This window comes from Ipomoea nil, unplaced genomic scaffold (assembly GCF_001879475.1).
Source record: "Ipomoea nil cultivar Tokyo-kokei standard unplaced genomic scaffold, Asagao_1.1 scaffold1622, whole genome shotgun sequence".
NCBI lineage: Eukaryota > Viridiplantae > Streptophyta > Magnoliopsida > Solanales > Convolvulaceae > Ipomoea > Ipomoea nil.
Genome location: NW_017618050.1, coordinates 521,164 through 661,413, shown reverse-complemented (window position 1 = coordinate 661,413; position 140,250 = coordinate 521,164). Strand labels below are relative to the sequence as shown.

Here is a 140,250-nt window from a genome sequence, read left to right as displayed (position 1 = left end):
ACCACCGCAACCACCACCACCACTACCACCACCATACCACCGCAACCACCGTCGCCGCCACCACTACCACCATACCACCGCCGCCGCCGCCACCACCATACCACCGTCGCCGCCACCACCACCACCACCACACCATCGTCATACTACCACCACCATCACACCACCACCAATTATTATTATTATTATTATTATTATTATTATTATTATTATTATTATTATTATTATTATTATTATATAACGAATAACACCACTACCACTACACCACCACCACCACCATAATATTTTTGATATATTATTAGTTTTTTTTTTTGTTGAAAAACTTAGCTATTTTTTATTATATTTAAAATTAATATTATATTATTATATATTATTATACATGTTGTAATATTCTAAATAAAATAATTAAAATGTTTAATTATACAATTCTACTCATTTTCCAGAAAATGAACCAAACACACAAAAACAGTTTTCCAGAATGCAACCAAACACCGGAAAGGAAAATGTTTTCCGGAAAATGACTCATTTTCCAGAAAACATTTTCCAGAAGTCATTTTCCTGGTTTCCAAACGGACCTTTAATCTCTGCTCAATGTTTTCACAGCCATATATGAAGAAGGTAAGATTTGATTAAGACACAAAATAATTTTGATAAATGAAGTGTTAGAGAAGTAAATTGAAAAGTATTAGTCTAGTCATCATCTGCAGTAATTGTGATCAATTATTTAAACCATTTTTAATAATATCTTCTGCGACTTAATTATTTAAACTTCTTTTTAAAGAAAAAAGTTAGTTCACATATTATAATTTGTCGTTTATGATGAGTTTCTTATATGAATTCTCATTGTCGTCTCATATTATGTATAGTATGTATTTGCATGGTTTGATTCATGAAAATTGTATTAAACTTACGAAGTTAAAATGTTTAAAAAAAATAGTGAACCAATATAAGTTTATTTGATGACCAGCATTTAAATCTAGTATTCTACTATATTAATAAGAGCCAAACGAAGTTAAGCCTATAATGGGTAGAAAAAATATAATCCGTCAAATTATTAAATCAAATATGATTCAGATTGTTTATGATTTTGATAAGAAATGTCTTAGGTTCAAACCCCATCACAATTAAAATTCCCTTAAAAATTTTATTATTCTCCGTTAACTTACTCATTGATTTCAATAAGAAAGGTCTTATGTTCGAATCACATCCCAATCAAAATTGACATAATTAGTACTCTATTTTACTCTTACCAAATTAAATAATTTAGTAATTACAACAAAAAATAATACATATGCATTTCTTTAATTTAGAATTATGTGTCTACAATATAATGCCTTTATTCAAAAATAATTATTCATTATCAATAAATTAAATAAGAGAAATAATTTCATTAGTTATATTGTCTTTATTTTTCTCCAATGTAAACATTCAAATTCATTAATTGATTATATTCGCTACATTGTCCCTACAATGTCTTTATTCAAAAAAAATTATTCATTATCAATAAATTAATTTAGAAAAATAATTTCATTAGTTATATTGTCTTTATTTTTCTCAAATGTAAAAATTCTTTATATTCAAATTCATCAATTGATTATAATTTAATGGAATTGTTATGTGTGTGTGGGGGTTTGCGTGCACGAAATCCTGTAAAAACTACTTATCAAGAGAGAACTATGAATCAATAAAATTTACTCCGTGTATCTCTGGAAATTAAAGATGTAACAAACTTGGAGCAATTAAAGCAAAAAAAAAAAAAAATGCGGTGACATTTTAAAATAATTTTGAACTTTAAAGTGCAATTAACAACACTATATGATGCAATTTTCATCACTATATAAGCTATGTTTGGCAAACCTTGCTGAAAGGGTAGCTGAAAGCTGAAAAGCTAAAAACTGAAGAGTTGTTAACTAGCTGATTATGCTTAAAAGTGTTTGGTAAAATTAACTTTTGATAAGCTTATAAATGTAGAAAGACAAAAAAGGATAGTTTTATACAATTTAAATGATATGATTATTATATTGTTTTTATATTATAAAATATATGAGATATATATATATATATATATATATATATATATATATATATATATATATATATATATATATATATATATATATCTCACGATATTTGCAGAAGACGATGAATAAAAATATAGGAGAAGAGAAAAAAGCAAAAGGGTTTTCACTAAGCTAGGAATAGTAAAAGATGTCATTTATTTAAAATAATAAGGATAAATATGAAAAAAAGTTAGAAACTCCTAGCTTATTTTTGAAACGCTATCTAAGGTAGCTTTTCAAAGTAAACTTTTATTTTAAGCTACTAGCTTATTTTGAAAACATTATCAAACAGAGTTTATAGCTTATTAGTAGCTTAAAATAAGTTATAAGCTCCTAAATAAGCTCTGCCAAACAGAGCTTATTAGTGAGTATAGAGTATAATTAAGCAAAAATTATAGAGTGCATCTATTGATATTTGATAAATCCTAAAAACTAAACACAAAGGGTAATCCATAAATATTAAACTCATAAACAGTAAAGAGTGAATTCCTAAACCAAAATAAAAAAAAAATTAAACTGCAAATTTTAAAAGGTGAACCTGAAATGCAATGAACTTTCACTTTTGATGCAATTAATTAGTGAGATTGTTTGGTACAATTTATATTATTGTTGGGTGTACTTTATTATTATTATTAGTTTTGGTGAAAAGGCCCCTGCCCAAGGCCGGCATTAACGGACTCTTCTAAACCTTTCCCATTGGCATAGGTCGAAAGGAGCCCCAAGATGTCTACGTGATGAGCCTCTAAGGTAGTTGTACTCATATCTTTTGTCTGACTAAGATTTACCAAGAAATCAGCACATTTATTGTCTTCTCTCATCACATGGTGTTGCTACTTGCACTTAAAGTGTGAGTTACATACGAAAATGTCACTGCATTTTTTTCCTCTCCTTACTTTTATATATATATATATATATATATATATATATATATATATATATATATATATATATATATATATATCAGGTGCTGGATTCGCTTTTCGTGAGGTTGTGTGGTTGCACGCACATTAATTAAGCATTAACCTGACACATTTTAAGTATACAACACACGTACATTAAGTACACAAACAAAACACCTCAAGGACACAAACTCACGCACATTAAGCACAAAACACACGCACCTTAAGTTTCAACAACTACTCACATTAAGCACAAACTCACACACCTTAAGCACAAGACTCAAGCACCTTAAGCACAATACTCACGCACCTTAAGCACAATACTCACGCACCTTAAGTATAAACTCACGCACCTTAAGCACACAACCCATGCACTTTAAGTTTCAACAACTATTCACATTAAATACATACCCACGCACCTTAAGAACAAAACTCACGCACCTTAAGCACAATACTCACCCACCTTAAGTACAAAATTCACGCACATTACTCACCACACAACCGCACGGGAAACATTCACCCACACTGGAACTTAATTATATATATATATATATATATATATATATATATATATATATATATATATATATATATATATATATAATTAGGTTCTGGTGCGGTTGTGCGGTTTAATTTGGGTTATTCATCTCGCTTAAATCAACGTCCAGCCGTCCAGGATTACCAAAATTTTTTAAAAAAAATGCGATGGCAATTTTGTAATTTTTGCATCTAGGTCAAAATTAAGGTGAACGGTCCTGTGATTAATGTGCGTGAGTTTTGTATATAAGATGCGTGAGTTTTGTGCGTGAGTTCTGTGCTTAATGTGCGTGGGGTTGAGCTTAATGTGAGTAGTTGTTAAAACTTAAAGTGTGGGCTTTTGTGCGTGAGATTTGTTCTTAATGTGAGTGGAGTTTGTGCTTAATGTGCGTAGGCTTTGTGCTTTATGTGTGTGAGGTTAGTGATTAATGTCAGTAGTTGTTGAAACTTAAGATCTGTGAGTTAATACTTAAAGTGCGTGAGTTTTGTGCTTAATGTGCGTGGGTTTTGTACTTAATATGCGTAAGTTTGTGCTTAATGTCAGTAGTTGTTAAAACTTAAGGTCTGTGAGTTAATACTTAAAGTGCGTGGGTTTTGTACTTAATGTGCGTGAGCTTGTGCTTAATGTGCGTGGAGTTTGTACTTAATGTGCGTGAGTTTGTGCTTAAGATCTACACTTAACGTGCATGTTTCTATCACTTAAGGTGCGCCATTTTTAGCTTATGCTTCTTATTCCAGACAGGCGTTTTTTTTATTTTTTTTTATTATTTTTTTATTTTTTAATTTTCATTGATTTGAGCCGTTGATCTAGATTTGATCAACGGCTCAGATCTAACCGCACAACTGCACGGGAAGCTATATCCGCACCTGAACCCTTCCCTATATATATATATATATATATATATATATATATATATATATATATATATATATATATATATATATATATAATTGATTTTAAATCAAATGAAATTCTATTTGAAATGAAATTTAATTTTTTTTTTTTTGAAAACTGAAATTTAATTTGATATTTGAACTTGTTAACATTTCAGTGTACGTAAAATATAAGAATAGGTAACTACAGATTGCAGCGTGAATGACAATGTGAGTACAATGAAAGTGATGGGTAGATTTCTTATATGATATTGGTGCAACAGAGATGACGTTCTTACTTCACAACATTCAAACCACTTATATGTATTATTTCAATTTTATGGGCTTTTAAGGGCTATATATTATATGGGATATCCTATGAATGTATACAAGTAGAGGGGGGCGCAATTCGGATTATCTGAATCAAATTTAAATTTTGGTAAACCCAAATAATTATCAGTTCGGATATTTTAAATTTTGATATATCCAAATATAAATTCAATTTGAATATCGGGTGTTAAAAATTTATCCACACCCGACTCGAAGCCCAATTAACTGAAATTTTATTGTAATATAATTTATATATTTAGTTTTAAATGTATTTCATAATTAATAATACATTAATTTGTAAAAGTCTATTAGTTAATTATTAATGTTTGTTTTATTTTTAGTTTGATATATAGTATATGAAAAAAAATATAAATAATAAAATAATTTTTAAAAAAACTCAAAAATTGTTTAAACAATATTTTGGGTATATGGAAATTAACCCGAAATAATTTCACTTGAATCGAACATATCCGAATTAAATTTGCTTCGAATATCAGGTGTCAAAAATATCACTCGAAATTTTCGAATATCTGAAATAAACTTCAGGTATCACCTGAACCGAACCGACATCCACCCCTACATACAACCACGTAGGACAAGAGTAAAATAGGATTAGGATGTAGTTTGAATAAAGTGAGTAAAATAGGATTAGGATGTAGTTTGAATAAATGTTAGAGTTTTATTATTATTATTATTATTATTATTATTATTATTATTATTATTATTATTATTATTATTATTATTATTATTATTATTGTTGTTGTTGTTGTTGTTGTTGTTGTTGTTGTTGTGGTTGTTGTTGTTGTTGTTATTGTTGTTGTTGGGTGATCATAACTTCGCCAGACCAGACCACTATAGAGGTAAATCGCGAGTCGTAAAATTAGCCTACCGATTAGACCCTAGTCTTCATGTGCACACAAGGTATCCAAACCACACCTTCCATCATCTTGGGCCACTGCAGAGGTAAATCATATCGCGAGTCGTGCAATCAATCCAACAGTCAGACCCTATCTAGAGTTAATGCACGTAGACCTTAAAGATGCATCCTTAGTCCATCAATATGATTAATTACATACCTCAAAGGTATCTTTTCAAGGTTTAAATCTTTAAAACCACCAAAATGTGCCTACACAACATTCCAACCATCTCAAACATTTTGCACTACATGCAGCCTCTTTTCAATACATTGTGCACCACATTAAAAATTCTATTTCCTGCGTCCTTAATATCAAAATGCAATATCCCAGCATCTTCCCTAACATTCAACACCCTACAAGTGAAACTTGGCACATATCTCAGCCTGAATATCATAGAAAATAGTAAGTGTATACACACTTAAAGCATGTTTTTCAAATGGTAAAGGTGTCTTGAATGTTATTTTTTGCATTATTGTGTCATTGTGAGACCAAAGCACTATCAAAGTTCATTAAAAACCCAACTAGGCTAAACTGTGGGCTGGTAAAACCACTGAAAAAGTGATTCTCACTTTCGTGATGTAGTCTTAAGTAAACCACCATAAAAACATCTCTAAAAGAGGTAGGGATCCAAAATTTTCATAACTCAAACATATATAGACACCAATTATGATTAACCAATTAAGTCAAACTCTTCCATGAGCAACTTCCACGACCACTCGAAATCAACAGGTTTCAAATAAGAGCTCCACACAATGAAGTTTAGTTTGTTCCTAAAATAAACCTCATTCTTAATTTGCTCAATGTAGAACCAACCTTTTCACCAACTTTGCAAATAATGTGTCACATGCAATACAAATGTCTAATTTAATTTGCTTAAAAACTCTTGAAATTATCACTTTATTGCTAGATCCTAATCAGTAACAATTATTTTTGGCTTAGAACCTATTGCCTTCTTAAAGTTTTCAAATAAGCAAACATATGAATCTGTCATTTTTCAACAACAACCAACAACAAATGTAATACATTTCTTGTACGTGGTTATCAACTCCTATGAAGGGTGATATGTTGTGATACCATACCCTAAAAATAAAAACTATCTACATTTTTTTTTGAAAAGGATAAATTAATTCATTAAATCGGAATGAAGAATGTTGACAAGAAAGGCAGGTGGTTCATCAAACCACTCACCGCAACCTGACACAGAAAAGGCCTCCCTAGCAACAGTGTGGGCAGCACAATTCGCAGATCGATTAACATGACAGAATTTCACATCATCAATCTCAGATGCCAAATTCTTTACATCATCAACTAAATAACCAAAAACTGAAATAAAAGAAGCTGAAGAAATTGCATTAAAAACAACCTGACAATCTGTTTCCACATCCACCGCACCCAGTCCTATACCCCTTAGCCAACTCAATGCCTCCCGAATAAATAGCACCTCTGCTTCCCTAACCGCACATAACCCGGGCATTCTTATATTCTTGGCAGCCAGAAAATTTCCAACATCATCACGTAAGACCCATCCAAAACCCATAGCATTATCCTCAACATTTAGCGCAGCATCCGTTTTAAGTTTTAGCCTCCCATGTGATGGCCTTGCCCAACCTTCCACAACATGCAAATCTGAGTGGGCAACACCAGCTGGCAGCTTCTCATTCGCATTTCTCCAACAATTCAGAAACAGCAACGCCCTATGCAACATAGTACACAAATCAAAATCAATACCCTTCCACACACTCTCATTCTTGCTGGTCCACACACCCCAACAAGCCATAACAAACTTTGGTTTTGAACATAAATCTAAGGTGCTCAAAGCCCAAAAAAAAACAGTCTCCAAGATTATTACCATCGTAGGCACTGACATGCGACATCTCCAGCTTATTCCAAAGCCGAACTGCCTCCCCACACTGGACAAAAAGGTGCATGGCCGACTCCTGAACTTGTCTGCACATATGACAATTCAATAAACAAGCTACATTCTTAGTCATTAAAATATCACATGTTGGAAGGAAGTGGGATGCTAACTGCCAACAAAAACTCTTCACCTTTGGAGGGACATGCAAACTCCAAATACTTGCCCAAGGGCGATCACTTACAGGCACCAAAGTGAGCTTCTTATAACAAGATTTAACCGAATACGCACCTTTCTGCTCCCATTGCCAAAACCACCGATCACAAGGCTTTCGAATACTGACAGGAATATTCAAAATCAAATTAGCATCACATGTATTAAATATATCCTTAACACACTCCACATCCCAACCATTACCATGTAAATTCATTAAGGAGGACACCGGGGCCTGATAAACTGTCTGATGCAGCTCCGTTTCTACAAATGGATTATCATCCACTGGTAGCCAAGGATCCCTGCCAATTAAAGTCCCATTACCATCGCCAATCACCCTTCTACAACCCTCCTTCAAGCACTCTTTAACTGCTAACATACCCCGCCATATGTAGGACGGATTGTTCCCCTCCCTGGCATCAAAAAAGTCACAGTCAGTGTAATAACGTGATTTAAACACACGTGCCACTAAACTCGTGGGGTTGGAAATCAACCTCTAAGCTTGCTTTCCTAGAAGAGCTTTATTCATCTCATGAAGGCGTCTGAACCCCATTCCACCACACGCTTTTGGCCTCGACAAACCCTCCCAAGAACGCCATCGTATTCCACGGCCATTACTCACATCACCAGACCACCAGTACTGATTCAATACTACCTCAATTTCCTGGCAAAGGCCCAAGGGGAGTAGAAACACCATCATAGCATATGTTGGCATTGCCTGCAAAACATTGTTCAATAGAACCTCCCTCCCAGCTCTTGACAGGAACTTGGCATTCCAAGAACGAACCCTGGTGAGTATACAATCCTTCAGAAACCCCAGAATGGCTTTTTTTTTCCTTCCCACTAGAGAAGGCAAACCCAAGTACTTTCCACTAGTCTCTCCCTCCTCCACGCCCAGAACATCAACCACTTCATTCCTTATATTCTGTGGCACATTAGCACTAAAACATGCAGCAGATTTATCATAATTAACATGCTGGCCAGAAGCCCTAGCATAAGTGTCCAGCACATACCTCATTTGAACGCTTTCTTCCTCGTTACCCCGAAGGAACAGGAAGGAGTCATCTGCAAAGAGAAGATGAGAGACAGAAGGCGCACCCCTTGCAACCGAAACACCATGCAATCGGCCCGCAGCCATACTTCTTTCAATCATGGCACTCAACCCTTCTGCGACAAAGAGGAATAAATATGGGGACAACGGGTCCCCCTGACGAAGACCCTACCAGGTATAATCGGTCCCAATCGCCGCTGGTCATGTAAGATTTGTTACCGTACAGAAGTTACCGTTTCAAGCAGAATATTGACCCATCGATCACCAAACCCCGACTTAAGCATCACTGCCCGAAGAAAATCCCACTCCACCCGATCATAGGCTTTGGACATGTCAAGTTTCAAAGCCACCACCCCCTCACGGCCCTGGGTCTTCCATTTCAAATAATGGTGAACCTCGTAGACAAGCATGATATTGTCAGTAATTAGGCGGCCCGGAACAAAGGCACTCTGCGCATTCGAAATCAGCTTCTGCAACAAAGGTTTTAAACGATTAACACACACCTTAGCCACAATCTTATAGATGACATTACACAATGCTATCGGGCGCAGATCCTTCATAGACTCCGGCCTAGCCTTCTTCGGAATCAGAACAACAAGGGTATCATTAGCACCACCTGGGAGCTTAGCCAAATCCAAGAAGCCCCTGCAGAAAGCCGTAACCTCCCCCCCCCCCCCCCCCCCCCCCCCCCCCCCCCCCCCCACAATGTCCCAGAAATACTGAAAAAACCCCAACCCAAAACCATCAGGACCCGGGGACTTGTCAGGATGCATCTGAAACACCGCTACCCTAACCTCCTCCATACTCGGTGGGCGCAATAACATTGCATTATCATGCTCAGTCACCTTCCCCGATATAGCATCAATTACCTCCTCCATCTCACCATAGTCCGGGGCGAAAAGACCATTATAATAATTCAGCATAACATTGTCCAACCCCTCCTCATCCTCTACCCAAGTTCCGTTCTCATCCCAGAGCCTTCTAATAGTGTTCTTACGGCGTCTAGTTTTCACAGAATTGTGAAAAAACTTGCTATTTACGTCCTCGCCTTGATACAGAATTCCTTGGCCCGCTGTTTCCAAAAATAATGTTGTTGCTCCAACAAATAAAGCAACTCCCTTTCTACCTCATCATACTCACGCATACCTGGCACATCACGACGCCCTCTTAGCCAAGCTAAGCGACGCTTATTATACTCAATCTTTCTCTGGAACTCCCTGTTATAATTCCGCCCCCACCTCCATATGTCATGAGCACACGCCTCCACCCTTGCCAACGTGTTTTGGCCCACCGTTCTGTCCCAGTTGTGGGAAATAATTTCCCTGCACGTTTCCTCCCGCAGCCACATATTATCAAAACAAAACCTGGCTCGCTTCCGAACCCGAGGGAGTGAAACCGGAGTTAAAATTAGGGGCAAATGATCACTATATGGAACAACCAGTGAATGCGCCTGAGCTCCCTAAAACAAATTCAATCAATCCTCGCATGCCAGAATACGATCCAATTTCTCCTCAATCATATGACCCGTTCCCCGCAACTTCACCCAAGTGAACTGAGGCCCCTCAAAAGGGACATCCTGCAAACCACAGTCAGCAATAGCCGCCCTAAAACCATTAATTAACCAAGGCGGATGTGGGACCCGACCTACCTTCTCAGACTGATCAAGTAGATCGTTAAAATCCCCCATCAGCAGCCACGGAAGAGAAGACCGAGATGACAAGGTGCGCAACAACTGCCATGCCTCTCGCCTTCGGTGCCTCTCCAGGAACCCGTAAAAACCAGTAAAACGCCAGAAAGGGCTTCCAACATCCAACCGCAGGTCACAATCAATATGATTCGCAGAATAACCCGAAACCCTCAAGTCCACACTATTCATCCACAACAGAGCTAAGCCACCCCTATGCCCATCCGCCTCCACCGTAAATACACAATCGAACCCCAACTGCACACGGACGTCCTCCATACGTTGCTTATCCGCGAAAGTCTCAATCAAATACACCACAGTCGGCCTCTTTGTGCGAACTAGGTCCGCTAAAACACGAACTGCCGTCAGGTTGCCAAGCCCCCGGCAATTCCAGGAGATGAAACTCATAATTCCCGGAGCAAGTCCCGCCCCCAATCCGTTTTTTGACACCATTGCTCCACAATCCATCTCACCACCACCCTCACCACCTTCACCCCCCTCGGCATCCCCCTCCTCTACCCTCCTTCTTTTTTGCTCCCCAACAACAACCCCACGAACAACACTGTACACACCCCCATACTTTTCCCGAACAACACTGCCAACACCCCCATGCATTTCCCCAACAACACTGCCCGTACCCCCCTGACCCAAATCAGTCCCAACTACACTGTTTTTCTCCCCCCCCCCCCCTCACTGTTACGGGATTCCTCAACAAAACCCATAGCAGGTGACCTCCAAAACTTACGCTCGGCAACAGTTTCAGGGGGAATCCAGCCTTGGTTCGTCGTTGGCAGTCCCCGGCGAGTAGTGGCACGTAACCAGGCTCCGTACGGTTTCTCCACTTTAGGATCAGTGCGCTGCAATGCGAGCCTGCAATATCTATCCCCATGCCCTATCAACCCACATAAGAAACAAAAGGTCGGCAACCGTTCATAACGAAAATCTATGATAAACCAACTCCCAACACCCTTCTTGAGCTTCATTTGTTTCTTGAGCGGTTTGGTAATATCCAGAGACACCCGAACACGATAAAACACCCTCATGGAGCCATCGAAATTCCTACCATCAGACTGTACTACAGTTCCCAGAAACGAACCCACAGCCTTGATCACCGACTCAGAGCGAAAACCGACCGGCAGAGCATGTATCTGAACCCAAAAGTCCACAAAATCCAACGGCACTGTTTCCGGATCCTCCCCAGGTTCTAGCTTCTTCATAATTAACAAGCTTTGTTCATACGCCCAAGGTCCTTCGGATAGGATACGTTGGAAATCAGCTTCGTGGTAAAAACGAAAGAGAAACCTCCGAGGCTGAAACTCCCGCATATTCACTCCCATGGCCGCCTGCCACACTCTTGCCATGGTGTCCTGAAAATATGCAAACCGGACCGCACGATTTGTTAGCAGCCATCCAACCGCATGGAACATCTCCTCCTCCTCTTCACACTCTCCCGGCTCAAAAGGAACCTGTACCGCGACCTCTTCATCATCCACATCTGCTAACGTCAGGCTTGCACACTGATCAGTAACCTCCTGAGCATCCATCTGCACAGACGTAACTAGCGTAGGAGTTCGTTGTCGACGCCTGTCGCACGGCGAAAAACAAGCAGAAACCCTAGAAAACGCTCGCGAATACGGCGAGAGAAAAAACGAAAAAATTCCTTATTCAAAAAATAATTGTTTTTTATTCTTTCAACTTTAATTTACCACAACTATCTACATTTTTCTTCTTTAATTTCTTTGTTTTATGTTTTTCACCTCGATTTATTTCATACAAATTCCACCTTTATTTTTAAACTATGGTGCTTTAATTTCAATAATTTCGAATTACCGATGTAAGTAAATCTTATAAAAATGTACATTATTATACGTAAGAAAAATAAATAGTGCTTTTAGTACGAAACTGGAAAAATAAAAACGGAACGGTAGAAGAATCACATCATTGCAAATAATTCGACTCCAGGACTAATGAGAGCTATCTATTGGTATTCTTGGTTAGTTTGAGAGCTATCTATTGGCATTCTTGGTTAGTTTGAGCTAGTCAGTAATGGACAACCTGAGATGATTTACTTTCTTCTGATTTTTTATTGACTAAGGTCACAAAGTGAGCTTAATCCGTGAGTATATATATTTTCAGGCAGCAGCTATAGACTTTCTCGCAAATCAAAGGAACGGTAAAAAATCATATATATCATTACAAATAGTTCAATTCCCCATGGGAGCTGCCTATTAACTATCTTGTCAATTTAAGCTGATTAGCTATATATGAGTAACATAAACTAGTTTACTTTCTTATTGTTCTTTACTAACTACGGTCGCAAAGTTGAGTTCACCTAAAGCGTATTTTTTTCGTAAATCAATGAAACCATAGAAAAATCATATCATTTCAAACAGGTATTTTATATTAAAAAAAAAATGGATAATACGGTCAAGAGGGCAACCGTGTGAGTGAAGGGCCATAGTAGGTGAGGGCTTGAGATTCACACTTCCATCCCTTGTATACTCCACAGCTTTAAATTTCCCAGTTTCTTGCTCATATGATCAACCAAGAAAAAATAATAATAATGATAATAATTATACTTTGATGCAAGCTTTCTCCAGGCAAGCTAAGTGATGTGAGAAAACCACAAGAAAGGTAGCTAGCAGTAGACAGTAATGGTTTCTTCTGCTACTTAGACAACAACTAAAATTAGTTTTTCCATATTTCTTGAGGGAAACCCTTTAACTTAATTGTTTTCTTCTTCTTCTTCTTGTTGTTGTTCATGGATTGTAGGGTTTGACCAGAGAGAGAGATTGATCTGTTTGTTGGAGTGTTGAGATTAGCAAAGTGGTTGTGAGGAGGGAGCATTAAGAAAGAATTTAATACAAGTAAGGTGAGAATTGAAGAAATGGAAGGAGAGTTGAAGGAGGAAAGCTTGCCACCAGGTTTCAGGTTTCATCCCACAGATGAAGAGCTTATAACTTTTTATCTTGTGAACAAGATCTCAGATGCTGGATTCACTGCTAGGGCTATTGGAGATGTTGATCTAAACAAGTGTGAGCCATGGGATCTTCCAGGTAGCTTAGCTTGCTAGCTTTTTTTTTTTTTTTTTTTTTTTTTGGTTTATCCAGGATTTCCACCGTTGGATACAGTGACAGCTTGCTAGCTTTTTTGTCTCTACAAATCTATCATCAAAAAGCTAAGATCAGATCAAAGGGAAAAGAATTAGGGTTTTTGGTTTTGTTTAGATGTATGTGTAATCATTAAAAAAGTGCAAAAACAACTAGGGTTTTGCTTCATGTTCACAGGATTGTTGTATTGGTATTAATTTTTTTTTTTTTTTTAGATGACTAATCTTAGCATTAAAAGAGTGCAAAAACATCTAGGGTTTTGGTTCATATTCATAGGATTGTTTATGGGTATTGATGTTTTGTTCTTTTTTTTTTTTTTTTTTTTGATGACTAATCTTAGCATTAAAAGGGTGTGGAAACATCTAGGGTTTTGGTTCATATTCATAGGATTGTTGTATTGTGACTAATCATATTAAAATGGTGTTGAAATCAAGGGTTTTGGTTCATATTCATAAGATTTGTAGCTTCTTGTTCTATTCTTTTTTTTTTTTTTTTAAATATATCTAATGAGCATACAAGCTAAACATGAAACTTTTTGATCTAGTCTTGAAACTATATATCTTTGATTTATGAAAACTTTCGCAGTTATTTTCCGAAAGTGAGCTATAAGTGAAGTCCGCCTTTATGATCTATTGAATCTATTATATATATCTTTAATATGCATTGAATTTCTAGCTTCAGCATACAAAGAAAATCTTTAAAAATTTTGAATTTCTTATCATTTATGGTACTCGAGATCAATTATATTCCTATAACACTAGATCAATATATAAACAATTGAAATCTCAACTTTTTTTTTTATTATTATTATTTATGATTTGTTATTTTTGTTTTCAATATTCTTAGGGTTTGCACGAAGGAACTCTAGATTGAAATGATATAATAATTTTCTACTCGATCACTTATGGTACCAGCTAGGAACTAACACCTATAACACTAGATTGATATGAATGAATAAAATCTCTTTAAAAAAAAATAATTAAAGTGTTACTTTTATTTTTGAGTTTTCATTATTAGGTTTCAACAAAGAAACTCTAGAAATGATATAATTTTCTTGTAACTTTATGTTTGTATGTTTTTTTTTACTAGCTAGCTAGCTAGGGGTTTTATTTTTATGTAATATCTGGATTAATTATATATGATTTAAATAATTGATTTAATAATTTGTTCTTATTAGGGAAAGCTAAGATGGGAGAAAAGGAATGGTATTTCTTCAGCCTCCGGGACCGGAAATATCCAACAGGAGTGAGAACTAATCGGGCAACGAACACCGGATATTGGAAAACAACCGGCAAAGACAAAGAGATCTTCAACAGCTCAACCTCGGAGTTGGTTGGCATGAAAAAAACGTTGGTGTTTTACCGAGGAAGAGCTCCTAGAGGAGAGAAGACCAACTGGGTCATGCATGAATATCGGATCCACTCTAAATCCTCTTATAGAACAAACAAGGTACGTACTATATCACTTCATTAATTATATTTGTTGTTCCTAAGAATAGAAAAAGGGAGGTGGTTACCTTGTTGAGAAGAAAATAATGTTGTCTTGCTCCTCATCTTAGGTTTAACTTGTGGTCTTCACCATCTTAAGATGAATGGTAGAATAGAAAAGAAAAGAAAAGTCCCTTTTTTTTTTTTTTTTTTTTTTTTTTTTGAGTGAGGCTCACCGTCACTACTTGAGGACATGTACAGAGTAAATCTCGCCTCGTGGTCTTAGTTGGTAAAGGAGACAAATTATACTATGAATTATGGTTCACATTACAATGTGAACCATTGATAAATGTTACTCCGTAACTTTTAGCATATATATTGAATGTTCATTTTTAATATGTTGAAAGTTCATTTTTAAGTAATATATACCAAAAAATAAACTTTTTACAGAATAAAAATAAACACTCAATATACTGAAAATGAACTTTTAATATACTAAAAGTGAATATTATGCAATTAAGGTGGACCATGATCCATAGTATAATGTTGATTGGGCAAAGCGGGACCACAACAATGAGGTAAATTAGTAATCATTATATATAGTATGGACCACTGTTCACTACTTTTAATTGACATAAGGTTATTTTGAAGGTTCACTTTTAGTGTAATGGAGGTTCATTACTTGGTATATTGTCTAAAAATGAATTTTTAGTACATTAATAATGAACTTTCAATATATTAAAAACAGTGTTGCAAAAATTCCATCTAGGCGCCGATTAGGCGCTAGGCGCTAGCTAGACGTTGGCCGGCAGCCTAGCCTATCACCATAATCAGTAGTCGGCCACCTAAGCGCTGTCTAGGCCTCCTAGGCACCGACTAGGTTGCCTAGCCGGCCGATTAGCTATTGTTCCTTTCTTTTTTAAATGGGTTATTTTATTCAAAATCACATCGTTTTAAATAATCCTAAACTGTTCAAAGTCTAATATTTTTAAGGTTAATATTTAATATTTTAGTATTAATTATTAAAGTATTAAATAGTGCCTATTGATTTTTTCAACCATGATTAACAATGAACATACATTTTATTAATGGTCCACATTTCAATGTGAAATATAGTACATAGTATAATTTATCGTAAATCAGCTACTCCAAATTAAGAAAGTGAATAAATTTGCTCTCATGTTAGACCAACTTGGGTGGGTTATTGCATAAACAATAAATAAATAAATAACCTTTTTGTACGTATATAATAAGATGTTGGGTTTGTTTGCATGTTTGATATATGCAGCAAGATGAGTGGGTGGTCTGCCGTGTTTTCCAGAAGAGCGCCGGAGCTAAGAAGTATCCGTCCAACCACTCCAGGGCGGTGAATCCGTACACGCTGGAGATCGGGCCTAGTATGATGTCGTCGCAGATGATCCCGCCGGACCACGGCTTCCACTTCGCCATGGGACCGCCGCCTGGAAGAAACGCCGCCGCCGCCGCCTACATAACCCCTGCGGAAATGCAGGAGTTCAATAGGGTTTTCAGAGGGGCCGGCGGCGGCGCAACCTCCGCCGCCATCAACTTCCCCATCCACCAACCCCATCAGATGAACTACCCAATGGGACCCACCGGAGCCGGCGGAACAGGCTGCTTCACTATCTCCGGTCTGAACCTAAACCTGGGCGGCGGCAGTGGCGGCGGCTCGGCCTCGTCTCAGGCCGTTCTCCGACCAATGCCGCCGCCGCCGACGGCGATGACTCAGCCGGATGTGCTGATCACAAGTGAAGCCGCCGGGTACGTGGCGGCTGACATGGGCAATCCGGCAAATAGATATATGGGCATGGATCAATGTGCTGATTTGGATAACTATTGGCCGACATATTGATCGATCATATGATCATCAAGGAAACAGATGAGTATAAAAACATAAGACAAATCAAAAACTCTGCAAGTGTATTATTCAAATTAATGTAGGACAGTAAGAACATATATATATATATAGTATTAGGCTACTACTGCTACTGGATAGTGTTTTCAGTTCGTTGTACGTGCAGTGTTAAACAATCAAGTTGTTAGGATTATATATGGCTTTAATTTGTGGGAGATGCATGACTTAATAAGTATACAAAGAGTAGCTTAAATTTGCTTGTTTATTGCCATCAATATTTCTTTGTAAGGAAAATACTATATGTACTATCATTCTACTCCCACATTTAGATGTAGACACTTTTACAGAGGCCTACATGAAAAAAAAAATAGTCTATCAACGCTCACCACATAAGGGGTAAGATTTGGTCGGAAGTACATGTAGTAGAAGAAGTCACTCAAATAACCCCAAAGTTTTCACATCCTGACTTTACTGCTGAATTGTAGAAAGATAAATTAAGATGATTCAATGACTTTTTAGGTAGGAGCTTGGACCAGTATATGTGCTCATAGGTGAAGTATGTATGCATAGCTCCAATTCTCATATAAAATAATTAGGGTTTCTTGTTTGGACATTTCATTTTCCAGCTGATTTAACAATTTTCCATGTGTTGATATGATCATTCACTAAGAAAGCATATATGTTCATTAATTTCAATCTACTCATTCAATATTATAAATTTAGAGAAATTAAAGTCTATAGTGTTGATCGGCATCCGTACATCTTGTACCGAGAATAAGTCAAAAAGTTTGAAAAGGCTTTAGTTTGTTCACATAATAGTGATAGTACCCCGTAGGGGCAAATTATGCTATGCGCACGTGCGCACCTTGCAAGGTGTGCACGGCGCTAAAACAGCGTCGTTTTCACTGAAAACGACGCCGTTTTAACTAAAAAACAAAAATTGTTCGAAACGCCGTTAACGGCGTTAACGACATATTCGTTATGAAATTATGAATATACAGTTATGACATTATGAATGTACAGTTATAGAATTATGAATGTACATTTATTGAAATTATGAACTTACAATTATGAACATAGAGCTTCGAAAATTATGAATGTTCGGTATGGAATTATGAATATATAATATGAAATTATGAATGTACAGTTATGGAATTATGAACGTACAGTTATGAAATTATGAATGTACAGTTATGAAATTATGAACATAGAACTCTGACATTATGAACTTACAATTATGAACATAGAGCTTCGAAAATTATGAATTTACAGTTATTGAATTATGAATGTACAATTACGAAATTATGAATGTACAGTTATGGAATTATGAATATACATTTATAAAATTATGAATGTACAGTTATGAAATTATGAACACAAAGCTGTGAATATATACTCCTATAACGAAGCGGTCTGAAAATAAATTTAAAAAAAAAAAAAAGAAAAAGGAAGATAACGGTGCCTGACGGCACCATTACCGTGCCCATGATGCACGCTGGGCACGATTCCACAGCATAACGTCTCCCCCGTAGGGTCATTTCAAACTCAAAACTTTTTTCATCCATTTTGGGTTGTACACGGTAGAAGATGCACATGTATCGATCTCGACAAATTAGAACTTTCATTTATATAAGGTGCTCTAAGTTAGGCCGGGCCAGGTTAATGGTCTTGATAATATACTGTTCTTTTAGAAAAAAAAAATTATTTTAAAATTTTCATTTGCTATATGAGTTTCGCGTACTATACAGTATAAAAGAGTTAATACCATTTGAGGTCCTCCGAGTATAGTGACTTTGCCACGTTTAGTCTTAAACTTTCAAATCGACTATTTGCGGTCCTTCGACTTTCAAATTTAACCATTTTTGGTCCAAGTTAACCACCAATGGTCCTTCAACTATTAAATTTTAACCAACCATGGTCCTTTCAAGAGGACTACCACTGGTTAAATTTCGAAACTTGAAGGACCATGGGTGGTTAACTTGGACCACGAATGGTTAAATTTGAAACTCGAAGGACGACAAATGGTCAATTTGAAAGTTTAGGACTAAACGTGGCAAACCCACTATACTCGGAGGACCTCAGATGGTATTAACTCCAGTATAAAAATATCTCAAATGTATTTGACAAATGTGTTTGAAGTATTTTCAATGAAAAAACAAAATTCACCAAAAGTAAATATGCATTTGAAAAATGCGAGCGTTTAATGTACGATCAAAGACTCAAAACACATTTTCTAAATGATACACTAGTACAAAAAAACATATCAGTTACGCCTGTCAAGTGTTTCCGCTACACTTGTATAGGTGTAGCGGATGAGGGTGATTGAAAAAGTGTAGACTTTCCGCGACACCTTGATACAAATTTTTTTAATAAACACTTTCCGCGACACCCGCTACAGAGTAACATTGTCATTATCTTCATCTTCACTATTTATTCTCTTCATTTTTGTTGATAGTGTGTTATGACTGGGATCTTAGTTCTACTATGAACTCTTGATCTTGCAAGCGCATGTTGATATTTTGCAGTGATAGTTTGTTTCCCTACATATTTCATGTGCAGTATTGAATAAAGTATTAATATTTATTATATTTGTATAAGGTTCATGAGTAGTCCTCTTGTTCTATTTTCATAACTTGTTTACTTGATAGTAACAACAATAACTCTGCAGGTAGTTCGAATATTGATACTGCAACATGTCTAGTTTCATCAATAATTTTCACATCTATTTTGTACATGTTCATTTTCAAGTTCATATTTTTATAATTAGTATGAATGATTGTAGTGCTTGATTGTTTGTGTGTGTGTGTGTGTTTTTTTTAATTTTTTTTTATTAAATTGATATTAACCTTTGAATAAATTGTTTTTCCACTTTGTGCATAAGTTTTTTTTTTTTTAATAGTGACTACATCCTATATACCATTATTTTTGTTATGAAGGTTGATGTTGATTTTACCCGTAATCTAAACAGGTAGAGTCAAGAAGATGAAAAGAATTGTAAATTTATATTAGTTCTAATATATTTAATTAATGCACAATAAGTATATATTTTACATACAGGATAAATGAATGAATCAACGGTGGCTATTTTAAAATTTTTTCATTTTCTAGGTTTGCCAAATTGATTGCAGCATTGTTGTAGTCTCAGTAACTTTTCAGTGCATCAAGTGTGTTACGATGTTCTATTGCCCTACATTAACAATTTTAATTTAATAATGAGTTTTAAATGTAGCTACGTAAGATAATGATATAATTAACATTTACATATTATTATCAACATAAAAGCATACTAGTCTTTTAGGTGTTCTGCTTGGGGTTCATTTGGTTCAATCATTATTGTGTGAATGAGTTATTGTAGATAAAGAAATCCCTAGTTTAAGGAATAAGATTAGATAAAGTAGTTAAAATAACATTTTAAATATGATGTAGTCCAAAGATATTGCGAGGTAGTTTCCCTCTTCAATTTGTTGGGTTACTTGAATACTTTCTTTGTTAGCAAATTCCCCAAGTAGTTAATATGATTAGCTTCAAACTATTATTTTTTATTTTGTTTCATGGTATTAATAAAATACTTGGTAAATAAATATATAACATTATTTTGTATTATAACTTTGATATTTAATTACAAGATACTGTAAAAAGAAGATATTAGACAATGTAATGAATATCAATTGATGAATTTGAAAGTAAAGAATCTTTGCATTGAAAAAATAAAAGACAATATAACTAATGAAATTATTTCTCATATTTAATTTATTGATAATTGATAATGAATAATTTGTTTTTTTAAATAAAGGCATTGTAGACACATAATTCTAAATTAAAGAAATGCATAGGTATCATTTTTTTTGTAGCTACTAATTTATTTAATTTAACAAGAGTAAAATAGAGTGAAAACTTAATTATGTCAATTTTGATTGGGATGTGGTTCGAACCTGATCAATGAGTAAGTTAATAATTAAGGATAAATTTCAAAATCTCAATAACAAATTAAAATATGAATAATCTAAACCATTCATTTCATTTAATAATTTGAAGGACATTTTTTTCTACCCATTACTTAATTTTATTGGCTCTTATTAGTATAGTACATTTTAACATCTTTTTATTTTTCTATTTTTTATAAATTGATGATAACATGACTTTTTTGCGATGGAAGAAGTAAATGGAGTGGATACAAACATGAGCATTGAAGATTAGGAAAGGGTTCCGGCGAATCCGCAAGCCACTGGAACTAATGCAAACATCTCGTATAGGGCCACACTGATTGGTGTGCTCGATAGTGAGAAGATGGTGGAAAAGGAAGAAGAAATCGTGTCGGATAACGAAGATGAGGATAAGAGACATGACACAGACCCTGAGTGTCCGGTGATCTAATCTCAATCAGCAAGAAGGAGAAAGCAAGATTGAGAGCGCCAGGGAAACAATAACTAGAAATTTGGAATTTATAATAACTATAATAAAGCCACAACTTTTGGTAAATAAAAATAATTTTCAGACCACGAGCTTAAAATTGAAGCTGGAGTTAAAGTTGGTGAAGCAATTGAAGAAGTAAGTTGGTAAAGAAGTTGATGAAGCAGTATTTGAAGAAGGTGAAGCAATTGAAGACGTTGGTGAATAAGTTGATGAAGCAATCTCTGAAGAAGGTGAAGCAATTGAAGAAGTTGGTGAAGCAAATGGTGAAGCAAGCAGTACAAGATGTGACTGAAGAAGTTGAAGCTGCATTGGAAGCCCGTGAAGATGGATGACACTTTTTATGTCCCTTCTCCGGCTGCTGCAATTAGTGTTAGTACGTTTTGCTTTTTATGCCCCTTCTCCGGCTGTAGCAATTAGTGTTTGTATGTTTTGTTTTTTATGTCTCTTCTCCGGCTGCTGCAATTATTGTTAGTACGTTTTGCTTTTTATGCCCCTTCTCGGGTTGCTATAATTAGTATTAGTATGTTTTGACAAACACTAATTAGAGGGGGTGGTATAGTCCGCATGGTAATAGAGATGATGAAGAATCAATGTAATGATCATTTTGGCATCTTACAAATTGGTATCAGAGCTTAGGTCGTATATATTGGCATAGAAAATTGAATTGATAAGACTCTGATACAAAGTGGTATCAGAGCGATAAAGGGTATAAGAAATAGAGTTATAAATTGGTTTTAAAACCTAGGATAGAAACTTTGGTTATTCAGTGGATCGAATTTGATTTCATAGGCTTTATACTATAAAAAAAACTCTCTCTAAACTTTCTCCCAATTCAAAACTCTCTCCCTATCGATTCACTATGGCTTCCTTACTCGATAAACTTTCCAGCAAATTCAACGCCCAGGAAATTAAAAGGCTCAAAGATGTCCTGCGAAAGACGGAGGAGAATGCTGAAGACGACTCTGATAGCCTGCTAGTTCACCTGAAGGATACTCACAAAAAGTTCGGTGAGGCAACTAACAGGATAACAGAGTTGGTGAAGGAAAACAATGATCTGAAGAGCCAACTCCAATACACCACCATGGAGGAAAATGAGATTGATGAGACAAGCGAACAATAGAAAATAGAGCTAGGCCAGATGGAAGTAGTTGTTGGGATTACCCAGGAAAAGGAAGCCAAGCGTTTGGAATCGAATCGTGAGTATATCTATGAGTTGATCAGCAAAGTGGAGGAACAAAGGAAAGACACGGTGAAATTAGAGAAAAAGATTGAGGCATTACAGAAAGAAAAAGATGATCGTGATTTTGATTTTTTTGACTTTTTGGCTTTAATGGATGCATGGTTATTATCAGTCTGCAAGTTCCATATTCCAAACACGTGCTTGAGTGTTACCTTAACCACTTTCACGTCGGGTGTTTTCTCCATTGCTACATTTAATGTTGTGCACTAAGGATATCATTAGGTTGAAGGCAGTTCAGTCAATGACTGTAATGCTGGGCGCGCCGTCGCCGGCTGGGGCCAGCGCCCCATTTGGCCGCCGAAATCCATCCAATGGCGGAGAAGATGTCTTTCTAGAATAAATTCTATTTGTAATAAGCAATGTCGAGCAAGAACCAAGTGGTCGTAGTTCCCAGCAAGTGAAGCCCATGGCGGCAAAGAAATTTCTTCGAGAATAAACCGAACGCCTCCGCCCTCGACGACAGCGACGCCGCCGCCGCCTCTCTTTCCTTGGGAACGTCCACTTCAATATCAACCTGCATAACCTTAGACATATCCGTCGTCGCTTGCTTAACACTATTAGCCACCTGCGCCGTGTAGCGGGCGGTTTCCAGCATCCTGATCCTCCAGTACCACGTCAGCAGCGCTGGAAGCGCGCCGGCCATTAGGATTATCCTCCACACGAAATCCCCCTGCTGGATGGTGGACCTCACGGGATCAACCTCGTACGGCGGCGCTTAAAACCTAGCTTCAAAAGTGAACGAAACGGCAATCGCGAATATTTCGGCCGCCAAAATCCTGAAACCCTACATGGCGAAAACCGCCGCGATAAACGCGACACGAGTCTTCTTGTTGACGTACTCCGACATAATGGTGGTGGAGAGCGGGTAGTCGCCGCCAATGCCGAACCCCAACCAGAACCGGAAAAAGCAGAGCGTCGTCATCACCGACGTCGGCATGTGGCCAAACGACAGCCCGGAAGCGATTGAGCAGCCGAACATGAGCATGAGAGTAAGACCGTACACCTTCTTCCTCCCCAACTTATCCCCCAGCCAGCCAAAGAAGAGTTTCCCCGCCAACGTCCCGCAGAATGCCACGCCGTTCACCGCCGACACCACATTCGGCGGCAAACTCCCCGGCTTCCCCGCCCCATCGACATGATAATAAACCCTACCCAGCAGCTTCGTCACCAGCGATATACAAAACAGATCATACGCGTCGGTAAAAAACCCCACTCCGGCAATGATAATCGCCGTGAAGTGATACAACTATGTCTTCGCCCGATCCAACGCACTCAACACCCTTATCTCCCCATTCGCCGGCATTTTCACAACACCCTTACTATCCGATCAGTTAGTTCCTGAGTAACAGATTATAAACAAACAGAAATCCCAGAAACTATTAATAACAAAACACATAAACATATCAAAAATCTTATAAACTATTATAAGAAAACACATGAATTAAAATCTCAAAGCCTTGTCGAACCGTTGGAATATAGACTCTAGTATTAATTCAGCTCTGATACCAACTGTTACACCCCCAAATTCTAATACCAAAAATTCAAAAGAAATGCGAAAGCGAATTCCAAATACAAACTCAATTGAGGTGTTGCAGTTGGTATCAGACCCTTGTAGTTTGTGAATCAGTCTTTGAAAAAGGTGTTGAAGAAGAAGCTCAAGATGTAGGTGCTCCAAAAAAGCTAGTAGACGGTGGAAGGAACACCGTTATAACGCCAAAAGAGCAAGTCAAATTTGTTGATAAATTTCTTGAAAGAATATGCAAAAGCGAGAAAAAACATGGATCAGATGTCTTCTACGCGTAAGTTAAAGTTAACTACTGACTGCTCAAGTTGCTTGTTTTGAACATTGATATTCCTGATTTGCATTTTTAATTTTATTTTTTAGTTCACGAGTTGCATCTGGATATTATGAACATGAGAGCTAGTAATAGGAGAGCTATACTTGAAATTAAAGAAGCTGGATTTGGTGAAGCAGTCTTTGAAAAAGGTGTTGAAACAGTAGTTCAAAATGTTGGTGCCCCAAAAAGGATGGCAGACGGTGGAAGCAGCACTGTTATAACGCCAGAAGAGCAAGTCAAATTTGCTAACAAACGTTTTAGAAAAGAGTTAATTACCAAAATGGTCCCTTGACTATAGTGAAATTACCAATTTGGTCCATGACTATTTTTTTTAACCAATTAAGTCCCTCAACTTTAAAATTTTTAACCAATTTGATCCTCCGTTTGTTTGACCGTTAGTCAACCGTTAACTTGGGACCAAATTGGTAATTTCGCTATAGTCAAGGGACAATTTTGGTAATTAACTTTAGGGGTGGACAATTCTGTTTAGTTTTCTCGAATCGAACCGAACCGAACTAGTTTGGTTCGGTAATATACCGAACAACCGAATGGTATTGGATTCTTGTATACCGAACGGTTCGATAAAAAATCGATCTGAACCGATTCGAATTGTTCGGTAAAAAATTGAACTGAACTGAATACCGTTTGATTTTTTTAAAAAAAAATATATAATAATAATAATAAATAAATAAATAAATAAATAAATAAAAATTAAATCCAAGTCCTTAAATAAATAAATAAATAAATAAAAATTAAATCAACGTCCTTTGCTGCTTGCTCTGTCGTTCAGCTCATATTCTCACGGGTATCTCTCGTAAATGTTTTATTTGATTTCTTTATGGTTTGTTATCAAAAGTTCTATATTATGTGTTATGGTGTTTACATAGTCCATATCCAAAGTCTTATATATAACAAATAGCAATCCAAAGTTCAAACGGTATTCGGTTCGGTTCAGTTTTTACTGAACAATTCACTTCGGTTCGAGTTTTTACCGAACCGTTCGGTATAAAAGAATCTATTACCGTTTGGTTGTTCGGTATATTACCGAATCTAACTAGTTTGGTACGGTTCGGTTTGAGAAAACTTAACCGTCGAACCGCCGAACCGGCCGGTTAGGTGGTCTAGGCGGCCGGCCAGCTGCGGAGGAGGCCGCCGAGGCCATTCCTCGCGGCGGCCTCCTACCGCCTAGCGCCTAGGCGCGATTTTTGCAACCTTGCTTATAATGTTTTATTTTGAAAATTTGTAGATTCAGGACAAACCGATTTGAACGAGATTACAGAAGATATCATGAATATGATTGTGGAAGAATTTATTACATCAGGATGAATTATTGATGTTCAACAATATGCAATTTAAATTTTATTGTGTTTAATTTTGTTTTAAAATATTATTATGGACTTCTTTAATTGTGATTTTTGGATGTTATTTCATCATTTTATGAAAGTTATGAGTTGAATATTTTGTTAGTTTGTTTGATGTATTGAATTGTAGGTTCTATTTCTTTTTTTTTTAATATATATATATATATATATTGAATAATTGAATATGTTTAGTGGGTTTAAACGGGTTTCGTGTCATATCGTGTCGACACGACCCGAAACCTATTAACAGAACGTGTCTATCGTGTCAACCCGTTTACAAATCGTGTTCGTGTTCGTGTTCAGAATTTTAACCCGTTAACCTTAACGTGTCGTGTCCGTGTTTAGTCTTATTGTGTTCGTGTCGTTATCGTGTTGACCCGTTAACGAACCCGTATACACGAATTGCCAGGTCTAAGTGAAGCAGTCTTTGAAAAAGGTGTTGAAAAAGAAGTTGAAGATGTGGTGCAAGAAGTTCAATATATGATCTTTTATATATATATATATATATATATATATATATATATATATTAAAGAATGCTCTGTGACCATATTACCATAATTTAGATTTCACTTATAAGGTCAATCTTTGTAGGGTCAAGTTTTCGTGTAGATATTGCTTCTCGTGCATTTGTACGATTATTTACCATTAAGTTTAGGTACATATAAATGCACCACAAAAGTGTTTGGAAATGCATCATCAGGTGTGGTGAATTACAAATATGACGAAATATATGATAGTATTGCCTATTTTTGAAAGTAGAGATAATGATTAAATAGGCTTTCTAACTATATATCAAAATACAATTAGGCCCTAGAATTAAAAAAATATTCAATTTTTAAAGTTATGTAATTATCATATTTAACATTTTACGAAAAGATAACTTGGTAATTTTGCTTTCCAAATTTTTAAAAACTAAAAACTAAAAAAAGGTTGACGACGGTGGAAGAAACCCAAAAGCTTCTTCGTCCTCCATCCAGATTGACATGGACGAAGAAGTCATGGTAGCCAAGCTGCCATGCAGATTTTGTTGTATTTTTTTAATCTATTATTTTATGAATTAATTTTTAAAAATAAGATTAAAAATTACTAATCAGTATGACATCTTACATGAGAGGTCACTTGGGAGTAATATATTATTACTCAAATGAGTTAATTCCAGCAATGGTCCTCCGACTATTGCGATTTTCCAAAATTGGTCCTTGATTTTTAATTTGGACAAAAAAAGATACTTGACTTTTAGATTTGTTCCAGTATTGGTCCTTTTGTCAAAGTTCAGTTAAGTTGGTGTTAATTAGAGGGGTATTGTAGTCATTCCATCTTGGTGAATAACTTATTAGCATAGTTCAATTGACTCCCGTCCATGGCCACGCCTCCAAGTGATACAGCACATCGACTCTACATGCCTCCAAGCGATTCAGCACAGCGACTCCACGCCTCCACAAACCTCCGGCGACGACCTGTGAATCGACCCTCCGGCCACAAGATTGATGAAAGCTATAGTTTTCACATTTTTCTTCTCTCTCTGACTCTTTCTGGTCTTCAATCACAGATATAGATTCAGAGTTTGACAAATCAGAATTTACTTGAACAGATTAGAGGGCTGAACCTCTTGACTGTTATTGAGCAAGTTAGTTACAAAATCCTTGGCTCCATCTTGGGTATTTGATCCATCAAATGAAAATCTTTCACGACTTTCATCCTTTGAGTTATAGTCATCATACAGCCTTCCTTCTCAGCCCAATCCAAAGTCTAAAGACCTACTCTTTTTAATATTTGCAGTCATTTGATCAACACTTGCATTGCAATCACTTTTGTAGTCATCCTTGGTTCTCTTCAGATTTACTGTCATGATCATTAGAAGATGAATCTATAACATGGCCAGCATAACCATCCACAACATCACTCTCCTCATTCAAGTGCGGAAGATTTATTAGGGAGTGATTTGATTTGATTTTTGTTATTAAGAAATCTGCAGTTGCGGCTACTGGTAGGCGGGTGGTGTTACAATCTTCAGATAGTAATTTTGCAGACTAGGCTATGGCTTCTTCTTCTACTACTCATTCTTCCGTTGCTGCAGCCTTTGGGGACCTATCTTTAGATTTTAATGCAACCCCAAACTCCGTCGGAGCGGCCTTAGACGGTAGTGGCGCCTCCGCTGCTGCAGGCCATGTTGGGGTGTAGAGCTCCTCTTCCGCTAGGCAGATGCAGCAGCAGATCAACCATGGAGTTCCCCCGGATATGGGAATGTTCATGGTGGCGCCGACGGCCTCTTATCTCCACCACCACCACCAAAACCAGCACGTCTGCATCAGCTTTGATGGATCCAGCCTCGCCGCCACCAATCTCGGCGTTGGAGTGGGTGTCATCCCTTTGCTTGCCGACGATTTGGTGGTGAATAGCAGCCACCGAGGTCGTGGCGGCGAAGGATTGCGGCTGTGGCAGAGCCAAGATGCAGCGGCTGCGGCTAGGCACAACTATTCCAGTTCTAACGCGGCGGATAATAATTATACCAAGAAGCCGGGCGAGCACCAAGATGGAATGACTGCCATACCCCTCTAATTAACCCCAACTTAACTGATTTTTGACGGAAGGACCATTGTTGGAACAAATCTAAAAGTCAAGTGTCTTTTTTGTCCAAATTAAAAGTCAAGGACTAATTTTGGAAAAACGCAATAGTCGGAGGATCATTGCTGGAAGTAACTCTTACTCAAATGGTCGGGTTAGTTGCACAATTTTAATAAGTTTAAGAGTTCAATTTAAAGTTTTTTTTTTTTTTTTTTAGTTCGATAGTCTAATTGCATTTTCGTATATAGTTTGAAGGTATATTTGACCTTTATCCCTTTGAAAGTGATAGCATATCATAGATGCAATAGCTTTACATTTTGTTTTTTGCACTTTTAGTTCTCAATTTTATTTTATTTTTAAATAACCACATTTGATATTTAGTATTAAAAATATGTCAATTTTAATTGTTCTCACACCATTATAAATACGGTTAATTTAACTAGAAGAAGCAAAACCCACCCCCTATCCAACGGCAATTTATATCGTGGATCATGGTTTAATACATAGAATTTGACTTTATATTATACAAAAATTATGAATATAGAAGAACGAATTCTGAAAACAAACGGCAATGAAGGAAGCAATCTTTTTTAAAATTCAGATGGCGTCGTTTTGCCGACGCCGTTTTGAACCCAGGCCCACCTTGCAAGGTGGACACGCGTCTATGACATAACTATTGCTTCTAGTGTTGACGCAGTCTCATAATGATTTGACATGTAAATTCCTTCTTTTGATTTTGTTAAGGTGACATTTATAGTCCACCATAATTAAATTCCGTTAGTTCTTTATGAATAATCTGGTAATCTGGTCATAACTCATACTACTGGCTCTATTAGAATGTAGTATCTGTTCATATACTTTCTCAACCTACTGAAACATAAAGAAAATCCAACCCGAGTACCATTAGATCACATAATCTTGGTCAAAATATTAATAATTTAATCAAATTATTTCACGAATCACGATTGTCCTAAATCTGTTAACTTGTATAAGCTAGTAACAACGATACTATATGCTAGATTGCTAGTATAGCTTGTAACAAACTCTTGCGCCAACCAATGTTCAATGTCAAAGGTAATAAGGGAAATAAATGCTTTAAAATTAATGTGTATTCATTTGGTTGACTAGGTATAGGTGTTGAACAAATGGTATACGTTAATTGAGATTTGTCGAACTAAAAATAGATATAGCCTTGTTTGATAATACAATTAGCTTATCAATTAATTTTGACTTGTTTAATCATTATTAACTTTTTGATTTGGTTAAACTGTCAATATGAGTATTTGATTAATTAGCTTTTTATAACAGTTTATTGCTCCAAAACGTTAAAATTCAAAAAGATGTTCAAAGCAGCTTTTTCAATTAGCTTTTTGAGAAAGTCATTTTGTATGTAATCAGTTAACAACTAATTTACCAAACATCTTTAATTTCTACAATCAGTTAATACTATCAACTAGTAAAACTCATTAACCCAATCATCTAACATCTATTTACCAAACACCACCATAGTAATTTATTCTCGACCCCCACTATAAGCGGGGAGTTTGGGGACCAAATTCAGAGAACGAATGCATAGATAAATATATATCCAATTTCTTGGACAAGGATACCCTTCCCCGCATATCACATCCCTCGTATGTTAAGTTATATATATATATATATATATATATATATATATATATATATATATATATATATATACACACGCGCGCGCACACACTGAGTAGCATTTTGTATGCGCGATGTATAAAAATTCATGCCAAATATTAAAATATTGTTGAATAAAAATTAAAAAAAAATTAGTTCAAATTGTATATCTCAATTTCTTAAAGTGATAAATTTTATTTATCATATTTGAATAATACATAAGAAAAAGATAAGAAAGGGGTTATATTTCTCTCGCCGTTTTCCCGAGTTTTTTAGGGTTTTTACAACTTTCCGCCGTGGCTCGGCATCGACGACGTGCGATATCTCTGCGACTGTTTACGAACTTGGCGAATGGCTGCTCAGGAGGTTATTGATCAGTGTGCTAGTTTGACTTTGGCGGATGTGGACGATGAAGAGCTTGCTGTACAAGTCCCCTATGAACCTGGCGAACATGAGGCGGAGGAGGAGGGGTACCATGCGGTTGGCAGGTTGCTCACGAACCGCCGGTTTGCCTACTTTCAAGACACCATGGCAGGTGTGTGGCAGGCGGCCATGGGTGTAAACATGCGAGAGCTTCAACCACGAAGGTTTCTATTTCGGTTCTATCATGAAGCCGATCTCCTGCGTATTCTAGGTGAGGGCCCCTGGGCGTATGAACAAAGTTTGTTAGTGTTAAAGAGGCTGGGACCAGGGGAGGATCCGGAAACTGTTCAGTTAGATCATGCGGAGTTCTGGGTTCAAATACATGCATTGCCGGTCGGGTTTCGATCGGAGTCAGTGGTCAAAGCTATCGGCTCGTTCCTGGGGGTGGTGGTACAGTCTGATGAAAGGAATTTTGATGGGTCCATGAGGACGTATTATCGTGTTCGGGTGTCGCTGGACATCACCAAGCCTCTCAAGAAGCAGATGAAGCTTAAGCGGGATGCCGGGAATTGGGCTATCATTGAAGGTTTGCCGACTTTTTGTTTTTTATGTGGGTTGGTTGGGCATGGGGATAGGCATTGCAGGCTCGCGTTGGAACGTACTGATCCGAAGGCTGAGAAGCCATATGGGGCCTGGTTACGAGCTTCGTCTCGCCGGGGTCCGCCGATGACGAACAAAAGTTGGATTCCCCCAGAAACTGCTGCTGAGCGAAAGTTGTGGAGATCACCTGCTATGGGGGGTGATGTAGTTTCCAGTGGTTTTGACGGGAAGGTGATGGGCAGTGGGGGTGATTCGGGGCTGGGCAGTGGGGGTGATTCGGGACTGGGCAGTGGGGGTGGTTCGGATTTGGGCAGTGAGCGGCCGAACGGTGTTGCTGGGGTTGCATGTGCTGTGTCGGGGGTTGTTGTGGGGGAGCAGAAGAGACGGAGGGTGGAGGAGGTGGAGGCCGAGGTGAGTGTGGGTAGAGGGGAAATGGATTGTGAAGTGGCTATGTCAAAAAATGGATTTGGGGCGGGACTTGCGGAGCAAGCCCGCCGAGAATTATGAGTCTGATTTCCTGGAATTGCCGGGGGCTTGGCAACCTGACGGCAGTTCGTGTTTTAGCGGACCTTGTTCGCACTAAGAGGCCGAGTGTGGTTTACTTGATCGAGACCTTTGTTGATAAGCAGCATATGGAGGATGTTAGAGTACAGCTGGGGTTTGATTGTGTCTTTACTGTGGAGGCGGATGGTCGGAGGGGGGGTTTAGCGTTGTTATGGATGAATAATGTGGATTTGAGAGTTACGGGTTATTCTGCAAATCATATTGATAGTGAGTTACGGTTGGATGTTGGTAGTCCCTCCTGGCGTTTTATTGGATTTTATGGGTTCCCGGAGAGGAACCGTAGGCGGGAGGCGTGGCAGCTGATGCGTACCTTGTCATCTCGGTCAACTCTACCGTGGTTGGTGATGGGGGATTTTAATGATCTCCTAGATCAGTCTGAGAAGATTGGACGGGCCCCGCATCCGCCTTGGTTGATAAATGGTTTTAGAGAGGCTATTGCTGACTGTGATTGCAGGATGTTCCGTTTGAGGGACCACAATTTACTTGGGTCAAGTCGCGGGGTACGAGTGGAATAATTGAGGAGAAGTTGGACCGTATATTGGCAAGTGAGGATTGGTTAAATCTGTTTCAAGGCGCTCAGGCACATTCTCTGGTCGTCCCATACAGTGATCATTTACCCCTGTTCCTTTCACCGGTTACTCTCCCACGAGTTCGGAAGCGGGCCAGGTTTTGTTTTGATAATATGTGGCTACGGGAAGAAACATGTAGAGAAATTGTTGCTCAGAGTTGGGACAGAATGGTGGGCCTGGATACGTTAGTAAGGGTGGAGGCGTGTGCACTTGACATAAAGAGGTGGGGGCGGAATTATAACAAAGATTTTCAGCGGAAGATAGAGCATAATAAGCAACGCTTGATTTGGTTAAGAGGGCGTCGTGATGAGCCTGGGATGCAAGAGTATGTTGCGGTGGAGAGGGAGTTGCTCTTTCTGTTAGAGCAACAACATTATTTCTGGAAACAGCGGGCTAAGGAGTTTTGGTATCAAGGAGGGGATGTCAATAGCAAGTTTTTTCACAATTCTGTGAAAGCTAGACGCTGACGAAATACTATTAGACGACTCCAGGATAAAAATGGGAACTGTGTGGAGGATGCGAAAGGGTTAGATAATGTTATGCTAAATTATTATACTGGACTGTTTACCGCGGATTATGGAGCGATACAGGAGGTAATTGATGCAATAACTGAGAAGGTAACTGAGCATGATAATGCTATGCTGCTACGGTCGTTGAGTATGGAGGAGGTTCGTGCTGCGGTGTTTCAGATGCATCCTGACAAGTCCCCGGGTCCAGATGGTTTCGGACCGGGGTTTTTCCAGTATTTCTGGGACATTGGGGGGGGGGGGGTAACGGCTTTTTGCAGGGGTTTCCTGGAAACGGCCAAGCTCCCGCCAAGGGCTAATGATACTCTCGTTGTTTTGATTCCAAAAAAGACCAGGCCGGAAACTATGAAGGATCTTCGCCCGATAGCTTTGTGTAACTGATGAGCATATTTTATACCTTAATTTAAATAAGTTTTATTGGTTAATTTTATTATTTATATTTTATATTTCATTATTTTTAGTATATTTTATTATATTAGGATTAGATAAGTTAGTTAATAAATTTTAAGTATAATTAGTCTTAATAGTTAATAAAATAAATAAATGAACTAGGGTCCACTTGTTTAAGTAATCCTAATCACCCATTACTTCCTCTTCTTTTTCCCTGTACGTAAATTTAGTAATTTATATTTTGTTTCTTTTTTGTTTTGTTTACGAACATCAAGCAGCGGAGCAAAAGGGGAGCGCAGCAAGGCTTTGGACCAGACGACTTTGAGCGATTCATTCGCGAAAGATTTCTGGAGGAAGTTAAACAAAACTTTTTGAAGATGAAATTGAAGAGAAAGATGCGGTAAGAGCATAAATTTTAGGGAAGATTGTTGATTTGGAATCCTATAAAAGGAGAGCCATTCTGATGTATTTTGGGTAGATTGTTCTTTTCAAATTCTTATATTTTAGAATAGTTTTCTCTATGTCTAGCTAGATTTTCTTAATCTGATTCAAGGATTTGAAGTTTGAGTTGTGAATTTAGGGAGGTTCTATTTCAATTAATTTGTTAGATTCATGTACTTCCTGCTCTTTCAGAGTTAATTTTACAGGAAGATTGATAGTAAATTAAATTGACAACTTACTTTATTATTGTTTTCCTATTGCTATCTTATGAGTTTATGATCCGTAATTGTCATAGATGATTAGACTGAGTAGTTTGTATTAATTATTTTGCTTTAATTAGCATATAAAGGCTAGGAAGACTAAGTTGCATATGTAGCTATCTCAATATGTAATTTAGGCTTAGTTATTTCCCATTTAAGTGTAATGATGTTATTGGGTGAATATGGAACGCTATCGTCCCCAGTTCATTCAATAGCAGTTGTTGGTTCGAATGCTTAGTTTGAATCAATTAAATCAGGGAGATCAAATACTAGTTATGGCTATCCTAATTAGTCTTTGGCTAAGTACTTGATTCTGAATTTTACTTGTAAGAGCCAATGATCTAAGTCACATCTTTAACGTTCATTTTCCCTTGAATCAGAATTCAACATCTCTGAACTCGTTATTAATTATTGTTTATTTTATTTATTCTTCTCAAATCCCCCAATTTTCCCTACTTTGAGTCATTTTATTTTAATTAAAGAAACGAAATTCATTAGTTCTCTTGGGATTCGACCTGGTCTTGCCACTACTACAAATTAGTGGAGTGAGCCAGTATTAAATTTGTAGGGCTTCGACAACCCTGCCAGTAACGTCATTTATAAGATAGCGGCTAAGGTATGTGCAAACCGGATAAAACCCTTATTGCAGAAGTTAATTTCGTGTGCTCAAAGTGCCTTTGTCCCGGGGCGCTTAATAATTGACAATATCATGCTTGCCTACGAGGTCCACCACTTTTTGAAACGAAAGACCTAGGGACGTGAGGGGGTCGTTGCGTTGAAGCTTGACATGTCCAAAGCCTATGATCGGGTGGAGTGGGAGTTTCTTCGGGCAGTGTTGCTCAAGATGGGGTTTGGTATTCGTTGGGTTGATATTCTGCTAGAAACGGTAACCTCAGTTTAGTACCATATCTTACATGATCAGCGGCATTTGGGACCAATTAATCCAGGAAGGGGGCTTCGTCAGGGGGACCCGCTTTCCCCGTATTTGTTCCTCTTTGTAGCCGAGGGGTTGAGTGCTATGATTGAAAGAAGCATGACGACGGGCCGATTGCATGGGGTTTCGGTGGCTAGGGGTGCACCTTCTATCTCTCATCTCCTCTTTGCAGATGACTCCTTCCTGTTTCTACGGGCTAATGAGGAGGAAAACGTCCAAATGAGGTATGTGCTTGACACTTATGCCAGGGCTTCTGGCCAGCATATTAATTATGATAAATCTGCTGCATGTTTTAGTACAAATGTGCCACATAGTAGAAGAAATGAGGTTGTTGATATTCTGGGTGTGGAGGAGGGTGAAACGAGTGGGAAGTACTTGGATTTGCCATCACTGGTGGGGAGGAGGAAAAAGGCTATTCTGGGGTTTCTGAAGGATCGTATACTCACCAGGGTCCGTTCTTGGAATGCCAAGTTCTTGTCAAGAGCTGGGAGGGAGGTTCTTTTGAAAAATATTTTGCAGGCAATGCCAGCATATGCTATGATGGTGTTCTTGCTTCCCTTGGGGCTTTGTCGGGAAATAGAGGTGATTATGAATCAATACTGGTGGACTGGTAGTGTGGGAAATGGCCGTGGGATAAGGTGGCGTTCATGGGAGGGTCTGTCAAGGCCTAAAGCATATGGTGGAATGGGCTTTCGTCGTGTACATGAGATGAACAAAGCGTTACTAGGGAAGCAGGCATGGAGGTTAATTTCCAATCCCACAAGCCTAGTGACCTGTGTGTTTAAGGCTCGCTATTACTCTGATTGTGACTTTTTTTATGCCAGGGAAGGGAGCAACCCATCCTACATTTGGCGGGGTATGCTGGAAGTTAAAGGCTGTTTGAAGGAGGATTGTAGAAGGGTCATAGGCGATGGCAATGGGACTATTATTGGCAGGGATCCTTGGCTACCTGTGGATGATAATCCGTTTGTGAAAACGGAGTTGCACTAGACAGTTTATGAGGCACCGGTGGCCTCCCTGATGGATTTGCATGGTACAGGTTGGGATGTGGATTGTGTAAAGGATATTTTTAATGCCTGTGATGCTAACTTAATTTTGAATATTCCTGTCAGTATTCAGAAGCCTCGTGATCAGTGGTTTTGGCAATGGGAGCAGAAGGGTGCGTATTCGGTCAAGTCATGCTATAAGCAGCTTACAAGGGTGGCTGCGAGTGACCGCCCATGGGCAAGTATTTGGAGCCTGCATGTCCCGCCTAAGGTGAAGAATTTTTGTTGGCAGTTAGCGTCTCTCTATCTTCCTACATGTGATATTTTGTTGACTAAGAATGTTGCATGCTTGGTGGATTGCCATATGTGCAGGCAGGAGCAGGAGTCGGCCATACATCTTTTTTTTTTTCAGTGTGGGGAGGCAATTCGGCTTTGGAACATGTTGGGGATGCCGCATGTGAGTAACTATGATGGTAATCATCTGGGAGACTGGTTCTTTTGGGCTTTGGGCACATTAGATTTAATTGCAAAGTCTAAGTTTGTTATGGCTTGTTGGGGTGTGTGGTGCAGTAGGAATAAGAGTGTGTGGAAGGGCATTGGTTTTGATTTATCTACTATGATGCATAGGGCTTTGGCGTTTCTGGAATGTTGGGGAGATGCAAACGAAAAGCTGCTTGTTGGTGCTGGCCGCATAGACACACATGCCGTGGCTACTTGGACAAGACCAGTGCATGGGAGGCTCAAGCTCAATACTGATGCTGCGTTAAGAGAAGAGGATAATGCTATGGGGTTCGGGTGGGTCTTGCGGGATGATGGCGGTAATTTCCTAGCTGCAAAGAATGTCAGAGTGCCCGGGTTGTGTACGGTTAGGGAAGCAGAGGTGCTTTCTATTCGGGAGGCGTTGAGTTGGCTTAAGGGCACTGGTTTGGGTGTTGTGGATGTGGAAACAGATTGTCAGATTGTTTTTAATGCTATTACTTCGGATTCTTTTATTTCTATTTTTGGCTATTTAGTAGATGATGTAAAGAACTTGGCATCTGAGATTGAAGATGTGCAGTTCTGTCATGTTAAGATATCTGTGAATTGTGCTACCCACACTGTTGCTAGGGAGGCCTTTTCTGTGTTAGGTTGCGGTGAGTGGTTGGATGAACCACCTGCCTTCCTTGTTAACATTCTTGATTCCGATTTAATGAATTAAACTTTCTCTTTCAAAAAAAAAAAAAAACGATAAAGAATTTATATATTTTTGTTTAATAATAATGTAGACAATTTTCTTAAAACATATCTTAACTATAATAAAGCTATATGGTTTGGGAATTAATTAATGTTACAATTATTATTTTGGTGAGTAATTATTGTTATAATTATTGTCTCTATCCTTATTAATATAAAATAGTCACAACATCCTTTACTATAAAAATAAAAAATAAAAAAAAAGCACAACATCTGAAAAATAAAATAGTTATTTTCGTATTGTGAAAATTATAATATAGATGAAATACAATTAAGAATAAATCAATGTAATTATGTAAATTCTCTCTATAAGTTTATTTGAATATGTACATAATTAGAGATTATATTAACCATACAAAATTTTAATTTTAATTTTAATTGTAATTTTGTATTTTATAAAAATAATAAATACTTGACCAATGGAAGCTCAAAAATATGATTATATTAAAAAATTTAAAATATTTTTATTTTTTCTATTTTTTATTTATATTTATAATAACATAATTTTTTCCCGTGCATCGCGCGGGTGAATTACTAGTATTTACAAAATAATAGTACAAACACGTGCGCCCATGCACAACATATGTGTGTGTGCGCGTGTGCACGTGTAATACTAAGATAACATCCACATGTATTGGTATATGTATGCAAATAATATATGTATATTATATTATATATACACATATGATTTAATATTCATAGATAATTAAATTAAAATATAAGCTACAATTAAATTAATTGTCATAGAATATGTATTGCTCAGTGGAGGCGTTATTAGCTCTTTGTGTTTCAGTAGGTTGAGAAAGTATATGAACAGATACTACAATGTAATAGAGCTAGTAGCATTCAAAAAATTAATTGTCATATGATATTTTTAATAAATGATAATTAAAAAATATGAAAGATGCAGGTGTATAGTAATAATAATGAAGTTATTAAATAATAATGGAGTTATACTGTTGAAAGGGTAGTTTTGTCTTACAAAGATTCGGTAAAGATAATTTTATCAAATTAAACAAAATGTACAATGCCGCCTTAAGCACAAAGATGAGCAACTTGGTGCCATTAGACCACAAGGTCATCCTTTATATACTAAAGCTATATGATTTGGGAAATAATTAATGTTACAATTAATGCCACAACATCCTTTATTATTAAAAAAAAAAAAAAAGCACAACATTTAAAAAATAAAATAGTTATATATTATATAATCATATAAAAAATATACTTTTGAAAAATAAAATAGCTATATATTATATAATCATATAAAAAATATGTTCAATTAGAGTTTAAATTTACACATACAAAATTTAAAATTTGCTTTCCAAATGTAATTATCTTAGTTATTATTTGTATTGTGAAAATTATAATATAGATGAAATACAGTTAAGAATAAATCAATGTAATTATGTCAGTTATCTCTATAAGTTTATTTGAATATGCACATAATTAGAGATTATATTAACCATACAAAATTATAATTTTAATTTTAATTGTAATTTTGTATTCTATAAAAATAATAAACATTTGACCAATGGAAGCTCAAAAATATTATTATATTAAATGATTTAAAATATTTTAGTTTTTCTATTTTTTATTTATATTTATAAGAACATAATTTTTTTCCGTGCATCGCGCGGGTGAATTACTAGTTGACAGATATAAAATATATAAAATTTATGAAAAAAAAAACGTAATACTATACTAATATTTGAATTTGATAGTTTAAATCAATAATTTAATATTTAATTTTTTACTTAAATATTAAAAATTGCATTAAACTATTAGTTTGACCGAGAATGATGATTCTCCATCCCAACAAATTTCCCGATGTATAAGGTTGCAGGAGCGGGGCCACAAAGACGGAGAATATACTCCCTACCTCACTCTGTCCCCTTGTCATCTCTAACTAAAAATATACTCTATCGTCTTTCAAAACTAAAAACGGTGCAAGAATGCACATCTCCAACATTATCCTTCCACAAAAGGTCTATCAGAAACATAACACCAGTTCGTCATCATACCATCTCATCCTCTTTTATACAATAAAGACATCTTATTAGTGTATCAGGTTTTAAAATATTGTAAAATTTCTGAAAATAAAATCAACAACATCTTAAACGAAAAAATACCACAAAAATCATCCATCAAAATGTTGCTAAGAAACAAAAGGATACTCTAAGCATCTCATCCGACCAACAGTCCAACATGGCAATGGGCAACTAGTAAACGTATTTGTTATTTTTATTTTTATTTTTCAAAATCTCAAAAAAAAAAAAAAAAAAAAAAAAAAGAGTAAGACTTTTAGTAGCATTCTAAATATCTTTACTTTGTGGTGGTTTTGTAAGGTTTGACGCATACAGCCACAATTATAGTTGAAAATCGCCGTCCGACCCGTTACGATCAAAGGCGATGCAAAAGGCAAAGTTATTCTTCAGAACGGCACCGTATTTCCATAAGCGCACCGTCTCCGGCCTTCTTACGCGTCTGCGCCTCCACTATTTTCATTGTGCTTCATCATTCCCTGCAGTCAATTTCAACGAAATTCTAAGAGATTTTGATCAGGCTTGAATTCCTCTTCCTCATTTTCCCAACTTGATTACAGTTTGTTGCATATTCTTTGCGTTCTTTGATTGCATGATCTGTGAAAATAGACGAGATAATTTTAATCAGTTTTTCATGCAATTCATACGTTCCTTTTATATTTTGTTGTATATTTTTACATGATCAGTGGAATTAATAGTGTTTGTGTACTTGAGTTCTTGAAATGCAAAACCGATATTTTGCTAAGAAATGATGATCAAGCTTGTGTTATGATGTTACTGATCATTTATGTGAAAGAGAAAGTGAATTTAAAATAAAAATAAAAATCACATAGTAAATCCTGTCAGCTAATGGGCACTGTACAGTATATGTAAATTTCTAATAGAGATTTTCAATTTCTACTGCTTGGAGTTTATGGGTTGGAGAAAACAGAGTTTGATACTGTGATACCAAGAAAAAATTACCATAAGATTAATGGTATTGTCAGGGAAACCTTGGATGCCACTATGTGCCAATGCCAGCAAGTCTTTACTACTTGTAAATGATTTGGTTGTCTGTAATTTTAGTTCAAAACACACATTCATGAAATCTTGAATAGTGAGCCTCCACCTTTGGTTTGAGTTTTCATTTCATGCCATCTATGGAAGCAGTGAATCTGTCAGTTATAATTCAATGAAGCTTGTCAATTCAATTTCAAATGCTTTTGTAATGTTATTACTTTAGGTCTGCAGACTGCATAGATAGTTAGATACAGTGTCCCATATCTTCAACAATACTCTTCACTTGACTAGTTTCTAAGATGTTTTCTTTTTGAGCTTTTTCATGATCACTAAAAACAACTGTCTTATTTTCTTTTTCTTTAATAAAGAAAATAATTTAATTGAGAGTTCACCAAGTGGTAAATAGTAACATTATTAAACCTTTTTTCTTAGATATAATTTTGATAGTTCTGTAGAAAACATGCCTCATATGGTAGTAACTTGGCATATCCTTTTGTGTGATGTGTTTCTCCATTTTGTACCAGAAATAGGTTTTGCCACCTGCCTTTGACACATGGGGTGGGGAAGCATCTACAAGAGACGATTTAAAGTTTTTGCTTTAACTATTTTTATCTACCTGGATTACAAGGTAAAATTTTGTCATTGGAGATTGGTGGATTGATGATGATAGATTCAGTTTTTGAGGGAGAACCCATGCACATGCATACACACACAGATTTAATATTTCTGCCTTTCATAACCAAAATTGAGGAAATGTTTCTTCTTTTTTATGTATTTGTTTTACTGAAGGCATTACAGAAGAGAGAAAAGTGGATAAGCAAGTTGAAGATAGATGCTCTATGGCAAAAAGCTCATGAGCGGAATGCAAAACGTATCCTCAATTTGATGATAGAGTTAGAAGGTCTATGGGTGAAATTTGGACAATACCTATCCACTCGCGCCGATGTGCTTCCAGAAGCCTATATATACCTGTTGAAACAGTTACAGGACTCTCTTCCTCCCCGCCCTTTAGAAGAGGTTATAGTTCCCTCATATCTGATCTTTGAACCATGCCTGCACGTGAAAAGAAAGAAAAAAAAATGACTATACAAATTAGAGACCAGAAAATATTTTTCATCTGTAACCTTTAGATAGTGACAATATATGCTTCATAATGAGTGTACTTAATAGTTTACTGATTTTCCACTGCTTGTGTGGGCCCTTGTCTATTCATGCCTTGGGTAGGCGTGAATTTATTTGAATATGCAGGTTGACTAAATGTGTTTGAGCAGAGTAGTGCTTTGGCAACTTAATACGGCTCTTTGCTTTGCTGCTAATACTGCATACCTTTTTCACAGTCATGCACCTTTGAAAGCCCAATTAATTGTCTGTGTAAATTGTTTAACCAATTTTTGAACAAATGATGACTACATGACCATTAATTTGATGATGTTTGTTTTTGCACAGGTTTGCCAAACTATACAGAATGAGTTGGGAAAATCCATGGATGATCTATTCATGAATTTTGATGGAGTTCCTCTGGCAACAGCTTCGGTAAGTTCCTAGGTTATATCCACGCATAAAACAATAAACAAAGAACTAGGAATCTGTTGGATCTGGGTCATATATAGATGCATTGTTGCCTCTGATGCCCGAAATGTTGTGAGCTCTTGAAGTACTTCCTCCAATGCATGTTGCTTAACCATTTCAGATTATGAATATTCCAAAACCAACATTTTGGTTGAACCACAGCCATCTATTTTTCAATACATTTTTCTACACATGGATTGAAGGTTAGGAATTACTGTTTCAATAATTTGAGGCTGTTGTTGCCATAATGGAAAGACTGGTGATGTTGTATTTAGTTGAAAAAATGTTTTCTTTATTGAGGATTTCGCTGTTGCAGTGCAATTTTGATGAAAACAATTATTGTTTCTTATAAAATGGTTTGAATTGTAGAGCAGGATCTTCCATAGGGATAGAGTCCATAGTTTGCTTGATATTAGCTTTTTATATTAATCTCTAGTAAACAAAGGAAAAGATTAGGTCCACTGTGTGGAAAGTTCCATCATGTTCTGTTATCCTCACTGCTTATTCCACCTCCATGCAGATAGCGCAAGTTCATCGTGCAACTTTGAGTGATGGACAGGAAGTTGTTGTCAAGGTTCAGCATGATGGTGTAGACAAAATAATATTGGAGGTTCTTATTGTTTGCTTATTATTGGTTTTTATTTTATACTTTTGTGTTAAAATGCTTTGTTGTAGAAGTGATAGTACTTGGATCCTGTATGGTCATTAGTAGTGTTGCTTCTTCTGCAGGATCTGAAGAATGCGAAGTCAATAGTTGATTGGATAGCATGGGCAGAACCACAGTATAACTTCAATCCTATGATTGATGAGTGGTGCAAAGAAGCACCAAAGGAACTAGACTTTAATCATGAGGCAGGTGTGCTATAAATTACAGCATTGTTCTGAAATTGGTTATCTGATATCTAATGCCTTTTGTGTTTTTTTCTAGAAAATACTCGCAAGGTCTCAAGGAACCTAGGCTGCAGAAAGAGATCTAATCATGATGAGCCTTCTAATCTTGTTGATGTATTAATTCCTGAAGTTATTCAGGTACCTTATTATAAGCTTCCAATGAAAGCTGAGTGATTCTGCAATTCTTTTTCGAGAACTTAAGTAGTTCTTTACTATTTTAATGCCGGCATGAGGATGGTGGAGAGAAACATGGCATGAATAGCAATATCAGTTCATGACTCATATGCAGTGATTGCATTGTTGAAACATAGCTGTCACTTATGGCATTAGAATGGCTATTTTTAAATTTGATTTTAGGAAGGTTGGCTAACTTCCTAAACCCAAATATAGGAATCACAGAAATCGGTATTAGGAGTTTGCTTGCCAATACTTATGTACACACTCCCCTATCAATGATGTATACGTCAATACAAAGCTAATTTTTAGGTGTTTGGATGTTGATAAGAGTAAAGAGACAGGATGAATTTGAATCAAGAAATCTAGGAGATTATGATATTATAAAGTAAAACCAAAGGAAAGAAAACAAGGGAATTCTAAGAATATCCCTCCAACAAGAATAAATTCTTGCCCACAGCTACTTAGAGCTAATTGTTCCAATCCTACCGGATGCCCTCTCTTCTAATAGATGGTCCCTATTTATAATCTATTACCATATGTAAAATAAGGTAGGAGCATCAATTACTGATTACATAATTAGTCAATCCCTAATTATACGCTCCACAAAATAAGCAAGGATTTACCTAATCAGTCAATCCCTTATTCTATGCTTCCACTAGAATGATTATTTGATTACTTTCCTTTCCTGCCTGATTTGTATCAGATGTTCAGGTGGCAATACACTAATATTTAGGTGTTAAGAATTTTGAATCTATGGTGTTTTCAAGTATTATCTGAACATACTTGATAGGGGTTCACACAGCTTTATGCACCATCATCTAGTAGTTGCTTTCTTAATTCAGTTTCCTTGTCTTTTATGAATCCCAAAGATTGTAGGCTTTCAGTTTTACTCTGACGTCTCCTGTAATCTAATTTAATATAAATGATAAATGCCTCTCAAAATTGTAACTTTTATACATGCAATTGTATTTGTATCAGAATCTGTAGTTTAGTATACTCCATAACCCCAAGTGTATGCCACTTTTGCTGTTTAGGCAGAGTTTTAGAGCAATTTTTCGTAAAGACAAGTGAGGTTAAATGTAGCTTCTTTTTTTCCTCTTTTTTTTTTTTCAAAATTTGAAAATTTTTAAGTATATAAGTGGGCCCCATTATACTTGTGTAAGAAAAAATTTTCTATTTTTGGAAAGTGGAGCTGTGGAGAACATTTTGGGAGTAATTGGGATCGACTAAAAAGGAAAGTAAGATATGTAAAATGGAGCATAAAGAGTAATATTTAATTTTCCATATGCCGGTGGCTGGTGGGGTTTTTAAGGATTGTTGACTTTGCTGGGTTTGCTCAAAATTACTTACGTTTGATTCTTGCTACCAGTAGTCCCCCTTGGTGGGCAATTTGTAAATTTTATTACAAGTCCTCTTTGCGGCTAGTGGTATGTCCTAACCCTAGACCAAGGTAGCCTCCCCTTTCCTAAATTTTATGTACCAAAAAGAATAATAAATAAACTTGCCAACCCACTGCCTCATGATTTCTAATAAATGGATTAGAGTAATTTATGGACTTCATTTATCCTCAAAAGACCACAAAATATGTCATTTCATGGGCCATGTGAAGAGATTTGACCAGAGATTGGTATGAAAAATTATTTGATATATTATTACTAGACTAGATATGAAAGCAGAAGCTTGTCTGGCCAGATATTCAGTCAAAGCGGGGTGTTATTTGCTTGTGATTTTACTTTACTGCTACTCTCCTCTTCTATTATCATTTTATTTGATCAAGTAATGAACACTCAACCCAACTCTTGCATGATTTCATCTTTTACACTGCATATAACTTCTTTTCTTTTAATTTGTTGTTTGTTTGCTCACCATTCCACAAAGGCAGTCAACTGAAAAGGTTCTCATACTAGAGTACATGGATGGTGTTCGTTTAAATGATTCTGAAGCACTCCAGGCTTTAGGTGTTGATAAACAAAAACTCGTTGAAGGAATCACACGTGCATATGCACACCAAATTTATGTGGACGGCTTATTCAATGGTGACCCACATCCTGGTGTGTTTCCTTCTCTCTCTTCTTCTGTCCTCTCTTTAACTCTATGCAAATGTATATGTACCACTATTGATTCATAAGACACAAAATGAGTATCTTTTACTTTAACATCTGATTCTTTTATTATTTTTATTTGACTATTAAAATTAGGTAATTTTCTTGTAAGCAAGGAACCTCCACATCGTCCAATTTTGCTTGATTTTGGGCTCACAAAGTTACTGTCAAACTCTACAAAACAAGCTCTTGCAAAAATGTTTTTGGCTTCAGCTGAGGTTTGTCATTCTTTAAACATAATCCTGACTGCATTAATGCCTACAATTAATGATCTTCAAATTGAAATTTCCCTTAGATAGACTCTAATGTGATAACTACTCACTCTGTGATCATATGCCAAGTTCATATACAAAACCTTTCTATTAGAATCTAAGATTGGGCTAAGGTTATTCAACCGGGCTGTAATGCACATGGGCCAAACCACACTAAAGGATTGAATCTAATCAATTAACTAGTTTAATCCAAACCTTATAAACCCAAATGTTTTTCAACGTGGGATTCTTAACACTCCCCCTCAAATGGACAACTGGGCTATTTTGAATATAACTATTTGACCACTTACAATTGGATTGGACCCTTCCCCTAAAACGGAAGCTTTGGATGCCACCAATACCATGGACAAACAATCGGGTGAACTCTGGAGTCTGGACCAAGCAAGCTTGCTACAAAAACTTGGTGTCATAAAGTGGACTGAACAAGCTCTGATACTATGTTATAATCTAAGATTGGGCTGAGGTTGCTGAACTAGGCTTCCGTACTAAAAGATTGAATCGATTAGCTAGTTTAACCTATGGCCTTATAAACCTTTTCTCTATTTTTTCAATGTGGGACTTAATACTTTCAAATGAATGCTTATGCAGCTGTACTCACAGTTGAGTCCATTTAGCAATGGAAGAACAGGGTGATAATTCCCATGCATTTTTGAGTGATGGATTGGTTGTCATGAACTTTATGGACAGAAATGATTTTGATGGAATAACTTTATCACAAATGTGTATCTTCTTTCTTTTGTTTCATCATCTCTATATGCCTCATTCTCTATTGCTTGTCCAATTAATAAAATTGTTCTTTCCTACCCTAAGAATAAATTATAGGATATAATGAGCTTCAAGATAAATTTTCGTGAGGATCTGCTATGCTCATGCAATACTTTCATATCAATTAATTGATGATCAAATGAGATGTTAGGAACCAGTCATGCAACCACTACCATAATTGCACCCTTGTGATAGCATCAAGAAATATGATATCACTTGCCACAAACTGGGAACTGCTAGCCTGATGTATACTCATCACATTGTTATGCTCTGTATTTTTTGTGAACTTTAACCTCAACAAAATGTCAGTATCCCAAGTAACCAAGTTCGTATATGTTTTTAGTTGTCAAATATTATCTTAATTACTTGTTGCACACACTTTGTCAGTCAATAATTTCTAACAGTTTCTAGTTTGCTAGATAGGCACTGAATCTACTTCCATCTTTCAGGGCGATCATGTGGCCCTGCTGTCTGCCTTCGCAGAAATGGGACTTAAGTTCCGCCTTGACATTCCAGAGCAGGCTATGGAGATAACAACTGTTTTCTTTCGCTCTTCAACACCTGCAGCTGAAGCTTTCGTGAGTATTATATCCTTTTAATAATGTCCAACTATTTATAGTTTACTGATTGACCCATCTGAATACTGATGAAGGATAACATGAAAACATTGACTGAGCAAAGGGAAAAAAATATCAAGGTCATACAAGAAAAGATGAAATTAAACCAAAAAGAAGTGAAACGTTTTAATCCGGTAAGTGAAATCATTTTGCTCTTAGTGGCCTTAAACTGGTAATATCTATCAGAAAATAAACTTAGACTCGAGCAATATTTTTTATCCCCAGGTTGATGCATTTCCTGGTGATATAGTGATATTTGGCAGGGTCCTTAATCTGCTTCGCGGTATGTAATATACCTTCCTGGAAGATTCTGTCTTTAGACAAATTCTTGATTTGTAATGCTCATTTAGTATTTGTCTTGGTTTCAGGACTTTCGGCAACAATGAATGTCCGTATAGTTTATATTGACATCATGAGACCATTTGCTGAATCTGCATTGAAATGGTAAGTCTGTTGTGTGCTTGTGCTTTTGGCTTTTCATTTGGTGCGTCTCTCATTTTTAGCTGTAAACAAATTTGTATCAGCAACTTAAATAAAGGGCCAATGGTCAATTCACAGTGGATTTATGATACCCCTATCCATTCTGATGTTGAGGCTAAACTGAGGCAGCTCTTAGTCGAGCTTGGAACTGCTGACAAAGTACTTGGGATTCAGGTATGTAGTAGTGGTTGCCTTATATACAGTCTGATAATGTGGTATTTCTCAAAGTTTCATGATGATGTAGATCTCTCTATATTTTCTTTCAAACAATATATGGAGTATATTTAAAAGCAGAGGATACACAATGGTGAAGATACTTTTCTAAATAGAGGGCAGAACTGAAGATGATTTTATTCTTTGTTATTGCTAATGAATATATTCTTGTTTTTGTGATGTCTCTGAAGGTTTGTGCCTACAAAGATGGAAATGTGATCATCGATACTGCTGCTGGCATGCTTGGAAGATATGATCCAAGGCCAGTTCAACCTGATAGCTTATTTTCTGTATTTTCAGTAACAAAGGGAATCACAGCAGGAATGCTACATTGGCTGGTTGATAACGGGTAAGTTTTAAATGGGTTTTAATTAACACGTGTTGATAGAATATTCAACAGTAGGGCAATTTATATCGTGGACCAGGATCCACAGTGCAATGTGGACCCTGGTCCAATACACAGAATTTGACTTCATAAGGTACATAATTCATGTTCATAATACACATACACATAAACACGATATAATGAACATGAATTATGTGCATTATAAACATGAATTCTATGTATTATGTTAAGTGTTTATGTGTCCTCAGCTATATAATACACATAATTCATGTTCATAATACACAGAATTCATGTTCATTATATCGTGTTTATGTGTACGTGTATTATGAACATGAATTCTGTGTATTGGGCCAGGGTCCACAGTGCCCACAGTGTACTGTGGATCCTGGTCCACAATATAACGATTGCAACAGTAGGCTGTAGGCCCTTTGTACTCCAGAAAATATAAATCGTACATATGAGGGTATCTATTTGAAATGAGTTACGTAACAATTTTGTATTTGCCTTAATTAGGTGAACATTTTTTGTTGTCTAATATGTCCATATTCCCACCTTACCTCTAAACCTCATGTTGCAAAGCCATCAGATCCGAAATTTTTATCACAACACCTCTAAACCTCATGTTGCAAAGCCATCAGATCCGAAGTTTTTATCACAACATTTTTTTCTTGAAAGCCTGTTTTATCAGGTTAAAGTTTTTGGGTTCTTGAATGCCTTTTCTGGTCCAATTCAACAGAAGAGTGTTACTAGGTCAATTTTTAAAAACAGTAGGGAGTCCTTTTATTTTTTTGTTATCAGCTATCAGAGTATGCGCCAACAGTAAGTCCCTATGTGTTACCATTACTTCTAATAAGAAATTGCATCTGTTCTCCTGGCAGCAAACACCATTTATTTCTATCCAAAATTGAATATTCAATTTTCTTCTCTGGCCCATACCTATAATAATTTCCCAAATACCTAAAATTTATTCAATGTTTACTGATTTCTAAACTTTGTGAGAGTCCACTTTCAAACATCAAAACAAATAAAATAAAATAAAAAAAACTAAAACTAAAACTTCCATCTTATTTCTTGGCCACCTAATGCTAAACTTTACTCAATATATTTATTTGAATTTCAATCTAAACAACTAGAATAAGTTATTTTAATTTAGTAGTTGTGTAAATCAAAATAGTACATTCAATTTAAAACATATTCTCTAACTTACAACTATTTCATCTCATTTTCTAAAAGGATTTCAATCTCTTAGTGTAGAAATTTTATTGAGAAATGGGCTAAAGGGAAGGGATCTGCATACAAGAAACAAAAATTTAACAGAAAATTGTTAGTTATCTAACCAATACAAAGACCCAAGTCCAATGCATTGTATCCAACACAATCTATGCATGCCATGTCCAATTCATCTCCACATGAGAAATTCTTCCTACATATCCAGCGTTCTCCTTGATGTTCTCTAGCTACAATTTGGAGTAAGTAGTATCCATGGCACATAAAAACTAGATTTCCCTTTACCTCTTGGGCTAACAGCAATAAACGATGTAAAGCAGAATAGATATTTTACTATTCAAATGGTTTTTGTAGACAAAAATCTGTAGCTTAAATGTGCATGAGTGCAAGGTTCTAAGTACTGGTGCACCCTACAGTCCAGGACTTAAACATGCAGCTCTAAGTTTTTTTTTTTTTTTTTTTTTTTTTATGGTGTCCTTAGCTCTTACATGATCTAACTTGTGTTAAATTGTTGTGCAATCAAAGGATGGTAATTATCTAATAAAGGTACCATCTTTTGAATGTTGAATAGCCTAACCCTAGATCTAGTCATAGTAGGCTTGTCTGATGCTTGTATATAAATATATAAGGACTTTGTACAGTGTTTGATACCAATCGTTATATCCTACACCACGGCGCACATAGCACTGTGTACCGCGCGCCTCCCAAAACGACGTCGTTTTGGGGTAGTGTTGGGAGGCGCGGTAGGAAGTTGCTGAGATTATGTGTATTTGTTCATAACGTTGTGTGTATTGGTTCATACAGTTATGTGTATTTTTTATACAATTATGTACATTCTTTTTATACAATTATGTACATCCGAATCAGAAAATTTGTGTGTATTATGTTAAGAGTTGATGTGTATTATGTTAAAAGTTTATGTTTATTATGTATTATGTTAGATTATGTGTATTATCTTTTAAAAAGAGTATGTATATTTTGTTATATAATTATGTACATTCATGTATAACATTATGTGTATTCTAGTATAACATTATGTACATTCTTGAACAGCGGGTTTTTTTTTAAAGAAAAAACTACTGCCATTCACTGGGGCGGGAAATTTCAAAAAAAAATAATAATTCTGGGCGCATAGTGCAACGCGCGCCGTGGTGTAGGATATAAATTGCCGTTTGATACATAACTGTAAAAACCTTTGTTGTTGCACACCATCAACAAGAAGCTCAATTGCTAGCTAGTAGCTGGAAGACCTCCTTTTTCTTACGCAACATGAAGAGTTTGACCTACCTGTTACTATAATTCTATAATATCCTTGCTCTTTCTTCGGTGGTAACCTATCATAAGCATTTCATAAAAATTGAATACCACATGTTACTTCTCTTCATTAGCTTTGATTTCTGTTAAGAGTCCCACATGAAAAAAAAAAAAAAAATAAGATGGAGTATATGGGTTTATAAGGTCATGGGTTAGACTAGCTAATTGATTGTATTCAATCTTTTAGTGTGATTTTGCCCATGTGCATTATACCCCAGTTGAGTGACCTTGGCCCAATATTGGATTATAACATGGTATCATAGCCTTGTTATAACATGGTATCAGAGGTATCAGAGTAACATGGTATTAGGGCTTTGTTATAACAAGGTATCAGAGCCTTGTTCGGTCCACTTCGTGTTTACCCGGTTGTCTACCTGTAGTATTGGTGGCGTCCAAGCTTTCGTTTCAAGGGAGGGTCCAATCCTAAACCCGCTTGTTCGGTCTACTTTAGTGGCGTCTAAAGCTGTTAAGAGTTCCTTATTGAAAAAAATAAGAGAGGCCATAGGTTAGACTAGCTAATTGATTATTCAATCTTTTAGTGTGGCCCAGGTGTATTATAGCCCAGTTGAGTGACCTTAGCCCAATCTTAGATTATAACAATTTTCAAGGTTTGCTATCTTGTTTCTCTTTGCCTATGTTCCTTTAAATGCCTTAGTGAGGAACCAATAATCAAGATGTAATAAACTCTTACGCATAGACATAAATCCGGTTATTGTCAACTTTGCAATAATATATGATGATACAATACATAACAGTAAGGAACTGTTTTTTTCTTGAAGTTTCAAAATATTAAATAGAAACTTGTGACAGACAAAAAGCCAACTGGCAAGAGGTCTTTGGTACTGAAAATACAAACCTAAGTTGGAGGCAGCATTTAACTTTTGCCTCACACTAGCATACCCTTTGGAGTATTAGCATTTGGAATTAACCCAATATCTTAATCAATTGTCGTCATCTATCTTCTGTAATAACCATTCAAAATATGTCATCTAGCAGAAAACTAAGGCTTGATGAGAATGTTGCAAACATTTGGCCGGAATTTCGATCAAATGGGAAAGATCAAATAAAGGTTGACATTTGTCTCTCTTAAGTTTCTTTTTTTCCTTTATGTTGTTCATATCCTCTTTACTTAGTCTCTTTGGTTGGCTAGATATAAATTTGCAATTTAATTCTGTTGAGAAATATAATCATGATATCAGAGTAAATAACTGCATAGTCAGTAGAGTTCCTACATGTTTTCTCTTAACGACTAAATCAGTTGCTCATGGATGTTATGTCTCTCTGTGCCAGGTTCACCATGTGCTTAACCATACATCTGGTCTGCATAATGCCCTTGCTGACCTGACTCGAGAAAACCCTTTATTAATGACTGATTGGGATGAATGTTTGAACTGCATTGCCACGGCTACCCCAGAGACTGAGCCTGGTCACAAGCAACTATACCATTATTTGTCTTTTGGCTGGTTATGTGGTGGCATAATCGAGGTATTAGCACATAGTTTTGTACCATTACTTCATCCTTTTATTTCATTATAATAATTGTTTTTTCTGCTTACATTATTTGTTTTTGAGAGAACCAGAAGAATTATTTGTCAATGTTCCTTAACACAGTTTGGCATGAGAAATAAGAGGGGTTGATGAAAGGGAAGTAAATGATAAGGTTTCAAGCTAACTCCCTCTTTGGTTAGGAAGTCAAACATGATTGGAACGTAATGTAAACAACCATTTTAAATCTGATGAGAACTTGATGGGTGGTTCCTTCATTTCATGTTGTTCACTTGTTTTTGGCTTCTCTACTAAACAAGTGAACAACAATCTTTGTATCAAAGATAGCCTTGGTTTGAAGCTCAAAGCGTCAATGTACTATTTCAAGTGCCTTGGCTACATAAGAATCAAGATCTCCGTTCTCGTCTCTCTACAGAAATAGTTGAAGTTCTGATTTTAGTTTCAAAATCATAATCCTAGCAATGTACAAAGCTCAAATTGTCCAGCTCACTTGCAAATTTTGTTACCATTGTTCAATTCCAAGTTTAATTTTGAAAAGGAGAAACTTTTAAGTAATTCACAAATGGCTTATCTTTTAGATGTGATTTCAAAAGTATGAAATTTTGCAGTCTACATTCTTGTCTCAACATTTATAATTATCTCAGTCATCAATCCTATTGAACAGCGTGCATCTGGAAAAAGATTTCAAGACTTTCTTGAAGAAGCATTTATCCATCCTCTTAAGATTGAAGGGGAGCTGTATGTTGGAATTCCTCCAGGCATGGTTCAAACTTTCTAATACTTCTTTACTTAGTTTGAATGTGTTGATGGACATGCATGCCAGATTTCATTACAACTGATCACTTCCATTAAATAATATTATTATCTTTAAGCATATACTAATGATAATGAATATCGAATGTGTTCTAGTTAGTAACTTCTCAGAGACAAATGTTGCTCTGTCAATAAAAGTATAGCTTTTGAGAATGCAAACTTCTATGTGGAGAGTACTTATTCTAGCTTTGATATGGCAGTAGTGAAATATGACTAATTTCCTAAATCTATTCAGAATATTCTTATTGTCTTTAATTTTAATGAAACAAGGATGCATTGCTGCTGCAAAGTATTCCACTGTAATTTCCAGAAATTCAACTATACCTTCTGTTTTGAATCTTTTGGGAGAATAGAATTGGCATTAATTGACGGGTTCTGGTGTCTTATGTGCCCTTGGCATACCATGATGAATTTTAAGTTCTAAAGTAAAATGTAAATAACTAAGATGTGTTTGGTTCATGGGTTTAGCTATCAGGAATGGGAATCAAAGTCATTGTTATTGTTTGGTTGACAGATTTTCAGAGCAATTTTATGGGATTTGATTACCCCCTTAATTAGAAAACACATTCCTTAATAAAATAAGGGTTTCATTCCATTATTCCCCTCCTAATTGGTAATTTGATTTTTAAGTTTGGATTACTGCTTTTAGGTTTTTTTTTTTTTTTGTTTATATTGGTACTTTGGATGTCTTTATATTAGAATAAATTATCTTGATTTTTTGTTCTTGTATTTTTAAAACCTTTATTCCCATTATAGGATCATACATAACCAAACAGCAATATTGGTAATCATTCCAATTCCACCCTACTACCAAACATGCAAAATACTTTCACCAAAATCCATTACAATTACCAAGTATTTGATTCTCATTCTGATTCCGATTCCCATGTGCGAACCGCCGAACCAAACACAAAATATTACATTTACATATTTAGAAGTGCTGCTTGTGAGAACTCTTGAAGCTACAGTAAATTATCTTTGAAATTATATTAAACATGCTTGAAGTTGTTGACCTTGCCAACTGTTAATTGTTTTGATTAGCTTTCTGCAATTCTTTCTTTCTCAAATGTAAAGGTAACAATAACCTTATCGCACTCTCATCCCTTAAGAGAGGTCGGGAGTTCGAACCCCCTCTCGTATGGAAAAACCAATCTGGCCAGCACTTTGCCCCTTAATTGGGTCCGCCCGGTGTGAATGGAGATTAGTCTGAGTATGGTACGGGCTTAAAGGCCCCTTCTACAGTTACGACCTGCTCAGGACACCTCATGGTCTTACCCCAAAAAAAACAACCTTATCGCACGATTTACTTGTTTTTCCATCTCACAGGTTTAATTTTGTTGCTTTAACAATATCTGAATGTTATCAACAAATTCTCTACTGTAGGTGTTGAATCTCGAGTTGCATCACTTACGGTAGATATGGATGATCTCACCCAGCTTTCAGCAATGAGCGCCCGTTCAGACCTGCCCTCGAGCTTCCAGCCACAGAACATTGCCCAGTCTGCAGTTACCCTTCCTATCATGTTTAATGCACTCACTACTCGCCGTGCCATTATACCTGCTGCCAATGGACATTGCTCAGCTCGTGCACTTGCTCGCTACTATGCAGCGCTTGTTGATGGTGGTAAAATTCCCCCACTGTCGTCTTCTTCCATGCCACCACTGGGAAGCCACCGACACGTTCCTAAATTCCCTTCTCCGAAGACCCCCAAAAAAAAGCTATTAGCTAGATGGAGGAAGGCTGATTCAGAAAGCGGTGATAGCTCTGATAGCGATGATGGTTCTAGCAGAAATGCTAGTGGTAACGAGTACGTATTGGTTGTCAATGATGACGACACTCCAACTGACAGCCACAATGCCAAACTTTTCAAAAACCCAAAAATCCACGAAGCATTTTTGGGCGTTGGAGAATATGAGAAGCTGACCTATCCGGATGGGCAGTTTGGGCTCGGTTTCAAAAGGATACACTCAAAGGACTCCGGCCTTATAGGGTTTGGTCATTCCGGCATGGGTGGATCCACAGGCTTTTGCGACATGAAGAATAGGTTTGCTATTGCAATAACACTAAACAAGTTGTCGTTTGGGGGCGTGACTGCAAAAATAATTCAGCTGGTTTGCTCGGAACTTAATATACCAGTGCCTGAGGAGATTTCCATGAAATTGGAGAGTGAATCTAGTAATTTAGCTCAGCCCATTATAAACTGATATAAGCTCCCATCTCATTTTTGTTATTGTCAGATAGTAACATTATTATTACTTAGTTGTAGTAATATAGGTAAATCTCAAGTACTGACAACGATTTTGAGGTGTAAAATGGTATTTACATATGAAGGTTCTTATATTTACAAAAAAAAAAAAAAAAAAAATGGTATTTACACATGAAGGGTCTTATGTTCATACCTTCATCACACTTTTACCACTCCAGTGGCTGTTGTAGAATATTGTATTATTGATGAATTCTTCTTTTGACTGTAATAAGTAGTGATCGCAGTTGTGATGAACATTCCTTTCTGTGCAATAGTAAAAAAAATAAAGTCTGATATTTGGAGATTAGATTATTGCAATGACAAATTCCTGTGAATATTTTTACCTTGCGCAAAACCGTGCGCTCAAGATTTGTAAAAAATGTACGAGTTGATTGTATTTAACATGTCAGCTCGAAGTTTGCAACAATTATCTTGTTTTTTCCTTAATTTAAAATTGTTGATCATCCAGGCTGATGAATGAGATTATTATTATTATTATTATTATTATTATTATTATTATTATTATTATTATTATTAATATTAAGCATAATGAAGTATTTTGATTAATTGTTGACCCATGTGCATTATAGCCCAATTGAGTGACATAAGAGTATAACAGTTATACAAGAACATTGACAAAAATGTACTCCGTATCATTCTTTTTTCTTTTATTATACAAAGACTAGACTAGTAATATCTGTAATACTTGAACACTCTGAATCAGAAACTATTGTTAACTAGACTGTAGATTGCTATGGTTGAAACCATTTAACAAATTAGAGTACCTTTCTTGATATCTCTGTGCATTACTAAATAAATGTTCACATAGTACAAAGCAAATATTCATATCATATGAATCTCTGACAAACCTGATGAAAGATTGTGCATACAAGATGTCATTCCCATTCAAAACTTCCTTCCCTTCCATCTGTTCTTGTCCTGTGTATGATTGGACTTTGCGGTGTAGCCTCCATGCTTGAGAGGGACCAGTGGCTTAATGTACGACAGCCCAGGGGAATGTCGTTTCTCTTTTGGCAGTGGTTGTAGCTCCGGCAACCAGTAAGCTACAAACTCCCCTTCTGGGTCATAGTTTTGTGCCTAAAAAACACCACTCATCAATTATGAATAACAACACATGATGACCAAATTATACAATTAGACTGTATTTATAGCCTCTGACTCAAGCTCTAGTTGTAATCTTTTCATTTTTCTTTTGACTAAATGAAAATGAGTACTAAGCTTTATGCAGTAGATTTTTGACTCGCATCAAATTACTCTTCCACAGATTACGGGGATACTCACAAATCTTATTATATTCATACGCGTGGTCACATTGGAGAGTGTAATTAACATGATTGGTGCATAGTATGCAACAATTCTAGTATTGATATGTATATAATATAAAACACACAATATCGGGTAATCTATGAGCAAAAACTGACATTTCCACACCCATAATATATATATATATATATATATATATATATATATATATATATATATATATATATAGATGCTAAGACTTTTTAAGCACACTTACTTGCTTAGGAATACTAAAATAACGGTCCTCTCTTGGGTCATTGCCAACACCTGAATGGAGAAGAACAAATACAACACTGAATTGAATTACAAATACTTTATCATAGAAAACAATGTTGTCTGGAGCAAGCTTAATGTTATTAAGTACTTGACTAATTTAAACCCCTTTTTCAACAGGTTGTAATTTTTGAACAAATGAATCAATAATATCAAATAAGGAAAATTTAAAAATATATATATACAATATTCTCAACTGTCAAATGATGATCCTAATATTATATTTCTGATGGCAACAAAAGGTATCTACAAGCTAAGGGATTCTCACAATGTCATGTTTGTCAATGAGTAAAATTCTTTGAAAGAATCATCTCTACTGAAGAAGGTTAAGGATTACCACTCAAGATTCAAGAACATCATTCGTAAAAGAACTATGTCCCATGTAGGGAAAAAAGGATTAATCACCTGCCCCATAAGTCCAATTACCATAATTGGAGCATGGATCATAATCCAAGAGGCATGTCTCAAACCACTCAGCTCCCATCCGCCAGTCAATGCCCATATCTCGAACGAGAAAAGAACAAATAATCTGTCAAAATAAAATGATATGTCAGAGTTCCAAAGCGTTTGGCTATTTTCTTTTCTGCATTTCTTTAGGGAGGGGGTGGAGAAGTAAAATGATACTTTCTTTAATCTTCAAAGAAGAATTGTTTTCTAAAGGTTGTTCCAGCTAATACCCTTTCAGATCATACTAAATAAAATGCAAAGTACCTGACGCCCTCGATTTGACATGAATCCAGTAGTCAAAAGTTCTTTCATATTGGCATCTATCAGCGGGTACCTAAAATTTTGGTTATGCAAATGTAATGAGACTAACACAATGAGAAACAACCTTTTACAGATCACTTTCTTGGTGCATTTATCTGGGTGACTAAGGAGAAAAGGGGGGATGATGAAGCAAAGAGAAGTGAGAATAAAAGTTGAATAATGGACTAAACAATTCTACTGCTTGATAGCTGCAAAAGTTTTCTGTGCAGCATCTCAAATTCTGGATAGAGGATTTACCCGGTCTGACCATTTCTCCAAGCATCAAACAATCTCTGGTCTTTGCTCCAATTAGAGTTTAACTTTCGAGGTCCACCTAATTCAGATACAAGTGGAACTAAGAATAAGACGGCAGTAGTTAAGTAGACAACAAAGAAACCCATCATGAATGTTTGTTTAACAGAGACAGATGGGCAGAAACAAGAAAAGGAAGAATTTTGCAGCTTTGCTCCATAAGTGTTATAACAAAGTTATTGTTGAAGTGTTTGCAGAAGTTTCCCCGCAATTTCTGAGTTTACACTGAAGTATTTGCATATACATCCAGAAAACAAACAAACAAACAAACAGAACTCTGTGTTACCTGGATGGAAAAGCGAATTTCCCACTTTTATTGAGAGAAATCTGAAGTAATCCCTCCATATCAGTTCAAATAAAACCCTGGAATGGGAATATTTTTCAGCAGTAGTGAACTAGAATGTATTTGCCAAATATTGATCATACTTCCTAAAGTCTCAGTATCATTCTCTTCACAAGAAAGAGTCATCATGAAGGGAGGTATTACATACCAATATGTTGAAGCGTTTGACAGTCTTTCCTTCTCGTATCTCTTCACCTAACAAGTCAAATCGAAATTTAACTGAATATGAGTATCTTATCAGCAGAAAAGTGTAGGGATTCAGTGTAATGGTCAAAAGATGAGAAGATTTTGTACTTCAGCATGAATTAGGCGAGGAGACAGGCACCCAGAAGCAAGCCAAGGAGAGAATTTAGTTGAATAATCAGGTCCTAGCATGCCATTTCTTGTTTCTTTATATATCTTTAGCAAATCCTGTTGCAGGAAAACATATAAAAATATTTAGATGCTTCATTCTCCCCAATCCTATTAAACGAGCATGACAAATAAAGTCAGACAACTATATTTAATCATTAAGGGGAGGCCGGGAGGGTATACACATTTCTGAAGTATACCATGAATGATACAACCTTTCAAAGGGCATAATCAATTACTTAAATCTTCTAGAAAGCCAACATACGTAGAGGGAAAAAAAAAAACAGACTAAGGTCATTCGCAAAGGGGAACTCTGGAATTGAATAAAGGACACAAATAAATGTACAAGATAGTTCATTCTAATATGACCTATTTTTATTTATTTCTTTGTCCAGTTATACAGCAAGTACTGTATGCTTTTCCATTTGTAACTGGCTGCTAATAGATGGACAAAACCTGGATAAGCCAAGCAAAAAAAGGAAACTTCTCATTCAATATATAAGTGAGACAAAATCCCCTTGCCTTCTTCCAGAAATACTCATGCACCCTACTCAGAGCTGCAGTTTCACCACCTACAAACTTCATCCCTTTAGAAACCTGTAAAATCGGATATCTTAGTGTGTAAACTAAAGAAATCCTTTATTCTGCTTATGAATAGATTAAACAAGAACCTGCCTTTTCTGGTTGGAGACCAAACTGGGTAACTTCAGGAACAGATCCCCACTCTGCAACACTGGGAGAGGGACCAAGTGATGTAGGAATTTTTATGCAATTTCGAATTACCGATTTGGATTCAACAGACTGTAATCATCATCCACCTGGATATTACAAGCCTTTCCTCACAATGAAAATATTGAGTAAAACATATCAGAAGAAAGAAAAATACCTTACGGAATTGGGTATATACATCTGGTAAGTCCTTGCAGTTGAATGGAAGGTCATCTATATGGTACATAGTGCAACCCCAGATCAGTTCTAACCTAGTAGCATTCTTAGAATTTGATGACGATTGTATGGCATCTTGCAAGTTTTTGGAGACTGCTCTTTCAACATTCAGCTCCTCACTGCATGTTTCTTTTTGAGCATAAACCTGCCACAGTAGCCATGCACATCTCTTATGAAATAATAAAGGCAAATTTTGAACCAAGAATTGCCATAAACAGATACCCCAGAAAGAGAAGTCCAGAGATGATCCCTTAACTGTATGTGCATTATATGTCTTTGCAAGTGAAGGTAGGATCTCTTCAGGTTCCCCATGCTGAATTAATAGGTTAAGGCCCCGTTTCATTAAATTCCTTTTCAAATCAGCCAATGACTCTACAATGAATTGAGCCCTCAAGGCTGCCAAACAAAGTACTCTTAAAAATTCTTTACAGCCAAATTCATAAACATGTATTCACGAGCTTTTCTCTGGAGTTTATTGCTTCTGGTACTTTGTTACTTCAAAGCACAAAACAACTGTCTCATCCTTAAGGGAGCTCATGTAACTAAATATAAAATTTTTCTTTTTAAAATCTATTCACGGCAAAGTAAATCTAGTAAACTCATATTCTGACTATAATCTTAACAATTTTGGAAACAAAACATTAGTACTGAACTTTTCTGGCTATGAGAAAATTCACATTCACTTTATCATGATATTATCGCATGTCAGATAGGTAAATTACTAGGCGATACAATCAGATATAGTAGTATGAATGGAAAATAAACTGTTAACTGACTCGGCATTACAATCGGCACTGTGAATAGTAGAACTAACGAAGAGTAGATTGGGAGAATTGAAGTACCTCCAGTTTTGGGGAAACCAAAGTAATGAGTAGTGGAGAAGAGCCTGGGATCTACGCAATACACCGGCAACACGGCCTCCGAGGAAATCCAAGCTTTGTACAAAGCCTCATTGTCCAAAACCCTCAGATCATTCCTGAACCAAACAATGGCAACTCCTTTGCCTCTTCTAATGTCACCACCGTTCGGCGAGGAGCTGTACCGGCTCTGAAAGATCTGTTCCGCCGTCACTCTCTCCATCTCCTCGCAACTCAGCCCCGGAACCTGATGCACCGCCGCCGATCGAGACGAAGACATGTTTATCGGAAAATTGCGAGCGAAGAAGAATAGCGGTTGTTTGGATTGAGCTAAATTGATCGCGGCTCTCGACGTGGAGGAGATTGTAGTGAGGATCATGGCGCTCATTGAAAGCTTGTTGGTTGACAGTTTTCATGGAAAGCGCATTGAGCGGTTGGGAAGCCGACGCGTGAGTCCGTAGAGCGTAGCATTCTGTCTCTCTCGTGGCGCCTTCATAGCCACCCATTGCATGGACTCCATGGAGGGAACTACAAAGGAAGATTTACCTTACCACATCAAATTATCAGTTTTTTCTTTTCTTTTTATAGAATCAAATTATCAGTTATTCATTCAGAGAGACACTTGTTGCGATTCTTTTTTTAAAGTCCAATCTAACATATTTGTAGTATCGGTTTAACACAACTTTTCATTTGAAATATCACAGCGTTACCGTCGAACTACAAGGTACCTAAAAAATTTTAAATTTTAAATATCTAGTTAATATCATATGAGGTGAGTATAGTCATTTTGTCAACGAGTTCTACTACATAGACTTCCAAAATCCTACTCCCTCATTTATACCCCTGAGGTGTCAATCTAAGATTTGTTATTTTCATCATGTGAGTCCACAGAAAAATGTCTACATCAAGAGCATGTGAGAAGGAGTACACGTTGAGAGTTTAAAATGGGAGTACACCAAGTATTTTCCTTTTGTCAACTATCCATGATTTTCAACTTTTAAATGGTCCTTTCGTACGTTAATTTTAGCCATGTAAAGTCATCATTTCAGAAGAATCACCACTAGTTAACATTTGAAAGTTGAAGGACCACGAGTAGTTAACTTGAAAGTTTAAGGACTACAAATGGTTAACTTGAAAGTTTATGACTAAATGTGACAAAATCTCTATCTTCGGAGGACTCAATATGAAATTATGTTACCTTTTTATGAATTTTTTACAAATTTAAAAATTATAAGAAAACATTCAAGAAAAATAGGTAAATACTACATAATCAAGAAGTGGTTTGACAAATGAATAGTAAATTTTTTTGAATGTTAGTAGCTCTATTACATTGTAGTATCTGTTCATATACTTTCTCAACCTACTGAAACACAAAGAGCTAATAACGTCTCCACTGAGGCTCGAACATACAACCTTCCAAATAGAAGTCCAACTCGGGTACCATTAGACCACATAGTCCTGGTACAAATGAATAGTAAATAAGACATGTAAAACGCGACAAAAGGAGTATATATATATAGTATACAAAGATTTAGGCTCATTTGGCATCGAAGTTAGAATATGGAGAGCGAGACTATTGTGTTCGCGTGGCGCTCAAGACTAAGTAAGACTTATGAGCGGTGGATAGTAATGGTGCAACATGTAACCTTGAGCGAGTGTCACCTGTTATGATTGAGTTCCTCAATTGTATTGCGATTTTGCAAATGAAGCGTGAGGTTTGGTGAGATAATTATCAATTGTTATATCGTGCACCAGGGTGCACAATGCATTGTGCGCCCCTAACAAATTTATTGTTTCCTATGTATAGAATTGTATAATATAATACAGCACACATAAACTCCTAACATAATAGTGATAATACACATAATATAATATAATACATAATACACATAAATTCTTACACATAATACACATAAACTTTAACATAATACACATGAACTATTAACATAATACACATAAATCTTAACATAATACACATAAACACAAAAAATAAAACTGTAACGAGATTAGACAGACGGAACAGTGTCCGTCGCGTCAACTCTCCCAACTTAAAGAAACGATGTCGTTTTGAGTCAGGACGCACAATGCATTATGCACTATAATGCGCGATATAATTTGCTGATAATCATAAGCTAGATCTAGAATTTGTATTTTGTTTATGAAGATGCTAATAAGAATATAAACAATTAAAATGTTTAATTATTTAAACTTTAAAATATTTTAAAATTCAAACATTATATTTTTATTTTAAATTAATTTTGTAATAATTATTATTTACTATTAACTATTAACTATTTATTAATAATTCGATGCACTATTTTATTCATTAATGTAATATTTTTAATTATAAAACAATTAATATTTATATAAAATATAAATATTATATTTTATATATAAATATTATATATTATATATATAATATATAATATATAATATATAATATATTATATAATATATAAATATTATATAAATATTATATATATATATATATATATATATATATATATATATATATATATATAGAGGATCATATGAGGTCATGGTCTTACATGTGGTCATGTGGACAGAATCTGGCCTTTGATTTTGTCTTGATCTATGGTTCATATTTTCTTTATACTTGCACGTTTTTCTCATATTTTATATCTTATATTTTTAAAAATTGCCGATTAGGAAACAGCTAGCGCCGTTGGATTAACAGAGGATGACGTGGCTTAATCTGGTATAGCATTCAAACACCTCTCACCATGGAAGATAATTTGAAAGAAAAAGCCCACCCAAAACCCTGTCTTTTGTTCGATTCTATCTCTCTGTTTTACATATGATGAATGTATGAACATTTTTCTTGTTTGATTATATGTAGAGTTTAAACATGGCTATATTGTCCACTCATCAGTTCTACCCAAGAACAACAAGGCTGCAGTTTCTCAGGTACACTTCTTCAGGTCCTTTCAAGAATCAATCTTTATGTGCAACAAATAGAACTGTCAATCCGGAGAATAGTGTAGGGAAAACCCAGCAGAGGGCTTCAAATTTTGTTGTGAAAAACAAGGCTAAGAGATGGGGATTTGAACAGTCAAATTCTTGTGGCATGAGCTTATCTGGTAGTTCTTGGTTAGACAATTGGAATGAAGCCTATAAGAAAAATAAGTTGAAAAGGCCTCAAATTGTTTTGAACTATAGAAAGAGTGGGGAATTTTCAGGTTCAGATGGAGAAGGGGGTGGTAGTGGTAGTGGTAGTGGTAGCACTATGGAGAAAATTGTTGAAAAATTGAAGAAATTTGGGTATATTGATGATGTTGGTGAGAGGGATAAGAGCTCAGAGAGTGTGATTGAGAAAGGATCCATTGAGGATATATTTTATGTGGACGAAGGGATGCTACCAAACCCGAGGGGCGGGTTTTCTGAGAAATATCCTATGGGGGATGACAGTGTGGTTGCCACTGATGGGGAGATTAGGTTTCCGTGGGAAAAGCCATGGAAAGAAGGGGAGGATAGGTATTCAGTGAGGAAGAAGAGTAATACTTATTTGGCTAAGCTAACTCTTCCCGAGCGGGAGCTAAGAAGGTTGACAAGTTTGGCTCTTCGGATTAAGAACAAGATGAGAATTACGGGTGCTGGTGTTACCCAAGCGGCTGTGGAAACTATTCACAAGAAATGGAAGGCATCTGAGGTGGTGAAATTGAAAATCGAGGGGGCTCCCGCGCTTAATATGAAGCGAATGCACGAGATTCTAGAGGTAAATAAACTGCTGCGCTTCTTGTGTGGTACCTTATCTCGTAGCTCTTATTTCAAATTGTTGTGAATCTTTATACAATTTGTAAATCATTTGTGCTTAATGCAGAGGAAAACTGGTGGGTTGGTGATTTGGAGGTCCGGCACTTCTGTGGCTCTTTATCGAGGTGTTAGTTATGAGGCTCCCGAAGAACCAAAAAAACGAATATTCAACAAAAACGAGATTCCTCATAAGTTCTCTCCCACAGTGGATGAAAATTTAAGCGATGAACCTTCAGAAAGTGGCCTTAGAGATGATGTACATGCACCTCAAGCAAACCAATTGAGTACATTAGAAGAGACTGATGATATTGAGGAAGAAATGGAAGTGAAATATGAAGATGAAGTGGACAAACTGTTAGATGGCCTTGGGCCTAGGTATTTGGATTGGCCAGGATCGGGTCCTTTACCAGTAGATGCGGATCTTCTCCCAGGTATAATCCCGGGTTATCAACCTCCTTTTAGGCTACTTCCATATGGGGTTAGATCTACACTAGGAACTAAGGAAGCTACGGCTTTACGAAGGCTAGCTAGAGCTCTACCGCCACATTTTGCTATAGGTGAGCAATCTTTCCTTACAAAAACCGATATGCATTTGTTGGTGTTAATCCGGTGCTAAGTCAAATTTCTAGGCAGAAGCAGGCAGCATCAAGGTTTGGCATCAGCAATGATTAAGTTATGGGAGAAATGTTCAATTGCAAAGATTGCTTTAAAGCGTGGGGTGCAACTAACTACAAGCGAGAGAATGGCTGAAGATATTAAGGTATAAAGTTTTTGCTGGGCAGGAATCAATGGTCTTGTTAAACGCGAAGCTACTTGTTTCATGTAATTAATGTTCACTGTTTTGAAATCTAAAGATCATATGTTTCGGGGGCAACCCCAACCAAGTTGATCGAGTTGTTGGCTTGGTAACCACAAGGTTTCAAGTTTGACTCCTAGTGGGAGCAGCCTGTTGGCCTTCTTGGTTTGAGCTGGTTAGATATGGCCTATGAGCAACCTAGGCTGGTTTATCTCCTTGTGGTCCTTTGCCGGCTAGGGTCACAAGGCGGGGTTTACCTAGTGCACACACTCGAGTAGTACCTGCAGGTTTCCCTCGTCACCCAAAAAAAAGATCATATGTTTCTAATTTACGAATTAGCTGACTCCTTGGCCCCAAACTTTTTTTTTTTGTCAGACCATAAGGTGTCCTGAGCAGGCCCTAATTGTAGGAAGCACCTTTAAGCCCATTCCATACTCAGACCGCACCTTTGAGCCGGCCCAATAAGGGACAAAGTGCTGGCCAGATTGTTTTTTCCATACGAAAGGGGGTTCGAACTCCCGACCTCTCTTAAGGCCCCAAACTTTATAGCAGCATTCCAGCACATTCTTGTATAAATGTCTTTCTTCAACTGTGATTTATAATGCAGAAATTAACCAGGGGCATACTGCTCTCTAGAAACAAGGATTTTCTGGTGTTTTATAGAGGAAAGGACTTTTTGTCACGTGAGGTTGCTGAAGCATTGTTGGAAAAGGAGAGGTTAGCAAAGACCCTACAAGATGACGAAGAGCAAGCACGGCTACGTGCTTCAGTGTTGGTTACGCCAAGTGTTCATGTAACAGATTCTTCTGGAATTGCGGGCACACTAGGAGAAACTTTAGATGCAGATGCCAGATGGGGAAAAACGCTGGATGATAAGGACAAGGAGAAGGTGATGAGGGAAGCAGAAATGCTAAGGCATGCTGACCTTGTCAGGAAGCTCGAGAAGAATCTCGCCTTTGTAAGTTCAACTGCCTGTTTTCTTTAATGGTTTTATGCATCGAAAGAAAAGTTTTCGTTCTTCTAAGTTGCAATGTGAACTTGAGTGACATAAAGTATGAGGTTTTCTAAGGAGAAATTGTTTGACAGGCTGAAAGAAAATTAATGAAAGCCGAACGGGCTTTGTCAAAGGTGGAGGAGACTTTGAAGCCATTAAATCAGCCAGCAGATCCCAATAGCATAACAGATGAGGAGAGATTTATGTTTCGGAAACTGGGATTAAGGATGAAAGCTTTCTTACTTCTGGGTAAAGTTTAATCCACGCCAATTGCCAAACCCTTCATAATTTAAAGTCAGATTGCTGATGTGAAACAACACTTGTTTCAGGTAGGCGCGGAGTTTTTGATGGTACCGTGGAGAACATGCACTTGCATTGGAAATACCGTGAATTGGTGAAGGTGATTGTGAAAGCTAAGACTTTTGATCAGGTAAAAAGTATTGCCTTAGCCCTCGAAGTCGAGAGTGGTGGTGTCTTGGTTTCGGTGGACAAAGTATCCAAAGGGTATGCGGTAATTGTATTTCGTGGTAAGGACTATCAACGCCCATCTACACTTCGACCAAAAAATCTTTTAACAAAGAGGAAGGCTTTGGCACGTTCAATTGAGCTCCAACGGCGTGAGGTACGCTCTTATTACACTATTCTAGGGGCGTAAATGAGCAGAGCCGAGCTCGATAAGCAATAGGTAGGCTCGAGCTCGGCTCGGTTATGAAACGAGCCAGCTCGAGCTCGAAGTTGACCGAGCTCGAGCCGAGCAGCTCGACGAGCCACGAGCCTAAAATATTTGAGCTCAAGCTCGGCTCGATTACGAAACGAGCCGGTTCGAGCTCGAAGTTGACCTAGCTCAAGCCGAGCTTTGACCGAGCGGCTCGCGAGCTGCTCGGCTCATTTATACCCCTACACTATTCTACAACCTTTTCAAAAGGCCTTATGTATTTTTTCATGAACTGGTATTCTTGACAGCTAAGTAATGTTTTTTTTTTTTTTTCCTAATAATTTGGTGAAATAGGCTCTCTTGAATCATATTGCAACTGTTCAGAAACGAGTAAATCAGCTGAAGGCTGAAATTGTACGTCTCATCTCTCGTTTATGTATTTTTCTTTGTATCCTTTGTGGAATTGGCTCAATTTTTTTTTTATTTTTTTTTTCACAAGGAACAAATGGATAGTGTAAAAGACCATGGAGACACAGAACTATATGACAAACTAGATTCAGCTTATCTTACTGAAGACGAGGAGAGCGAGGTTAGCATTTCTTCTCATAGATTATTATAATCAAATGAAAGAGTTGTTTTTTCTATTGCATGGTGTCGAAAAATAAAGAGTTAGGTTTATCTATAGAGTTGTGTCTGTTTATGAATAGGTGTCGGTTTATGGATAGGTACTTACAGTTATGTGTCTGTATATATCTATGTACTATGTTTCTTTATTAGAAACACACAGATAATATGGAATCATACATTTTCTATATCTTTCAGTCTTTTATACATTTTCCATTCCTTGATTCTTCATCTGTGCTTCCGTCTAACTGGTGGGTGGTTGTTATTCTCCACCCGCCAGGCCATTCCATCTTCCAAAATCAACACATGGGCATATTTGTTCACGCTCTCTTCCCGGGTTTGTTTTTTTCTCCAAAATTAACAGGAAGAAGCAGATCTTGAAGGTTATGGTAGTGATGGCCCTGTCAATGGAAGTGAGAGTATCCATTTAGAAACCGACTTTCCATATGATGCCCTAGATGAATCGGAACCAGAACTCGATGATAGTGATGACCTTGTCGATGGAAGTGATGGTTTGGATGGGAATATCCATTTAGACACCGGTTTTCCGTATGCTATCCACGATGAACCAGAATCAGAAGCTGTAGACCGATCGATGATGTAATGTGCTGCTTGAAAGTGTCACCACGACTGCATCAATTCCATTTTGAGAGGACTGAAATTTTGTAAGTCGCCCTAGAGAAGGAATAGCCCTTCCTTATCGTGGGAAGTATATTGTTATGGAATATAGATATACTATTTGGAATCTCTATAGATTCTATAGACAGTCTTAGGGATTTAGGTAGGTAAGGCATATGGAAACTTCTAGCATCTATTTATAGGGCTTTGTATTCTCTTTTCTATATGACAGTATAAGACAGTATACGACAGCACATTCAGAAACTCTTTCTTTACTATCGTAACATATATAATCACTTCTCGTTTTGCAGAAGTGCGGGCACTTGGATGAAGGGAGCTTGGATTACACTAAACGGGAACAAGGCGAGCAGATGAAGATGAAGGGAGCGTAATCTCGAACGAATGGTCAGTACAAGGATTTATGCATAATCCAACATTTTCTCCGCTTTCTTGTCACCATAGTTTCACAGATTGGAGCATCACACAAGTAGGGATAGAGTGCAAAGATTTGCAGGTGAGAGTCTTACTGCTATGCAGTGAAAGAAAGGTATTGTAATATATTGGACATTTCAATGAACACACAAGATTCATAAAGAAAGTAGTCATCCCCAATGTAAATTTCTCTGAGTTTACAATGTGCACTGTGCAAAAGCATTCCATAAAATGCAAGAAACAGAATCATTAAACCCGCATGAACAACCCAGTCGGTACTGGTACTCGCTTACTCAGGTGGTAGATTGAGGGTGAGGACTCAGGATCGAGCCCCTAGCAGTTGTAGTGTAGGGGTTCCACTCAATGTGATGAGCTTCTTGTGGGCACCAGACACTAATCCTCCCACCTAACGGTGTAAACGAGCCGAGTCAAGCTCGAGCTTGAAAATTATAGCTCGAGCTCGGCTCGGTTATGAAATGTCAATTGCACACATTTAAAGCTCGAGCTTGAAAATTTGTTATTAACCTACAAATAATGTCAATTGCACACATTTTTAATATTAAATTAAAGAGTTTTTTTTTTTTTTTTTTTTTTTTTTTTTTTGCAGTTTTAATCCCACGAGTATTGTGTCACTGATAACATTAATCCACTATTTTCAAAGCTTGCAAAAATGATCCACGACTATCATTTTCTTAGTGCATTTTTAGTCTTTATGGTGCTTTCGCCGTCCATTTTTAACCGGAAAAAAATTCTCCCCTTTATAACATGGGTAAAATCGTCTTTTCCCTTTAACCAATTCTTTCTCTTTCTCCCTTTATCTAGAAATGGTAAAAATCGAAATCTTCATATTTGATTCTTTACTCGGAGTGTTCAAAGGGAATATCAATTGAATTGTTGGGAATTGCAGGTGGGAGTTTCTCCATCGGGGGTTGGGTAGCCATGGTGGCGGCGGTGCTGATTTGGAGCGCCGAAGGGGCATACGAGATTTAGATTTGTGATAGATAAAGAGGAGTACTTTTTCCACAAGGTGACATTGGGGACACTGTTCATTATTCATTTGTTGTAATTAAGTCTGAGAAATCTTAGAATTTGTATGAAGTTGCTGTTGATCTTTAACGAAAATCAATGTAAAATTCAAAGAAAAAACCCAAAAAATAAAAGATTTATTTACCACAAGATCAACGCCATCTTCACCCAAATTCTAGTACTTCTCAGACTTAAGATTTCGATTTTTACCATTTCTGAATAAAGGGAGAAAGAAAAGGAACTGTTTAAAGGGAAAAGACAATTTTACCCCTGTTATAAAGGAGAAAATTCTTTTCTGGTTAAAAATGGACGGTGAAAGCAATGGAAGGACTAAATGCACTAAGAAAATGATAGTCGTGGACCATTTTTGCAAGCTTTGAAAGTAGTGGATTAATGTTGTTAGTGACACAATACTCGTGGGACCAAAACAACAAAAAAAACTATAAATTAAATGACTTAATTACTTCTTCTTCTTCTTCTTCTTTTTTTTTTTTTTTTTTTTTTTTTTTTTTTTTTTTTTAAGAAGAAGAAAAAGTTGCCATGGCAAAGCAAAAGCCAATTTGTAGAGGTGTCTCCATAATGAGCGATTGAAATATAAGCAATCATTGCAAACACTTCCTCATTGTAGAAACTACTCAAACACAGGCAACAAAATCGATCATCGTGATTTTACTGCCACTAATGTCAAGAAAATAAATACATTGAAATATTGGATAACTCTTGCGTTTTTGGAGAAAAAGTGTAGCAAAGCATTGCTCAATCGATTTGCTTTAGTTCGCAGAAGTGTGAGGAAAAGGAAAATCAAGTACTGGGACGATAGATGTTGCATCTGTGTGGAGGTCTCATGGCTTTCACTCCAACCAGTGCAAAAAAGTTTTCCAGTTACCGGAAGAAGTAATACGAGTCTGCCGCCGAAAGTTGCTGCGCTGGAAAGCTTTCGACTCCCTAACAACAAACCACCACAAACAAGCCCAATGATGGAAGCAAGCAAACCCACGACGAAACAACAATGAATCCGTGAAGCAACGTTGAGAATCGAAAATGGCAGATGGAAATCCTTGCATACCTTAATTTTATTTTTTTTTTAAACAAAACTTTATTAAGCAAAGGAATTAAAATGTCTTACAACTGATGGTCCAAAAGTGACCATAACACATACTCAGCCCTTGAGATTGGACCTATACTAATATAAAGAAACTAAGATAAATGATTGACTCAAACCCTAAGCAATCGTTATGCCATGGAACCATGGTGAACACGGTTCCAACGGTGTTAGTACACCGTTATCTTTTTTTTTTCTTAATTAATTGTGTGACTTTTCTTCTTTTTTTTTGAAACAAATGTGACTTTTCTTCTTCATTTTCACATTTCGCGGTTTCACTTTAATTTGAGGTGAGCAATGATTTCGGATATTCATAAATTATGAATTCATGCCTGCACATTCACTTTGGAACCATGCCTACACATTCCCGTCCCAAATCACGGACATTCATAAATTATGAATCCATGCCTGCACATTCACTTTGGAACCATACCTACACATTCACTTCGGAACCATGAAATTATGAATTTTCAGTTATGAAATTATGAATTTTCTGTTATGAGATTATGAATTTTCTGTTATGAAATTATGAATTTTCTGTTATGAAATTATGAATTTTCTGTTATGATAGATTCATAATCTCATAACAGAAAATTCATAATCTCATAACAGAAAATTCATAATTTAATAAATATTTTACTTTTATGCGATTATGAATTTTCTGTTATGAGATTATGAATTTACATTACATTCATAATCTCATAACAAAAAATTCATAATTTGATCAAACGCGCGTTAACTCCACATCCGCGATTTTTATTTTTTTTATTTTTTATTTTTTTGCATAAAAACGACGTCGTTTAGACTTGTGTTCACCATTCACGGTAAACACGTTTCCACGGCATAATTTGCGAACCCTAAGAGGCCAGGCCTAAAGACGAACCATACAAGTTCAATGACATATTTGAGCTTTTAAAAAATAATAATAATAATTGTTTATATATATAATGCTCAGGCAACGTGGAATCCGTTGAGTTTCTCTCTCTCTGATAACTATTTTGGACAGAGAGAGAGTATCAGTTGTGGACTATGCTGGCAGCAATGGCGAATTCACAGGCAATCTCCAGCGTTTTCGTGTATGGAAGCCTCATGGCGGACGACGTCGTTCGTGTCCTCCTCAATCGCGTTCCTCCTTCTTCCCCAGCTACCCTCCATAATTTGTTAGTCTCTGTCTCTGTCTCTCTCAGAATCGTTACATGGATTAGTCTCCTCCTTCAATTTTGTTTAAGATTCCTTGAATTGATTCGACCTATTCAGTAATGATCATTTTGAAATGCTTCATTTTGGTTTGACCAAGATTTAACCTTCTAAAATTGTGTTAATCTGAAATGAACCAAAATAGTGAAATACAAGCATTCTTACATGTTTTAGCTGGTACATGATTACATGAATGATGCATAGTTGGAATTGGAGCATCCTCAAAGTCTTCATTCTTAGTTCTGTATCAACCTAGTTGAAGTAAGAAAATTTCAATCAGGTCCTGTAGATATCTAATTTGCACTTTACTTGCCATGTTTTATGCAGTCATAGATTTAGCATCAAGGGGCGCGTTTATCCTGCAATTGTACCAGTGGAAAATAAGAAAGTTGATGGAAGGGTTTGTTCATCAATCTTTGCCTTTGAGTACTTTTGTGCATACTAAAATAATACCAACATGCCAAATGATGAATAATTGCAATTTGCATCTAAGAAATATGTAGGCGCATCCCATTTGTCCTTATTGAAGAAAATCTGCTTTCTTTAAAAATTTCATCACCTTTCGAATTATTTGTTTGGCTTAGTTACCTTCTAATTTTTATGGGTGGTTAATATGGCAACTGAGTGTAATTGAAGCTTTCCTATTGACCTTTTTGTTAATTACGATCAACAAAGGGTTCATTAAGTGCTTGTGCAATTTCTCCTGATAAAGGTCTAATGATGGTTTACAGAAACTGGTTGTTTGCAATTTTTGACTTCTAAGTTTTGCAGTATTGGTTATGGTCATGACAGCATTTATTTTTTCTGCTATTTTTTTAAAAAAAATATTTGGTTAGAATGACAAGTGAACAATATATTTAAGAACAGATGATACTCTATATATATACATACATAAATATATCATTAATAAACGTCACACAAGTTTGAGCCTCCAAAATATTATTGATGGAAACAGATGATACTAATGTTAAATTCTATTTGGCAATGTGATTTTCATTTAATGGTTATATGTGTTGATGAATGAGTTTTTGGTTATTCCTGACCATTGTCCTTTGAAGGAGAATGTAGGTTTCAGAGCTCGTATTGGCTCCCACAAAAATAAAAGAAGCATAAAATGAGGAAAACAAAGGAACAAAAATGGATAGAGAAATGCTCTAATTCATTTGATGTATACGAATAAAAATCCCAGGATCTTATTTACATTTTGTATTTTGATAAAACAAGAAGGTAAATAGAAAGGTATGAAGGAGGTGGGCGAGTGGGCCTTGAGTTGGCCTTTGAGAAATAGCCAGCTGCTGAAGGGGCTGTAACTTAGAATGAAGGGCAGAAACTAAATGAAACAAGTATAATCATTCCATTATAGAGATCTGTGAATGTCGCATCTAATGTACAATCATTAAACATGAGAACATATTTATGTTCTTGTTGTTCAATGCACTAAATATATTTCTGGACTTGACCAATACTTGTATTCTATCTGATTTTTTAAAATGAACTTCCTGCAGGTTCTCCAGGGAATCACTCTTCCTGAAATGGATATCCTGGATAACTTTGAGGATGTTGAATATGAAAGGAGGACAGTCGATGTTACTCTGATGGTGAGTATCATACAAATATCCATGTTCAAATATGAAATATATACTTTTCCTGTCCCTATTTTTGTGTCATGTTTGATATCCTGGATAACTTTGAGGATGTTGAATATGAAAGGAGGACAGTCGATGTTACTCTGATGGTGAGTATCATACAAATATCCATGTTCAAATATGAAATATATACTTTTCCTGTCCCTATTTTTGTGTCATGTTTTCTGTTTTGGGTCAATTTAACAAAGTTTATACTAAATTCAATATTTCAAAATAATAATGAAAGCACATGAAAATTAATATCTGACTAAATAATTAAAACCTAAACATTTTATAGCAACTATGTATTAAAAACCAAGTCAAAGTTGGGCTGACTTGACCCTTGGAAAGTGAAAAAGGATAGTAAAATTGAGATAGAGGGAGCCAAGCGTATTATGTGTGTTGGCCTTGTTTTAGACAAGATTTTATTGATTTAAAGGTAAAACAAAGGAGGACGAGATGCCTTCTTTTTTATTAATTGAGGAATTACTTTAACAATGTGTTTAAATCTTACTGAAGATCTACTAGTCCTCTTTGCACTATCAAAAGGAGAGCAAAATCACTATATCTCATAGGCACTCTAAGAACAAGTGTTGTCCTAGGAAAATTTGAATGTTCTTCTCAAGCCACGTGCACTACAAAACTGCAGAAATATCTGAATCTCCTTAAACTTATGACAGAGACCCCATATTTAATGTTAGAAACTTAGAATAACAATAAGACCAAACAAAATGCGTTCACTGTTCACTGTGCTGCGCACAGTACTGCAAGAACTAGTTGGGAAAAGAGTTCAATAGTGTGTCCTGAATCCTGAGAGATAACCGTGCTCTATGATTAGGAAGATGCAGACTTGAACATTTTGTACTCTTTTTTTTTTTTTTTTTTTTAAATAATTTGAAGCTACTTGCGCATTCTAATTTTGCTCAAAAGAGCCAGTTTTCCCATTTAATTTAGTCCCAACTCTGCTTGCTTAATCATGGATTCATGGGTCTCTCGGTTTTTGCAGGATAGTTCCCAGATCTTGCAGGCTGATGCATATGTTTGGGTTGACAAGAATGATCCAAACTTGTATGGGGAGTGGAACTTCGAGGTAATTTGCCATCTTGTTTACCCGCCAGCTTCATTGACTTGTTTTCTTATGGAGGCTTTTGTAGAAAGAAGTTCATTTTTATCTGTATCTGTTAAAATTCTCGGAAACATGAAAAACCTTAGTAAGATTCATCGTCAGGTTTTGAAAAAGACACTTAAAGCAGAAGTGTTGTGTGCCCTTAAAGTGTCTTTCTTTCATAATAGTGCATAGTTTCATGTTCATTGTGACATCATTTTCTTCCTCTCTAAATCTGCATGTTTTAACAGGAATGGAAGATATTGCACATGAAAGACTTCATGAAAATGACAATGGGATTTATGGAAGAACTGGAACAACCAGATTCTAAGACCAGGGTGGCAACTTATGAATCCTTCTACAACCAGGAAGGCAAGAATTAGAAAAAAGGACATCACTATTCTTTTAAATTATTTGTTTATTGTGTCCCAACATTTGATTACCTGCACACACTATACTACATTAGTTTTTGCTAGAATTGCTATTGGGTAATGGTTTTTTACTGTGACTTGTATAAATTCTTGGCATTCAACTTTGTTTTTGACTTGTATAATCTTAGCAGGGCTATTGGGTATACTTTATATGTATAACTCATTAACACCTCTCAAACTCGAGTTACTATAGTTACCCACTCTGTTAACAGCTGAACTCTGTTCACAAGGGTTGAATTTGAAACCTTACTTGAGAATCAAATTCTTTCCATTTAAACTTTATTTAAAGAAAATCAAACACTTCTTACTTGAATTATTAAACCAACTATTAGAGCATCTTCATTAGTTTGGATTTTAGCATTGGTTTTTGCATGTCATGTATTAAAGAAAAGGGAAAGAGAAGAAGAAAAAAGAGGGGGAAGAAAAAAGAAAAAGCAAATCTGACCCAAAAAGGGAGGGAAAAAAAAAAAAGCAAAACAATTAACGCGTCAGCTGGCGTGTGCACTGCACGTGTACGGCTGGGGCACTAACACGCACGGTTGGGCACTGTATGTGCGCCAAATGTGTAACACTATGCCTTTCTTCTGTTGTTTCTCTCTTATGCGGGACTCACAAAAAAATCAAATTCTTGCGGGGTAACTCAAACCTTCTCTCCACTCTTCTCTCTCAAACATTCGCTCTAAGAAAGCATTAATGAAACTACAACAACAATCACCCTACTCTAGTGCAATCAATTGGAAGATCAAGCTACACAAATTCACATATTATCATTTAATTTATATGAAAATTTATTTATTTTCTACGAATATAACAAATTTGGCATCTCTCATCTATATCCAATATATTTTTTCGGTAATGAAAAAATTTGTAGTTACTACTCAAAAGTGTGTACTAGATAAACTTTGACCCTTGCCTTTGTAATTCTTTTTTTTGAAGTCCTTGCCTTTGTAATTCTAATCAACAAAAAATTACAATAAGGTAAAGCAACTTAGATTGACACCAACTCAAACTAAAAACGTTAATAAGGCGCTCCTACTAAAAATCGAATCCTAATATTTGACATGAGTCTATTATGGGGACTCCCAAATTCTACCCGTCAATTATACTCCCTGGTATGACAAGCATGGATATGTTTACAAATCAATTGTTTACATTTAAGATTTGTGAAAGGGAGCAAAAATTAGGAGTAGAATTTGAAAATACAAGTAGTATTTTCCATTTAACATAATGGTAAATAAAAAATTTAATTGACACTATATATATAAAAATATGTAAAACGGAGAAGTGGAAAAAAAACCCTGCTTTGAGTCTTGCATATGGCCGTATCAGTTTCAGGTGGAAGAAGAGCTGCCATTTCTCTGCAAAGGCCCAAAAAGCTATCTTCTTTGGCTTCGGTCGCGATCAGAAATCTATCCGACCAACACCGCAATTCAAGCAAACCCAATCCTCAGCAACCCTCAAAAACTGGTTCTTTAGCGGCATCAGGTCAGTGTTCTTCTCCGGCCTCTCAATTGAAAACCCCTACCCGCTACTTGCAATCTCCCATTGAAGAAGCTAGGGCACACAAGTCTATTCAAAAGCCCATTGATATTCTGCTAATTTCTCAAATTCTCCCAAGAAAAGACTGGTACTTGCTGCTCAACCACGAGTTTAAAGCTAAACGGGTCCATTTGAACCCTCAATCAATTATTAGTGTCCTGCAAAATCAAGACAACCCATTACTCCCTTTGAGGTTTTATGTTTGGGTTTCTAGTATTAACGTTGGTTTTACAAAAAACCAGTCGATTCGTGGTGTCCTAGCCAATGCCCTATATAGAAAGGGACCACTTTTGTTATCAGCTGAATTGATTCAGGATATTCGAAATTCTGGGAATAGAATTAATGAGGATTTGTTGTGTGTTTTGATTGGGAGTTGGGGAAGATTGGGATTGGCTAAGTATTCTGCCCAGGTTTTGGAACAGGTTTCCTTTTTGGGTCTTAGTCCTAGTACTAGGTTGTATAATGCAGTGCTTGATGCATCAGTGAAGTCGAATTTGCTCGACTTGGCTTATCTTAAGTTCCAGCAAATGGAGGTGGATAGTTGTATCCCGGATAGGTATACCTATAATATCCTCATCCATGGAGTTTCTAAGGCCGGTGTTATGGATGAAGCACTTCGATTAGTGAAGCAAATGGAGGGCTTGGGATATTCGCCCAATGTATTTACATATACAATCTTGATTGACGGGTTCTGTAATGCAAATAGAGTAAACGAGGCTTTTCAGATAATCCAGACAATGAAGAGTAGGAATGTCGCTCCAAATGAAGCTACACTGAGAGCACTGGTTGGAGGAGTTTTTCGTCATTTACCACCGAGCGAGGCTTTTGAAATGTTATCCGGATGGCTAGATAAGGAACCGGGATTGCCTAAAGTTGTTTGTGATGCTATGTTAAGTTGTCTTTGTGATAATTCCTTGCCAATGGAGGCAGCTGAATTTCTAAGAAAATCGGTGAAAAAGGGTTACTTTCCAGATAGTGCAACGTTTAGTCTTACCGTAAATTGTTTAATCAAGGGACTAGGGATTGATGTGATCTGTGAGATGCTAGATTTTTTTGCTAACCGAGGTTTGAAGGTGGCTTTTGATACTTATCTTCTGCTCATCGGGGCTCTTTACAAGTCGGGAAGAATAGAAGAAGGCAATCGTTATTTGGAGCAGATGTTCCAAGAAGGACTTGTATCTAACACATTCTCGTACAATATGATAATCGACTGCTTCTGCAAAAATAAGATGATGGGGCGAGCAACAGAGGTTTTCAAAAGTGGTATTCGTCCTAATCTCGTTACTTTCAATACGCTTATTGACGGGCATTGCAAGTTAGGCGAGCTAACCCGGGCCCGCGAGCTGCTACTGATGCTATTGGAGCGTGGTTTTAAGCCAGACGTCTACACATTTAGCTCTATAATCGATGGTCTTTGTAGAGCACATGCTATCGAAGATGCTTTTGAGTGTTTCACGGAAATGGCCGAATGGGACGTTTGCCCAAATGCAACAACATACAACATCTTAATCCGGGGTCTCTGTGTTACCGGGGATGTTGGTAGATCAATGGAGTTGTTAAAGGAGATGCAAGGTGTTGGAATAAGCGCGGATCTTTTCTCCTTCAATGCTTTAATCGAAAGTTTTTGTAGAACGAATAAGATTGAGAAGGCGAAAAGGCTTCTCAGAAGCATGTTGATCTTGGACTTGAAGCCCGACAATTATACGTATAGTGCTTTTATCAAGGCATTATGTAGATTAGGGAGATTTGGTGAAGCTAAGGGCTTACTTTTCTCCATGGAAGCAAATGGGTGCACTCCGGATACCCAGACATGTAACTCATTTATAGATTTGCTGGTTCAGTCATCTCGGCTTGAAGAAGCCCAAGATATTTTCATTGAATTTAGCAAGAGGGGAATCCCGTTGAAGTGTATAAAAGTTACATAATATTCTTTATTCAATGGCTTTCACACAGAGCTTTGTTTCATGGATAGCCAAGGTTTGTGGTCACCATGAATATATCATGCTTCCAATCAGCTTCAGGTCAGACTACTGCATAACTCACTCATCAGATCAAATATAGTCCGAATTATTATATCATAAACATAAGCTGCTTTTTTTTTTGGGTATAACTAATTCAAAACTCGAGTCCCTTTTTCTGAGTGATGAGGGAAACTCGTGTGCACTGGATAAACCTCACTCGTGTAATAGCCCTCAAACTACATATGAGAGGTAAACTACACTAAAAAGACCATGTGTGACAGGCTTGACCAAGAGGGTGTTGGCAAGAATTGAACTCGTGACATTCTGGTACGAGAATCATGATCTACTCACTCAGCCACACCTTTCGGGGCAGCTCAAGTCCCTTTTGATTCTTGTTCTTGATGCATATTTCTTTGGTAAATTCTTGATGGTTTTAACAAAACAAACATCAACTTTCTATATGTATATAGTTTTAAAGCTGTTAAGTGTTGAACTATGAAACTGTGTATATATCTCACTGTGAAAACTGTACAAGATAGAACCTATTTATACATAGGCTAAATACTACTAGGCCACATAATTCAAAACAGAAATGTAAGACTAAGAGCAACTCTCTCTAAAACAGAAATGTCCAAACAGGTAATTCAGTTGCTTGTGTTTCTTCTGCGTCTCGACAGTGGGTCATTGACTCAGGGGCTTCTGAGCATATGACAGGTAATTATAATATCTTTTCTACGTATGTGCCCGTTAATTCTGGTCATACCGTCATAATCACGTCACATATATAGATATATATATCTACCAAAATAATATGAGGGAATATAGTAACTGCCCTTGAAAAATGGCATTCTTATTACATGGTGTTTGTGATGTATATATATTCATATAACCCCCCTCCATGGATAATGATTTTGTTAAGTCGGTTTATTTCTCTCTTTTTTTTTACTGCATTATCTGTTTTCATAAATGTCAGTCTATACCTCTTTGTTTCACGTCAGCTGGAAGTAGACACTGGAGGCTCACATCTTCAATGTTGAAATGGAAGATGATTGAGTTGTTCAGATGAGTGCAGAGAAGGAAGACAAGAATGATAGCTGGCATCGTGAAGATGAGGAATATAATAAGCAGTGACAAGTTCATGAGGCGGTTAAGGCTGCTGGAAAACACAAAGATGGATCGATGCATCCACGGAAAGAAAATAAGAAATGTAAGCCACCCTCATCAATGTGGTTGTGAAGAGGTGGATAATTGCCAGTTTAGATTTGATGTATCACTCCACTTGTGTACTTGATAATCTGTCCTTTACTTATTAGTGGTTAATGTGGTTGTGAAGAGGTGGACAAATTTCCAGTTTAAATTTGATGTATCACTCCACTTTTGTACTTGTGATAATCTATCTGTCTACTTTTAATGGTTAGAGTTCATCATTGTTTGGTTATTGGTGAATCCCAAAGTTAGGCAGCTTAGGCTATCTGCATCCATAAAATTTGCTCTCACTTTTAAAATGTCATATAACTAAATTTGCAATTAATCACTATTCACTTTCTAAAGAAAAAGCCAACTAAAATTTGCAACGGGAGAAATATCAGGTGTGCGTGTAACGTTAGACTTGCTTTCATTGTTTTGATTCAAAATGTTAAATTTAATGGTTGGTACTTTATAGTTTGGAGCAGTGTCTTTGCTCTAAATTGTTACGGAGTAAAAGACAAGAAACTACAATTTGAAATGACATTTAGAATAACCTCTTTTTTTTTTTTTTTTTTTTTTTTTTTTTTTTTTTTTTTTTGCTTCAAATGCGCTTAAAACAATTAATTGGTCTAAGTTTCCGGTTCATTCCAAGGGAAGAGAAGCAGGAACTGACCCAAAAGGAATCGTTACTTGTGGGAATCGAATCCGGGTTATCTCAAAATTCTCCCCACCAAAGAAATTCATTTGCCACTTAAACTACCATGTTGAATTGGATTAAATTGCACATTTATGTTTATGTATATTATATGCTCAACAAAAACAACACTAATTAATGTTGAGTCTCAATCATTTGAGAACTACTCATTTGATGTTGGATACATCCATTCAAATTGGATGGGAAAAAAGGGGAGCGAGGAGCAAGGCAGCCCCTTCAAATTTTTTAAAATTTTCATGTGAGATACATGCATGAGGAACAAATGTTAACTGTCAAAAATAAATATCTAATTTTACCAAATATTTTTTTTATAAATTATTAATACAATTTGATTAAAAACTGCTAACACAATTCACTATTTATTATCCATGAATTTTCAAACAAGATGTATATGTAGCAAAATTTCGTCTATCAAGATTGAAACAATATCATTATGGCATATTACAATATTTGAATAAATTGGACTCAAAATTTAATTAAAAAAAAAAAAAAAAGAAGAATCATGCCTACTACATATTTTATTGCTTCTCTTCACTGAAAGTTGACAATCATAATTTTCATTCTATATTATTGCTTACGTGTAATGCGAAGCATTCACTAGATACTAATATGTATGTATACATCCTATACTATAAATTAATATCCTAGCAGGTAGGTCTTTTACACTAAATAAATGGTGGGTGAACCGAGCCAAATCAGGTTTGGTGGGAAGGGATGCGGCGGCGAATTCTTAGATACCCAAACTTTCCGGCACCAGGAGATGAACCTTCAAAGATAATTGGCAAATACCCAGTTGCTGCTTTGTATCTTCGCTGAATCTATACAAACAATTAATTCATTAGTAGTCCGAATTTGAGTTAGTTATACGACATACATACTCAACCTATTAAAGGGTTCGGGAGAGTTGAGTTGGGCACCCTACTCAGACTAATACCCGACCCCTATTTGACATCATGCCTAGAGAATTATTTATACCTCAAGAATCTTTTCGCTGCTGCGCAGAGAATTTCTGCCAATTACACAAACAGTTCCACCAGATCCTCCGCCCGTGATTTTTGCACCATATAAAGTCCCTTCAGCAGATTTTGATGCCTTAACATGCTGCACTTCTTGTACTAGCTGAACGAGCCTATTTGTTCCATCTGACCCTAGTCCACATGCACTGTAACTATAGTGGCACTGCACAACCCACCCACACTATTGTATTAGTATTATAAGCATTTTTTATCAACCACACACTTTCTAAATATGATACATTTATAATACCCTATAGAACCAAAAACAACCTAGTACCTGATACAATAGTTCTCCAAGAGAAGAAAGCTGATCATCTGAAGTTGCAGATGTTAGCAATGCTTTAAAGGCCTGAACACGAAATAGTGGTAAAATTGTAAGTTCAGAACAGTTGGAAATAATCATAGCTAAGGGGTTAAAAAAAAAAAGCAAATGAGAGGGATGTTCTCTAATTCAAAAAAATCCTCATCCATATATAGTGTACCTGTCAGTATATAAAGAGTGTTTCAAATTATTATTTACCTGCACACGAAAGTTCTCATATATAGGGTGTCTGGTAGCCGCCCTGACTCCATAGTTACGTGTCTTGTCAATTACAGTGACAGGATCATGATGGTTTGCATATTTTTCAAGGAATGCATCACCAAACATAGATTCGGGTAGCATTTTTCCATAAAGGGCTTCGTATCTGTAGATCAAAATGTTTTATAGAAAAATCAGCAAAAAAGGAACAGAACATAGGAAGTCCAAATAGGGTAGAAACTAAAGCATCACAAACTTTTACCTGTGTGGAGAAAGATTGCACAAGTAATCTAAGGAACCCTCTGCTTCAAGTAGTTTGACGCAATCTTCCTCTGGCTCATCATGGGTCACCCCATTAGCTGAAGGCGACTGACTGAAAAATGATGATGCAATAGACCTGATAATCTCTCGACCCATAAATGCTCCAACCCTTACAGATTTGTAATCTGCCCCTCCCACACTGCAAATATGTATGGTTAGGTTTGGTTTTCTGCAGGAGTAAAAAAGCGGGGAGGGAAGGAGAGACTAAATTCATGTCTGCAACATGAAAGTACAGATGCTGTAGTTAAGGCCATGTATTCGTGTGCACACAACGAACTTGAATATCCATTGCATAGCTATCGAGTGGTTGTGTTACACTTTTATTTAAAGGAAAAGGATTCAATCCTAGTCTAAGGGTTTGATGTACTTTTTTCCTGGTAATGAAGAGCAGAGTGCAGACATGCTATATATAACTTCAGAAAGTTGTCAAGACATATGATACTAATGTTATTAAACGAAAAGGATTGGGGAGCTTTAGGATTTAAACTGAATACCTGTGTCTTATTCCTGAATCAATTCCCCAAACTCTAATGTGGTCAGGAATATCCACAAGGCCTAGTACCTCAGCAGGCTGTGAAACCGAAAGAAGATAACCTTAAGATTTAGCTCAAAACACATGAAGAAGTCCCTATCAATTATTCAGATACCTGGCAAACCATAGCAAGAAGCTTGTTTGCTTCGCCACATGCAGAAGTCATCTGGTCCATTACACCACATGGAGCTCCAACAACATGGTTCTCTACCTAAAAGAGACGCAGGAAATTTAAGGACAGAACTAGGAAAATGAAACTATTGGTGAAAAAGCCAAGTGGAACCTAACCTTTTGACATAGCAAGGCAAGGTCCCTTGGGCTGATATTCAATCCTGCAAGTCAAAATTAATGACGCAGCTAGGTGATATTATGGTTACTTGAAAAGAAAAAAGGATAAAGATATGTATCAGGTAACATTGTACATTATACTAAATGTGGGTCCTAAATAGTTCCTTAGGAGTAGTGCATGCCTAATTCCACTAACAGGAAAGAAAAAAGAGGCTAATTTAAGTGATGCTGGTAGTTTAAATAAGCATGATGTATAAACAATGTTGTTCATTTAGAGCACGAAAGAAAAACAACTAGCAGGGAAATAAAGACACTAAGTGATAGCTAACCATGGTGATACAGCATACATAATTCTACTAGCAATGAATATGAAAGAAAAGACCAAAATATGTAAGTACCATGAGCTGCAGCAATTGCAGACATGCTAGCAACCTCCACCGATGCTGAGGAAGACACACCTTTCCCTTCTGGGACAGTCGAAGAGACCTAAAAATATGCATTGGTTAAACTTCAGGGCAAATTAAGAGGCATTTGAAGAGAACTGATTTCAGTACTTAAACAGTGCTGCAATTCAAGCCAATCCCACAAATAAATAATACGTTCTGCTTTGGAATTGCATGCCACAGCAATTTGACATACTAAAAGTAGATAGAAAGTGCTATCATAGAAATCAATCAAATCATGAACCCAATCCATCCAACTAAAGAACTATGGAAAGCGGGATGCCAATAACTAAGAAACTGAGTCCAAATAATCATTTCTAGAATAATAAGCCTTGAAAACCTACAACATCATACAAAACCACCCAAGAAGGGAACTGCCATCAGCCCAGACATTACATTTTTGAAGCTATGGCAAAGGATTTCCAGATGAGAAATGTTCTTAAGAAAGAACTACCCAATACTATATAATATGCAAGGTTCAGAACTGATGGAAAATTATAATTTGAGAATGCAAGGGTATCCTCCAATTTGATAGGAAAATATATTGAGTGAATGATATGATTCAAAAGGTAGACCGTTTAACCGAGTTGAGGTACTGGCATTTCAATTCAATTCAAGAAATCAACAAGGCAGGAAACTGTAACATATAAACCATTATTTGAACTCCAGTTATTGACATAATGCATAATGAATCTTGCCAGGGAAAAAACCACAGGCATACTAATTTTTGTTTTCTTGAAATTCTTCATTGATAAGATAGCTTCACCTTAGCGGTCAGTCCCTCACACCAATTTGCATGATCAACATAATAACCTCAGACATAAACATGAATCTCTTAAAATGGATATAACCATCAACATTTAATTTAATTTTTAGAGATGATTTAAAAATTTAAAAAAAAAATAAAAAAAATAAAAAATAAAAAAATAAAAAAATAAAAAAATAAAAAACCAGAAGAAAATGCACTAAATTTTCAAACAAAATGCCAAGCTCCAAATTAGCAGATAGACTTACCAGCATGCTAATACTATTTTCAAAGCGAATTCCTAGTTCCTTCATCAAAACAAGAATTGTTCCTGCAACGTATGCAGCCCATCTAAAACAGGAATCAAATTAGTACAACATAAACATCCAATCAACAAGTCAGTACAAAAGAGATTACAGAAGAGTTAAAAACCTTTGAGATGGATCTCGGGAAAAGTATTCCCTTGCCTTCTCATACGACATTGGTTCTTCCCTGTCCAAAAAATCTGATAAATCCATGTCAAAGGTGGGACCACGGTTGCTTAGTTCTGATCCATATGATACCTAATAAGGACAAATGTTAACAGAACAAGGCATCTATTAGAGGTTAACAACCAAAGACATGCCATACTATAACACACTTCATACAGTGTTTTCAATGGATGGAATTTAAGCTGCACACCAAGTCTGTAGAACTTTCTAAAAGAATACACTTCTTAATCCTAATAATATCATAAATAAAAGCTTGTTACGGTAGGGTGTGATGGCATTTCAAAGTCAATCACACAATTCAGAATATAACCATCAACAAAATAATATATTAATGCATACTACATATATTTCAAGCAGGTGCAATCTCTTTTATTTAACTTGACTTGCAAAAACTAAGAGGTCTCAGGTTCAGTCCCCCATTCCCTTCAGATGTATCCAAAAATAAAATTACATACAATTTGCAGGACTGGGGTCGGTCCCTGTCCTTTGGCCTGTTGTCGAGCCTGAGCATGCTTCCACAATTTCTGTTTACTTGGATGAATTGTTTGTACAGCAACGTGGCAGGCCTCTTTGATTGGCATCTGTAAGTGTGAAGGAATCCGATAAAAAAGACAGTGACACTAATAAGATCAACAATAAACTTACAGTTACTGAATACTAGTTAACAACAACAATCATGGTGAGTATGCAGCAAGCCGAGAGGACTGCAGTAGTATACTAGACATGAGGAGAGATTTATTCTTTGTTTCAAGCCAACTTAGTAGATCATGCTTAAGACCATAACAGCTTACCCAAATAGCCTAGGCTCTCTTTATGGCACAGATAGAAGAGATATGTATCTTTTATTGAAGACTTTAATTTAAAAAAAAAAAAAAAAAATTTAAAAATAGCAGATTTTGTAAAATACTAATATAATGTACGTGAATAGGGGTCAAGCAACAGATTAAGCAAGACAAAAGTCCATACCTGCAAAACAAGGCTCCCAGAATAGTCAGCAATTCCTCCCATGACATCTAGCCTTCCAGGAGCCCTTGTCACAATGATGTCTTCCTATAGACAAAAAGGAATAAGAAGACTAAGACAGTCAATGCATGCAAAGGAAAGCAAATGGCCAAAAATAACAAAGCTGAATAAGAGAAGGAACTACATAATTCACAAAAATTACAAGAAAAGGGCAGGAACAGGAAACTTTCAGATGTTTTTTGGAAATATGAAGCATATACTAAAATTGCAACACAATGCACTACTAGGCATTCATGTGTATATATTCAAACAACAGATTCAAAACCTCCAAAGAAACATGTTTTTATTATCAAGACTAAGATACCACGGATGAGTAGCAAGTTGATGGACCATACATGCATAAAATAAAATTGCAGTGTTCCACATGAATGTGAGCCACTGAACCAACAAGCCTAAAATTACTTTTATTGGAATGATTTAGGACAGAAGGTGTTGAATAGGAGGGGCATTCAGCTTCAACAGAAATTGATCAATCAACTGAAACTATGCAATATTTAAATGAAAAAAGCCTGACCTCCCAGTTGAAGAGACCAGCAGCAGCCTTTTGCTCCCTCTTCTGGTGCTTCTCAGTATTCAGTGGAGAATCATAGGTTAATTCTCCTAAGCTCTTCAAGAAGCTTGCTGTATCTGACAGTCCGAGAAAATCGCCATGTAGAATTTCAAAGTTTTTGGGGTGTCTAGAATTTCAATGCCAAAAAATCAGTTTTCTGAGCCTCCAGCAGATACATTGACATGGACTGGCAACAAGGTAGCAGAAAACTTACAAGGTCGTTACAGAATTAATGTCTTCTTTTACAGAAGGTGGTGATCTAGGGCGAAGGCCAAGTTCATTTTCTGCATTTGCATACCAATCTGGCACCAAAAGATCTCTTCCAGGTACTCTTTGCAATTGATATCCAAGAATTATAGCATCGCGTAGTCTTCTTGGCCCACTTAGCTACATTGCAAGCAAAATAGAAACATGCATTTATGGTTCAGTTCAGAGTCTTCTTATGAATCATGACTCATTCATGCTAGCAAATTTCTTATGCCTTCAATTTAAAAATATAAATAGATGCAAATGACTACATCATGTTAAATAATAACGGTAGCAAAATGTGTAAATACAAACCCACCAAAAAATGAAAAGCAAACAACTACGCAAGCTTCTCTTAAAAACAAAATAAAAGGTATCATAGAAAGGAATGTCTATTTAAACATAACTAATTGTTGAAATGGATAAAAGGGGATAGCTTTCCATATACCTTATCTGATGTATAGTTTTTACCAGTAGCAGTATCCTCCAAAATACTAGCCGCAACCTGAAATACAATATATTAGAACAAAAAGTGTGCTATTTATAAAATCATTACAAAATATGTGCTTAAAAACATAAGAGTGTATATATTTCAGAGGTCGTTGGTGAGAACAAATTGTCATGTTCCTGAAGTTATTAGTTTCTTCCACACATGTATTTGTTCAATACTACAGGTATCCCTTCCCATTCACACAATCACTCTAAAAGAAACTCAAACTTCAGCTTTGTATGCATGCCCCTCAAGTCATTTGTATAACCCCACCTCCTACCCAAACCCCCAGTTTCTCTGTTGCCAAATAAAACAAAGAAAAATAAGAACTTCATCAGTATAATGAAATGACATTCTAATATTTTCTGTTCCTTTTTTTTTCCTTCTCAATTAGTCCTAATATTTCCTGTTTTACCCATTCATTTTCTGAAGGAAAGAAGACCAAAATGACTCCTTGTGAAGATCTAACATATAAAAATAACATCAACATGTTAGTGTTTGGTATAAATATCACATCTAATAACTAATCCAACTACTGGGGAAGGGTCATACTACTTGAGAGTAAATATAAGAGGGCAACACTATCAGGGATGGTAAAAAGTCAAAATGTGAACAATGAAAAACATTTTAATTTTAAAACCAATAACAAATTATGATGGATCAAAAATGAATAAGTGAAATACTCCAGTTTCAAAAATATATTTGAATTTAAATTTGTCACAATGGTTATATGCCTCCAAGATGGTTAGAGGATTGGGTGTAAGATAATGATCCACCCTTAATATGAAATTCTTGCCTAGGAACTCATGATTGGAGATCGTGTTAAAAGAACAAGTTTAATAAGAAATAAGAGGGGTACCTCACCACCATTAGTGCCCCCCTCATAGCAAGGTGTCAGACTAATTGCACGTTCAAGGTAAGGTCTCCAATGCCCAGTAAGTAAATCCCTTCTGATCATCTCGACACCACCTTGATAGTACTGGTTGAAATGATATTTTTATGATTCCATGTTAAAGTACATCATCAGCTAATAAAGAGAGATCTATGACGACGAGAAAATGCTACAAAGTCAAAATATTGTACCTCAAGCATATTTCTTAGGAAAGGTTCTTCATTAAAGTAGTCTCTACGCACAAAGACAAATGGTAGCTTGTACGCCAGGGCCTCACTGACAGTACCATATCCAATTTTTCCTGTAGTAGTTGTCCACTCCAGAAGATTAAGGGAAACAGCACTATTTTCTATCTGGATACAAATGAGTCTGAAAAAGTTTTCACTAACCAAGCATACAGTCAGAAGCTGCCATAAGGTCAGGGGTGTAAGCATCTTTTGCAAGCTTAATAAAGTTTGGAGGCAAATGCTGACTATCAGAAGCACCACAAACCTGAATTCATACAACCAAAATGTAAACCAAATTGCTGAAATACCATGATATATTGTCGAGGAGAGTAAAGTGGAAAAGGAGGTACCAGACAGAGCCAACCAGAAGGTAAGTACTCCTCCTTCAACTTCCAACCTGCAGGCTGTAAATGGATAATTGCAGAATTAAAAAATGGTATATGTTTTCAAGATTAAACCTCACAAATGATACATTTCTTGAGACTATTTCTGATATCATGTTACATGAAGGACATATACAAGTACCAAGGAATAATAGAAACCACAAATACCTAATAAATACAAGCATCTAATAAAACCCCAAAAAAGTGGTCCCCAATACTTCAATACTTCATCTCTTAACCATTGAAGACCACACCAACTATAAATAATATTTTGTTGGCTCAAAAATGGGAGATAAAGTATATATGCTGTTTCCATATCTTTCCCTTCAGGCTAAAATAGTGGAAAATGAATCTAACTTTGGGATGCTCTGGATGAAGGAGAAAGTGCTGAAGAACAAAATAATACTACAATTTTGCAAGTAGATAAGGAGCTGCAATACATAAATTTATTAATGTGTATATGTATAGCACACACAAAGACCACTTTTAGAAAGTGGAAATGCAACCAGAACTTTCCTGAAGATATCTGACAATCTAAACAGTTGTGTATATCAGATACAATCAGAGAAACTGAAGATAGGAGGACACACCTGCCCTCCAAAGTTGAGAATTACAACCTTCACGTCCTCTCCAATTCCAAGTTCTCTTCTCACCTAGAGCATTACAAGGAAAATAATATCATTTGAAACCAACATCTGAAAAGTAATATACCAGTGCTAAACTGGATCAAACATTCTCACTCAGACCTCTTCACGGGATTTGTGCAATCTTCGGACAACCAGAGGTACATCAATTACATCTCGGAAAGCTGGCACTGTGATGTTATTTCAGACGGGATTGACACCGTTAGACATTTTTTAGCATTTAAAGTTCATATGTTACAAGAAGCAAAAGAATAACAAAACAAAAACTCCCAATGAATGAGCAAGCAAACATACTTGGGCAGAATCCTGGGAGCCGGATAAGGAATTCACAATGAGAATAATCCTCTGCAATCTATATCCAATAAAAGACTAATAGTAAGAAACTTTTAGGATGTTTGGAACTTATAATGTAAAATGAAACAAGTCAGTAATGAATTTTTTTTAAACAGTATAAAATGAAAGTTAACAGAACTGACAACCAAAAAAAAAAACAAAAAAAAAAACAAAACAAAACAAAAAACAAAAAACAAAAAACAAAAAAAAAAAAACAAAAAATAATTAAATTCAAGAATGAGAAGAGAATCGAGACACAAAAGAAAATTGTACTCCATTAATTGTTACTCTGTATATTACTTTGTTAACCATTACATAATTCAAAAATCTGTAAATGAGCATATTGGCCAAAAAGGGTGAAAAAGAAAACACAAGATAAAATAGGTTGCTTCCATGTGCAATAAAAGGGTAAAGGTACTGAAGATTTAAGCAGTTTAACCTCAGTTCACAGAGAAGTCAGTTTAAACTTTATAGTTTATCATTATGTAGTTATATTTCTTCCACTACTAGCTATTTATAAATCAATTAGACTTTCAAGAAAAATTGTTATTTGATCACTAATTTTTTACAAATTTTTCATTTTGCAGAGATTTTTCTTGATTACATTATTTCCTCCATTCTTTCCATAAACAACATAAAGAGAATAGTGGAGAAGGTGAGAAAAGCCTATGGGACCTATTTCAATCTCCAATGAAAAGCTAATAATAGAACAGCATCAACATAACCAACAAAAAGCTTGCATTAGTTCACCTGCCAAACTATTGACCGATGATGATTTCCAGCTGCCATGACATATTCAGCATAGATGAAATCCCAGCTGCAACAGAAACAATTATAAGAAATAAAATACAAGGCAGAATACCACTTTATGTTGTAACAAAGAATATAATTTTATTTGTAGAATTAAGCAATTACACTTGACAGAACACAGCATGAAATAATGAACTTTGCTAAAGAGAAATGTTTTATAAGAAGTGAGTATTCAATAACCTGAAGTTGGTGACACAAACAGAGGGAATCCCAGCATCAGCTGCTGCCCGGCAAGCAACTGGAACAACATCTGATACCTGTTCCATTGGAAGAGGTATAAATGTCTAATAACTCCTCTCCAATATGGCAATATACATGTTCAATTACACAATATTTTATTTGAAGTAAAAGTTCTGCAAATCTTTAGAGAGAACACATGGAAATGCATATGCACTCAGACCAAAACATTGGAAGAGTGTGTGTAGTTTCCCCTTTAAGTCTAAAGGAAAATATCCCACTAATTAGAGAAAAAGGGATAATGCTATAATAGAATTTTTTATTTTTTTTTTTCCTACCAAGTATGCTACTATTTCAACATCAGGAAAAAAAAAAAAAAAAACAGAATATATAGTGTGAAAGATTAGGTAACAAAAGATGAATCAAAATGCATTTTCTTTATCTGCTAAACACCTTTAATGGTATACAAAATACTTCTAACGCAAGCAAGATGTAAGTCCTCATAGTACTTGTACAGTAAAAAACAGTGAAGAAAACACTGGTAATTTGTTAATGAAATGCAAGATAAATCACTTCAAATACCACTAAGTCTGCCTTGATGGATTTCAGCCACTCCACTTCCGTAGCCAAAACAGATGCACGAGGTACAACAGCTGTTTCAGAATACTGAACCAATTAACACAAACAAAGAGTTAATACAGCAGGCAATCAAGCGTGATGGTACAATTTACAGCACCATGCGAAAACAATAGCCATACTTTTTCCAACGACGCAAGACGATCCACTGTCAAAGCATCCGCTTGAACTGCTCCACAATCCAACAGTACCTGCAATCATCTCATCACATCACAGGTTAAAATACTTATGATCGCAGAAGCTAAACACAGATGCCTCTACAGTCGGAATTTAACGTCCTGCTAACCTTGCGAAGAAAAAGTCTAGAGGACTGTATCTCAGATGTGAAAACAAAGTCTGGCGCACCAGTGATCACATGCACATCATGTCCAGCGAGAATGAGATTCCGAACAACCTAACCCGGGAAAAGAGAATCGGAAAACAAGCTTAAAAGTGTTGTACAGTTCATAATCTTATAATCTTAGCCAAACACATAAACAATGAAGTTAACAATCCTTGATTAGGGGATTTCCCCTTCGCCTCCAACAAGCCATCATTATCACCACGAATTAACATACTACAAACATCATCATCATCATATGATCATTTCCTGGAAAAATCAAACAAAAAACTGAATCACATAATCTTACCTCGACAACACGAGTAGCGTGTCCGAATCCATGGCCGGTGACATAGTAAGCAAAGACGAGAGGTTGTTTAGCAGCCCCCATATTTGTGCAATTCCGTGTGAAGCAATATGCAAAACTGGAAGTACGGAGCAGAGAGAGTGCTTTGTTTGGGATGGGAGTTAGATGAAAAGTGAAAACGTCGCAGTCCTATAATATCGGGATTTTGGAGGATGCTGACATCAGAATGGGTCGGAAGCCTTATCTTGTTTCAGTTTTCCCGTTTTGCGTGTCCGACTACGACTTAAACAATAGTCCAACTTTTAGGGGGCGTTTGGTTCAGGTTATATAAGATAACCAAGGGAATGTGACATTCCAAAGGCTCACATTCCGGTGTTTGGTTCATATTATCTCAGGGAATCTAACATTCCCAAGGAATGTCACATTCCCTCCACATAGGATTTTGAAGGGAATGTGATTCCCTTCAAAATCTTAGGTAATCTAAGATAACCTTGGTTATGTTAATTATATTATATATATATATATATATATATATATATATTTTTTTTTTTTTTTATTTTTATTATGTTATGTTAGTTTATAAAATAATTTTGTTTCTCAAGTTCAAGATTTTAGTTAATATTTTAAAATCATGTGATTATATATGATACCGTTATCTTATTTATTTATTTTAATTTTTAAATTTATTAAAATATATGAAAATATGTTAAGGATATTATAGTGTGTATAAAAGATAACCCTAAACCAAACATCATTATATTATATACCCCAATTTTAACCAAACACAGGAATCTAACATTCTCAGTAATCTAACATTCCCAGCAATCTAACATTCCTTAAGGTAATCTTACATTCTGTGAACCAAACGACCCCTTAGTAACCAAAAAGGTTTGTTAAGTCAAGCAATCAATCACTCTCTCATCTCAAATTAATAATGTTGTTCCATTGGGAAGATTATGCTCAAAAGGAATTAGATCCTGGTACAGTTGTACACATTGACATTAATTTTATCTCTTAAATCATTAAATACTGAAATTTACATTATTTATATCATCTTAAATATTTTATCAATCGAGTATGAAATTCTGCGTAAAAGATTCAAAAATTAATAATTTTGTACAACATAGTAATTACCAAATTAAAAATTCTGTCCATAAATTTTTTTACAAATTAATGTACAAGAATAATTATTATTTAGTAACATAATTTTCTTATATAATTTTCTTACTTACACTTTCCTTTTGAATAAAACATACAAAATTTATAATTCCATATATATATACACACATATATTTTAACTAAGGTATAACATTTTATAATTAAGGAATTAATTCTATGTACTAACTGACCAAGATTTAAAAAATAAAAAAAACGCGTGAGGTTTGTGCGTAAAGAATTAATTCTATGTACTAATTGGGCTATTGCCAAAATTTTTTTTAAAAAAAATGTGGTAGCAAATTTGTAATTTTTGCATCTAGGTCAAAATTAAGGTGAGCGGATCTGTGATTAATGTGCGTGAGTTTTGTATATAAGATGCGTGAGGTTTGTGCGTAAAGTGCGTGAGTTTTGTGTTTAATGTGAGTGGGGTTGTGCTTAACGCGAGTAGTTGCTAAAACTTAAAGTGTGGACTTTTGTGCTTAAGGTGCGTGAGATTTGTTCTTAATGTGAGTGGAGTTTGTGCTTAATGTGCGTAGGGTTTGTGCTTAATGTGTGTGAGGTTAGTGATTAATGTCAGTAGTTGTTAAAACTTAAGGTCTGTGAGTTAATACTTAAAGCGCGTGGGATTTGTGCTTAATGTGCGTGGGTTTTGTACTTAATGTGCGTGAGTTTGTGCTTAACAGTAGTTGTTGAAACTTAAAGTCTGTGAGTTAATATTTAAAGTGTGTAGGTTTCGTGCTTAATGTGCGTGAGGTTGTGATTAATGTGTGTGGGTTTTGTACTTAACGTGCGTGAGTTTGTGCTTAAGATCTAACACTTAACGTGACACCCCGTAATCCAAATTCTATTTAGGGATTAATTAAGTAATTAATCCTAATATAATTGGTAATTTAATTCTTTAAATTCCTGAAAATTCAATAGTCGGGGACTAATAATTGACTAGTCAACCCAAGTCAAATGTTGTACCTAAAGCTTTATGAATAGTTCCCTTGTTCCCTTACACTTTCTCATCTTAGTAAGGGCAAAGAAGACATTTCCCTTATGATTGTATTCCAAGCTAACCTAGAAGACATCTCTCATTTCTCTCCTAACACTTTGAAATCAAAAGCTCTTACTTATCTCTAAAAACCTAGCTAGCTTTCTCTCCAAGCTAAGATTAGGCTTTCCAAGATCTTCAAAATTTGTCTCCAAGATTCCACCTTTCCTACTCTTGAGCATCTAGGAGGGTAAGATCTATGTTCCTTTTGTGTTTTTAGTGTTTTCTAAGGTATCTTTTCCTAAAGATGAAATCTTTATGATCTTTTGGTGTGTTCTTTAAGTGGGTGTGGAAGGTGAACCTTGTTAGGGGCTTTGAGAAGTGTTAAGTGAAGGTTTTTGTCTACAAGAGGTAACTCATGCTCTACAAAATCTATTTTGCTTACCTATATGATGATTTATTGGATTCTACATGTGATTTTGCTATGAAATGTGAGTGTTGATGCATTGTCTTGTGAAAATGCATATCTAGAGCTTGTTATTAGGGTTCATGTGTGTCATTGCTTGGTTATTCCTTTGATTCAAGTCATTTTGTTGTGTTTGGTGAGATTTGGCATGTTTTGGACTTGAATTTGAGCTTGGAGTTGAAAATCCCCGAAGGGATTATTTTGTACAGGGCATTGTACCCGCGGGCGGAATGGCGGGTAGGCGTCCACCCGCCGCCCCACCCGCGGGGTACGTGGTGTGTGGGAGTGTGTTCCCGCGGGGTACATATATGGCGTTGTTGGGGATTTGTTCCCCGCGATTCTTTTGACTCGGTATTTGATCTTTTGACTTCCCGATGTTCTTTAGTGGAACTATTTGAGTGTCTTCTTGATGTTTCGTATGTCTAGAACTATATGGTAGGATTCCATGTAGGTTTTAGTGTCTTGAATCATGCTAAGTGTTCAACCTTGTGATTCGTTGAACCATGATGAGTCTTGTGTGTTCTTCGGAACTATGTTTACTTTACCCGTTTGATAAGCATGCTAGTTCGGTGTTCAAATGCTAGCGTGTGTGGTTTGTTCTTTCCTATTGTGGATGATGACTTGTGTTGATCATCATTGTTGTCGGATTGTGATCATTTCCTTGATTGAGTATGGTTTCATATCTTCGTTGTGATCCGTTGATTGATTCCTATGATGGTGTCGTGTGTGTGGCTGTATCGGGATTGCACGATTAATGGTATGAGACATTAGTCACCAAGGTACGGCAGTGGTCCTCGTGGTGGCCATGACGCGATTATGGAGTTTGTGACCTTAGTGATGGGTTCACGTATTTCTTGGGAGGCATGTGTTGCCATGTGTGTGTTCGGTACCTCGTGTACTATGAATCGGTGGAATCGTTGGTGGGGGACGACGGTCCCAGGAGGGAAAATGTTGGAATTGGATGTACATGGGTCTTGGAGGTAATGGTTGGAACTAGCTATAAGGTTGAGGGTAGCTATAAGGTTGGAATCGGGCATAAGGAAGGCATACTAATTCGTGATGGGTGATGTCACGAAGGCAAGTGTTGCCGTTGTGTCTATATTCGTGACGAGTAATGTCGCGAAGGCATGTGTTGCCTTTGTGTGTCTCTTATTCTCTTGTGTTATGCATGTCGGGTGATGTTCTACTGAGTGATGGTAGAATACGCCTTGAGCCGTTCTTGTGTGTCCTTGTACTTCTTGTGGTCTTGAGATGTGTTCCCGTGTCTTTGTTGAGAGTGATATTGAGTCTTGTGATTGACTTCTACTCTTGGCTTTGAACTTATATATACTATATTCTGTTTCGCAAATGATTTTGTATATATATCCTATCTATGTATGATATTTCACATGTATTGGTGGGTTATCAGCATCATTCGCTGACCGGGCGTCGTCCCATATATTTATGTGTTTCTTTCAGGTTCCGAGTAGAGACGAGCGCGGTCTATTGATGGCTAGCATAGATCCCTGAGACCTTGTAGTTGTTTTGGCCTGTGTGCCTATGTTGGATTTAGACTTGTTGTCGTTTGACCTTATCCTTTGTAGACAGATTATGTTGATGTTGTTTACGTCTGTGCGTTCACCATAGTGTGGGCGTGGCATAACACTCTACGTTTTCCATCTATTTCATATCTAGACTTCCGCTGTGTATGTTTTTTATGGTTAGATTATCTGCGTGATTAAGTTTTAAATCGGTATGGAAATCGGGGGTGTTACACTTAAGGTGCGCCATTTTTAGCTTATGCTTATTTCTTACAGACACGCACGCTTTTTTTTTTTTTTTAATTTTGGGATAAAGTACAAATAAGCCACTGAACTATTTGGGGAAAAGCAATTAAGCCATCGAACTCAAATAACCCCCAAATAAGCCATTGAACCCGAAAAAAAAAAAAAAAGAGCAATTAACATTTTTAACAGGTTAACTCCAGGTTTTTACTGACTGGATTGCCAAATGTTTATTTTATTTACGTTTTTTTATTATTATAATCCATCTGCATAGTAATATATTTTAAAGTAATTATAATCAAAGTAGTTTCGTCTTGTCTAGATCTAATTTATTTATTTATTATTTTTTTAAACAAAAGATCTAGTGAAAAAATAATAATAAATAAACAAATCAAATCTCAATAAAACTATTTTGATTATAATTATTTTTAAATATAATACTATCCAAGTGGATAATATTAATAAAAAAAAATAATAAACGTAAAGAAAATAAACATTTGGCAATCCAATCAGCAAAAACTTGGAGTTAACCTATAAAAAATGTTAATTGCTCTTTTTTTCAGGGTTCAATGACTTATTTGCTCTTTTTTTCCGGGATCAATGGCTTATTTGATGGTTATTTGAGTTCGATGGCTTAATTGCTGTTTTCCAAATAGTTCAGTGGCTTATATGTACTTTATCCCTTTAATTTTCATTGATTTGAGCCGTTGATCTAAATTTGATCAACGGCTCAGATCTAACCGCACAACCGCACGGGAAGCTATACCCACACCTGAACCCTTCCATATATATATATATATATATATATATATATATATATATATATATATATATATATATATATATATATATATATATATATATATATATATATATATATATATATATATATATATATATATATATATATATATATAGAGAGAGAGAGAGAGAATAAAGTTCAAATGCGGCGGGGTCTCCCCGTGCGGCGGTGCGGCGAAATTTCAGAATACACCAACAGTGTTAACAATATGCACCAACAGTGTAAGAAAAACACACCACAATGAAATGCAATAAAACATCACAAAATACACAAGAGACTCAAAAAAATACACCATATAACTCACCACCCCCAATGGTGTATATCCGAATACTGTATGGTGTTTTTACTCAAACCTAATGGTGTGTGTTTGGTGATGCGTACCTAATTTGTCTCCGTTTTTTGTGGTGCATTTTCCTACGTTGATGGTGTATATTTGTTGAACTATTGGTGATGCCGCACCGTAAGACACTGCCGCACCTGAACTCGCCTATATATATATATATATATATATATATATATATATATATATATATATATATATATAATATTTAGTTCTCGTGCGGTTGTGCAGTTAAATATGAGTCATTGATTTTGCTTAAATCAACGTTCAAAATTATCAAAAGAAAAAAATGCGGTGACAATTTAATAATTTTTGCATCTAGGTCAACTTTAAGGTGCGTGGTTTTGGTGTTTAATATGTGTGGGTTGTATGCTTAAGGTGAGTAGTTGTGGATGGGGGGGGGGGGGGGGGGGGGGAGGAGAAAACGCCAACCACCCCACCCCCTTTGGAGGAGACGAATGAGGAGGGGGTGGGGTGGTCATCATTTTTTATTTTTATTTTTATTTTTATTTTTTAAAGATTTTTAATTTAAAAATTATTTAAATAATTTTTAAAATAAAAATTAAATAAATTAGTTTTTTTTTTGAAGGTCAATCTTGCGATTGTATTAATGAATCAAAGCCGAAATAGCGTCAGGTGGGATAGCATCCCAGTACATAGCTTGATCCTGAGTAAATGCTAACGTAGCTAAAGTATGCGCATGTAAATTAACCTGCCTAGAAATATAATCCAAAGTAATACGATTAAACAACGACATAAATGTCCTGCACTGGTCAACTGTGACCCCAACGTACGAATGGGTCGGCGTATGATGGTGCCTGAGCATCGCTGCCAATTCCATGCAATCCGTGAGTAAACTTACTGATGTGGTGTCCCGTTCAAGTAGCCAGGACAAAGCCTCCTTGTATGCCTGAGCCTCCGCCATAAGTGGTGAAAAACAAATTGGTAACTTGCCATTCCTTGCTGCCACAAACGAGCCATCTGGCACTATAATTACCATGCCGTAAGTAGCCTCGCCCGTGTTGTGCCGGAAACCCGCGTCCACATAACATCGTAGACCACCCCCTCCTAGGCCATTCACATGGTCCGCCACCGGTGCCGGGTTGGTTCGGCCAACATGAGCAGTGCCGTACGCCTGCAGTGCTACGGTGGCTGCTCTGACCAACTGGGTAGGCCGCATCATTGATCCCTTCCAGACAGCTGAATTTCGGGTTCTCCAAATATAATATAATATTGCTACCATTAACCGGATCTGCTCCTCCGTCAGGACTGCCATAACCCCTTTTAGCCATGTTGTAAACGAGTCTGCAACAATATTAATAATAGGCAATTGTGTTATATTCCAAACAAGTCTAGAATATTCACAGAGCACTAAAGCATGCAACACATCTTCATGATCTAAACCACACATAGAGCAAGTTGGGTCCACCTCCACCCTTTTAAATATCAAGTTTAGGGTTGTTGGCAAAATATCAATTAAATAAATTAGTTGATCATAGGTAATTGATCGAAAATTTAACGGTAAAATTTAATAATATGACCAAATATGATATAAATTGAATAATTATGTATTTAATTTTCAAATTTTAATAATCAATGATTTAAATTGAATGATTTAAATTGATATATGTATTATAATCAAGAGACTAAAAATAATATTTTCTATTATTATTATTATTATTTGTTGAAGGAATTGTTGGAGTACGTAGCCAAGTGTTTAGGAAGAAAGGCACAAGAGAGAGAAATGGATACCCGCCAAAGGTGGATCTCCCCTCGCACACAAACAGATTCTTACTCGATCTTCAAATGTCTCAAAACAATTATGCCTCCTTTCTTTTCTCCGATCCCCTTCCAAAAAAATGCAAAGTTTTTTGTTTTAATTTGCTGGTTTTCTCATGTTGGCGAGATTGTGATGGATGGAGTTGAGAAATTAAAGTTATGAAGAAGCAGGTAGGCATTTTTATTGTTGGGTAGAGGTGCAGAGAAGCAAATGAGGAGAGGGGAGAGATAGCGATCGAGGTGAGGCGAAAATGATGATGGGAAGCCAATCACTCCCCAAATTGGTAGCTGTGGCAATAGACAAAGACAGAGGGAGCCAAGTTGCTTTGAGATGGGCAGTTGATAGTCTCCTCACCAAAGGCCAATCTGTGATTTTGATCCATGTCAAGATCAGAACTTCTTCAAACTTCTCCCATTCTGCTTCACTTTATTTGTCTACCCCAAGTAACTAACTTCATTTCTCTCATCTCTACCTTAGTGTTTTAATTTCTTTGCCCACCCTATAGGACACGGAAATACAAATATGAACATTGTCATAATATTTTATGTGTGAAATTGGGAAATTCTTGTTAGTTATGTTGTCATTGCTAATAATATAAGGTTGCTAGTGTAGTAATACATACTTTTGTTAAAAATATAGATTACATAAGCAATAGAATGATATATTATTAGATGACAGAGTTATAGGTGACTGAATTTGCCAATGACCTTGTAGTCTTGTAGCTCCCTAAATGGGAGGTCATGGTTCGATCTCTAGTGGCGATAGTATTGACTCTTGTCTTTAGGTTGAGAAAAATGGGAGGTCAAGGTTCGATCCCCGTGGGACAATATTGACTCTTTGTGCTTCAGTAGGTTGAGAAAGTAGTTAGAACAGATAATGCATTGTAACAGAGTCAGTAGTACTATATAAAAAAAAAAAAAAGTTAAAGGATGGGGGATGGCAATTAATGCACTATGCATGGTGTTATACAACCGGGAAATTAACTGAAATGGTAAAAAAAAGCAACTTTTAAAACTTGGACAAAAGAAGGAAAAACTCGTTTGCAACTATTTACTTACTTTGTGCCTTATCTTCCATATATACTGATTTCATCTGATGCAGGGTTGAGCCAGCCTTCTGATGAAAGTGGGCTGATGAATGGAGACGAGTCAGATCCAGAGACGCGAGAAATCTTTCTTCCATTTCGTGTTTTTTGCATGCGAAAAGATGTTAGTACCAGTTGCAGCCAGCTTCAATTCAGTATACACTACTTGTGCTTTGGATCTATATATCTATCTTTGTTGCCTGCCATTTGGTTTAGAACTTATATATATGATGATGATGGGTTTTGTTTACAGGTACAATGCTATGAAGTCTCGCTGGAGCATTCTGATCCTTCCAAAGCAATTGTTGAATACGTAAATCGAACAGCGATTGAGGTTGTCATTCTGGGCGCTGCAACGAAAGCAGGCCTTCTTAGGTGAGCCTTGCATGGAAACTTGAGACTATTTGAGTAGTGAAAATGTTGAATTTGGTGATCGAGAGTAGAATTATATAGCACGAATGAGTGAGTTCTTAAAGGATGCAGAACTGATGGGGTTAAGTTCAAAAGCTCTGATTTGTTGCTTTTTTGCATGTAAAAAGATTTAAATCAAGAGACATTCCTGGAATAGTGTTGAAAGGAGCCCCGGATTTCTGTACTGTGTATATCATCTCCAAAACCGGGAAGATATCCTCCACGCGATCTGCCTCTCGTCTGCCTCCATTCATCCATCCACTCCGTCACCAGATGGCACTGCAGATGAACAACAACAAACCGAGTGTAGCTGAGGTGCCACCACCCCGGGTGGTGCACAATCCAAAAAGTCACTCTTTGGGATCCTCTGAGGCACCTGTCAACACTGTAAATAATGATATCAAGTCAGTTAGTGTCCTGTGCTCTTTCAAACAAACACACAATTATAATTATAACTATATATATATATGATTCTGAGGCCTAACCGGTTGTTACTAGTGCAACAGGTCTCCGTTCATTCACAGGAGAGCCGCGAGTGGAAGGCCATATGAAATATCCAAACACGATAATCTTGACATATCTTTTGTCAGTACTGGAAGGTCGAGTGTTGATAGCTTTCTCACGTATACAGAAAGCTTGGACGATGGACCCACCCCTCCCCGGCTTTCAGGTTTCTCAGAAATCGAAGACAATAATCTCGAGGGGTTAAACACTGGACGAAGATCAATGGAATACTTGTCACTAGATTCATTTGCCCCTGACAGAACCCATACATTTAACCAGGTTACTAAGTACTGATTTATCACTTCAATTATTTGGCCGATATATATATCCTATCTCACTTCCTTCTTCATTTTATACTGTAGGAAGATGTGGAAGCCGAAATGAGAAGGCTAAAACTTGAGCTCAAGCAGACAATGGAAATGTATAGCACAGCCTGCAAAGAAGCCCTCACCGCAAAACAGAAGGCAAGTGAGAGTCTTCATCCTTTAACCCATAGCTTATGAGAGTCTGCATTTTGGTTTTAGCCTTGTTAAAGAGAGAACATATGGGTTTATAACATGGTATCAGAGCCTTGGAAATATAAGAGAGAACATATGAGTTTATAAGGCTCATTTGCAGGCATTGGAGCTCGAACGATGGAAAATGGAAGAGCAAAAGAGATTAGAAGAGGCACGATTTTCGGAGGAAGCTGCGCTGGCGCTTGCAGAGAAGGAGAAGGCGAGATCTAAGTTGGCGATCGAGCATGCAGAAGCAGCTCAGAGGATAGCGGAGCTAGAAGCTCAGAAGAGAATCAGTGCAGAAATGAAGGCTCTGAAAGAAGCAGACGAGAAGAACAAGGTGCTGAGCAAACTGGCACAGACGGATTACAGGTACAGGAGGTACCCGATCGAGGAGATCGAAAGTGCAACAGACTACTTCTCCAAATCCCGCAAGATTGGAGAAGGCGGGTACGGGCCAGTCTACAAATGCTATCTGGACCACACACCGGTTGCAGTTAAGGTCCTTCGCCCCGATGCTGCCCATGGAAGGCAGCAGTTCCAGCAAGAGATCGAAGTGCTAAGCTGCATAAGGCATCCTAATATGGTGCTTCTTCTAGGAGCCTGTCCAGAATACGGGTGCTTAGTATACGAGTACATGTCAAACGGGAGCTTAGAAGATCGCCTTCTCCAACGTGGCAACACTCAGCCGCTTTCTTGGCAGCAGAGGTTCCGAATTGTAGCTGAAATCGGGACAGGCCTCCTATTTCTGCACCAGAACAAGCCCGAGCCATTAGTCCACCGCGATCTAAAGCCAGCCAACATCCTTCTAGACCGAAACTTCGTGAGCAAGATTAGTGACGTCGGGTTGGCCAGGCTAGTCCCTCCATCCGTAGCTGATAACGTTACGCAATACAGAATGACATCAACTGCAGGAACCTTCTGCTACATTGATCCCGAATACCAGCAAACAGGCATGCTGGGGGTGAAATCTGATGTTTATTCCCTTGGGATCATATACTTGCAGGTACTCACAGCGAAATCGCCAGTGGGATTGACTCATCATGTGGAGAGGGCAATAGAGAAAGGCCTGTTTTCTGAGATGCTTGATCCTGCTATCCGGGATTGGCCTGTTGAGGATGCTTTGAGACTTGCCAAGCTTTCATTGAAATGCTCTGAGCTCAGAAGAAAAGACAGACCAGATCTAGGCATTGTAGTGCTACCAGAATTAAACAGATTGAGAGCACTAGCAGAAGAAAAATCATCCCCATTCCAGTTATATGGCCCCGCTTCCTCCCCAAATCAAAGCCAAGTATCTCTCTCTCAGGTAACTCTATATTTACTGCATATAAGCAACAGTGTTTTTTACATTTGGTCCCACGACTTTTAAATTCTTGCCATGTTTGATCCCTCCTACTTAATTTTCGGACTCAGACAAGTGAGTTATCTTGAAATGTAAAGATCTTTGTGTTCAGCTGAGTTAGATACTCTGTTGGGCCGGGGGCGTAGGGGGTCCCTTGGGGTTGGGGATTCAACCTTTTGGGAACAATAAAATGCAAAATTGTCATTTCCATATCTGGTTCTTAACTATTAATTTTTCCACATTTGGCCCATACCTAATTTTTTATCACTGGTGACCAAATTTTAGGCAAGTGAGTTATTTTGAAGAGCAAAATTGTCATTTACACTCTCCTTCTCGAGAAGTATAAGAAAAAAGTAATGAAAAATGATTTTTTGCCCTTTAAATAAGTCATCCATGAGGCCGTGATAAGAAATTAAGTTAAAATGATCAAATATGACAATTATTTAAAAGTCGTGAGTCAAATATAGAATAATTAATAGTCAGGAACCGAATGTGAAAATAGTCACATAGTCATGTGTTGTATGCACTTCTTCATTATAGATACTATAGCTTCATGCATTCAGCATAAGTTTTAGGAAAGAAGACATTTTGAGGGATGATTTTTATACTATACATGCAGGAAAATATGAGTTACCCCCAAAGTTTTGAAAGCTCCAGAAGCAGGTCAAGCACGGGGGGCTTCTAGTGCGTAGGTTGTCTTTATTTTCATTCTATTACAACGTTTTAGACTTCTTCTCTTCTTTGTGTTGGAAGTGCACACAAGTGTGACATTCTCATTAAGGTTTTACGATAAAATGTTACTATATTTTAAATTTGTAATTTTGTATAAATTGTGCTAGTTAAACATACCTGTTCACTGAGTTCGATTCTTGTCAATATTCTTTTGGTCTATTACAATTTACTTAGTTTTCTATATAATTTGTAAACTATTAAACATGAGTGGAGTTTACTCAATGCATACCATCAGATAATCATTGCGGTGTTTCTCGTCACCCAAGAAAAGACATACCACTTTCTATTATTTTAATATAATTTTTACGTACAATATTTTACTATTTCTATATAAAGTTAGTTTAACCCTTGTTGGGAATTCAATTAACTACGTGAATATTGAAATGTTATAATGTGCAATTCAAAATATGGTTTATTGTCATAAGTAATAAGATAATTGCACGGTCTCGAATCTAACAAGCACTCTTAATCCAAATTGAAGCAGTCTATAAGCCAAAACTGTTATAAAGTAATCAACAATAATGGAAATGTCATCACACTATATGTATATAGGAGGACTAGTATAACAAGTGGAATTGTTCCCTTATGGCACGTTTAACAAGTAGAACTCTTCCCTTATGGTTGGCTTACGTAATGAATTTTGAGGGAATAAGAATATTATTTTATGGAGAATGAAATAAGTAAAGAATATAACAGGAATAGGTCTATTCCATGAACTAAATACACTGTTACAGCACGTTTGGTTCCTAATGAATTTTGAGGTAATAGGAATGTTATTCCATAAGGAATGAAATAGGCCAGGAATAGACTAGGAATTGTATTCTATTGTTTGGTTCGCGGAAGGAATAGACTTAAGAAATTATATTAAAGTGTTTGGTTGGTTTAAGGAATAGAATGAAATATGTTTCAAAAGACATAAATACCCTTATAAAAATATGTGGTGGTGTTGTTGTTGTTGTTGTTGTTGGTGTTGGTGGTAGCGGCGGCGGCGGCGGCGGCGGTGGTGGCGATGGTAACAGTGGCGGCGGTGGTTGTGGTGGCGGTGGCGATGGTGGTGGTGGTAGCGGTTAGGACTGTGCAACGGACGGATCGGTTCGGTTCGGATGGGAGAATACTTAATTCGCACGGTTTTCGGATTGGAGAAACTAAAACCGATCTTGGCTAAAAAAAATTATAAAATCCTTTCGGTTTTTGTTAATTCGGTTTCGGACGGTTTTGTCGGATAACCGAGTTATGATCGGGTTTAGCAACATCAAAATAAGTTCCAGAAAACTATGAAAATTTGAAGTAAACATAATTAAAAACTAAATCTTGAACTAGTAATTAGTAAAGCACTAAATTCTAAAACAGTAAAACTAGTGGCAAATTAATCAAAAGGCCAAAACGACATTGCTAGGCAACAAAACAAATTTAATGATTTACACTTTACAGCTTTCAAAATTACAGATCCAAATCAATTCATCAAAAAACCATCCTGAATTCCTGATCAGATATCAAAATATCATCAAATAGCCATCTTGAATTCCTGATTCCTGAATTCCTTATCAATGTCATCAAAAAGCCATCTTGATCCTACTTTAAAACCTGAGTTCTAATCTTCTTCCTGTTTAAACTTAGTGCAAATTAGTAAAGTAATAAACAACAATAATAATTACATAAGAAATGATAATATGAGAATGAGATATTGAGATTATAAATTTGGCTCAGTAAGCTTTTTTTTCATATCAATGTCTAGATTAAGGGCAAATTGCTACAAATGTCACCATGATCATTGAGCAACATACCAACTTAATCCTTATTTCAGATCATAGGTGGAAGCTTCATCATTGCCATAATATAATTAGAGAAATTAAATATACCAAAACTCAAAGATAACAGTAATGCAAAACTGGTTAAACTGCAAAAGGCAGCAACTTTACTAACTTACAAGCAAGTTGTAAGCTACCAAGCCTCTACAGTCTAAAGTGTAAACAGAACATTAACAGTTACCAGTTCACCACTTAACAAGATTTCAGCGCAATCTTGCGGTTAGGGGCCAAAAACTCATCAAGGGCAGCAACTTACAAGTTTGAAGTTACCAAGCCTCATTGCCTCAACATCAGACTATCACAGTCAGTTACTCAGCTTAATATAAGATATTAAGAATAACTAATATCATATAAAATATATAGAGAGTAGAGAAGACAATTACAAGAATTGTTGGAAGTGTAGAACCAACAGTCTTCCCACCAGATTTACTTCCACCATCAACAGTTAAACCTGCAATAAATTAAATAATTAGAAGAATGTGAGAATTCAGTTAATTGAAAAAATTTATATTGAAACAATGAATTAATAAAGTATAGAATATAGAGAATCATTTACCTTTCTCAAATCTTTCTAATTCTTCTAGATTTTTCTCAACTGATATAGGAGTATTTGGCAGCCTAAGCCAATCTTGGGTACAAACCAAGGCTTCCACAATTTTAGGAGTTAAAGAACTCCTAAAAGGATCTAAAACCCTCCCAGATGTACTGAAGGCAGACTCTGAGGCAACAGTTGAAATTGGTATAGCTAAGACATCCCTAGCAAGCTTAGAAAGGATAGGAAATCTACTAGAGTTAACCTTCCACCACCTCAGTATATCAAATGAATTTTCCTCTTCAACTACTGCCTCACTCAAATAATATTCCAACTCAGTTTTTTTCCTCTCACCACTTTCCATTCTTTGTTTCTTAATTTGAGACTTCAACAGATGTTGTGGCCTCTCAACTAGGACAGATACAGACTGAACAACCTCAACAGAAGGACTAACAGAAGTTACAGAACCAGAACCAGAAGTTGGGACAACAACAGGACTATAACTAACAGCATAATCATCAAACAATTCATTCAAAGCAGCCAACAATTTCTCAAGGAAATCCTTTCCTTTTATGACACCATACATGTGATTTAATTGAGTTGGCATATATTCTAACTTGTCCCTGGGGTCTAAAATGTTTACAAAGAAAATCATACAATTCATTTTGTCTATATTACCCCAATATTTTTCAAATTTTGCTTTCATGTTAGTCCCCATTCGTTTGACAGCACCATCAGCTTCCACCATTCCATTCAAGATACAATACAGATCAGATATTTCAGAGAAAAAGGTGTTAGATGTCACATATAAAGAGCCTGAAATCCTGATAGTCATCTCATAGAAGCATTTCAACAATTTGACCAAGCTTTTCACAGACTCCCAATCCAGAAAGTCAGGAATAGAAGAACCCAAATCAGATTTAAAAGAATTATCACTCTCTTCATAAGCCTCAAACACTTTCTGGTATAATAGAGCAGACTGTAACATCATATAGGTGGAATTCCACCTTGTTGGCACATCAAGACACAAAGAGGATTTTTGCTCAATCCAATTAAGTCTGACAAATCCCTAAATTTCTTCAACCTAGCAGGTGAATTTCTGACATACCTAACAACCTCCCTAACCTTCTTCACAGCACTATCACATTCTTTCAACCCATCTTGCACAACCAAGTTCAGAATATGGGCAATGCATCTCATGTGAAGATACTTACACTTCACATTAGATTATCCCCAAGACAACACTTTCCTTTAAAAAAAAAACAATAGCAGTATCATTTGATGAAGCATTATCTACTGTCACAGTAAATACATTCCTAAGCCCCCACTCTAGCAAACAAGTTTCAAGTGCTTTTGCAATGTACTCACCCTTGTGTGAAGTAACAGGGACAAAAGAGATAATTTTCTTGTGAAGCTTCCACTCTTCATCTATATAATGTGCAGTGACTACCATGTAGTTAATTCTTTGTATAGATGTCCAAGAGTCAGTTGTAACACTGACTCTTTGAGTGTGTCCCCTAAACAAGCACTTTAACTTAAGTTTCTCTTCTTCATATATGACATGAATGTCCCTACTGATTGTCCACCTAGATGGAATTTTAAACATAGGACAAGCCACTGCAATGAACCTCTTAAACCCTTGCCCCTCAACAAATATAAAAGGAAGTTCATCAATTATAATCATTTCTACCAAGGCTCTCCTAATGATTTCCTGATTAAATACCCATGTCCCTAACTCTCCCACAGGTGGTTCAGATGCATCAGTGCTAGCAACAACTTGAAATGTTAGAAGGGACTGCCTAGTCTCTTTAGAGTGAGGATTTTTCATACAGCTAAACATGTGATTCCTTAAGGATGAAGTACCATGTTTTTTTTTTATTCACAATGATATACCTTTGCACAATATATACACTTTCCTTGTACAGTGACATCATTACAATCTTTAATCTGTTGAAAATGATCCCAAACTGGTGATCTGAGTTCAACCTGTTTCCTTTTCTTCTCAGGAACACCAGCAGTACGCAGCACATTCTGTTGAGTTTTTTTGTCAATAGTTTGAGCTTCTACCACTACTGCTCCTTGAGCTGTAGGATTTGTAGGTTGTTCACAGCCAGAACTAGGCATACTGATATTATCCATCTAAAAATGGAGCATTATCAGTACACATAGTAAGAGATGGGAAACATTTTACAAAATCTCAGACAGTCACAAGTCACAACTCACATATTAACATTTAAGTATTTAACAGTGTAGCACTAAGCAATTTGCAGTGGAACACAATTCCATCAGGCATTCGTATGGACAAGTGGACAACAAAGGTCTCTGAATCACTGAATGCTCATCATATGGACAACACATAGCATGTATTCAGGCATTCAGCTTCCACCAAAACATTTAACTTTAAGTATTTAAGGGGCCTCAATCCATAAACAAGAAAGACAACAGAGATCATCATTTAGTGCTTCCACCAAAATAATTTTCAGAATTTAACATACTCACATAGTCACATTGTATACAAGTATTAAGAATACAACTATACAAGTAAATAAATTCAATTTTCAGTAAATCACAACTCAGAGACTCATTGACTCAGAAATCATAATCTCATAATATATCACATATTCACATTATAATGAGTAAATAAAAATTAAAATAACTAAGGTTAGTGATTTACTGCTTTTCTCACACAATTTCCCTGGAGAACAAGGGCCTTCAAGTCACCACCAGTTTGATACCACCGTCCTGTGACTCCAGTCCGTCCAGGCGTCCACCAATGACTCAATGAGTCAGTCAACAACTCAACGAGGGCTTCAGATAAAGGGCTTCCACCACATACTCACACAAAGAGTCAAGAGTCAAGAGTGAAGAGATGAAGAGATGAAGAGAATTAGAGAAACTGAGAAAGGGCTTCCACCAGAGAGAACTCAATAGAGAATCAGATAAAGGGCTTCCATAGTTCCACGGTTCCACCAGACCATTTATCGGACTATCGGAGTCTCAGAGATTGAGAGAAAACGGGAGAACTCATAATTGAGAAGTGATATCTGAGAAACCCTAGACTCTAGAGAGTGAGAGAGTGAAGAGGAAGACTGCGCAGTCTCGGATGTAATGAGAAAGTGAGAAACCCTAAGGCAGAAGCGTGGATTATATACACAATCTACACGACGCCGTATTATACTAAGCATTTCTAGTCCTAGCGCTTTGTTCGGATGATCGGGCGGTTCGGGTAGAGAATTTATACACCCTACCCGAATCAATATAACCGCTAATATTAATGGCAGCGGGTCGGTTATGGCTATTCGGATGGCGGCTCGGATCGGAAGCAATGAAACGGACAAATGGGTCGGGCCGACCCGTCGGGTTGGTCGGTTATGCACACCCCTAGTAGCGGTGGTAGTGGTGGAGACGGCGATGGTAGGGTATTTTCGGTATTATAGTACTAAAGCTATTCCGAAATACTTGGGAATAGCTAATACCAGGGGTCCCCTAGGAATGGCTATCCCTCTTGCAAAGAGAATAACTCATTCCCAGGAACGCTATTCCCTAGAATAAAAAGACATAACAAACAATGGAATAGGTCTATTCTCAGGAATTGTATTCCATTCCCGACCTATTCCATGAACCAAACACGTCATTAATGCTATTTTGGGATTGAAAATGAAATTTACTCGAATTTAATCGGAGCTCCCCAAGTTTCACATTATTTACATTTACACCCACATATTATCCGCTACTCTCAACTCTCAAACAAATTTTGAGGAAAGAACAGAACAATAAACAAAACCCAAATTTGTTGGGGAGCAGAGTTATCAGACTATCATGGCGACGACGTCGTTCGCTGTACATTTAAAGCAGCCAATTCCTTCTCAAGGTCGTCTACTGCAATTCCCCTTTTCTTCTTTCCTTCTCAATAACTTCAAGCTGTGTGTGAGGCGTATTTGTTATCTAATAAAAATCTCATCTTTCTTGATTTTCGCAGGAAAGAGATGCAAATATGTCGGCCAGTCTGTGGTAAAGACTTCTACTTCGTAGCTTCATATTTCATATTTGTACTCAATCAATCCTAGAACTCTGCTAAATGTATTGTGTATATGTTTGCGTTAGGGATGTTAATTTTAGCCCGAAACTTGGACTAGCTTGACAAGACCGAAAAAATTTAAGGTTATAGCTAAAGTATATGAGTTGTTATAGGTGGACCCTGGTACTAAACCACGTATAAATTGTGTATTTTTAGTATTGAAATTGTGAAATTCTAGAATATAAATTGTGTTTCTAAGTCAAAACACATAATAGCCGTAGAAGTGAATTTGTAAATACAATACAAGGTCATCAAATCCTAATATTTAATATTGTGGGACTGCAGTATTTGAAAGGAACTTGTGAATACAAAACAAGATAATCAATTACATATATGTTAATATTGTGTCTTCGTAGTATACAAATTGTGATTTTTTAAAAAGTAAATTGTGAACATTTGACCCGAGTCAACAGAGTAATTTGCCAAAAAATATTAGCTTGATAAATAAGTCGGATACTAATTAGCCTAGTGGCCCAAAAGGGTTACCCCGAAATTTATTGGGCTATCACGATCGTCTGAGCCACTTAAGACTATTATTTTTTTCACAAGTGATGTAGAACAAAATATACAGTGAGTTTAGGTAAGTTCATCCTTAGTATAACTTAATAACTTATTATATTATAGTGTAAATATATTAATTATCTTTAGTTGAAATCTAGAAATGGAGGTCTTGATTGATTGAATGATGTATAAATTTATATTTATTAGTGTAAATGCACTAGTTTATTAAAATTGAAAGTTTAGAATGTTAATTTAAAAATGTCAAAAAGTGTTAGTTGAGCCCGTTCGATAAGCTGACAACCTGAGGGTTTAGGGTTAGGATCAATAATTAAAAACCAATAAGATCGAACTGCTAAGACCGATAGCCCGAAACCAAACAAGCTGGCCCAATTGACATCCCTATGTGTGTCTGTGCCACAAATTCTACTATGAGAGGTGCACAAAGAAATTGAATTTAATGTTCATCACCAAGATGCTCACACAATCGGTCAAAGTGAAATGTGAAGTACCACAATGTTCATTAAGTTTTAATTAAATACTCATCACGTTTTAGCTGAATATGTAGTCTTGGCATGATATATCAGCTGATTGAGCGTCTAATGTACAGAGAGCATTACCAATCCGGATATTGACGGTGGGAAAGAAGAGGTCACCTGGTGTTCAACTGATAGTAGATGATTATCTTGAAAAGCTAAGGCATTACTGTTGTGTTGATGATGTGCGGATCAAATCCAATCCCAAAAATGCTCGGTTAGTTACCCGACGAGGGTATTAAGTTTCATAAGGAAATGTTGATTGTTGATAGAGAGACCTAATAAACATTACAAGATTCCGAAGAATGCTAAGATGAGCTTTCTTGTTGGTTAATTCGTAACTTCGCATGAACACTTATGCCTTTTAGTTGTTCGAAAATGATGAAACTTTATGGCAATTCTTAATCTGTATCTTGTAACAGTGATGTGATCGCTCAGATTGAACACGAGGACATAGCTGTGATGAGTGTAATCAGGTCCGAGGATTGGGTATAAACTGAAAATCATTCTTTTTTCTTTCTTTTTGTGCGTGTGTGGAAGATTTAGAGCAGGGAATCAAGTTTATTTGGATCTGTTAAGAGTCCCACATTGATAAAATAAAAGAGAACATATAGGTTTATAAGGCTATGGGTTAGACTAGCTAATTGGTTGAATTTAATCTTTTAGTGTGGTTCGGCTTATGTGCATTATAGTCCAGTTGAGTGACCCTGGCCTAATCTTAGATTATAACAGGATCTTATTGCATTACTTTCATCTCAGGTTTTACATTTTGTAAACGCAGGTTGTAATGCTAGATGAGCGAGGACTTGATGTGTGCTCTGAGCAGATGGCTTCTTTAATTGGAGATGCTGGGAATATGGTATGAGCTATGCCTTCAGTATAAGTTCTATTAGTTAAAAGTGTGGTTTTGTCCCAAAAGGCCAAAAACATTGATTTGATGAACTTTTCTTCCCCTCCCATTAGGGAGCATCGAATTTGGTATTCTGCATAGGTGGACCTTATGGACATGGACGGCAATTACAAGAGCGGGCTAATCTATCAATCAAGTTATCGTCTTTGGTCTTCAATCATGAGATCGCATTAGTTGTACTGGTAGAACAACTTTACAGGTAATCATACTAAATCTCGATTTCATTTTCGCCCGTTTCTTTGAGCTTCACTTTACAGTATAAATGTTAAAAGATAATGGTAAAGTTACTAAAAGGCATTTCCATGTCATAACTCTCAAAAACATCTCATTTTACTTTAGAGGCCATCTATTTCTTCTATTGATTTTAGTTATTGACTTGTGTGAAATATATGGATCATTGATACTAATGTTCTAAGTTTTCATAACAGATTCGGGGGCAGATGAATGTTGTGAATGATTTATATATTTCCGATCTTTTTGCAGGGCATGGACGATTCTCAAAGGACAAAATTACCATCATTAGATACGCAGTTCTTGAATGTGAGCATGCTACCTATGCTGATGGCATTTAGTTTCACAATGGATTTTGACATTACATTCATCACTGAGAAGATGAAACAGTAGAGAGCTGAGGAAGAAAAAAGATTGGCTTCTTGCATAGAGCCTAACAGATAGGCAAAATTAGGTTACTAGCAAAGGTGGCTCTGCTTCATATTGTAATATGCACCATCAAAACAAACACTGATGCTTTTTCTGCAGATTCTTGTTTGTAGTATAATTCTTGCAAAGATTAAAATAGATTGTGTTTGTTCAATCATATTCTGCAGCTCAAGTAGCAAATTTTAAAGAACCCCATTGTTTGCATTGCTTTTTATTGTCACTCCTAGAAGAATTTTGAGTATGGTTCTCAATCTCTATATTAGAAACAACAATTTTAAGTAGTTCAAGATTGTCACTATTCTAAACATAGCCTTCGTGGGCAATCCAGCCAAGTTGGTCAAATTACAAGTTTGACTCCTAGTTAGTGTTGTAATGCCCAATCAAGTTGGTCAGATTGTTGGCTTTGTAACTACAAGATTACAAGTTCGACTCCAGTCAGTGTTGTAATGCCCAGCCAAGTGATTAAATTGTTGGCTTTGTAACTACAAGATTTCAAGTTCAACTCCTAGTCAGTGTTGTAAAAATCAACCTAGATACTAGGTGCCCCTAGATCAAGACAATTTTAGCCCTAAGCGGTTTTTAATCCGCTGACCGACTAATTAGCCAACTAGGTGCCAACTTGGTCAAGTGGTTTTTTACCAGCTCGGCTACTCCTCTTCTATAGTTAATGTACTCAACTAATCATCTAACATATGCAGTTGACTAGTTTGAGAGATTATAACAATCTAACAACTCCTAGCCCGGAGTGGAAAAAGCGGAGGCATATACTCGAATTACTCTTTTGTCACAAGACCAGATTTATCCCGTGCACACCATCGAGTAGTGGTAGCAAATTTCTCTCTTCACCCAAAACCATAGCCATCACAATCAATGGATAAATTTGAAAAAGGGAACAGAAATGTAGCTAATGAACTTTCACATTACAATAAAATCAATTTGGGAGCACCTTGAGAGATTTCAAGGATCAGTCTTACTAAAGAACAATTTTGCAGCAGCAGCAGCAGTATCCATATTGTTATCAGTAGAGTTAGCTCTTAACCCTCTTTTTCATATAACTACTCTCTAAGTTAATGATAGCTCAAAAAGAATAAATTTTCTGGGTGTTGAAAAAAAAAAAAAAAAAAACCGCTTCGTGTAATCTTCCAGTTACTTGAGTAATGCTTCACTTCTTCACCTTATACCCTTACCTCATACAGAGTAATATGTATGCAACTCATAGACGTTAAGAATCCATGGCGAGGACTGGAACAGCTTCTGGTAAGGGACACACTTTAGCAGGCGATAAGTGTGACTTGAGTGGAATATGTGTACTGCTGAGTAGCTTCTTCTCCTTTGGACTACCAGAACCAGCAATCCCCAGGGCTTTCCTTACTTCATTTGCAAGTTCTATAATGTAATCATCCTCGTGGCCTGGTTAAATATAAAATATGTATACTCGTCAATCAGAAATGTTTAACCCTAAGGTAAGCACAACTCCATTAATTGGAAAAAAAAAAAAACACACAACACACACATCCAAGGTGCTTACCAATATCATACAAGGCTTTCTCCATTTTGAAAATATACTCTCTGTTGTTCCCACAAGGACCAGAGGCAGTAGCAATTTGTCTGTGGGACAAAATGAAAAATTAGAATAATAAAACTAAAATCCTTCAATAACACAAATTACTGAAGAAAAAGATACTAGGAAATGAGAAAAGGACCGCATGATGCTTACTTGGCCATATCTTCCAACGGGGCAGGTCCGAGGTAATACTTGTTATTCACTTTGTCTGGAGTGGACATAAACCTGCAAACAACAATTTGTAAGAACTTCATTCAAGCTATTCTCCTCTCTGGCATTCAAAGAATATTTGTCCGAAAAGCAAAGAAACACTTACACTAAGACTCCAGTTAAAGCAGGATTAACAGAGTCTTTTTCCTGGAATTGGAAAAAGAAGACATGTTATTAAAAAGTTACTGAATTGCTAGCAGTTTTTTTCAATATCATTAAAGCTTCCATAAATGTGCTCAGTTTATCCATAATTTAAATGACTTGGAGGACTAGGTGGAAGCTTAAGTTCAAATTAAGATCTTAGCTAAGCAATTTGTATGCTATTAAAATATTTGGAGAACATCTTTTTCATTGAACTTTATACATTAAATAGCGTTACCCTAGGGTGATATCTGAGTTTTATACTCCATATTGAAATAGCTAATCCAAGTAGAGAAAAGCTCAAGACATATTACCGTAAAAAAGTTAATTGAAGACTTCAGATCATATTCGCATTCTCTTCGCTCCAAATACTACAAAAGCAAAAAACATAATACATGAATGAAACCAGAAATAATAATCTCATCATGAAAATACCAAAGTTACTTGAAAACTATGCCAGGGCAAATGGAGCAATTAAACAACAAAAAGCTATCAAATAACTATTTTTTCAGTTGTCATACCTCTATTGCCTTCTTTTCCTTCTCGGGCCCTCCTCGAACACAAAAGGCAGCACCCCACTGGTAAAATACATAAAAATATGGAAAACTCAGAAAGGTACTAGCTCTAGTGATATACCACATAAAGTGAGAACAACATCCCAAGAGTAAATAACTCAGGCAAATGAGGCAATGCAATCCACAATTGTCAATGTTTCCAATCTAAAATGGTAAATGCTAGATTAAGTGAGTTCACATTTCAACATTTGGGTTTCACAATATTAGCATCCCTTTTATGGACATAGTAAGTTTTAAGTACTATTTAGTGGCAGATATGTAGTAGAACATCCACCATTGAATACTTAAAACTGCCATATCCCATAAAGAATGTACACTGGATTGGGAATTGAATAAGCAAACACATATATAGTAATCAGTATAAAAACAAGGAACTCATAAGTTCTCACATTCAAGAAAAATTTTACAAAAGCAAAATAAAGTAAGAACTATCAACTGATATCTTCCACTTACACATATGGCTCCCTCACTTTGTTCCAAGGTGCAAGTTCGGGCTGGGTGCTCAGGCGTGCCTCTGTGGTCAATGCAAGCTGAAATGCATATATCAGGAAGAAAATAAGATTACAGTGGAAAGAAATGGTACCAAAAACGCAATAATCAGTGCTACAAAGGACATACCAAGATCGAAAACACGCCTGTAATCCTTGATGTAACCAATGATTTTCTCGTCGTACTCGAACCCAGGGTTCCAAACCAATGACCCATATCCAAAAATCCAGAACACCATCCTGATCAAGCTTCTTCCTCAATCAAAAAACTGCCACCAATTAGCTACAATGTTAATTATCTTTTCAATTCACACCACGAATTAGAACAAACAGCAAGCAAGAACACGAAACAGTAAATGTCGGGTCCTAATTTCACCTTCCGAGCATCAGAAATCCCCAAACCCATCGAGAACCCGAAACGATAAAATTCATTGAAAAAAAAAAAAAAAAAGTATGCATTGCAAGCTCACCAATATCCACCAAGAAGGCTTCTGAATCAACAGAAACAACAAAATCCTTTCTTTTTCCAACAAATATAGTTCTCTGAATAAGATTGGTCAGAGTACCGAGAAAATGCTAAAATGGGAATCAATGGAAACTGCAAACCCTAGAGGGAGAGAGAGAGAGAGAAGCCTGTGATCTTCTTGGCTTTTTCTCCCCTTGAACCTCGCCTCTCTTAGGATCTAGGAGGAAGAGGGTGGATATGAATATGATGATGCAGTTGGGAAGAGAAAAGGTATTTATAGAAGTGAAGTTGGGTAGATCTGTTCCCATTTTGCCATACATGCATGCATGCGTGTGTGGTATACATGCATCATCTTATCTTATGTATAAACAATGCATTTATGGTAAGGTTCATTTTATGTATTTTCTCATTTTTCACTTCTAAATTAGGGTTATCCCATTTTTTAACCGAAATAACTTCAATTAACCGTAAGTAATTGAATGAAGTTGATTTTTATCAACCGTTTATTAGTTATAATTTTAAAAATTCATCAAATTAACTAAATTAACGAGTCAAGGATCTTGTGGTCTAGTGTCACCAAATTGTTCCCTTGTATGAGATATGTGCTTTAGAAGATTAAGAAAGTAATTATGAACAGATACTGCATTGTAATAGAGTTAGTAGTATTAAAAAAAATTAAGTTAATGAAATAAAAATATATTTTTCAAAAAAATATTACATACAATAAAATTTCGTTTTGTTCAATTAGTTACCTGAATTAATTGTAATATAATTTGATAACCTATACTTCAATGAATGATTTCACCAAAATAAAAACTAAGACAATTACATTTCATTTATAATTATTGCAGTTAGTTAATCTAAGTTTCTTATAAATATTACTCCGCAATAATGTCCCACGACATTGGTCTAATTTATTAGAAGTCTCACTTAAGGCTTGCTTTCAGTGATAAAGTGGTGGTTAGATTTGAGTTGGTCTCTTTATGCGCATAAATATACAATTTGGTGGTAAGTCTTGAAATTGACTCGTTTTACCTTTTCATGAGCTAATTGAATGCATGTTCATAAGATCCAACAAAGTCATGAACTTGGGTTAGAGCAACCACATCAGTGATTTTTTGCTCAAATTTTGAGGAAGAAAAAATCAATACTTGATTTTTAACTAGTGGAAGAACTTTTTTTTTTTTTTTATACCTCCTGCAATTTAATTTTTTTGGGGCCTTGTTTGACAGTTTATCTCTAAAAAGAAACTTGGTAGGTGCGCGTTTTGTGCACCTGCTGCGCCTAGTTGGCGTGTAAATGAGTTTTGCATTTTTTTTTCTTTTCTTTTGATGTCAGTGTTTTTTTCTTTGCTACATCTCTCCTCCTCCCTCTCTTTCCTACATGAAATGACAAAAATCAAAAAAAGAAAAAAAAAAAAAAAAAACTAAGACTAGTATATGTATGCTCTTAGAGCATCCCTAACAGCAAATAATTTTAAATTTTTTGTACAGTAAATAACTCATGCTCAAGTTCAACACTGATGTGAGGCTGAGTTTTTTGGAAAAGCTTCGGCCTGCAAGTAGCGGTTTATGTCTGTGAATTAAAAAAAAAAAAAAAAAAAAAAAAAAAGAAGACAGGCAGGCGCGTGTATCGCCTGGGTGATTGAGAGTGGCCGGCAGCTGGTGGCCACTCTCAATTTAATTAATTTTAGATGTTGCTAGCCGTATCAACGGCCAAAATTTAAGTCGTTGCTAGACAATGGTCATATTTTCGGTCGTTGCCTGGGAATGGCTATTTAAAAAAAAAAATCTATAAATACTATTTATCTACTTGAAAATTCAGTAAGCATGTTTCATTATTTTTTATTAAAATTATAAATTTATAAATAAAATAGATAAAGAAATAATTAAAATATAGTGGGTAAAATGGTGTTTCTATAAAAAAAAATTGAGAAATTCAAACTGATATGAATGCTATTATAAAATAAAAAATTGTTGTTGAATAGATAGAATGAAGTATTGGGTTTAATTAATGATGTGATGGAGTGATGGACATATATTATATAGATTGAAAATAGCATGTATGATGGTATGTATGTATGGGTAATGGGTAGGAAGGTAAACAGGCAAGTTGGGAGTAAGATACGGTAGAAGATGATAGGTGGAAGGTTCATTGAACCTGGACCGAAAGCTGTCCATCTTTGAAATTTATATTGCACGTTTGGGGACCGGACTGAAATTCAATGCGTGTGGACCGCGTGAACCGCAAATCTTCACCACTGCACCTCGGAATTCCTCCTCACCTAAAAATTACCAACACACATTATTTTTTATTATCTTTTATTATCTATAAACTTTGCATGTGTTCATCTATATTACATCTGATTTATGGAATACTAAGGCGTGGTATAACCGTCATTAGGGTGAGCATTGGTCGGTTACCATTAATAATTAATTGATACTAAAAAATTATTGTTCTTTTTATAAAATAAAATAAAATAAAAAATTGTGATTGACAGAATCTGAATGTATTATTTTTAGTCGATTATTTTTTTAACTGAAAATCGATATTGTTTACAATCTATAATAAATATTAACTAATATTAGAGTAAATTAGAGTTACGATAAATGAATGGTTCAGCATAATTGGGTATTTTAATTTTCAAAATTAAGATTTTAGAAATACTAATAAGGACTTCTTGTGCTGCACTTAAGTTAGTTTATTTGGACGATCCAGATGTCAGCACTCCAGTGGACTTTTGTTTGTGTGTGTGTGTGTGTGTGTATATATATATATATGTGTGTGTGTGTGTGTGTGTGTGTGTGTGTGCACGCGTGTGCGCGTATGTGGGGGAGGGGGCATTGGTCATTTCCCTTTAAAAAAATTATAGAGCATTTTTACTTGATAAAGAATTTTTCAACTGTACAAAATAAAAGCTATATATTTTAAGGTCAAATATTTCTAAAAAATTTCAATTTTTCAATGTTAATCAATAAAATAGATTTTTTTTTTTTGTTTTTAAGTTGCATTCATTGAACCTGGACATCTACCACTTACCAAGTCAAGCTGTACTACTGCGTGCACCTAATGGAAAAGGTTTTATTGTTACCAAATGTTAGGTAGTACTTAAAGTTCAAACTTGTAGTATAGTGTATACAAATTACAAAATACTCCATAGTTGTAGTGTATCTATCAATCTATCATACCATATATAAATGCTTAAATACTACATGTAGGTAGGAACCCTAACTAATTTGGTAATTCAGAGTTCTAAGTTTGACTCTCAATGAGACTTGTCTATTAGCTTTCTTAATTTGTGTCGGTAAATCATGACAACCTAGACTAGTTTACTTTTATGTAATCCTTTGTCAATTAGAGTCACAAAACAAGTTTCACCTCTTTATATTATCGAGACTTTAATATACTAATATTTTATAGGAAAACGCTAAGGACATCCCCCAATAAAGTAATATGTTAGCTAGTCGAGCCTCACTAGCAGGAAGGGATACAAAAAACGACATACAACGTAACACTAAAGCTATCCTTATCCCAACAAGTAAACTCCTTTCAAAATTATGTGGGAGATAATGTAATTTTTTTTGTTTGTTTTATTTTGTTAGTTACGTGACTTGCAAGCTTGCTATAATAGCAAGTTTGCAGTTGACTTTATTTCCTTTTTTATTTTTTATTTTTTATTTTATTATTATATTTATAATAGAAAATGCATAGGACCACTTTTGAGAGTGAGAGCGTATTGTAGGGATGTAGAGAAAATAGTAAAGAATTTACAAATTTCACTTTTGAAAGTGAGGGAGTATTGCTGGGATAAGGATAGCCGATTAGTCGCTACATAAAGTAGTAGGGAGTTAAAAGTTAGGATAATTAGCATTTGAACATTAACATATTAGAAACTTGAACATCATTAAAAAGGTTCATGTAACTATCACCACAAAATGTATAAGAAAACAATGATTTTTCTTGGATCGGATAAGCTAGCTTGTTGAACTATACACACAAGGCCGGTTTTACTTGTACAATATGAAGATTTAAAAGGTACCTCGTCGCTGGAAAACAAATAATGAACCTCTAGACCCCTTTCCCAGCCTCATCTTCTCATCTATGTATATGATCTCCAGTTTAACTTCACTCTCGCCACCATATCGCGTTTCTAACCCGCCTATCTTAATTTCAGGCGACTCAAACACCACTTGAATCCATTTTTCATCAAGAACATTCAATTTCCCTGCGAATTTCATTTCATCACAAACAGATTACAAGAACACGATGACCCTGTTTGGTAAAATGGTTGTTAGCTGATAGCTGTTTGCTGTTAGCTGATTGTGTTAATTAAAGAGTATAAATAGTTGATAACATTAGATGATTGTAGAAAAGTGTTTGGTAAATTAGCTGTTAGCTGATAGCTGCTTGGTATAATTTCTTTTCTCAAAAAGCTAATTGAAAAAGTTGCTTGGAGTAGCTTTTTGAATTTTAGCCTTTTAGAGTTGCAAAAAGCTAATTAACCAAACATTTCTATTGATATTTTAACTAAATCAAACAATTAATAGTGGTCAAATAAGCCAAAATTGGCCTATAGGCCAATTTTTTACCAAACAGGGCCGATATCAGTGAAGGGCTCGAATAAGGGAACAGCCAGTTTGTTGGCACACAACAATCAAAGCTGCAATAGTATCTAACATGTATGTTTTACTCAAATCTCGAATTCTAAAAGATATCCAAACGGAGCAGCAGACAATAAAGAGAATAATAATTTTGGCCGATTATTAAGGTACCTTTCAAAGAAACTTCTCCATCAAGGAATCCAAAAAGAGAGAAGGAGACTTTGTTTCTCACGGTGTCAGGGGCTTCAAGAACCTGAATCATTTCTTTGGTTTTGAAGAAAAGGCGACCAACTGCACTCCTATAGAGACCGCCTGGTGATGTGGGATTTGAGCAGTAGACTACATCCCATTCTGTAAGGAATTTCTGTAATTAATAATACTTCTTTAAATTTCTGAAAATTAAGTATAAACCCACAAACGAATAGTAACTAAAAGAATGACAAATTTTCAGAAAACAAGAAGTGAATCCATGTGTATGGATAAGCACTTCAGCTCATTGGCTCATCCAAAGTTCTTCCGGGAGACAGAGTTGAGATTAACATAGGGCTAGGCAACAGACTAAATCTAACTTATATTGAATTCATCATTGTTTGGAAAACAGAATTACAACTGATTGCACGAGAAGTCGAGAACTCATACTTATGTTATGATTTATGAATAAACACACACATACACACCCACAAACACAATAGAATCACATAGCAGAGAAAAAAAGGTGATGATACATGTTAGGATCTAAGATTGGGCTGAGGTTACTCTCAACTAGGTTGTAATGCACGTAGGCCAAACCACACTAAAAACTGAATCCAATCAATTAGCTAGTCTAACCCATGCTTGTAAAGCCATATGTTTCTCCCTTATTTTTCAATGTAATTACAACTGATTGCACAGGAATTCATACTTATTTTATGAATAAACACACATATACACACTCGCACCTTTAATAGAATCACATAGCAAAGAAAAAAGGCGATGATACATAAATGGGACACTGGTTTCCAAAGAACGGAAACTTTAACAAGGTTCCGAGTATTTTATTAATTCATTTTACATTATTTGCATTACGAAAGAGTAAAGTTACATCAATTGCATACCATAATTCAAAAGTTTTTTGTAACTACTTATGAAATCCCAACAAGAATGAGTTAGCAAACAAAATTAAGATCGATGCATAGCAGTACAGAAGTTTCAAGAATTGCAAGTATCATCTGACATAGTAGTAAATGTAATGAAAGGATTACCTCCAAATATTAGAGGGCACTTAACAGGTTCATCAACACAGAAGCTCTCCAAATCACTAGCCATCTCAGCCACCTTTCCATGCTCTTCTGTGGTCAACAAAACTCCTCTATCTGTTTGCACAACCTAGTTAAATTAAAATAGTTAAACCCTTGCCCACAAAAGGCGGGCCCCACACCCCGGTCTGGCAGGTGAAGGGCAAATCACGGTGACTCAGCCTCTTAGCTGGGAGAACAAGTGCTTAGCTGGGCCTACCCAATCATTATACCATGGACCACAATTCACCTTACAAAGTGAACCACCGACATAAAGTTTGTTGTTAATACACTGGATGTTCATTTTTAATACATTAAACGTTCATTTTTTTTTTGAAAGTTCATTTTGTATGCACTGAAGGTTCATTATTTGATATACTACCTAAAAATGAACCTTCAGTCCACATTTTCATAGTATAATTTGCTGAGCCCACCACATTGGGTGTAGTAACTCAGATGAGGCTGCCAATCTTAATCTTAATCTTGTGTCCTTCCCCTCAATCACCTATCCGGGCAAAAACAATTCGCAATAAAATTCCAATTTATGAATAGTTAATACACCGTTCTTTGCTGGACTTCAGAAGCATTCATTTATTCTACCTATTTTAAAAGAAAAAAAAAAAAAAAAAAAAAAAAAAAAAACTTCCTTTCATAATATATAAACAAATACTCCGTAGTTGACAACAAAATCAACCAAAAACTGTAACATTCGCTTCAATTTCAGATAAATAATTTTGATTTTCTAGTCCGGCGGAAACTTGTCCATACGCAATGGCAATTACATCTGAAATTAGCATACAGTAGGTGTATATGTGCGTGTTTATTTGAGATTTCTAGTTTTTTGCTGGGAAGTATAAACAGATGGAAAAGTGAAGGGGTGAGTACCTTAGAAAGAAGAGCATTGACGAGATCATCGGGCTTGGATAGCGACGGTGCGGAAACTGCAGAAGCGTGAAGTGTTGAGCGCGTGCGGAGCTTCTTGGGGTGGTGGAGTGGAAGCGAAATCCTCATGGAAGAACATAGTGGCGAGGGAACTGGGCGGGAGAGAGGTGATGCAGTAGTAGTAGTAGTGAGGAGGGAGATGGAGGCCATGGCTGATGGCTCCGGAGCTTAGACGAGAGAGCATAGAGCATTGGTGGTTGGGGTTTTGATGAATGGTGCATTCTCAGCCACCCACATGGATTTGGGAAATCACAAATGGGACCAATACCATCAAGGATCAACCATGTCACATTTATTTAGGATCAAAGTTTTTATTAACTTTTTTTTTTTTTAAATAGGAAGATAAATGAAAATCACTATCAAAATGTGTGTATTCAACATCTCTTATTTGATCATCAAATCTGTAACTTTGTAATTATGATTCTTTCAAAATTTTTAGTACATAGTTAATTAACTTGTAGTCAATATTTTTATTTCTTTAAAAATAATTTAGTTTGGTCTCTAGTCTTATCTTTAATCAATTCCAATTCAAGAGACAATAGTTCCTATCCACAAGATCATTTCGAATTCTCTTATCCTTTTAGGGTTTCATTTCAAGTCTTCTCCACTTTCCATGCAAAACAGCTTTGTAGATTGCTATTGCTCTTAGGTTGGATGTCTCGTTTCTCAAACTCTATCAATCTCTTCATATAACGCCCATTCTAAGTATGTAACTCGTTCCCCATGAGAATAGGGGAAATCTTAAGTCTTTTTGAGATAGTCTTCAATCTAAGATTAGATGTAAAAGTTCTTTTTTTTTAAAAAAAATTAGCTAGGCAAATGTAGTGGTCAAGATGCAAAGAATACTTTGTTTTTTTAAGTGCCAAATCAATTACTACAATTCTACAAATAGTATCACTTTTTGTGTATAAGAGACTACATTCATCAAAAATTGTTTTGGAATTGAATTTCATTGCTTTGCAGTTGCTTTACACTATATGTCAAGAAACATGTTCTCTTGTATGCAATAGTGTAATATGCATGTGTAACACTTATGCTGTTAACTTTGAGTAGCCCAACTATTTGACATAATCGTATAAAAACACCCAGTCACATGTTGCCATTATTAATTATCTAATAAAGGAATGTGACAGTACGATGCTACAAGCAACATTACTTATTACAACACTTGAGTTCCCGAGAAGATTTTCCCTCGAGGCTGTGAAACACAAACACAAACACACACACACACACACACACAAAGAGGTGAAAACAATTATCCTATCTACTCTCTCAAGGCTAAGAATGTCAGTTTGTTTCCCAAAAATGTAAACATATAAAACAAACACACATGTCCCCAAAAAGATACACGCATGCCTCAATTCAGTTCTGCAAGTACAAGGGTCAAGGGGGGGCAGAATTTCTAGGGCAAAACGCCCTAGAACATTTCAAAAAGGTAAATCTCAAGTATACAATTAACATTATATGAGACCAAGAGAGGCTCACATGTTCATGGATGCAATGTGCAATTCGTCAAAAAGGGTTGAGCAGCCAAAGAAAACATGCCCACCCAAGTTCATACAACAAGCAGGTCACTTTTTTACTTATGATAAAAACTAACTAAAATGAATACAAGCCTTGATGATGTAACGGTTTAAAAAAGACTAATAATAATGACTAGAAGCTATACAAGAAGGCTATTTGGTGTAGGATTCCAACGGAGCAACAGAATTCACAAGTGATGACAAGCATAATAGGGTTATGCCATACCGAGCCATGTTCTTGGATTCCATAGTAGTAACGGAGAATTCACTAGTGACAACAGGCAAAAATGCATTATACCAGAACCAGCTCTGTTCTTGGATATGAAGACGTGTCTCAATCAACTTGATGAAAAAATGATTGGAGGAAGTCAAGCAAGCTCTTCACTTGAAGGCAAATAGGGACCAATTCACTACTCTAATTCCAGTTTCTATACACTGCAGAACATGAACACAGCCCACCCATACTATGGCGACAAATAATGGAGAATAAAACACACTTAACGTAACAATAAAAATTACTCCTTACAATTATGGCAAGCACCACCAACTATTAAGGAGATCAAATCTAAATGGCATATTTTAGATATGTTTGGATCTTTTCAATGTCTCTAATCCAGGTAGAGTTGGGGGGGAGGATATAAAAAAGAAGACATGACCCCCCTGTGATGAGAAAATAAAATTTATCCTGTATATTTTAACTGCTATTTAAATCATTTTTCTACTGGAAAATATGCAAATGAATACCCAACAAAACCAAACTCTTTTAAAAAGAGATGCAGCACTAACAGAAAAAATAATTGAGTAGGTGTGGTTTAAAATGATCCTATATAGGCACACTTAATCCAATTCGAACTTCTCACCACTATTGGAATTTAGGATCCCGGACATAGCAACTCAATTGGAGTATGAATCTAATGTGGATTAAGGACAAGATTAAATCCCCAACATCTCTGGAACAGATTAAATACCTGCCAGAAGTGTTTGAAGCTGTTCCTCATCCTTAATATGTTAAAGAAATACCACTATGATTTGAGGTGAGACGCATCATAGCTGCAGAGATTCAAACAAATAGAAGCTTCTAGCGAAGTAGCCAGCTGGGGTCCACAATCATTCAAATTGAAGATCCCACAGCAGGGCAGAGAAGAACAAAACCACGGAGTGTAGAAGCAGAAACCAAACCAATGAAGCAGTAGTACCAGGACGACACCTCGGCACAAAAACAGAAAAACATTTAGCAGTGTCTTTAGAGATATATTCTTCTCAATAAAATATTACCTACCATAGATCCAATCGTCTATAAAATTCAAAGCAACAGTAACTAGATACTAAGTTCAGCAAGGAACATATACTATGAAGCCAATACACTTAGTATCAAAAGAAAGGAAAACTTAACCAAATCCAGCAGTTGAAGCAAAATGGTGGCCCCACTTACATAGTTGTGATCTAGTTCAAGCTAAGTAAAAACACAATTCCAAATGTTTGGTAATGCATCTGGAAACAATATTCCATTGCTTCAGCTCCTGCTTCTGTGTCGTTCCCTGAGACCATTTCTGCAAATATGACCACAAAAATACATGTCAAAAGATGAAAAGTGCAAATTATCATTAACATTACAGCCTTAAAAAATAGTACTCCATAAAAGGTTTGAATTACTTCAACCTTCCTAGTAATACCAATGCCAATCAAACAATTCAAAGAACACTTAAGACCTTGTTTAGGTGACCTAATTGCTTCTTGATTGTTGAATAAGAGGGTTTAAAAAAACACTCAACTTGTTAGCTTGTTTGTCCCAACCACTAATGCACTCTTTAGAAAGTTTTAACATGCAAGATGTACAAGAAGAATGCATAAAATATTACTCGTTCCATCCTATTTTATGTGTCTAGTTCAATTAATAAGGCTAGACTCAAGTTATTCCATCATGAGCTAGAAAATAGTTTTGTAAAAGTATTTAATAGATTTTTCACCCGTTAGCATAAGCAGCTTCATCCCGTCCACGGTAAGGAGATCGGCTGTAGCTACGGCCACGAGGAGACACACTGCGGCGACGAGGGGAACGACCACGAGGACTGTAACTCCTGCCATGGTATACAACAATATCAAGAAAAGTATATACAGATGAAAACATTTCAAACTGCAAATTATGAAGCATAATTCCATTACTATAATTTATAACTACGTCCCAGCTAATATACACAAAAAATAATGTTGTAAGTGCTTCATATGTATTCTTGATTCTCACCTTCGACCATAACTTGGGCTCCTCCTATATCTAGGTGGGCTGCGACTGCGACGCCTTCCTGCACCCCCACCCCCGCGGAGCCGGCACTCACGTGCAAAATGACCAGCTTCGCCACATTCATAGCACTTCAAGTCAGAACCACCAGAGCGACCACGTCCTCCTCCACCGCCACGTCCCCCACCTCCACCTCTGGAATTGTGAGAGAGTTCAACTCTCCAACCATTCTTACCTACCCCAGATAATAGAAAGGATAATGTATGCCAAATCAAAATGACACATGTAACAAAGAGAGATCAGCAACAAAAAAAATTTTTATTCATAACAGAGAAGCTTTAAAAATGAACAAATTGAAGGTCTATTTGACTGGAGTTTAAAGATAGTTTTGTTGCTAATTTATCTGTCATCAGGAAAAAAAATGAAGTAATCATATACCAATTAAGTGTTCATAAGATCTTAGATACAAATAATTTTATAAGTCCATTCCAGGAAATCAAAGCTCATACCATCCAATTCCCGGATTGCATCCTGTGCATCTCTTCGGTCATCAAAATCGATAAAAGCATAACCAGGTGGCCTTCTTGCAACCCAAACACTACAAGAAAATTTTCTTAATAAGATAAAATGGCTAAAGTATTTATAGGGGAAGTAGTATTCAAGTAAATTTTGATGGTGAATTGTGTTCAGCAAAACAAGAGATGTCCTTTTACATTTTATATATAGGAGAATACAGCAAAGAACATTCTCGATGTGATTAATTTAAATTTGTGTGTAGAAACAGATATATTGCAACCCAAGAAAATAAATATAATTATCAATGTAGCAAATACAAATAGGTCCATTCCACAATAATTAATTCTTCTGGAAATAAACAAAGTTTTTGTGATATGCAATCACATTCAGACTCACACACACCATAAATATGCTCAAGCATATAGAAGCCTCAATTTTTTGCTTCTAAAACGAAAACTGACAAGTCAGTGAAACACAATATTATGGAACCCCAAGTAGTTATCTATAGGCTTATTTATGGATATACATAGATGTAAGCATAAAAACATGAACTTCAAAATATCCAGTAAGATGAAACATTTGAATGAGAAAAAACAAACACGAGCTCAGCTAATTTTTATACCTTCTTATCACTCCAAAGGTACGGAACTCATCTTCAAGATCTCGTTCAGTGACCCTAGGGTCCAAATTTCCAACATATACTCTTGACATCACGAATAAACACCTATACAAATACAACCCAATTAGCTATGTTTAGAATTTCCAAATTCACGAAGCAAATTATTCAGCATAAGCATCGACGAAACGCGTGTGCGTAAACAAACCAACACATACACCACCCTAGAAGCCTGAACTTCTTACATCCAACCAGAAATTTTAAAAATAAATAACTATTAAAAAAAAAAAAAAAAAAAAAAAAAAACGGATCTTGTTCTGAGGATTTGAAAATAGTGCTTCATCATCTAGAGAAAGACAATGGTACAAAACAAGCATAGATTCATCATTCAACATCGCGCGTATATACACAGATCCATTATACGCATGCTGATAAGAGATTGAGCAAAAGAGAGGAAAAAAAGTTGTTCACCTGAAACCCTAGATTTGAACGCAAAACCCTAGCCCACCGCAGAGAGGATGTATGAAGAGAGAGAGGCAATATCGCGTCGAGGAGTACAATAATATAGACAAAAAGTTAAGAATGCATGAAACTTAATTGCCAAAAAAACGTCAGTGTCTAATATCTTCTATAACTAGACCCCTAATTTTAGCATAATTACAAAACCTCCCCTCGATAATAAAAAAAATTACAGTTGCTCGTTTTTCTCTTACATAATTACTTACATTAATTTAAAACCAACATTTGATAATTCATCACCGCTCTTCTCCTAAACTTACTCGTTTAGTTATTATATTTGAATATTTATATTATTTTATGCAACTCGTCAAATGCGTGCGATTTGCTACGTCCAAACGCCTTGTTCTTCTTCTTAGCACTTTCCCTTCATCCCCAATTTTTTAGCCGTCATGAAACAAAGCTCAAACGCATGAGGACATGCGTTTTTGACAAGAAATGAATCCCAAATATTCTGATCTTTTTCTAATCTTGTCTATCTTTCAAAAGTTTTTCATTTTTATCAATAATTTATATTTCCTTCTCGTTTCAATTTGTTGCCCGCCACGACTCATTATCATTCTTAGTACTAAGAAATACTCTGTACTACTATTGGCCTGCAAAATAAGCTTTGAGCAAATAATAAATTGAACTCGATTATGTTTTCTACAACTATTTAAACAATTTTAACTCAATAGATTGATCTATCCCGCATACCAAATAATGTAGGCAACAAGCTGAAGCTAGGATATATAGACACGTAAAGAGCCAAAGAGGCATACAACACTGGCCCACCTCACTATAGCCTATATGGCAAGCTTGGCTAATAATAACATTAAAAAAAATAATTTTATACTTGAATTTTACCATTAGAAACTTTTAAATTTTATTTTAATTTCATTTTAGATTATGGCCTTGTTTGGCAATCAGTGATTAGCGGTTAGTGTTAGCGAATTTTGTAAAAAAAAATATTTGATAAAATTAGTTGTTTAGATTAGCGGTTAACATGTAAAATGATCTAAACGGTATACATCTATTTCATAATAATAATAATAATAATAATAAATAAAAATAATAATAATAATAATAATAATAATAATAACAACAACAACAATAATAATCCTTTATTTAATAAAGCTATATGGTTTGGGAAATATTTAATGTTACAATTAATGCAACAACATCCTTTATTATAAAAAAAAAAAAAAAAAAAACACACAACATTTAAAAAATAAAATAGCTATATATTATATAATCATATAAAAAATATACTTTTGAAAAATAAAATAGCTATATATTATATAATCATATAAAAAATGTGTACAATTAGAGTTTAAATTTACACCTACAAAATTTGAAATTTGCTTTCCAAATGTAATTATCTTAGTTATTATTCGTATTGTGAAAATTATAATATAGATGAAATACAATTAAGAATAAATCGATGTAATTATGTAAATTCTCTCTATAAATTTATTTGAATATGCACATAATTAGAGATTATATTAACCATACAAAATTATAATTTTAATTTTAATTGTAATTTTGTATTCTATAAAAATAATAAATACTTGACCAATAAAGCTCAAAAATATTATTATATTAAATAATTTAAAATATTTTATTTTTTCATTTTTTATTTATATTTATAATAACATAATTTTTTTTCCCGTGCATCGCGCGGGTGAATTACCAGTATAATATAATAATAATATAATAATAATAATAATAATGTTTAAAAATTACATTAATGTTTATTTTAATTAGGCTAAAGTGTCATCCCGCACCCTGAATGATTAGTCATGCTGCAACCTGACCTTTCATAACATATATTTCGAGCCATAAACCATTATTTTTTTCACAAATTTTTTTTTTACAAGTTTCCTACATATTACCGGTAATATTTTGTTGATATGTATATTTTTTTGTTTCTTCTTCTATCATTCTTGCTGACATGGACATTGCTGCCTTCTTTCACTTTCATTCCGAACTCCACCACCCTTTCGCCGAATGAGCATTGCATAATAATTCCCCCTCTCACCGCTTTCCAACGGCGGCGATCAGCACTACATTGGCGGCGTCCTTGACCTCACCCTTAGAGGCAAGGCTAACGAGTTGTTCCTGAGTCAACGATTTCCCTAATGAGTAGCTTTCGTCAACAATTTGCTTGTTCAAGTAGAGAGAAAGAGTCTTCTTGGAATTAGCTAGCGAGTAGTACTCCCTATATATATATATTCTAAATACAATGAATTGATCAATAATACTATCATTCCTAAAACTATTATTCTCATAGGGTATCAAAGCAATTTTCTATGGGTTGTTCACCATAGAAATTAAATTAGAAAAGCATACAAATCTAGGGTATGAAATGACAAACAATGTAACATAAGTTTCACTCGCAATTTACTTCTTCCAAGAGGATGGCCTTAAGCTTGGCAAGTTTCATGTCTCTCTACGCCCGCAATCTCCTTCATCATTGTGATCATTTTAAAAATTAACCCTTTTATACAGTGTTGAAACCATTCCAACTACTTGGTCGTGCTTTCCCTTGCGATATCCACAGTCACATTCAGTTGGGTTACCTCTGAACGTAGCTTGGTTTGTTGTGTTTCTATGGTCTCTACAATCATGTTTATCTGTCTTTTTTCCATTTCAGTGGTCTCTGCATATATGATGCTCTCTGTTTTTTCCTATTCAGCAGTGTGTAGAAGCTTCTTCAGTTTGGTATTTTGCTTTTCAGCGGTCTCTATAAGCTTTTTCAGCTCGATTATCCTAGTACTTGAGGTATCCACCATCTTATTCATCTGCAAGACTGCAAACTTGGCCATCAATGTGAGTGTGATTTATAGACCTTTTGGTTTAAACCGATAAGTTATAGACAACTTAGACTAATTTTCCTTTTTGTGATCATTTGCCAACTAAGGTCACAAGAAGTTTACCGATACGTATCCTCAAGTAATAACGGTGAGTTTCTTCGTCACCAAAAAAAAAAATCTCAAAATAGGTTTAGAAAAAATTCAAATAATCTTAAATATTAAATTTGTCTAAAAATTAATGAGTCGATAAAATTCTTTTTATAGTTATTATATTATTATTATTATTATTATTATTACAGAGCAAGTTTATATAATTATTGCATAAAATAAAATTTGTATATTGCTATAAATTGAAGGAAAACAATGACACATATATAATGGGGAGAGTAATGCTTGCAAGCATGCATGCAATGCAATGATTATAGTGAATCACGGGAAACACAACACGTTCCTCTTAGACCCTTTTGTCTCTCTAACGGCATGCGACTATTGTGCTTCTCAAACTCTGAATCTAGCAAAACATTCATCGTCTTCCTCATCTGATCTCCTTTTTGTTACGTTGATCAAAAAGGGGTAAATTTGGTTTGGTTCGGTTCTACAGTGAAATTCCAGGCAATGACGTCATCTCAAGGACCAACGCCGTACGTGCCCGGAAACATCCTTATCACCGGGGCGGCGGGTTTCATCGCCTCCCATGTAACCAACCGCCTCGTCACGCGCTATCCAAACTACAGAATCGTAGGGCTGGACAAGCTGGATTATTGTTCTAACCTAGCTAATCTGAATCCCAGTTTATCCTCCCCGAATTTCAAGTTCGTAAAAGCTGACGTCACCAGCGCTGATCTCATCAACTACGTATTGTCGGAGGAGAGATTCGACACGGTAATGCACTTCGCGGCGCAGACTCACGTGGATAACTCGTTCGGGAACTCGTTCGAGTTCACTAACAACAATATATACGGGACCCACGTGCTGCTGGAGGCGTGCAAGGTGACCGGCGGAGTGCGGCGGTTCATCCACGTCAGCACTGACGAGGTGTACGGCGAGACGGATCTGTTGACGGACGTGGGGAACCCGGAGGCGTCCCGGCTGCTCCCGACGAACCCGTACTCGGCGACGAAAGCCGGGGCAGAGATGCTGGTGATGGCGTACCACAGATCCTACGGCCTGCCCACGATCACCACGCGGGGGAACAACGTGTACGGCCCGAACCAGTTCCCAGAGAAGCTCATCCCCAAGTTCATCCTCTTGGCCATGAAGGGGGAGCGGCTCCCGGTCCACGGCGACGGCACCAACGTGAGGAGCTACCTCTACTCCGACGACGTGGCCGAGGCGTTCGACGTTATCCTCCACAAGGGCGTGATCGGGCACGTGTACAACATCGGGACGAGGAAGGAGAGGCGCGTGCTGGACGTGGCGGAGGACGTGTGCAAGCTATTCGGCCGGAGCTCAAAGGAGGCGATAGAGACGGTTCACGACCGGCCGTTCAATGACAAGAGGTATTTCTTGGATGATCAGAAGCTAAAGCAGCTGGGATGGGAGGAGACCACTCCATGGGAAGAAGGGCTGAAAAAGACGCTAGAATGGTACACAAATCACTCAGACTGGTGGGGGGGTGTGACCCCAGCGCTTCATCCCCATCCCAAAGTCTCCATAGCAATGCCCTCCCACGATTATGACGGGGCATTGCAGCTGCTCGCGAGAGGCAGAAACATGGGCACGGGGTTGAAATTCCTGATTTATGGGAGGACAGGGTGGATTGGGGGATTGCTGGGGAACCTGTGTCAACAAGGGGGGATAATGTACGAGTATGGAACGGGAAGGTTACAGGACAGGGGAGCGTTGGTCCGAGACATAGCGAGGGCAAGGCCTACGCATGTGTTCAACGCGGCTGGAATCACAGGCAGGCCGAATGTGGACTGGTGCGAGTCGCATAAAACTGAAACCATAAGGACAAATGTGGTCGGAACTCTAACCTTGGCAGATGTTTGCAGAGAAAATGGGCTGTTGGTGATGAACTTTGCGACTGGGTGCATATTTGAGTATGATGAGAAGCACCCACAGGGTTCTGGGATTGGATTCAAGGAGGAAGATAAGCCTAATTTTACTGGCTCATTTTACTCCAACACCAAAGCCATGGTAATCATCTCATCTCATCTTCGTGAACCAACCTGTATTTAGAGCTGTCGAAACGGACAGGCAGAAGCAGAACGAGCTAAAAAGCCCGCCAATAATAGGCCAAGCCCGTGCCCGTTTTGACGGCTCTACCTGTATTGTAGCTGTGTTACACAACACAAGAAGAAGAAGAAATTAAGTAATGAAATTCACAATTTATGCAGGTGGAGGAATTACTGAGAGAATATGACAATGTGTGCACTCTCAGAGTACGTATGCCCATCTCATCCGATCTTACCAATCCCAGAAACTTTATAACAAAGATCTCGAGATACAACAAGGTGGTCAACATCCCCAACAGCATGACTGTGTTGGACGAGCTACTGCCAATCTCCATTGAGATGGCAAAACGCAACTGCAGAGGTATATGGAACTTCACCAACCCAGGAGTCATAAGCCACAATGAGATTCTCGAGTTGTACCGGGAGTATATAGACCCCGGGTTCAAGTGGCAGAATTTCAGTTTAGAAGAGCAAGCTAAGGTGATCGTTGCTCCCAGAAGTAACAACGAGCTGGACATGACAAAGCTCAAGAAAGAGTTCCCACAATTGTTATCAATTAAGGATTCCGTCATCAAGTATGTCTTCCAACCCAACAGGAAAACATGAATACTGCTTTTAACATATTTTGCAGGTAGAAGCAATACATCAGTACAATCCATATGTATAACTCAGACAGAAGTGTTCTTGTACTTTTACTCATTTCCTTTTTTTTTTTTTTTTCTTTTTAGAATACAAATATGTAGATTGGCTTCTTACCATGGTTTCTTGTATATGTAATTCTCATGTACTTGAACTCTATAAAACATAGAAAAAGTTATTCTCAAATTTTCACAAGTATATATTCTCTCTATTTAGATTTTAGAGAGTAACTATAGTTTTAATGATCCATCCCGACACCCCAAAGGTGATTAGTAGCAACTACAACATCAAAAAATGCAGTATGGTTAGCCAAAGTAAGAGCATCTAATCCTCAATACAAGTACATTAAGACTGAGACAAAGAACATAAAGGAACTAAGATTGAACCAATCAATTCTGCAGTGATTTTTCACAAGCAAAAGTGCAAAACAATTAATAGTACATAATGCAAGAATTGATTATTGAAATAGACTATTGCCCTGAGACTCATGGCTTTAGTACAATTGACATATTAAGGCATTTGTAAGCTTGTATACAGCTAGAGGCACAATGAACAAATAAATCTAGAGGTTCTAGCACAGTTTTTTTTTTTGGGGCGAACGGTGTTACTGCTAAAGCTCTAGACGCAACACGGACCTAATAATTGTGATGGACAAGCAGACCGCAATACAGGTATCCACTGCTTAACTTGTGGCAGAATGACTGACTGACCACACTCTTGATGGAAAATGGAATAAATAGCATTAACTGGAAACGTTTTCTTCAAATCTTACCTTTAAGGGCCCAGGTAATAATTAATGTGTTGTTTTGCCAGGTTATCTTCAAGAGTAACGTGCTCCCTGAAAATTTCGTGGATATTAATTCCCCCATAAGCCATGCAACCAAAGTCCCATGTCAAAACCATCAAGAACAAGTGCTTTTCTTTCCTTCAATTGAAGCTGGCCCAAGTGATCCACAATAGATCCTACGAGAACTTACTATATACAAAGTAACCAATGACATCTACAACACAGAGGTGTAGGACTTCAAGGTTCCTTTTTCATTTAAACCATGGCCTTACCAGTAATCCTCAACCATTTATTTCATGTTAGGAGAACTCGGAAGCTGATCTGTAACGCTATTGTTGAATTTTCCACTAGGCTGCCGGACTTTAAAACTGCCATGTCTCACTGGCCTGGGATGAAATAGAGAGTTGAGCATTTTCTCAAGAGTCTGAACTGTGTATTTTGCATATTTGCTGGCACTTGCATCTTGTTCAACTAATGGCCCGTAGTTCTGCATGTAGCTCCGATATACAGGAACTATTGCCTGAATTATCAGTTGGCATGTCTTTTCCCGTAGGTCTTTGTCAAGCATGACCCAGTTGGACTGTTTCTTATACATGTCATCAAAAGCCTCATTGAAAGCTTTCAGTCTTTTCTTGACAAGATCACGAGCAGTAGCACGCCCACCTGAGAACAAAATAAGACCTTCCCGGCTTAACAAAGCAGGAAGCTTGGACCAGCTCTCTTTCAAGAAGAATGCAGAATAGTAATCCTTGTACTGTTCGTGCTCTCGTAACCAAGAATCTCCAAGTACGGTCCCGAGCTTGGTTCCTTTCAAATGTTTGTACAAATGCCAATGATTGTTCATCAAGAAAACAAATGACAACACACTGTCTTGATAGCCCTTTGACCATGTTTCTAAATTCAGTTCAACTGCTTTCATAATATTCAGTAACTCATCAATGAGAAGCCGCTCTTGAAATTTTTCGTGCTTCCAACTTCTTTCAATGACCAGAACTTGGGTGAGGATTTGCTTATAATCATCCCCTAACAACTTATTGCAATACTCAGTGATAAAGATAACCAGTTTTGGAACACTGCCATCTGACGGAGGTGGTGTTTGCCTCTGCAATTCAACTTGAAGCAAAAGTTCCCAAAAGATTTCACAGGCCCCTTCAATCACCCTTTTGATGAGATCTCTTGTGAGATTTTGGATTTCAGCACAAGCTGTCCCACCAAAAAGCCTATTAAAATCCAATCTTAGCTTGTTTAATGATGAGAAGATATCCAACAACTTTAATAACTTGATTGGATCCTTCTTACTCTCGGTAACGGTCTTTCCAAATTGAAGGAATGCAAGAATCCCTGCCTGTGCGGCTATCTTAGCAAAGCAACTCATCCACACATCCAATCCTAACCTCTCAAACACATCATTACATAGTTTATATTCAGCCTCAAAAAGATGCTTAACTGCAAACTCTAAATGCCTACCCCACTGAGCTATGTGGCCTTCTATGCTCAGCACATCATTGAACTCAGAAACAGAAATCTCAAGGTAATCCAGGTTAAGTGCCTGCAAACTTGCCCGGACATTTGAACTGCGAACCTCAACATAGATGGAAATGCAGTTCTCTAGCCTATTATTGGCAATCAATCGGCCAAGAATAGCCTGTAGTCTCTGTATGACAAAAACTGGGAGAGGAGAAGGAGCTATGCAGGCCTGCTCCCCTGGTAAGGGAGGATCTGACATTGGCAATGGAACACTATTTTCTGTCAAGAGGCGCCGGAACTCATTCTCTAATCTGTCAAGAGCAATCACAAGAAGCCCTCCATCAAGGAGGGCTTTTTCCTCCCCGCTTTGCAATTTGCGCAAACCACTGAGTTCCTCTTTCAAATTGGAAATAAACCTGCCATCAGCAACCCGGTGGTCCTCAAGGTACTCGACGATATCAGCCAGCCACTGAATGGCCATCTCGCAATTCTCTCCCAAGAACCTCAAAGCCTCTTCAAGCCTCTTGAGCACGCCCAGGTAGCCCACGAGATCCGATTGGGGATCAGATAAAGACTTCTCAAGCCCATGAATAGCATCAAACACCTTGAGCACAGCTGTGGCAGGAACCACTGCACGGTTAATGTGACCTGCAACAGCCGAAAGAGCATCCTTTTGAGCTCTAATTGGTCGAATTGCTGCCTCCAGAGACGGCAACCGCTGACTAATCTCAGCAAATCTCGGCCCAGCTTTCTGAAGCGACAAACCTAGTGCCTTCGATTTCTCCAAATTACTCCGCAGAGATTTCCTGGCAGATACCAAATGATCCTCAATCCCTTGCTCCATTGATCCAACCCCTCAAATCACAATCAAAATCATTTCATCGCTTTATTTACCCTAGCAAAAAAAAATTAAAAAAATCATTCCAAATTCTGAGAAAAACGCACTCGCATTTCTGTCCGTTCACCAAACCCTCACCAACCAACCCCCTCTTCACACCGAGGAAGCAAACCGTATAGTACAGCTCCAAGTCCCCAACTAAACAGCAATCAATCAACAACACAATAATACAATATAGTTGAAGGTAGTTGCAGAGAAATGGTAATAGAAAAAGGTGGAGGAACTTACAAAGAAATACTCCGTACTCCGTAGTTTGTAGTAGATTCCAGCACGAAGAATAGATTTTGATGTCCAGATCGAGTCCAGCTAGAACTGAAGAAAAAGTGATTCAGTGAAGATTTAGAAAGAAAATCAAAAACCCTAAAAGCTCGATTTTTGGTAATCGGAAAAGGCAGGGCTTTTGTAGCAGCAGCAGCAAACACTCTCCCCCTTCGCGGTGGTCTCTCTTTCTCTTTCTCTTTCTCTCTCACACTTTTATTTTTGACAGTGTGAATCCTGTGAGCCGATTCTGTCTTTTCTGACTGATTTCTCTTTTCTCAATAAACAATTCAGTCTTGCCACCCCACTTACCCAGTAAATAACGTTAGTGTTAAATGATTGTACTATGCGTTTCATTAATTGTGCTTTTCTTCCATTTATTATTTGACTAGTATTTTATACGTATGATACGCAAAAATATATGTCTAATATTAATACTAAGTGTTTTTTAAAAGCTACTAAGTGTTAAAATTTTAGTTATATTAAAATATTTTTAAAAAAGTTATATATATATATATATATATATATATATATATTTATAATTGTAAAATTCATATCTATATTGTTCGAGTAAGTATTATAAAAATCATAAATTACTAAATATAACTATGGTAAAATTTAATTAAAATCTAAATAAATCAAACTATCATTGAAGAATGTAGGAAAAAATATTAGGTATGCATGTGTATGGTAATAACATTGTGAAAAGATAACAGAAGTTATAATGGTAAATATATTTTTATCCAAAAAATTATGTAATACAACTTTTTATAGCATAAGGTACAAACAAAAAGTTAACATAAAAAATGAACATAAACCAAGAGTATAACCCTCAAACTTATTATGTTTTTAGATTTATTTTATGCCTTACTTTTTCTTTTTCTGTGACCGGTAATGGTCGGCGATCATTTTTTTGTTTGAAATTTTTTTCGAATGGTGGGCAATCTCTAATGACCTATGATAGCAGGTTAATATCTGATTTTTGGGTCTCATTACATCCAAATGATTTTTTTTTTTTTTTTTACAAAGGAATGAGGTCATCCACATATACACATTTAAATGAATTGTTGATGTGTATAATTGTATTTTTCTTCTTCAAAAAAAAAATAAAATTGAAAGAACTAATTAATTTTTTAGTTAAAGTTTAAAAATCTATTTGATCATTTTCCCATAAAAACAGCATAAGTTTAAAACAGACAAGTAATTGCCGACCAGGTCGATTATGAGCAACGTGTGTCATTGTCATAGTCATACCACCACCGACTTCTACTTGTATGCAGTAGCCACATTCAATTATTATTTTTGTCATATAACTTAGCTTCTACATACAAAACTGCTTGTAAAATGTAAATCCCATGCATTTACACGTCGCTAGCTATAGCTATTATCTAATTTAGTGGGCTAGCTGGGAATGTTATTCACATCATTTTGTTTAGATCACTCGATACAAAATGTTATTCACATAATATAATTCATCATTACAATGTAACCTTAGCTTGTATAATAATACTAATATTTTTTATGCGCCATGCGCAAAAAGTAAGTGTCTAATATTAATACATTATATTAAAATTTTAAATTTATTTAAATTTTAGATGTTTAAATTATTATAAATAATAATAATGTAAATCATTTTTATAAATTTGATATTTATATTTATGTAATAATTAACATATAACTCAAATATTTAATGTGTATATATATTATTATTAATGAAGAATATAATAAAATATATGGTGGATGCATGTGCTTGGTAACAATAGTGAAAAAGATAACGGAAGTTATAACGGTAGGGGTATGTTTATCCAAAATATTTTAATGTACAACCTTTATAGTATAATGTACAAAAAAAACTTAAAGAAAAAAACAGACATAAATCAGGGGTATAACTTTCATTCACTTTTTAGATAATATATCTAAAATTATTTATGATATTTTCATAAATTTGTTTGTTTTATCCTTTAAAAAAAAAAAATTTGTCTCTTAAGATTTTTTTTTTATATATATAAATAAACATGTTAATTGCAATTACATTTTCATCTCCATTTCTATATCGCGTACCTTCTTATGTAAGAAGTAAATAATAATAACTGTTGCCTCTTTTCAAGGAAGGCGGCCTTTGCCTTTTTCTAAATTTGGAAGAAGGCGAAGGCAAAGTCAAAGGCCCCAACATCATATTTCTCTTCACTCTTTAATTCATTTCTTCATTAAAAAAAAATACAAATTTAAAAAACATCCACAATCATGATCATTGTCTCCAACGTATTTATTCAAATTTAGATAGCACTAATCTAATAGGTAATCGGGTTGGAAAAAACAAATTACAGATTTAATCACTATTTTAATAATATTGAAGGGTTTATTTTATCTTTATTAGAATTTTTTCTTTTTATTTTTTAATGTAAAATCTTTAGAGTTTAGAGCATCCTAATGAAAAATAGCACTAATCTAATAGGTAATCGGGTTGGAAAAAACAAATTACAGATTTAATCACTATTTTAATAATATTGAAGGGTTTATTTTATCTTTATTAGAATTTTTTCTTTTTATTTTTTAATGTAAAATCTTTAGAGTTTAGAGCATCCCAATGAAAAATAGCACTAATCTAATAGGTAATCGGGTTGGAAAAAAAAATTACAGATTTAATCACTATTTTAATAATATTGAAGGGTTTATTTTATCTTTATTAGAATTTTTTCTTTTTATTTTTTAATGTAAAATCTTTAGAGTTTAGAGCATCCCAATGAAAAATATTTCTTATTCCAAATTAACTTGTCTTTGCAAATGTGTAGATAGTAGGATACACTACAGTGTCCACACATTTACAAGGAAAAGAAAATAATATTAAAAAAAAAAAAAAAAAGTGTTGTGCATTGCACACAAAGTCCAGTGGAATTGCCTGCTACCATTGGCCCATTGCTACGCATGTGCCTCCTAGGTATAATAATAGTAATTATATTGTGAAGTTTGGTTCAAAAATTTCTCTGTAATTTTTATTTTTTATTTTTTATTTTTACTTTGATTCAATAATATATTTTCTGTGAAATTGTCTTGATATATGTAATACTTTTTAATTAAGGGTGTGTTTGGTTCACACATGAAAATCAGAATTGGAATATAAATTAAATACTTGATAATGGTAATGGACTTTGGTAAAATTATTTTGCATGTTACTGTAGGGTGGAATTGGAATGATTACCAAAAATTAATGTTTGGTTGTGTATGACCCTATAATGGGAATAAATGTTTTAAAATACAAAAATAAAAAATCAAGGCAATTGATCCTAATATAATGGCATATGAACCATCAATATGAACAACACAAAAAATCTAAAAGTACTAATCCAAACTAAAAAAATTAGATTACCAATAAAATGGAATGATACTCCTTTTAATTAGGGAATGAAATTTTTAATTAAATGGGTAATTAAAACTCATAATTGTGTTTTAAAAAGTTGTAAACCAAATACTAATTATGATTATGATTTTGATTCTCATTAATTCCTAATGTATAAACTCATGAACCAAACGCACCCTAAAATATAATACGGAATACTTTTTTAATTAAATGGGTAATCAAAACTCATTATTGTGTTTTAAAAAGTTGTAAACCAAACACTAACTATGATTTTAATTCTCATTTCTAAACTGTAAACTCATGAACCAAACGCACCCTAAAATATACTCCGTAATACGGAATAGTTTTTATAGACTTTTAAAAAATATTACATGCATTTCAGACACAACTTATTCTTAAATAAATGATTTATATATTTAGCAAAGATGGCTATATTATGCGTAGAAAATTCATGTGTATATATCTACTATACTAATAAGAGTCCAAAAGAGTTAGGCCTATAATGGGTAGAAAAAATGACGGTCACAGATTTTAATCAAATGAATGACTCAGATTGATTAAAAGATTGATAAGATTTAAATTTTACATTAAAATTTCCTAAAATACCCACACACCGTTACTAATTCCGTTAAAATTTTAAGAATTGCCGTTAGTTCACCGT

At 36.2% G+C, this 140,250-nt stretch overlaps 15 protein-coding genes and 1 pseudogene across 25 annotated transcripts; 9 read left to right on the top strand and 7 right to left on the bottom strand.

The window, feature by feature from the left end:
• The first annotated feature begins 12,950 nt into the window (after positions 1 to 12,950).
• Positions 12,951 to 17,101, top strand: LOC109191396 (NAC domain-containing protein 92). The gene is made up of 4 exons (XM_019342045.1): positions 12,951 to 13,050; positions 13,189 to 13,472; positions 14,704 to 14,975; positions 16,242 to 17,101. The coding sequence occupies exons 2-4, from the start codon at positions 13,304 to 13,306 to the stop codon at positions 16,821 to 16,823; spliced, it is 1,023 nt and encodes a 340-aa protein (XP_019197590.1). The 5' UTR covers positions 12,951 to 13,050; positions 13,189 to 13,303; the 3' UTR covers positions 16,824 to 17,101.
• Positions 17,102 to 22,717: 5,616 nt separating this feature from the next.
• Positions 22,718 to 23,782, bottom strand: LOC109191386 (annotated as a pseudogene).
• Positions 23,783 to 34,638: 10,856 nt separating this feature from the next.
• Positions 34,639 to 35,529, top strand: LOC109191385. The gene has a single exon (XM_019342029.1). The coding sequence runs from the start codon at positions 34,639 to 34,641 to the stop codon at positions 35,527 to 35,529; it is 891 nt and encodes a 296-aa protein (XP_019197574.1).
• Positions 35,530 to 39,092: 3,563 nt separating this feature from the next.
• Positions 39,093 to 54,623, top strand: LOC109191390. 5 transcript variants are annotated; one of them, XR_002055908.1, is made up of 20 exons: positions 39,093 to 39,323; positions 40,327 to 40,430; positions 40,592 to 40,819; positions 41,249 to 41,335; positions 41,892 to 41,981; positions 42,101 to 42,227; positions 42,300 to 42,400; positions 44,322 to 44,490; positions 44,638 to 44,759; positions 46,028 to 46,156; positions 46,231 to 46,329; positions 46,421 to 46,478; positions 46,564 to 46,639; positions 46,720 to 46,849; positions 47,080 to 47,237; positions 50,772 to 50,844; positions 51,066 to 51,260; positions 51,946 to 52,039; positions 53,478 to 54,425; positions 54,478 to 54,623. XR_002055908.1 is itself a non-coding variant. In XM_019342033.1 (19 exons), the coding sequence occupies exons 2-19, from the start codon at positions 40,356 to 40,358 to the stop codon at positions 54,296 to 54,298; spliced, it is 2,832 nt and encodes a 943-aa protein (XP_019197578.1). In that variant the 5' UTR covers positions 39,093 to 39,323; positions 40,327 to 40,355; the 3' UTR covers positions 54,299 to 54,603. The 5 variants fall into 5 exon arrangements, 4 of the variants coding, with proteins under 4 accessions (XP_019197578.1, XP_019197580.1, XP_019197581.1 ...); XM_019342033.1 differs by having other exon boundaries at positions 53,478 to 54,603; XM_019342035.1 differs by having other exon boundaries at positions 39,107 to 39,265; positions 53,478 to 54,603.
• A 348-nt stretch (positions 54,624 to 54,971) lies between these two features.
• Positions 54,972 to 60,025, bottom strand: LOC109191395 (cryptochrome DASH, chloroplastic/mitochondrial). Its single transcript, XM_019342044.1, has 13 exons — positions 59,476 to 60,025; positions 58,890 to 59,029; positions 58,575 to 58,778; positions 58,364 to 58,489; positions 58,211 to 58,285; positions 57,632 to 57,748; positions 57,486 to 57,532; positions 57,281 to 57,357; positions 56,941 to 57,016; positions 56,647 to 56,716; positions 56,341 to 56,464; positions 55,880 to 55,929; positions 54,972 to 55,437 (listed from the first exon to the last, which is right to left on the bottom strand). The coding sequence occupies exons 1-13, from the start codon at positions 59,876 to 59,878 to the stop codon at positions 55,246 to 55,248; spliced, it is 1,701 nt and encodes a 566-aa protein (XP_019197589.1). The 5' UTR covers positions 59,879 to 60,025; the 3' UTR covers positions 54,972 to 55,245.
• A 2,233-nt stretch (positions 60,026 to 62,258) lies between these two features.
• On the top strand, positions 62,259 to 67,637 carry LOC109191391 (CRM-domain containing factor CFM3A, chloroplastic/mitochondrial). 2 transcript variants are annotated; one of them, XM_019342037.1, is made up of 10 exons: positions 62,259 to 63,226; positions 63,332 to 63,821; positions 63,894 to 64,024; positions 64,668 to 65,018; positions 65,147 to 65,303; positions 65,384 to 65,676; positions 66,064 to 66,123; positions 66,209 to 66,298; positions 66,698 to 66,998; positions 67,263 to 67,637. In XM_019342037.1, exons 1-9 carry the CDS (start codon positions 62,360 to 62,362, stop codon positions 66,935 to 66,937), a joined length of 2,679 nt encoding a protein of 892 aa, XP_019197582.1. In that variant the 5' UTR covers positions 62,259 to 62,359; the 3' UTR covers positions 66,938 to 66,998; positions 67,263 to 67,637. The 2 variants fall into 2 exon arrangements, with proteins under 2 accessions (XP_019197582.1, XP_019197583.1); XM_019342038.1 differs by having other exon boundaries at positions 66,209 to 66,299; positions 66,690 to 66,998.
• A 2,842-nt stretch (positions 67,638 to 70,479) lies between these two features.
• Positions 70,480 to 74,061, top strand: LOC109191397 (AIG2-like protein D). Its single transcript, XM_019342046.1, has 5 exons — positions 70,480 to 70,671; positions 71,036 to 71,108; positions 72,214 to 72,306; positions 73,340 to 73,423; positions 73,690 to 74,061. The coding sequence occupies exons 1-5, from the start codon at positions 70,541 to 70,543 to the stop codon at positions 73,819 to 73,821; spliced, it is 513 nt and encodes a 170-aa protein (XP_019197591.1). The 5' UTR covers positions 70,480 to 70,540; the 3' UTR covers positions 73,822 to 74,061.
• A 1,072-nt stretch (positions 74,062 to 75,133) lies between these two features.
• Positions 75,134 to 78,807, top strand: LOC109191394 (putative pentatricopeptide repeat-containing protein At3g16890, mitochondrial). 4 transcript variants are annotated; one of them, XM_019342041.1, is made up of 2 exons: positions 75,134 to 77,785; positions 78,343 to 78,807. In XM_019342041.1, exon 1 carries the CDS (start codon positions 75,186 to 75,188, stop codon positions 77,331 to 77,333), a length of 2,148 nt encoding a protein of 715 aa, XP_019197586.1. In that variant the 5' UTR covers positions 75,134 to 75,185; the 3' UTR covers positions 77,334 to 77,785; positions 78,343 to 78,807. The 4 variants fall into 4 exon arrangements, with proteins under 4 accessions (XP_019197586.1, XP_019197588.1, XP_019197587.1 ...); XM_019342043.1 differs by lacking the exon at positions 78,343 to 78,807 and adding an exon at positions 78,009 to 78,097 and having other exon boundaries at positions 75,134 to 77,429; XM_019342042.1 differs by lacking the exon at positions 78,343 to 78,807 and adding an exon at positions 77,995 to 78,097 and having other exon boundaries at positions 75,134 to 77,429.
• A 975-nt stretch (positions 78,808 to 79,782) lies between these two features.
• Positions 79,783 to 90,957, bottom strand: LOC109191389 (L-arabinokinase-like). 2 transcript variants are annotated; one of them, XM_019342031.1, is made up of 29 exons: positions 90,669 to 90,957; positions 90,326 to 90,433; positions 90,162 to 90,230; positions 89,986 to 90,069; positions 89,407 to 89,483; positions 89,167 to 89,233; positions 88,378 to 88,435; positions 88,186 to 88,253; positions 88,030 to 88,092; positions 87,407 to 87,460; positions 87,219 to 87,321; positions 87,021 to 87,130; positions 86,797 to 86,916; positions 85,896 to 85,952; positions 85,416 to 85,588; positions 85,166 to 85,328; positions 84,595 to 84,678; positions 84,084 to 84,209; positions 83,570 to 83,700; positions 83,407 to 83,488; positions 82,348 to 82,435; positions 81,950 to 81,993; positions 81,777 to 81,872; positions 81,624 to 81,700; positions 81,071 to 81,268; positions 80,809 to 80,974; positions 80,566 to 80,637; positions 80,248 to 80,451; positions 79,783 to 80,090 (listed from the first exon to the last, which is right to left on the bottom strand). In XM_019342031.1, the coding sequence occupies exons 1-29, from the start codon at positions 90,747 to 90,749 to the stop codon at positions 79,968 to 79,970; spliced, it is 2,946 nt and encodes a 981-aa protein (XP_019197576.1). In that variant the 5' UTR covers positions 90,750 to 90,957; the 3' UTR covers positions 79,783 to 79,967. The 2 variants fall into 2 exon arrangements, with proteins under 2 accessions (XP_019197576.1, XP_019197577.1); XM_019342032.1 differs by lacking the exons at positions 89,407 to 89,483; positions 90,162 to 90,230; positions 90,326 to 90,433; positions 90,669 to 90,957.
• A 6,940-nt stretch (positions 90,958 to 97,897) lies between these two features.
• On the top strand, positions 97,898 to 102,634 carry LOC109191393 (U-box domain-containing protein 52-like). Its single transcript, XM_019342039.1, has 8 exons — positions 97,898 to 98,393; positions 99,052 to 99,158; positions 99,288 to 99,409; positions 99,574 to 99,849; positions 99,952 to 100,228; positions 100,312 to 100,413; positions 100,568 to 101,752; positions 102,408 to 102,634. The coding sequence occupies exons 1-8, from the start codon at positions 98,201 to 98,203 to the stop codon at positions 102,471 to 102,473; spliced, it is 2,328 nt and encodes a 775-aa protein (XP_019197584.1). The 5' UTR covers positions 97,898 to 98,200; the 3' UTR covers positions 102,474 to 102,634.
• A 5,959-nt stretch (positions 102,635 to 108,593) lies between these two features.
• On the top strand, positions 108,594 to 111,746 carry LOC109191402 (putative RNA methyltransferase At5g10620). The gene is made up of 7 exons (XM_019342051.1): positions 108,594 to 108,731; positions 108,840 to 108,871; positions 110,047 to 110,189; positions 110,395 to 110,461; positions 110,754 to 110,831; positions 110,936 to 111,081; positions 111,366 to 111,746. The coding sequence occupies exons 1-7, from the start codon at positions 108,680 to 108,682 to the stop codon at positions 111,403 to 111,405; spliced, it is 558 nt and encodes a 185-aa protein (XP_019197596.1). The 5' UTR covers positions 108,594 to 108,679; the 3' UTR covers positions 111,406 to 111,746.
• Positions 111,747 to 112,441: 695 nt separating this feature from the next.
• LOC109191401 (gamma-glutamylcyclotransferase 2-1-like) lies at positions 112,442 to 115,256 on the bottom strand. 2 transcript variants are annotated; one of them, XM_019342049.1, is made up of 9 exons: positions 114,991 to 115,256; positions 114,651 to 114,789; positions 114,486 to 114,562; positions 113,979 to 114,035; positions 113,772 to 113,828; positions 113,423 to 113,463; positions 113,260 to 113,331; positions 113,071 to 113,150; positions 112,442 to 112,952 (listed from the first exon to the last, which is right to left on the bottom strand). In XM_019342049.1, the coding sequence occupies exons 2-9, from the start codon at positions 114,757 to 114,759 to the stop codon at positions 112,765 to 112,767; spliced, it is 681 nt and encodes a 226-aa protein (XP_019197594.1). In that variant the 5' UTR covers positions 114,760 to 114,789; positions 114,991 to 115,256; the 3' UTR covers positions 112,442 to 112,764. The 2 variants fall into 2 exon arrangements, with proteins under 2 accessions (XP_019197594.1, XP_019197595.1); XM_019342050.1 differs by having other exon boundaries at positions 114,651 to 114,803; positions 114,991 to 115,242.
• A 3,600-nt stretch (positions 115,257 to 118,856) lies between these two features.
• On the bottom strand, positions 118,857 to 122,057 carry LOC109191400 (probable plastid-lipid-associated protein 8, chloroplastic). Its single transcript, XM_019342048.1, has 4 exons — positions 121,747 to 122,057; positions 120,829 to 120,952; positions 119,759 to 119,938; positions 118,857 to 119,211 (listed from the first exon to the last, which is right to left on the bottom strand). The coding sequence occupies exons 1-4, from the start codon at positions 121,951 to 121,953 to the stop codon at positions 119,015 to 119,017; spliced, it is 708 nt and encodes a 235-aa protein (XP_019197593.1). The 5' UTR covers positions 121,954 to 122,057; the 3' UTR covers positions 118,857 to 119,014.
• Positions 122,058 to 124,508: 2,451 nt separating this feature from the next.
• On the bottom strand, positions 124,509 to 127,272 carry LOC109191403 (serine/arginine-rich splicing factor RSZ22A-like). Its single transcript, XM_019342052.1, has 6 exons — positions 127,166 to 127,272; positions 126,701 to 126,802; positions 126,072 to 126,160; positions 125,569 to 125,797; positions 125,294 to 125,404; positions 124,509 to 124,876 (listed from the first exon to the last, which is right to left on the bottom strand). The coding sequence occupies exons 2-6, from the start codon at positions 126,787 to 126,789 to the stop codon at positions 124,840 to 124,842; spliced, it is 555 nt and encodes a 184-aa protein (XP_019197597.1). The 5' UTR covers positions 126,790 to 126,802; positions 127,166 to 127,272; the 3' UTR covers positions 124,509 to 124,839.
• Positions 127,273 to 130,620: 3,348 nt separating this feature from the next.
• LOC109191384 (trifunctional UDP-glucose 4,6-dehydratase/UDP-4-keto-6-deoxy-D-glucose 3,5-epimerase/UDP-4-keto-L-rhamnose-reductase RHM1-like) lies at positions 130,621 to 133,007 on the top strand. Its single transcript, XM_019342028.1, has 2 exons — positions 130,621 to 132,144; positions 132,345 to 133,007. The coding sequence occupies exons 1-2, from the start codon at positions 130,621 to 130,623 to the stop codon at positions 132,786 to 132,788; spliced, it is 1,968 nt and encodes a 655-aa protein (XP_019197573.1). The 3' UTR covers positions 132,789 to 133,007.
• Positions 133,008 to 133,180: 173 nt separating this feature from the next.
• Positions 133,181 to 136,499, bottom strand: LOC109191399 (exocyst complex component EXO70A1). Its single transcript, XM_019342047.1, has 2 exons — positions 136,202 to 136,499; positions 133,181 to 135,970 (listed from the first exon to the last, which is right to left on the bottom strand). Exon 2 carries the CDS (start codon positions 135,917 to 135,919, stop codon positions 133,898 to 133,900), a length of 2,022 nt encoding a protein of 673 aa, XP_019197592.1. The 5' UTR covers positions 135,920 to 135,970; positions 136,202 to 136,499; the 3' UTR covers positions 133,181 to 133,897.
• Between the last annotated feature and the right edge of the window lie 3,751 nt (positions 136,500 to 140,250).

What these genes read in the sequence shown, in the direction of transcription:
- LOC109191384 (XM_019342028.1), top strand. Translation starts at nt 130,621, where the DNA reads ATGACGTCATCTCAAGGACCAACGCCGTACGTGCCCGGAAACATCCTT. An exon ending in ACTCCAACACCAAAGCCATG is followed by an intron (nt 132,145 to 132,344) that starts GTAATCATCTCA and finishes CAATTTATGCAG; the next exon opens with GTGGAGGAATTACTGAGAGA.
- LOC109191385 (XM_019342029.1), top strand. Translation starts at nt 34,639, where the DNA reads ATGACGACGGGCCGATTGCATGGGGTTTCGGTGGCTAGGGGTGCACCT.
- LOC109191389 (XM_019342031.1), bottom strand. Translation starts at nt 90,749, where the DNA reads ATGGGGGCTGCTAAACAACCTCTCGTCTTTGCTTACTATGTCACCGGC. An exon ending in ATCGGTCAATAGTTTGGCAG is followed by an intron (nt 88,436 to 89,166) that starts GTGAACTAATGC and finishes TATTGGATATAG; the next exon opens with ATTGCAGAGGATTATTCTCA. An exon ending in TTCTTGCTATGGTTTGCCAG is followed by an intron (nt 81,701 to 81,776) that starts GTATCTGAATAA and finishes TCGGTTTCACAG; the next exon opens with CCTGCTGAGGTACTAGGCCT.
- LOC109191394 (XM_019342041.1), top strand. Translation starts at nt 75,186, where the DNA reads ATGGCCGTATCAGTTTCAGGTGGAAGAAGAGCTGCCATTTCTCTGCAA.
- LOC109191399 (XM_019342047.1), bottom strand. Translation starts at nt 135,919, where the DNA reads ATGGAGCAAGGGATTGAGGATCATTTGGTATCTGCCAGGAAATCTCTG.
- LOC109191402 (XM_019342051.1), top strand. Translation starts at nt 108,680, where the DNA reads ATGGCGACGACGTCGTTCGCTGTACATTTAAAGCAGCCAATTCCTTCT. An exon ending in AATATGTCGGCCAGTCTGTG is followed by an intron (nt 108,872 to 110,046) that starts GTAAAGACTTCT and finishes TCTAATGTACAG; the next exon opens with AGAGCATTACCAATCCGGAT. An exon ending in TTGGAGATGCTGGGAATATG is followed by an intron (nt 110,832 to 110,935) that starts GTATGAGCTATG and finishes CCCTCCCATTAG; the next exon opens with GGAGCATCGAATTTGGTATT.
- LOC109191403 (XM_019342052.1), bottom strand. Translation starts at nt 126,789, where the DNA reads ATGTCAAGAGTATATGTTGGAAATTTGGACCCTAGGGTCACTGAACGA. An exon ending in TGCAATCCGGGAATTGGATG is followed by an intron (nt 125,798 to 126,071) that starts GTATGAGCTTTG and finishes TATCTGGGGTAG; the next exon opens with GTAAGAATGGTTGGAGAGTT. An exon ending in GAAGCTGCTTATGCTAACGG is followed by an intron (nt 124,877 to 125,293) that starts GTGAAAAATCTA and finishes TCATATTTGCAG; the next exon opens with AAATGGTCTCAGGGAACGAC.
- LOC109191390 (XM_019342033.1), top strand. Translation starts at nt 40,356, where the DNA reads ATGGGGTGGGGAAGCATCTACAAGAGACGATTTAAAGTTTTTGCTTTA. An exon ending in CTCCCCGCCCTTTAGAAGAG is followed by an intron (nt 40,820 to 41,248) that starts GTTATAGTTCCC and finishes GTTTTTGCACAG; the next exon opens with GTTTGCCAAACTATACAGAA. An exon ending in TAGACAAAATAATATTGGAG is followed by an intron (nt 41,982 to 42,100) that starts GTTCTTATTGTT and finishes CTTCTTCTGCAG; the next exon opens with GATCTGAAGAATGCGAAGTC.
- LOC109191401 (XM_019342049.1), bottom strand. Translation starts at nt 114,759, where the DNA reads ATGGTGTTCTGGATTTTTGGATATGGGTCATTGGTTTGGAACCCTGGG. An exon ending in AGGAAAAGAAGGCAATAGAG is followed by an intron (nt 113,829 to 113,978) that starts GTATGACAACTG and finishes TTGCTTTTGTAG; the next exon opens with TATTTGGAGCGAAGAGAATG. An exon ending in CCGTTGGAAGATATGGCCAA is followed by an intron (nt 113,151 to 113,259) that starts GTAAGCATCATG and finishes TTTGTCCCACAG; the next exon opens with ACAAATTGCTACTGCCTCTG.
- LOC109191395 (XM_019342044.1), bottom strand. Translation starts at nt 59,878, where the DNA reads ATGAGCGCCATGATCCTCACTACAATCTCCTCCACGTCGAGAGCCGCG. An exon ending in TCAAACGCTTCAACATATTG is followed by an intron (nt 57,358 to 57,485) that starts GTATGTAATACC and finishes TTCCCATTCCAG; the next exon opens with GGTTTTATTTGAACTGATAT. An exon ending in TAATTGGACTTATGGGGCAG is followed by an intron (nt 55,930 to 56,340) that starts GTGATTAATCCT and finishes TTCTCCATTCAG; the next exon opens with GTGTTGGCAATGACCCAAGA.
- LOC109191396 (XM_019342045.1), top strand. Translation starts at nt 13,304, where the DNA reads ATGGAAGGAGAGTTGAAGGAGGAAAGCTTGCCACCAGGTTTCAGGTTT. An exon ending in TGAGCCATGGGATCTTCCAG is followed by an intron (nt 13,473 to 14,703) that starts GTAGCTTAGCTT and finishes TGTTCTTATTAG; the next exon opens with GGAAAGCTAAGATGGGAGAA. An exon ending in CCTCTTATAGAACAAACAAG is followed by an intron (nt 14,976 to 16,241) that starts GTACGTACTATA and finishes TGATATATGCAG; the next exon opens with CAAGATGAGTGGGTGGTCTG.
- LOC109191397 (XM_019342046.1), top strand. Translation starts at nt 70,541, where the DNA reads ATGCTGGCAGCAATGGCGAATTCACAGGCAATCTCCAGCGTTTTCGTG. An exon ending in CCAGCTACCCTCCATAATTT is followed by an intron (nt 70,672 to 71,035) that starts GTTAGTCTCTGT and finishes TGTTTTATGCAG; the next exon opens with TCATAGATTTAGCATCAAGG. An exon ending in ATGGGGAGTGGAACTTCGAG is followed by an intron (nt 73,424 to 73,689) that starts GTAATTTGCCAT and finishes ATGTTTTAACAG; the next exon opens with GAATGGAAGATATTGCACAT.
- LOC109191400 (XM_019342048.1), bottom strand. Translation starts at nt 121,953, where the DNA reads ATGGCCTCCATCTCCCTCCTCACTACTACTACTACTGCATCACCTCTC. An exon ending in GTGCCCTCTAATATTTGGAG is followed by an intron (nt 119,939 to 120,828) that starts GTAATCCTTTCA and finishes AATTCCTTACAG; the next exon opens with AATGGGATGTAGTCTACTGC. An exon ending in TGGAGAAGTTTCTTTGAAAG is followed by an intron (nt 119,212 to 119,758) that starts GTACCTTAATAA and finishes TGAAATTCGCAG; the next exon opens with GGAAATTGAATGTTCTTGAT.
- LOC109191391 (XM_019342037.1), top strand. Translation starts at nt 62,360, where the DNA reads ATGGCTATATTGTCCACTCATCAGTTCTACCCAAGAACAACAAGGCTG. An exon ending in ACCGCCACATTTTGCTATAG is followed by an intron (nt 63,822 to 63,893) that starts GTGAGCAATCTT and finishes TCAAATTTCTAG; the next exon opens with GCAGAAGCAGGCAGCATCAA. An exon ending in ATCAGCTGAAGGCTGAAATT is followed by an intron (nt 66,124 to 66,208) that starts GTACGTCTCATC and finishes TTTTTTCACAAG; the next exon opens with GAACAAATGGATAGTGTAAA.
- LOC109191393 (XM_019342039.1), top strand. Translation starts at nt 98,201, where the DNA reads ATGATGATGGGAAGCCAATCACTCCCCAAATTGGTAGCTGTGGCAATA. An exon ending in ACTTTATTTGTCTACCCCAA is followed by an intron (nt 98,394 to 99,051) that starts GTAACTAACTTC and finishes CATCTGATGCAG; the next exon opens with GGTTGAGCCAGCCTTCTGAT. An exon ending in GAACCCATACATTTAACCAG is followed by an intron (nt 100,229 to 100,311) that starts GTTACTAAGTAC and finishes TTTATACTGTAG; the next exon opens with GAAGATGTGGAAGCCGAAAT.